The following is a 144179-nucleotide window of genomic DNA, read 5'->3' as shown; positions in this document are numbered from 1 at the left end:
TTTTAAAAGTTTCATATTCATTATGTCAATTACCCTTACACTGTCAAGTAGGATTGTTGCATCATAGGCTCTAGAGTTGGAAGGCACCTTTGAGATTATCTGGTCTAAACTCCTTGTTTTATAGATGAGGAAACTGAGCTCCCAGACAGTGAAATGACAGACAGCAAGTGGTTGAGCTGGGATTTATACCAGGTCCTCTGACTCCAAATCAAGAGCTTTTTCCACTGAACCATTTTGCCCATTTGATAGATAAGGCAATGAATATGGAGAAAGGTGAAATAACTTGGTTAAAATTAGTAGTAGAGCCAGTTAGGTCCCAGGTCTCCTGCCTCCCAGTTCAGTGTGTTTTACTAGCCTCCCTACTCATTACTTGTCATCCCTACAGACCTGAAATTGAGATTCTGAGTCAATCAACTAATAAATAAAGCTTTACTGAGAACTATTAGGTGCCCAGAACAGAGAAAAGAGGAAAGCTGGAAACTCACCCATCCTGACAAGACAGACCAAGGAGACCAGGAACCCAATGATCCTGCTCATACTTTCTAGGATTTTCAGTCCTCCCAGGTGTTTCTCCTCCTCCAGCAGTAAAAACCCACCTTGGGGTGGGCATAGGGTACTGGGGGGAGGGGAGGAAAGACCAGTGGTCTGAGGGAACCAGACCAGCTGGGATGATTATTCTGTGTCTGGAGGAACTGAACCAGAGCAACCCATCCTCAGGGTCTATTATTAGGTAAGACTCATGGTGTTTAGTCATATGGAAAACCTAAGAAAGGAGCCACAATGGATGATTTTCCAGGATGGATGGCTGGGAAGTGGAACTCCCAGTGCTAGCTCCTCTATTTTGCTTTGAGGTAATAACAGCCAACCAACAACAATTCACACTTAAATAGTCCTTTGGAGTTTACAAAATGATTTATATATTATCTCATCTGGACCCCTCCCCCCAATAATTGCCAGAGGTAGTGAAAGTTGAGGCTTGGCTTCATTTTCTAGATAAGAAAATTAAAGCTCAGAGTCTTTAGTTTCTCTGTCAATGAAAGGAGAGGTACAGGCCAGATGATTTTCTAGTTGAAAGTCTTAACTTGCCCAGAATCCCATAGACCATAAGTGCCAGAAACCTGGCTTGAATCTAGTCTGATTCCATAAGTCATGCTCTTTTTTTTTTTTAAATACAAAAGCATATTTACTTCAAAGATGTAACAAGAACAAAAGTACAAATACTTCTTCTGACACCCGAGGGTCCCACGGCCCCTTTCCCTACAATCTTCCTTATCCCTCCTTGGTCTCTCAGGAGAGTGATCTCAAACTTAGCTCAGTTTCTATGAAACACCAATGCCCAAAATTTATGTCTAAATTCATCATGACTGCTGGATGAGTCTTTATCTCTGCTACTGCTAGTCTGGATCCTAGCAGTCACTAGCAAAAGTCTTCCCTTGCTCCTTAGGGCACTAAATGCTGAGTTATTTGCAAAACCTGAACACTAAGATGCTGGGTTGTCAGGATACATGAACACCTGCTCTCCAAACCCTTCACCTAAAATGGAAAAGGACAAATACAGAGGTCAAGGTCTGAGGCCCATTTTTTTCATGGGTCCAGGGCCTCTGTCCTTAACAGCACTATTTTTAATCACATTCTTTTTTTTTTTTCTTGATTTTTGGTGAGGCGATTGGGGTTAAGTGACTCGCTCTGGGTCACACAGCTAATAAGTGTTAAGTGTCTGAGGCAGTATTTGAACTCAGGTCCTCCTGACTCCAAGGCCAGAGCTCTATTCACTGTTTCATCACATTCTTTCAGAGAAAGAGTCTAACCACAAGTAGATCAGCCAAGAAAACAGGCTAATTAAAGCTACCTAAGGCCTTTTCAAAGATACCTACAGTTCTTTCTTCACAGCCAAATGAAAAAGCTTCATCAAACAATGTGCTTAGTGGAGGAGAACCAGTTACCGAATATTTATGCACGCTCAAGTCTCTCCAGGGTACTTCCAATACATTTATCAGGACTCTGCCGTGCTCTTTTCACCACACTTGTCTTACACGCATTGCTTTCACTAGCACCTAACACCTGGCATAATGCCTTGCAGGTGGGAGACACTTTAAAAATGTTTGAATTGCATGTGGTCTTTTCTCCCCAGATGATATGTTAGAAGGGGCTGCCAGCCAGTATTGCTCTAAGCCGGCGCAGCCAGGAGGATTCCTGGCTGGCTCTAATGCCTAAAAGAAAGAGATTTGTTTTTAAAAAGCTTTCCTTTTCGATGGGATTCCCATACCATGGTTCTTACAATACAAAAACATTTTCCTCATTTCTTCTGCTTCTGCTTCTGCTTCTTCTCCTCCTCCTTCCTCTTCCCCCTTCCTCTCCTCCTCCACCTTCCTCCTCCTCCTCTTCCTCCTTCTTCCTCTTCCTCCTCCTTCTGACTGGTCCTTAATTTCAAAAGATATTTTGTCAAATTTTCAGTATTAAAATCCTTGTGCTATTGGTTGGTCCCTTTCCTCCCAAACAGACCTCTCCACACAGGTTTCAAACGGACCACACTGGAGGAGATTACATTTCAAGTCAATGAGCTGCATTATACAAACCTAAGACAGAGCTCACAGAAAACTCATTTGGGGAAAAAAAAAAAAGGAATTACATAGGATCAGCAGAACACTGCCAGCCCACAGACTGCAGACAGAAAACTCATTCATAGCTTGTTTGGGGAATGGAGGAGGTTCTCCAACTCTAGAGAGATAAAGTTTCAAAAATCATACATATAAAAATAGTTTTGTAATAAGCTATTCAAGATTTTTCTAGCACTGAGTGATTAAAGAAAAAACTTGACAGACTTTTATAAGCCAACAGCTTTACATTCAGGACTGGGTAATGAGATAAATTTCACTTGGCTAATCAGTGACAAAAGATGTTCTTTTTTTTTTTAAGTGAGTTGGGATTAGGAGTTAGCATTCCAACTACTGGGGCACATGATCCATTCTGTGAGGGGCTGAAGAGAAAGAAGATAACTTGGTCTAAAATAGATCTTGTCTTTTGTAATTTTCTTAGTTGCTGCTAAGGCAAAATAAAAATTCCTTTCCTCAAGGAACTTACATTCTAATAAGACTTAGACTTTGCCTCAGTTTCCTTACCTATCAAATGAATGAGTTGGATTGGATGGCTTCTAGGGCTCCTTCCAGCTCTAAATCTATGTTCCTATGCAGTATCAAAAAGACCTAGAGGAAGGTCACCACCACCTTGGGCAGGTATTTGATAGAGGCTTTATAGAAGCCTATGAATAATAATCCCACAAGCAGAGAAGGCATTAATGTACTGTGGTCCTTACCATTGGAGAAAGTCCCAATTGTAGCAATTTGATCATGGATATATTGGAGTAATGAAGTAAATTCACCAAGGGGATGTTTAAATCCCTATTTAGCCATATCCTTGATGTGGCTTCTAAAAGGTATTGCTCCCTCTTCTGCTTCAGTGAGTTATATTTGGTAGAGGATGAGAATTTTACTCAGCAGTTGACATTTTGGTACTTTAGTTGTCTAGACCAGTGGTTCTCAAACTTTTTGATCTCAGAATGTCTTAATACTCTTAAAAATTATTGAGGGCCCCTCCCAAAGAGTTTTTGTTTATGTGAGTTATACCTACCAATATTTACCATGTTAGGAATTAAAATATCATGGCATGACTATGAGAATAATTTTGACCTCTTAGACCCATGGAAAGGGATCACACTGAAAACTGCTGCTCTAGACAAATTCCAAATAGAATCACTACATTTTGAATTCACCAGTTCAGAGAGTCATATTTACACCTCATGGCCAGTAGGGAGAAGACAGAGATTGGGCCTTTTGGCACCTTTTGCATATAATTCTGTTCTGGCTTAGCTGCTGACTCATCACACAGTAAGATGATAGGAATCGGGCCCAGAATACCTCTGAAGAGAAAGGCAGGGCCTTCTATCCCACTTTTCTTGAAGTAGATTCCTCAAGCACACACATGGGCTGCAACCAGGCAGTGCAGACTGCATATTTAAGGGCAGAACCCCTGTTGGCCACTCTCGCATTGTAGTTGGATTTAACTGAATGGGACCTTAATAGGAATTATCGTATAGTAGAACAAAACAATGGACTAGGAAGCAAGAGATTTTAATTTATTTTCCCAGTTACACCACTAAGTGGCCTTGTGACCTCAGGTAACTTAAGTACCTTCTATGAGCCACTCTCTTCCTTTGGTGAGCACAGTGACGTATATCCTTAAGAAGTGCCTGCTTAATGTGGAACTATGCCCAAAAGGCTATTAGGGGCAGCTGAGTGGTTCAGTGGATACATTTTGGGGCCTAGAGTCAGGACAGACCTGAACTTAAATCTGGCCTCAGGTACTTACTAGCTGTCTGAGCCTGGGCAAGTCACTTAACTGGAAGAGAGAGAGGGGGAGAGGGGAATGCCCAACAATAGCTTATGAAATAAAAATAAGAGCAAGGTCTGTGATTATAGAGGAGATCCTCCTCAAAACGAAGGAGACATCCCTGAGGTTGATTTTTTTTTTAAACCAGAAACAAGTGAATACCATAAGGTGCTACAAAAGACATTATAAACTTCAGACAAGACTGGGATTTAACAAGGCCCAGCAGCAAAAACCTTGAGCCTAATACTTCATGATCTTCCTGTAGAATGAGGGGATTCTTGTTTATTTCATCTATTTGTTGAATAATAATAGGAGTAGACTGGGCAAGAGAGTAGAGAAAAACAAATTGGAAAGGGAGAAAACATTTCCAAGAATATCAGAGGAATTAATGAAAAAAATGTAAAGGAAGGATGTTTAGCAGTACCAGATCTTAAACTGTGTAATAGTTTACCTCGGTTTCCTCCTCCGTAAAATGAGCTGGAGAAGGAAATGGCAAACCACTCCAGTATCTTTGCCAAGAAAACCCCAAGTGGGGTCACGGAGAGTTGATCACGACTGAAACCACCGAACAACCACTGCCCAAAAGCTATTAAACTGTGCATACCCAGTGGAGAGGTGGACACAACTGAAAAACAACAACAAAACCCTTTGATCCAAAGATACCACTGTTCCCCAAAGAGATCAGAGAAAGGAAAAGAACTCATGTGCACAAATTTATATTTATAAAATTGGTATAATACAAATAGACACCAGTAAGGTAGATGAATTTGCATCTTTTGTGGACATTATTTCCTCAGCTAAAGTCTTCATCTGATAGCTCGTCTTGGTTTGAAAGTGGCCTTCGGTTTCTGGAGGGTAGGCCTGAGGAGCACAAGCTCTGACAGCTCCTGCTAAGATAGAAAAACTTTGAGTCTAGGTTCAGTAAAGGCCTGTATGTCTGTTTTCTTAGAACTAGCCCAGCCAGGTTTGGGGAGGTTCATCACCAGGTTAGCCGCAGGAATTAATTTTTAGGTCATTGTAAGCAAAGAACACTTATTAAGGTATGTAGGGAGTGGAGAAAGTGGCCACACTGATGAAGCAATGAATTTATGGGTGTTTGAGGAACTTAAGTACCAACAGTGTAAACTCATTTCCCTGCTTGAATGGATAGTGTTTATAGTTTCTGCCAAAAAAAAGGTGGCAACTTGTTCACTGTCTCTTAAATGAAGTGTCTTGGAGATTCGTTTCAAGTATTGACTTCCCTTCCTACTCCTAGACCTGTTTGGCCTCCAGGACTTTAAAAATAGATGCATAATTTAGTGGAATTCAAAGTGAATATTGAGTCATAACTCTGGGAATTCATATCCTGGTTCTGCCAGTTTCTACCTGGGTATCTGTGGGCAACCACATCCCCCTTCTACACTTCAGTTTCTTTCTCTGCAAAAAGAAGTAATTGGACTAGCCCAAAAGTTCTTCACCTGGAGTCCATGAACTTGTTTTGTAAAATATTTTGATAGCTGTATTTCAATATAATTGATTTCCTTTGATTCAATATAATTGATTTTACTTTATGAATTTAAAATCATCATTCTGACTATAGGCTTCATGAGACTGCCAAGGGGGTCCCACTGCACAGTCTCTGAACTAGGTGATCTAATAAGGCCCCTTCCAGCTCTAAAAATCCTTCAAAATAATTCTAATAATACATTCTTAATGAAGACTTTAACTTGAGTGAAGCACTGTTTTAAATTTCCTTTTGGTCTCAGCAGTGATAGATATCCTTTAAAAATGTCTGCTTAATTGGGAAATATGCCCCCAAGCTATTAAACTGTGAATACCCTTTGAACCAGATCAAAGGAAAGGAAAAGGACCCTTGTGCAAAAATATTTATAGCAGTTCTTTTTATGGTGGCAAAGAACTGGAAACTGAGGAAGTGACCATCAACTTGGGAATGACTGGACATGTAATGGTATATGAATATGATGGAATACTATTGTACTGTAAGAAATGATGACGGGGATGGCTTCAGAGAAACTTGGGAAGATTCATATGGACTGATGCAAAAGAAATCGAGCAAAACCAGAACAATTTATATGATAGCAACAGTATAGTAAGGACAAACAATTTTGAAAGATTTAGGAACCCTGATAAACACCATGACCAACCATAATTTGAGGGGACTCATGACGAAACATGCTACTCACCTCCAGAGGGAGGGATGGACTCAGAGTGCAGATTAAAGTATGCACAAATGCATATACACACATATATAATACATATCATATTTTATATATACACATATGTATATATGTATATCTATATGTATATATACAGGCATACCTCATTTTATTATGCTTTGCAGATATCAAGGATTTTTTTGGGGGGTTTTTTTTGCTTTTTTTTTGGCAAGGCAGTTGGGGTTAAGTGACTTGCCCAGGGTCACACAGATAGTAAGTGTCAAGTGTCTGAGGTCAGATTTGAACTTAGGTCCAAAGCCGGAGCTCTATCCACTGCACCACTTAGCTGTCCCCCCTTTTTTTTTTAATTGAAGGTTTGCGGCAAGTCTGTGTCGAGCAAATCTATTGGCACCATTTTTCCAACAGCATCTCACATTGTGTCTCTGTGTCACAGTTTGGTAATTCTCACAATATTTCAAACTTTTTCATTATTATTATATCTGTTATGGTGATCTGTGGTCAGCGATCTTTGATGTTACTATTGTAATTATGTTGGGGCACAATGAACCACGCTCACGTAAAACAATGAATTTAATCAATAAATATGTGTCTTCTGACTACTCCATCAACAAGCCTTTCCCTGTCTCCTTCCCTTTCCTTAGGCCTCCCTATTCCCCAAGACACAATATTGAAATTAGGCTAATTAATAATCCTATAACGGCCTTTAAGTGTTCAAGTGAAAGAAAGAGTCAATGGATGCAGCAAACTTCCCTGTTGTCTTATTTTAAGAAATTGCCACAGCCATCCCAGCCTTCAGCAACCACCACCCTGCTCAGTCAGCAGCCATCAGCATCAAGGCAAGACCCTCGACCAGCAAAAAGATTACGACTCACTGAAAGCTCAGATGATAGTTAGTAATTTTTAGCAATAAAGTATTTTTAAATTAAGGCATATGCATCGTTTCTTTTAGATATAATACTATTGCACACTTAATAGACTACAGTGTAGTGTAAACGTAACTTTTATGTGCAATGGGAAACCAAAAAATTCATGTGACTTTCTTTATTGTCATATTTGCTTTATTGCGGTGGTCTGGAACCAAGCCTGTGATATCTCTGAGATATCCTTGTATGTAAATATATGTGTATATAATGCATGTACACAAACACATTCACACACACACGTTATACATGCATAACACACAAACATGTGTGTACGAGATATAAAACACAGAGTGTTATATATGTTGTATAACTTATAGGCATATAACACGTGAGCACTGTGATATGTATTGTATAACATATACACATATATGCACACATTTAAATACATACACATGTAGATTAATATGCATGTGTGTGTATATATATATATATATACACTCACACACACACAGCCTATGAGGGAGTTTGTTTTGTTCGATTACATTTTGTAAAGGATTTTGTTTTTCTTGTTTTCAGGGTTGTGGGGTGTGGGGAGGGAGGAGTAAGAGGGTGAAAATGTGATCCTGAAAATAAGAAAAAATAATTTTCTTTTAAAAGAGTTGCATGCCTATGGTCACAGACCCAGTGACATAGTGTGCCTGACTCAAGGCCGCACTGTGAGTTACTGGCCAAGCCAAGGTTTCCTGGCTCTCTTGCTATTGCTCTTTCCACTAAATGTTGTACGTCTAAGCTTTCCTGTTTAACCACCAGGGAGCCGAACATCTCTGGCTGTACCGGAGGCTTTACCTATCCCCGATCACTGTTGAATGGTCGCAGGTTTTTGTTGTTGTTGTCATTGTTGTTGTTTGCTTGTTTGCTCGTTTTGTTTTTAGGCTAGGACTAATGAACAGCAATGTCATCCTAATTGCCTCTGTACTTCACCCCCACCGTTGGGACAATGGGATTCTGCCCCTCTATTCCTCCCTAAGCCTCCATTTCTTCCTATTCCTCCTTCTACGTTAAGCCTCCTAAACGAACACTTCAATAAGCTCCTGGGATGGTGAGGTCTGTGTGTGGGAACCGTAGCCTCTCTGTCACATTCATGCTTCTTAAATTTGCTTTGGCCATTATAATGATGGTGGGTCTTAGTTAAAGAAAACCTAATGTACAAAAATTTGAACTTCTCAAGCAGATATGGAGGAAGGCAAATGGAGAGGCGAGGAAGAAGCTTGTTCACATGGTGAAATGTAACATGTAAAATGTAGGGGTTGGAGTATAAAGCTTTATATGGCTTAAAGGTTTACAAAGCCTTCTTCATTTTTGCCTTCCTTTTCTCATTTTTGTCTTCCAACAAGCCTGCACCACATTTGAAATCTGGTTGTGTGATGCTGAGCAAGTCACTTACAGTGTCCCAGGCAACTCACCCGGATTAGAAATTGCAAAGCAAGTCCTTATCCACAGGGGTAGGGGTGTTTCCTCAGTGGAGGCTCCTTACACTAATGAAATCCCATGTCCCATAAAAACAGCAACAACACCTTAAGTTAAGTGCTACAGTTATTTTTCCCCACATTTTATAGATGAGGAAACTGAGGCAGAAAGGTTAAGTGATCTCTAGGATTGTTTTTAGTTTTGAAAAGGAATCATTGCTTTACAAAAGGATTCAATATAGGCTCACCTTATGTTTACAATAGAATTAATTGCGTTACAAAACTTCATAAGCAATTTGGGGGAGTGTAATGAAAATAGTGTTATGAATTCAGAGGACTTGAGTTCAAATCCAATTTTTGTTGCTTCCTAAAATTGACAAGCCTCTTAACTACCTTGAACCTCAGTTTCTTCATCTGTAAAATAAGGGGATTTGACAATTTGGCCTCTGAGGTCCCTTCCAGCTCCAGAGATCCTAACCCTAACCCTAACCCTATGACCTCCAGTGTCCATAGCAAACAAACGAATCTTTAATATACCAGCAGATATTTGCTGTGGGGCTTGGATATGCACAGTTCTGCACTAGGCACTGTGGCAGCTATAGGAGGAGAAGTCAGGATGCTTCCCTTTAGTAAGCTCTAGGTGTAGTTGGGGGGAGGCAAAACTATTAGAAGTTAAAAGACAACTAAAAACAGAAGACAGTACAATAGTTCAAGGACCTGTGATTTGTTGATGTGAGATCTCCTTTTATTGATATAGATCTAGCCTCTCTGCAACTTAGGAGATGATGTTTAAGAGTTGCTGTGGCTAAGAATGTCAAACCCCCCACTCCACGAAAGTCAATCTAGTGCCTCTTAGAATTTAGCGAGGCTGGTCTTCCAGACTGTATTCAAAGCTATCCCAGCTTGGAAGGGCCTACTGGAGTTTACCCTTTGCTGATATAGCCTGAGAAAACTGAGGACCCTCTGTATGCCAAGATGAGGCATTGGAGGTAGCCTTTGGTGGAGAACTGGGGAGAGCATTGTGTATCTTGTAAATACAGTATGTCGAGAGTTCTCAGTCCATTACTACTTGTAGCTTCTCACGACCTATAATGATAGATAACATTTATATAATGCTTTAAGGTTTGAACAGTCCTTTACAGATATCTCATTTGATTCTCACATCAACCCTGGGAGGTAGGTGCTATTATTAGCCATTTAAACCATATTACCCATTTCACCATTGAGAAAACCGAGGCAGAGAGAGTTTAGGTGATTTGCCCAGGGTCACACAGCAAGTAAATGACTGAGGCTGGATTTGAATTCACATTCCTGATTTCAAGTCCTGTACTTCATGCCTCATGAAACTCTTTGGTCCTTTTGTTCTGAGGAATATATAATGGTGTAACAATTTTTTGATGGTTAGAAAAAAAAGAACTGGGGCAGCTAGGTGGCACAGTGGATAGAACACCAGCCCTGGATTCAGGAGGACCTGAGTTCAAATCTGGCCTCAGACATATAACACTAGCTGTGTGACCCTGGGCAAGTTGCTTAACCCCATTGCCTAACCAAAAAAAAAGAACCCAGAGATGTAAAGAGTAATACAACTGCATGAGTGTCATAAATGGTGCAATGAATTGGCCATCGCAGTTGACACCTCAGGTACAGTCAAGTTCTTATATTCAGTTTGAGAGGAGACAAAAGGCTCATTATTGTATTAGGAGCTGGGGATTATACATAGGACATACTCAGTATCTCAGTCTTCCTTGAGGAGTTGATAATTTAGTGAAGCTCACCTGTATATGCTATTGTGATTGCAGAGAATCACAGACTTTTGAAACTGGAGGAACCTTAGAGATCATCTAGTAATCCCTTCATTTAACAGATGAAGAAATTGAGGAATGGTCTGCTTAAGGTTGAACACAAAGTTTGTGGCCTATGTTTGGCATACCTAGGCAGCTAGGAGGCACAGTGGGTAAAGAGCTAGGCCTAAAGTTGGGAAGACCCAAGTTTAAATCTTGTCACAAACCCTTCCTAGCTGTGTGACCCTGGGCAAGTCACTTAATCACTGTCTGCCTCAGTTTACTCCACTGTAAAATGGTAAAATAATACCTCAAGATTATTGTGAAGTTACAATGAGATAGTTCAATCCCCTCATTCTACATATGTAGAGAAGCAAAATGGTCTACTTAAGATCATGAAGAAAGTTCATGATATGTGTCTGGTATACCTAGGCAGCTAGGTGGCACAGTACATAGAGAGTTGAACCTGGAATCAGGAAGACCTGTCTATTAAGTCCAATTCAGTCTATTAAGAAGCTTCCTAGTTGTATGACCCTAGGGAAGTCACTTAAGCTCTGTCTGCTTCAGTTTTCTCACATGCAAAATGGGAATAATAATAGCATTTACCTTCTAGGGTTGTTGTGAAAATAAAATGAGATAACATTTATAAAATGTTTTCAAATTTAAAGTGTATAATTTCTAGCTATTGTTTTACACAGGGGCAGCTAGATGGCACAGTGGATAGAGTGTCACCCCTGCAGTCAGGAAGACTCATCTTTCTGAGTTCAAATCTGGCCTCAAACACTTACTAGCTGTATGACCCTGGGCGAGTCACTTAACCCTGTTTGCCTCAGTTTCCTCATTTGTACAATAAACTGGAGAAGGAAATGGCGAACCACTCCAGTATCTTTGCCAAGAAAAGCCCAAATAACATCATGAAAAGTCAAACAGGACTGAAACAACACAATAACAACAAATTTATTATACACAGTGGATTGTTGGAATGTGGAATCAGAGGTCTAGAAGAAAGTTATGTAAGTGTAACCTTCCTCATTTTGCAGATGAGGAAACTTAGCCAAGGCAGTGAATTTAGGACGTAGGAATTTAAGAGGTTAGAAATGGAATAGAATTAAGAGGTCATCAAGCCTAAACTCCTCATTTTACAGATCCTTGCTAAATGAATTTCAGAATTTCAGTTAAAAGGGACCTAGGGACCAACTAGTCCAGCCAGTACTTCTATCAGTGTTATCTTCTATATTAGTCTGTAAACTCCTTGAAGGAACGGACCACAGCTATTCTTTAAGCTATAATCCCTAGGGTCTAGATTCTTAATTCTGTATATCCTTGGTAAATACATATTGGCTACTTGTCTGTCTAGTCCCAAGATACGCCAGCTGGGTGACTAATTATGTAACTGGTTGACTTAACTTGATTGACTGTAACACACTTAATTGGTGACTGACAAATTAATAAAAGAGTTGTTTATATTTGGAATACATATTGTATTCATAGGATAGCATCTAGAAAGGACCGTAGAGATCATTTCTGATCTAATTCATCTGCCTTCTGTTTTTCAGAAGAGGAAAATGAGTCCTACCACAGAGCTAGTCAGTGATGGGGCTGAGGATCAAACCCAGGTCTTCTGACTTCAAATCCAGTGGTTCCATAATGGAGTAAACAAGGCTTTCCAGAGAACAACAGGCCAAGAAGAAGCTAGGGATGTGAGGGTCTTTCATTGTAAAATCCCCATTAGCTCCTCCCATGTCCCTTTGGTAAGATAAAGCACTAGGCTGTTGCTGACCATTCTTCTTCTAGGGAGTGGTTTGAGGGAAATGACTCCTTGGATGGGAAAGACTGGGACATTTTGCCTAACCTTCCGTGACAAAGTATGGTATGCCAACTGGGAAGTGGTGGTAAAAGGAACAGATGGAAGTCAGCAGGGAGGTGGGGCTGCAAGACAAGTTCCTAAGGAAGCATGAGACCAAGTGGGCAGCTCAAAAGAGCAGGAAATGTCTGGAGCTCCGCAAGAGCAGCTGCTTGCCATCCTTTCTTTCTGGACTATTGTACCACAGCCACTTGTGGTCCCTTACCTGAAAGCCATAAATTAGGAGGTCCTTGTGTGCTGTCAGTCCTCAGGAAGTTCCTGCCATTAATCCACTCCCTGGTTGAGGACCAATGTTTTTCAGCCACAAAAGTCCATTTGTGGGAAAATACCCCTGCAGGGGATGACCCGGGAGGCAGTGGGGACCGGGACTGGGAACTGACAAATGGGCAATTCCTTTCATGGAAAAATCCAGGCCAAAAAGTCCTCCAGTGAACCGATGGATAATAGAGGGTGGGCTGGGGGTGTTGTTCCTTTTCTAGTAGTGTTTCCCAGCCCCCTTTCTCCTCTTCAGTGTAGAGAGAACCAGTGGGGCTTCATCGGCAAGCTAATCCTTAGACTGCCTGACATTTATACTGCAGGTAGGACACTAGCAGAAGAGATGAGGTATGATTTTGACACACCCTCTTTATGTATTATGCCATCCCTTCCTCAAATACATGCATATACTTCCATCAATGTGATTCCAACTTCAGTTGAGTCCATTCTCCCAAGGTGATGGCCTCTCCTTGGCATTTTAGATTTGGAGGCAGAATTTATCCCAGGCCTCAAATATATAAACAATAGCAACAACCATCATTTCATAGTAGTTGGCTCAGGATTTTAAAGTGAACTAGAAGGCACCAGGGACAGGCGTCTTCAATTTGGGGTCCATATCTCTGTGCCTTTTCAATCAGATGTTGAGCAAAGCATTATGGGCAATGATAATAATTCCTATTTATGTAAGCTCTTTAAGATTTACAAAATGTTTTCTACCTAACAGCGTAGGAGGGCAGGCGGTAGAAGGAATTTTATTCACAGATGAGGCTCAATTCTCAAAAAGGGAGGTAAGTGACTTGCCCAGGAGTCACATCACATATTTAGCAAGTGTCAAATTGAGGATTTACAACAAGGTATTCTGATGATTCCAAGTTTAATACTCTTTCCATTATATCAGCATAAAATAGTACAATAAAGTACATGATAGTTTAATTTGATAGATAAGACACATGAGAGACAATTATAATAACAGAATTTTAGAGTTGGAGGGACTGGGAATCAGGAGTCCTGGGTTTTAGTCCTGGTTGTATGCCACTGGACAGGCCACTCAACTCTAGTATCATCTGCAGGATGAGGGGATTAGGCAAGAGAATCATCTAAGCTCCCTTAAAGTGCTAACACCTGAACTCCAAAAGACCACCTGGTTCAAATTGTGTGTGTTTTAAAATAGGTAAGGAACTGAGGCCTAGAAAAATTAAACAACCTAGGATCAAAGATTCAGAGGTAGAAAGGACCTTAGAAGTCATTTGGTCAGCTTTTCATTTTGCAGATGAAGAAACAGCCCCAGAATGATGAAATGATTCACCCATGGTCATCCAGGTAGTGTATGACAGAGCTAGTATTCAAACCCAATCCTTTAATGCAAATCCAGTGATATTTCAGTGGGCAGCTAGGTGGAACAGTGGATAGAGCGCCAGAACTAGAGTCAGGAAGACCTGGGTTCCAATCCAACCTCAGATACTTACTGTGTGACCTTGGGCAAGTCACTTAACCCTCTTTGTCTCAGTTTCCTCATTTGTAAAATGAGCTGGAGAAGGAAATTGCAAGCCACTCCAGTTATCTTTGCCAACAAAACCCCAAATGGGGTCAGGAAAAATTGGACACAACTAAAACTACATACTTCAAACTGGCTATTGCCTAGGGTCATATAGCTGGTCTAAGGCAGACTCACAATTAGAACCCAAGTTTTCTGAGGATGAGGGTCTAATTTTTTTTCCATTAAACTATTCTGCCTCTTAACTAAGGATGCAAGGCATCAAATGATAAGTACCAAGTTAAAAGTATAGTCATTGGATAATATAGGAATGTAAAGGAGTGAGAGGTCATTCATTCATTCAGCTATCCATCAAAAATATTTATTGAAACATACTAGAATATTATATACAAAGCATCCATTAGGTATGGATGAGCAGAGTTTAGCTAGATGGAAAGAAAGGCATCAATTCAATTCAGCAAAGAGTCATCAAATGCCTGCTTTGTACAAAGTACTGAGCTAGACATTAGGGAGACAAAGATGAAAAACGCCGTAGTCCTTGCCTTCAAGAAACTTACAATCTAATGGCAAGATGGATGCTGTGGGGAATAATACAAAGTATATACAAATAACAAAGCTTTTCTCAGTTTCTATCCACAGCTCCCCTACACCTCCTACCCCTTCAACTATACCACGTTAGAGGGGCAACTAGGTGGTGCAGTGGATAGAGCACTGGCCCTGGAGTTGAGGACCTGAGTTCAAATTTGGCCTCAGATACTTACTAGATATGTGACCCTGGGCAAGTCATTTGCTTCCCAATTGCTTTCCAAACCCCCAAATAAATATATGTCCTGTTATCATGGTCTTCAGAATTCTCTGAGGCACAATTTTCTGGGTTATTCAGGTTTCAGAGACAAATGAGGAATTTTATAAAGAATTAGGGAGAAGAGAAGACTGTTTATATATGTTGGAATGGGAAGTAGTGAAATATTTCAGCTGTGTGTGAAAAGCTATCACGTGGACAAGTGATTCGCCTTTGCCCTAGAAAGTGAAGGGGGAGGTGGGGAAATGACGGGACCAAGAAGTTGTTAAGTTCCTAATAAGTGCCAAGGACCACGGTAAGCACATTACAAATATCATCTTATAGGAGCAATGGGTGGGAATTGCAAAGATGCAGATTTAGACAAGATGTCATCCTAACAGTGAGAATGGCTGAAAGTGAAATGAGCAACCTCCAGAAGTGGTGGTTTCCCCTTCCTTGGAGGTCTTCACATGAGTCTGGCTGGCTACTTTTTGAGTGTGTTATAGTAAGGCTTCCTTTCCTGTTTAGGTAGGGGTAGATGACCATGGAGGTTCCTTCCAGCTCTCAAATTCTGGGATTCTGTAATTTACTGGAAGAATGCTTGTCGGCATGATCAGGGAGAAGAAACATTTCTCTTCTTTCCCAAGGGCTTCTGATATTGTCCCCTGGGAAACTTTTTACTCTCCTCTTTCAGTTCTAACTCTGCACTGGCCTGAGATAGGTAATTTTCCTCTTCTTCTCATCCCCCCTCTGACCTCTACCTGGGGATGCTGGTCATTTCCATTGCCTGTTGTTCAACTTTTCAATTGTGAGTCTCCTGCAATAGCTCCTTTGGGGGAATTAACATTCAAAAGCACACAGACTCACTCCTTAGGTCAGATCTTTCAACCAAGCTGCATGATTTATGGTTCTGAACTGTTTGGACACCTTCGGTTCCCAGGCTTGGATGCTAGACTGAGAGTCCCAGATGAATGGCTGCGCCAGAGCCAAACTGTGGAGTGCAACAGACAAAGCAGATATTCAGCACCCATCTGCTCCTCCTTTCTCTGACTCTGCCCCTTCATAGTATCTACTTCTCTGTCCACCTAGGAGTCCAAGGCCCTCTGCTGGATGCTCTGATCTCCCACTTCAGCACCCCAACTTAGACCTGATCTCTTGGGGATAGTACCTCATGTTCACATTTCCTCCTCCTGTCCCCAAACAAAATTCACGTTCCCCTATATTCTAATCCTCCAGGGCCTTCTCCTCTATTTGTCTTGTCAGGGCCTTATCGGGTCCTGATATGCTAGGGCATTAATGGATTAATCAGATCAATGACCCCTTACTGTGTTAGCCAGCCTATTGCTTCTTAAAGATCATATTGATTTAACTGAGTTAAATTGCATGGGTCTCTGGAAAGACCCTAGAGGAGTGAGATTAATGAGGGAGATTTGGGGCCTCATGACTTGGTTATAGGAAGGGGTGTTTTTCATACTGGAACTGCATCCCACTTATGCTTCAGGCTGCTCTTAAGTGAGAATGAAGAAGAAATAGCACCTTGAACACACTGATTGTTGGGTAAATGTTATTAAGGGAGGAAGAGAGGAAAGGAGGGATGGAGGAGTAGAGAAGGAAGGAAAGAAGGGAGAAAATGAGGGACAAAAGGAAATGCATGAGGGAAGGGAAGTAAAAAAAAAGGAAGGTGGGAGGAAGGAAAGGAAAGAAAAGAAGTGGGAAGGGGAAAAAGCTGTTTCTCTACATACGGGGGCAGGCATGGACAGGAGGCTTTTCATTCTATTTTCTTTTCATTGGTTTTTGTGTACCCGGCTGCAGGGTGAAGACACAGAGTGCATGTGCTATGGGCCCTTGATGGTGCTCTGCTAGCCAAGGGAAATGGGGAACCAGAGGTGGGGGCTGGGGTGTAAGGGAGAAATACAGGAAAGACTAGATTTTATAGTATGGTGAAAAGATCATGGGACCTGGAGATTTGCCTGAGCCTGAGTTATCCCTGGGGAGATCCAAATTAGCCTTTCTACTCTTTCCCTCATTTTTATAGAACTAAAATCTGGTTAAAATGATCATCAAAGGCAGCCTCCATCAACAAAAGTTACACATCAGGCACAGGGGTCAGCAGAGAGAGATGCTGAGGGAGAGACTCTTCAGGTATTGCTCATTGTCAGGCAGATTTCAATGGCCGTGGTCTAGCTGCTTCCTTTTTCTCCCACAGCTGCTTAGAGTCAGCCAAGGTTAGGGACCATCTCCCAAGAATTGCTCTTTTCCAAGCAGTGCAGCACAGTGGAAAGTACACGGTCCTGGGGGTCAGGAGACCTGGGTTCTTTCCCAGGCTCTGCTCATAACTAAGCATGTGACTGCATGGGTCAGTTTGCTTCTCCGGGGCTCAGTTTCCTCAAATATAAATGGACAGTTGGACTAAATATTTTCTGATGTCCCTTCCAGATCTAATTGTCTATAAGTCTGTGACTTTTTACAAAGCTTGGGGAGGACTAGAGAAGAGGGAGAGAAGAAGGCCAGGCTAGGTTCAACACAAGTCTATGAGTTAAGTGCCTCCAACATGATGAAAGGAGAGATTTTTGAGTTTTGGCCATCTCGGGAGTACACAGAACAGGTATGTCTCCTACCAACTTGAATCAAATGACTTGGGGAGATTATGAAGGACAAAAAGCATGATCTTTTCTCTGCCACTTGCTTTTGTCAAACCCTCTCCCTTGTGGACAATTCAACAAGAATTTATTAAGTGCCTGTTACGTGCAAAGCATTGTGCTAAATTCTGGGAATGTTAGCATGAAATGAGACAAAATTCTTGACTTCAAGAAACTGTGTGTAGTGGGAGAGAAGACAAGCAGTCAAAAAACCATAATACAATTAATGTATGATATGAAAAGCAGCATGGTCCAGTGGATAGAGTGATGGACTTGGAGTCAGGAAGACCTGAGTTCAGATTCTGCCTGTGACATTTCTAAGTTGAGTGGCTGTGGGCAAGTCATTTGATCTTACTGAGCCTCAGGGAACTAAGGCCATAAGCTAAATATTAATTGTGTTTGTTCCCAGGATAGCGTGTTACCTGATAGAGTTCTTACTTCAATCCCATGAGAATCTATTATTTCATTGCTGTAACTATACCTACCATCAATGAAGAGCCGTTGTCCCTGAAATTTGGCCTCTGAGATGTATTTGCTTGTGGGACACAGCAAATCACTTAACCCCTCAGACTTTGGATACCTCTCTAAGACCATAAATTGCAGAATAGTTGCTATCTATGTTGGTAGATGGGCAGTTAAGTGGCATAGTAAATAGAGTGCCAGGCCTGGAGTCAGGATGACTTATCTTCCTTAGCTCAAATCTGGCCTCAGACACTTAATAGCTGTGTCACTTAACCCTGTTTGCCTCGGTTTCCTGAGCTGGAGAAGGAAATGGCAAACCATTTGAGTAGCTGTATCTCTAGCACTTAGCACAGTGCTTGACTCAGTCGTAAGCACTTAATAAATGCTTTGTTCATTCATTTGTTCCCATGTCCGAAAGGGCAATGGTAAACTGGAGAACCTCCAAATGAGGGGTCAGAGGTTGGTGAAGAGACTAGAGAGTTCACACTAGCCAAGGGCTGTTTGAAGAAACCTGGGAGAAGAGGAGAGATGGGCATGGCAGATGTTTTCAAGCTGTTGAAAAGCTGTTGTCTAGAAATGGAATGAGATTTTTACTCTGGTCCCCTAAAACCTGGATTGGCCAATCAGGAGAGACATTTTGGCTCACTCTGAGCTTAGCCTCCTATAATACTTGGTATGCTTTGGCATAACAGAAGTGATTTGCTTTGCTCTCTGAGTGAACCCAAAATACCCCTTCCTGTGTCAGCAACGACAAGGCCAGATGAAGCTGATTAGGAGCATTCTTCTGTTTATGACCATCCAGGACAGGCTGCCTTGAACAGATTGAATTATTCATTATTATTAATTATCTTGATTAATAGGACTTTTTCTTATTTTGGTATTTTAAGGACACATGTTATCTTATGTTTTATATATACAATCATGTTAATGATAAAAGAAACACAGATATCTTGGATCTATAATTTCAAGTGACACCTTGACATTCTCTTGTCTTATTGTATTTACAATCTATCCAATTAAGAAATTCCTTTCACATATTATGGTTAACATATATGGAGACTATAATTTTGGCTGACACAGGCATCCTGAGCAAGGAATGAAGGGAGGGGTAAGAAGGCATTACTCTGAAGATATAAGGTCCCCTTTGTCTATCCTTCCTTGGGCTCATTTCCACAATGAACTCCCATGCACATCTCTATATGCATGTTCTGCCAGCTTTGAGAGAAATCAACATGCACCTTCAGCCTAAATGTGTCTTTCTTAGAAAGAACTCAGTAATGGTTGGCAAATATATACTCAGAACATTGGAGAAAGTTTTACCTGACGGCTGAGAGAAGGAGGAGTGGCACGTTGGGGTTGGACTGGTAACTCTCAGTAGATTGTGAAGGCCAAGAATTTTGTTTTTTGAACCTAATTCAGCTCTAATTCAGATTCCTAGTACCCTCATGTTTAGCTCCTAAAATCTCAGGAGCTCCCCCTTGCGTGACTCACCTGAACCTCCTCTCCCTAGTTTGTCCTTCTCTTCTTGGTATCGAGGTTTGCCAGTGTAATACAATGATCCAAGGCAATCCCAAAGGACTCATAATGAAAAAATGCTATCTGCTTCCAGAGAAAGAACTGATGGTGTCTGAATATAGACTGAAGCTTCCTTCCTTCCTTCCTTCCTTTGTAATAGACTAATCTTACGTGATTATACATGTATAACCTATACGAGATAGCTTATCATCTCAGGGAGGGGAGAGTAAGGGAGGGAAGGATAGAATTTGGAATCAAAACTTAAAAAAACAACAACAATGAATGTTAAAAATTTTTTCTACATGTAATTGGGGAAAAATAAAATATATGGAAAAAGGTTTGCCAGCCTATTACCCTATCTTCTAAAGCACAGATTTTTAACCTTTTTGTGTGTGTCATAAAGTCATCTGGAATATGATAAAGCCTCTCACCCCTTCTCACAATCATATTTTTAAATGTATATAAAAATATAGAATTGAAAAGAAAACCAATTATGCTGAAATACAATTAACAACCCCAGGTTAAGAATACCAGTCTAAGGGCTGTTCTCCTAGTTAGGCTAACAGCTAGCTAACCCAATGGATCAATCTGTGCTATCATGTTAATAATATCTATCCTGCTGCCTCCCCCTCCTCCCCCTTTAACATTTCTACTTTAATATGGATTTTCAGTGAATTAAACCAAAAGAGACATTCTAACAGTGGAATTTCAGGCGCTGCGATAGTGGTGATGGCGAGGGCACTGTAGGTGCTTTTCAAATCATACCATTTAAGCAACTCTGCCCATGGAGTAGTTTTCTCTTCCAGGGAACAAAATCATTATTATCTCTTTGGAGATGTTGACTCACTCTAGGGCCAGACCAGGCTGGGCCTGGCTTGAATGATTCACTGTCTCTTCAAAGACTGGGAGTTGGAGGGAGGCAGGAGATCAGGCTGCCAATTATCTTTGACCCCCACTTGGATTGGTCACTGATCTTATATTTGGGTACAGCTGGGACAAATGGGTGGGGTGTGGGGAAATGTATGAACCTGACTTACTGGGTCAGGAGGAAGAGGTTATGTTTGCCCTTTATTTACCATCCGTGGAGCCTTTTCAGAAGGCTTAAAGATCCTAGGAAATGATAAGAAGTGAGCCAATAGATCTAGTTGTTATTAAACAATTTAGTCCCAGCTGGAGTAGGTGTTTAGGGAGGATCAGGAGGCTCCAGGCAGGGTGAACTAACTACCTGAAACCCACTGCCTGTGGGGAAGGCTTTGAGCAGTCCTAACAAGGCTATAGGAGGGGTAGGGAATAATAGGGGAGCCTGATCCTTGTATGAGGAAGGTTAGAATGCAGTGACGCAGCTGGAGTTTAGCCAGTCTGCTACCACCTTCCTCCCCTCCCAGCTGTCTATTCACCTTCTTCCTTGTTTCACTTGTGAAGAACATTTGTGCCTATATGAGATATGAATGTACACATGGGTTGTCTAACTGATAGCTAACATTTATATAGCACCTACTATATGCCAGGCACTGTGTTAAGTGTTTTACAATCATTACCTCTTTTGACCTTCACAACACCAAGACATTATTACTTTCCCCATTTTTCGGATAAGGAAACTGAGGCAAACCGAGGTTAAGTGACTTTACCAGGGTCACAAACTCAGATCCTCCTGACTTCAGGTCTAGTGCTCTATCCCATGCCACCTAGTTGGCCATATATAAAAGCATGGCTTCCAGGTGGCATGGATAGATATCTCTGGAATTTGGCCAACTTCTCTTCAAAGCAGACTGTGAGTTCCCCATTGAGGAAAGCAGGATACAGTCATGGGTGGGTCTTTGCTGCTTATGCCTATCTCTGACAGAGGTATTTGACTAGAATTATATCTGTCTGCCCCCTCAAATATGGCTGGTTCAGGAGTACAATTCTAGTTCAGAGAAACACTGTTTCCCTGGTCTCTCTGATGGGGGATATCAGCTCTTTAGTTCACACCAGCTTAACTCCTTCCCACCAAATTCTAGTTGCCAAAAAAAAACCCCCATCACATTTAGCAAATAAGAATAAGGCAAAAAAGCAAGCAGAAATTAGAGAAACTTAGTAGATTAGAATATACCAAAGAGTACCCAAGAGCTAATTTGCTCTTTATATGGGAGCAAGATAAGATCTCAGACCAACTCCTGAGAGAGGGCCTGATGTCACCTAAGGACAATATTCCTCTTGGAAGTCTCTAGGGAGGCAAGCTGGAAATCAGGGCTATGTTGAGGAGCTAGCTTCCTCTATATATTGGCAGTTTCCAATAGGTGGAAGGCCAGGACTGCTGGGTATGCCATTCACACTCACATGGCAGTTCCCATCTCCCATCATGTGCCATCTTTGCAAAAGCCCCCCTCCCCAATATGACTTTCTCAGAAGTCTGTACTACCCCATTTATGCTTGCCACTCCTCTATGGGCTACTCTGTCTGTATCTATGCCTTGCTTCTCTGCCGGGGAACATTCCCTTACTTGGGGGACAAGCTCCAAGGCCACTGGACAAGTCCACACCCCTGTGAAGGGAGGGCTTGTGAGAGTTTCTGCTGGCCTCCTGACATCTACCACTTGTGTAGATACCACTAGTGACAAGTGCTTTGGAATTTTACATCAGCTAGCTGTACCAACTGTACTGAGGGGGCATTTCCTACTTGCACCTATGACCGAATCCCTCTCCCTATACTTTTAGTAGGTTCTCCCTTTTTAAGTTTCCCTTCCAAGTTAATTCGCAATGCTACAGCCCCTTCTGGTTATAACACTCTTATTCATCTCCTAAAGACACCCTCTCAACTGGGAGCTTAATTTGCAACCAATCTGATCCTTGGGGCATCCATACTAGAAACCTCTTATGAACTCAGCCTGTTTGTGCCCCCAAAGGCTATACTTTTCTTTGTGGTATTGGTGAACCACAGGACAAGAATTCAGGGGAAGAAGTAAGGTGAAGTGCCAACCCATGGCATGGCCCCAGAACTATTGTCCTGACCACCCAGTGTTTGATACCCTACAAGGACTTTGGGGTATGCACTCTTGGATTTTTAGCACCCCCTTTCTCCATTTTCAATGCCACACAGCCCACAGTCTCTAACTTAAGAAGGGCAAAGCATAGATTTTAGAGAAATGTCCTCTGGTCTCTTAAAAAGGGAGCAGAATATCTCATGCCTTGGTATGGTCATCTACAACATGAACATATTCTCTCTAAGCTTACAGAGGCTATTCACCATTTGGCAAATGAGACAGCCTATGGTCTTCGGGAACTCCAGCAATCTCTGGATTCCTTAGCAAAAGTAGTCCTAGGTAATAGAATAGCCCTAGACTACTTGCTGGCCTCCAGTGGGGGTGTGTGTGTTTTAGTAATCGCATCTTGTTGCATGTACATCAACAGCTCTGGGAAGGTAGAACTCCGCACTGAATGTATTTTGGAAAAGGCTAGTTGGATGCAAGAAATTCACAATAATTTTAGTGCTCCAAAATCACCTTCTTCATGGGAGTCCTGGCTTCTTTCTATTTTGGCCCCTATTCTTATTCCCCTACTGATTATACTTCTCTTGTGTTTGTTTGGTCCATGTTTACTAAATATTCTTGCCAGGTTCCTTTCTTCTAGGGTCGGAGCCATCAACTTCCAGATGACTGCTCAGGCCGTGTACCAACCTGAGGACTCTAGCCCACTGAACCTGGCATCAACTGGGTTTCTAAATTTCACCCCTCGAATGGGACCCAGAGAAACAGGGACAACTTTACACCCCTTGCCAGCAGGAAGCAGTTTCAGAAGCTGAGACCTTCACCCCTTACACCAAAAGAATTTGGTCCCATTTGTTTGCAGGGGTGGGGGGTGGGGGGTGGGGTGACAGGGTTTCCACCCAAGTCCTTACCCTTTGCCCCAAAGGGAATCTGGCTCTAGGAAGCCCCAGCTCCTTATTTCCCTCTGAAAGCTTTAGCCTTACCTTTTGATCTTATTCAGATGCGCCTTCCTCCCTAGCCCTAAAAAGAACCTGGCTCCTCCAGGATTCCTAGAAAAACCTTAAACTTTTAGATTCCTTATAAACTGCCTTTATTTCCCTTTGGAAGTTCTCTTTATCTCCCTTTGAAAGCAAACTTCCTCTTTCCAGTTCCCTTCATTATCTATTCCCATTGTCTATTCAATCTCTCAGACCTTCCAAATGGAATTCTCACCTGCACCCTTTTTTCAACCACCCCCCTTTCCTCTGGCCACCCAAAGAGTATAAAGTATGTAAGTGTATTATTATTATATATATATTATATTATATAGGTGTATTATTATTAAGTGTATAAAAGATCCACTCTAACCCCCATTTAGAAGCTGAGGATCTCTCACGCCTAGAGGCTGAGCTTTCTCATGCCCGTTCCATATGATTTATCTCTAATAAACTTTTTCTCTGGCTGGAAGAAGATTTGAGTTGAATTCTTTCAGGCAGGGCCCAGCCCTGCGATCTTGGGGTGCCTCTGTGCATCTAGAAGCACCCCAAAGCCTCTAGACCTCTTCATCTTTACAGTGGTTCTCTTTTTTCTATTTACTTCACTCTGTATCAGTTCGTATATCTTTCCAGCTTTTTCTGAAACCATCCCTTTCATAATTTCTTATAACTCAATAGTATTATATTACAGTCATAGCATAGTCATATATACTATAATCTGTTCAGCCATTTTCCAAATGATGGGTACCCTCTTAGTTTCCAGATCTTTGCTGCCACATAAAAGAACTGCTAAAAGTATTTTTGTACCTGTGGGTCTTTCCCCTCTGATTTGGTCTCTGTAGGGTATAGGCCTATTAGTGGTACTGCTAAGTGAAAGACTTGAGTAACATTTTGGGCATAGTTCCAAATCACTTTCCAGAATAGTTGCACCAATTCACAGATCAATTAGCAATGCCTTAGTGTGCCTGTTTTCCCAATAGACCCTCCCATGATCATTTTCTGTTTTTGTCAATATTGCCAGTCTGATGTATGTGAGGTGGAACCTCGGAGTAACTCTAATTATCACTTCTTTAATTAGTTCTTTGGAACATTTTTTTTCCCCCATATGGCTGTTGAAAGCTTGGATTTGGGGACTTTCTTTTTTATAACCCATTCTTAAATAAAATCTCTTTGATATTCTGATGAGTGGTAATTCAACTTCCACTTGAAGATATCCAGTGATTAGGAACTTACTGCCCCCTAAGCTTACTCATTCAACTCTTGGACAAAGCTAATTGTTAGGAATTTTTCTGTTACATGAGAGCTCAATCTTCCTTGTGCATCCATTGTTCCTAGTTCTGTCTTTGGGCCAAGCCAAAAAAGGTCTAATCCCTGGTTTCATGTATGGTACTTCAAATACTTAGAATTATCTCTAAGTTTTATTTTCTCTAGGCTAAACATCTTCAGTTCTTTCAACCTGTTCTTATATGACATGATCCCCAAACCCTTCAGCATCTTGGTCACTCTCCTCTGGATACTCTGTAATAAGAGAAATGATTATTTCTCTCTTCTATTAATAGCAAATTATTGAATTAGGATGCAAGTTTTTTCCCTTTCTATTTCCTCATTCAGAAATTAATAATTCAGCCAACTTTTGAAGGGCAGGGCTAATGATAAGAAGAAATATTGGGTAGAAAGCACCCAATTGGGAAAACTTAGATCTAATCAAAAGATAAAGAAATTCTAGTCTAGGTGAATTGGTGAATTCCGGCCCATTGTGTTTTAGTCTGACAGGTCTTAGTGGAAGTGGATTCCCCTTTATGTCTAGATTGTCCCAGACAGGAAGTGGTCTGAGCAGACAAAAGTCTCTTTGTCTAAGACTGAGTGATCAGAATCATGTCCCCTAGCCCCTCATTAGAATAAGATCACCTCTTATTATAATATTCATTCTCTCATTGTTAACCAATCAGAGTTGATTGCAGCCTGTTGAGGATGCCCACTCTTCCAAGGGCATATAAACATTAAGAGGCCTTCATGAGGGGTCTTTGGTTTATGAGAGATGACCTAATGATCATCCTTTTATTAATTATTTACTAGCCATAATTAATAAAGTGATTAACTACTTAAAAATTATGTCTCTCAAACTTTTCACATATCACAGGTGCTTACCAATATCCTTCCTAAAATATGGTGCCTAGAACTAAACCGAGTGTTCCAATGTAAACTGGCCAGAGCAGAGTATAGATGTGCTTCATTCTCTCTAATCTCTCTAATTCTTTATAATCTTTATAATCAGACTTGTGCAGTCTGATGTCACATTCAGTTTTTTGGTTGTGGTATCAGGAGGCTGTGGCTCAGAATTAAATGATGTGCCTATGGTTATACAACTGGTAAGTGTCATAACTGGAATTCTATGTCAAAGAAGACCATATTCCCCAAACTTCTCATCTTCCCACTCCTTAGAACTGACTCCTGGGTCTGCTGTGTGGTTCACATCCAGCTTGGCAGCATTAAAGAACAATTTGAGGATGGGGTGGAGATAATCTCCTTTGAGCCCAGTTATAATAGCCTTAAAAAGTGAGAGAGACCTCACAAATGCTAATAGCTTCCATTAATAGCCCATTATGTGTACATTGCCGATGAGGTAATTTAATGGGCTTTAATGACTGGTGCACAAATCAAGAACAGGAAATACACAGATCTACTGCTATTGCCTAGTGAACAAATACACTGGTTTGTCTTAACCTAGATGAGTAAATAATGTCTTATATTTGTATAGTTCCTTATAACTTTCACACAAATATTCACAACAATGGAGAAAAGAGATAACAATATTTACATGACTTGCCTCACCGGATTGCTGTGAGGATCGCATGAGATGAGTATGCAAAATACTTTGTATTAATTAAAATGTGTCTTTAGAATGTAAGCTCTTTGAATGAATGAATGAATGAATGTATGGGGGGGAGGGAAAATTTATTAAGCACTTACTGTAGGCAGAGCTCTGTGCTAAATTCTCAGCACACAAATTGAAAAGTAAGACATTTCGTGTTTTCAAGGAGCTGATATTCTAATAGGGAAGATAATGAATATGGAAGGTTTCAGCTGTGAGTCAGATGGAAAGGTCCCACTCAGGGTGCAGCCCCAAAGCAAAAGGTAAAGCTCTGTCTTTAATGTTCTTTCTTTCTTTTCTTTTCTTTTTAACATTTTTATTTGAAGTTTTGCATTCCAAATTCTGTCTGTCCCTCCCTCCTTTCCCTCCCCTCCTCCCTGAGATGCTAAGCAATCAGATATAGTTTATACATATGCAATTATGTAAAATATTTCCCTATTAGTCATTTGCTGTTACTTTTACTGATAAAATCATATCGGTTCCTACCATTGAACCATTTGACAATTCCAAGTTCTTTGGCATCAGGAACTTCCATTTCTGTGTCTTTAGTAGCTTCATCTGTAGCACCTGCAGGAGCAGTGGCCAGGCTATATTTCCATAGGGATTCCTTCCCAGGATGATAGCTGCAGACAATGGGCTGGAAGTGTTGCTCTTCCAAAGTCTTTTTGGTTCAGGGTCTTGGACTCTGTCCATCAGGATCTGAGAGGAATAATGGTCAAGGTGGTGGTGGTGATTTGACTTGCCTGGTACATGCTGCCTCCTGTTGCCTCCAGGATGGCTTGCTGGCACCCTTGAGGACAGAAGATAATTTTCACTTTTATCTTTGTGCTCTTTAACACTTACTAGTATATTGTAATTTTGTAGATGTTCCTAAAAAGTTGTTGGGCTAAAAAATTTAGCCCTTGAAGCTAACCTGATGTTAAGCTTTTATGGACTTTGGTAGGTTGGTCTTTGAAGAGGGTGCCCTATAAGAGTAGTCTATCACTGAGCTATCTTTCAATATCCTAGGCAACTAAGTATAAGCTAGTGGTACTGCAATAGCTCGGTCTCAGAGGAGTAACACAGGAGTCCCCTCCATTGCCCTGGTGACCCCCTGGCTTTTCCACTTTCAGCCACCACCATGAATAGTAAGAAGAAGGTGTTCCTGGGAATGCCCATGCCCCTTAGCTCATACTGGGGCTGGGCCTCAGAGATAACAATTTCACTATCCTGTCAGATATCGGGTCTGCTAGGGATGCCAGTGACCCAGGGCATCATCAACATGCTCCACCAGGCAGGAAGACTGTAGGGGCTCAGATGAAGAAAAACCAGGCTGCAGATAATGATGATGAAGATCTAAATGACACTATGATGAGTTTAGTGGTTATGCTAGAAGTCTTTTCTCAAGTGGTCCTTATGAAAAAGATGATGAGAAAGCAGATGCTATTTATGTGGCATTGGACCAAAGGATGTATGAAAGAAGAAAAGAAAGAAGGGAACAGAGGGAGAAAGAAGAAATTGAAAAATACCGTATGGAATGTCCTTATGTTTTCAGTTCTAAAAAGAAAGTTGGCAGAAGTTACAGTAGAGGAGTAGCTAAATATTCCTGAAGTTGGTAACACTAGAAACAAAAGTCAGCAGAATCCATGATACAAGAAACTTAGCCTTGTTCCTGACAGTTTCTTTGCTAAACATTTACAGCCTGGAGAGAATCATGCTTCAGTGGATCCCTGACAAACACAATTTGGAGGTCTTAATACACCCTACGCAGAAGGATTAAATATTCCATATCCAGGTGGAATGACATGTGGGCTAATGACACCTGGAACAGGTAAATTGGACATGAGGAAGATTGGCCAAGACAGGAACACCTAGATGGATATGTGATTAAGTCAGGTGTCTGATTTGGTAAGTGAGCAGACTGTGGTGGATCCCAAGGGTTGTCTCACAGATTGGAATTCTATGATTCCTATGCATGGAGGAGATGTCAATGGTATTTAAAAAGCCCGTTTACTTCTAAAGTCTGTGAGAAAGACACATCCCCATCATCCTCCAGCATGGATTGCTTCAGCCACCTGGAAGAAGTCACCAGAAACCTGTAAGTAACTCAAAACCTCATTATGAAAGGAATAGAAATGTGTCCCAGTGGTGAAGATGTATAGCTAGAAGCCATCCATCTGCAGTCTGCTGATACAGTCAAGGCCATGGTTGCTCAAGCTGTTTGTCACCTCACATAGTCTGTCCAGATTTACATCAGAGCAGCAGAGCTAGAAACAGACATCAGAGCAAAGAAGATGTTCTTAGGAAAGCTCTTGAACATGTTCCAAACTCTGTTCTCTTGTGGAAGTCAGTTGTGGAAGTGGAAGAGCCAGAAGATGCTAGAATCATGCTAAGCCAAGCTGTGGAATGCTGCCCCACTAGTGTGGAGCTTTGGCTTGCTTTGGTGAGGATAGAGATCTATGAGAATGTCCGAGAGGTCTCAAGCAAAGCACGTAAGAACATTCCCACAGATCAGCACATCTGGATTATGACAGAGAACCTAGAAGAAACCAGTGGAAATACTCAGATGGTGGAGAAAATCATTGACAGAGCCATCACATCACTTAGAGCAAATGGTGTAGAAGTCAACAGAGAGCAGTGGATCCAGGATGTTTCAGAGTGTGATAAAGCTGGGAGTGTGGCCACCTAACAGGCAGTGTGTGCAGTCATTGGAATTGGGATGAAGAAAGAAGATAGAACACATAGCCAGATGAAGGATGCAGATGGTTGTGTTGCCCACAATGCCCTGGAGTGTGCCTAAGTTATTTATGCCTGTGCCCTGCAAGTTTTCCATAGCAAGAAGAGTGTGTGATCAATGAGCTGCTTACTTTGAGAAGAACCTGGGGACCAGGGAATCCCTCAAAGCCCTCTTGCAGAGAGCAATGAATGGCCCACTACCCTAAGGCTGAGGTGCCCTGGCTCCTGGGTGCCAAGTCCAGGTGGTTGGTGGGAGATATGCCTGTCTCAAGGAGCATCCTAGCCTTGGTTTTCACTAATGGTGAAGAGATTTGGTTGGCTACTGTGAAACTTGAGTCAGAGAGCAATGAATACAAGTGGGCAAGGAGACTGCTGGCCAAGGCTGGGAGCAGTGCTCCCTCTACAAGGGTGTTCATGAAATCTGCTAAGCTTATTCAAGTTGGGTGCTGGGGAACATTGCAGCCACTCAGGATCTCTGTGAAGAAGTCTTGAAGCACTATGAATTTTTCTCCAAACTGTGGATGGTACAAGGGCAGATTGTGAAGCAGTAGGAGCTGACTGAAAAAGCCCAGGAAACCTGTAACCAGGGCTTGAAGAAGTGCCCCACTGCACACCCCTATGGCTTTTATTTTCAAGACTGGAGGAGAAGGTTGAACAGCTAACCAGCACAAGAGCCATTTTGGAGAAATCTCGTTTGAAGAATCCAAAGAACCCTGCTTTGTAGTTAGAATCTGTGAATTCGAATATCAAACTGGATTGAAGAACATCACCAATATGTTCATGGCAGAGGAACTGCAGGAATGTCCCAACTCAGGCATCCTGTGATCAGAAGCAATTTCCCTTGAGTCAAGACCCCAGAGGAAGTCCAAGAGTGTAGATGCCCTGAAGAACTGCAAACATGACCCCCATGTCCTGTTAGCTATGGCTAAATTGTTCTGGAGTGAACGGATCACCAAGGTCAGGGAATGGTTCCGCTGAACAGTAAACATTGACTCAGAACTGTGGAATGCCAGGGCTTTCTTCCACAGATGTGAATTCCGACATGGTACAGAGGAACAGCAGGAAGAGGTAAAGAAGTGCTATGAGAATGTGAAGCCCTGCCACGGGGAACTGTGGGGTGAAGTGTCCAAGGACATTGAGAACAGGCAGAAGAAAATTGGGGAGATCCTTGTGCTTGTAGCAGCCAAGATTAAAAGCACTTTCTAGCTGTTGCTCTATCCGTTGCTGTCCTGGTCCCTGGAGGAGTAGTGCTGTCTTGCCATCAAAGGTGCAGAAGGAGGGAGGTAAAGGAAGACCTCCCTGTATCTGTGCTGCAGAAGCTTTCCAGATGAACTATGCAGGAGTGGACTTTGAGACACTAGGACTTTGAGTGCTGATGTGCTGGACAAACAATTTCTTTAAGAGGGCTGGCATGCTCTTTAAATTTAATTAAATCTTAAAAAAAAAAGAGTATAAGCTACAGATGAGTCACTGATTTGCATCTGTGGAGAGAGTTCCCATACTGAAAGTTCCCTCCAACAGTGAAATAACAGTTCCAGATCCCTCAATTCAATGTATATGCATGCATGTGTGTATGCATGTATACACCTACTTGAACACATTCATAGCAGTAGTCAAGGGCCTGTGATTTGATCAACGTTGACATTCTCTTGACCTATCCAAATCATAATCCATTGGTCACCCACACTTTACAGCCTGCTCCACCTAGCCAGACCCCTGTGATTTTCATGGAACACAAGAAACATGATGAGAGTTGAAAACAATCTTTTCATCACAGCTTCACTCAGCCCCTTTGCAGTTTGTTAAATGGAGACCTGGGAAATGACTTGCTTTGACTGGGGCTATGGTAGAGCCAGAAAATCCCTTGCTCAGAAAAGAATTAAACAAAAAGTCAGAGAAGAAGAGCTGGTGCAGAAGAGAGACTTAAAATACACAAAGGCTTTCCCTAGCTTGCTGAGTGCATCTGAAAAGGACAGCCTAGGGCTAAGGGTTTTTCAGAGCAGATACCCTGTAGGCAAGAATGTTTCAGTAGACACCAACAGATAGAAGTAGAGAACATTAGAGGTACCCAATGGCCGCAGCAGAGAGCAATGAAGACCATCTAGTAGAGAGCAGGTGGTGGGGAAAGTTGTTGTTGTTCAGTACTTTTGCAGTTGCGTCTTACTCTTTATGACCCCATTTTGAAGAGTTTTTGGCAGAGATACTGGAGTGGTTTGCCATTTCCTTCTCCAGCACATTTTACAGATGAGGAAACTGAGGCTAACAGAGTTAAGTGACTTGCCCTGGGCCACACAGCTAGTGTCTGAGACCAGATTTGAATTCAGGAAGATGCATCTCCAGGACTTCAGGTCCAGCACTCTATCCACTGTGCCACCCAGCTGCCCCATGCAGTGGAAAAAATAGGGCATAAAAGGACTAAGGCTCTGCAGAGAAAGCAGCTTGTTCTGTGACTTCACCAGAGGACATTGGAAACTCTGTAATGCCAGAAATATATGTTGCCCTCTGAGTGTGTGTCCTGGCCACATGCATGTCCTGCTATGTATGTTGTCTTGATCACAAGGGCTCTATGTGTATTTATTCCACCTTAATGGTATGCCAATTTGTGGGAGAGTCTCTCCTGGGACATGTGGAGGAAACTTTTGTCAGTTGTCTTACTCTGCTGTTTGATTTGAACAATTCTGGGCTTATGAATTATAGTTTTTATTGGAAAGCTGACCAGCACCCACAAAGTGCTTCAAAAATGAACTAGTGTGAAGGTAGAGATCATGTTCAAAATGGAGCCTTGGGTACTGTACAGAGTTTTAGAGAGTTGCCTGAGGGTCTTAGAAGTTATGTGATTTGCTCATGGTTAAGATAGCACTAGAAGCAGAATTTGAACCAAAGTCTTCAGATCCTGTTCTCTAGCCATTACACCCTACTATCTTGCTGTCTCTTTCTCCCTCCCCAACTCCTTCTCTCACATAGTAAGTACCTGGTTTTGTGCTTCTTTAATATATTTATCATGTAATGTTATGCATTAGAGTTATTTAGTTTTTGTGTCTTGTCTCTCTTGCTACAGAAAGTACTTAGTAACTACTTTTGGTTGAATGAATGAATGTCACATCTATTTGTCTGTCTGTCTATCTATCTTTAAAACAAGCACCTGTGACTGAATTGTGAATATATTTATTTATTGGTATAAGCTTGCATAGAAATGTAATACAAATGATAGAAAAACACATACACACAAATTTCTTCATTGGAGCAAAGATAAAAATATGTGCATGTTGTTAGAATAATATTCATTATGTAACAAGAAACAAGGAAATCAACACCATTTTAGCTTGTCCTATTTACAGTGCTTTCAAATGAGTATATTTACAATTGTGTGAAGTCACTTCATGAAAAGTTGCTCTATTCAGAACAGAAACTTGCCGATCATCGATCCACTCTGAGCATGAGTCATACATGAATCATCTCCATTGCTGCTCATTCACTCATAATTGGAGCACAGATTTCAGAACCTGTGTAGCATTTTGTTTTCTTCGTTATTTATTATTGCTGTTCTTCCTGATTTCCAAAGCTCTCATTTCACAGATTCTCTGACAAAATAAATGTCAATTCAAACAATGAAGATTTCTTTTTTCCATAGGAATGTATACATGTTTAGAAAGAATTACTAGAAGGTAGGATCTTTTGTTCCTTTCTTTGTATGCTTTGCACCTAGCATAATAAATGCTTGTTGAATTACAGTTGCAAACTAAAGAAATAAAAAATCTTTGATCACCAGGGCCTTCATATGAGAAAAACTGTTAAATTTTCCCCAGAGGAAAAATAGCTACGATCTATGATGTCCTCCTTGAGCCATTCAATAGAAGGTAAGTTTCTTGAGAGCAGAGACTGCCTTAGTATCCCCTACCTCCTAGCATACTTCCTGCCACATAGTAGATGCTTAATAATACTTGTTAATTGACTGATTACTTCTTTGGTACCAGTCCATCACTTCAATGAGTGTAAATATAGACTTTGCATTGGAAACTGTGAGTAAAAAAAAAATTTTCTAAAACTTCCAAAATGACAGATTCCCATTTTAGCCAAAATGTCATTCCATTTTGAGCATGTATTTTGGTGGCATGTACAGGCTGTGTTATAATGATTAACAAGGGGGTAAAAGCACTACCACATTTCCTTCCAGTATCTTTTAGGCCACGAGTGGGGAACCTGTGGCCTTCAAGTGCGGCCCTTTGACTGAATCCAAACTTCCCAGAATAAACCCCCTTAATAAAAGGATTTGTTCTGTAAAACTTGAACTCAGTCAAAACGCCACACCCAAGGACCTAGAAGGCCCCATGTGGCCTCAAGGCTGCAGGTTCCCCACCCATGTTCTAGGCTGTAACCAAACTGGGCCAATGACCCAAGTGAAGATGCTCTGTCTTCAGCTGGACCATCATAACCTCCCCTCCCTGAAATTCCTTCTGAAGTGATGAGAGCTGGACTAAGCAGTGGTCTGGTGTCTGCTGCTGTTCTAGAGTTTTTCTTGGCAAAGCAGCATATGCTTTGTCTTTCAGATGCTACCTGAAACCTTCTTGGGTTGAAAAAGTGGCAGTGTCCTGAAGGAAGAGGATACATCCATTGTTTTCAGTGTTCTTGCGTTCCCTGTGCCTGGCTAGCTAAGATGTCAATCAGTACCAAGCCAGCCAGCAAAAATATAATTAACCAATTTAAATGGTCACTGGATGGCTTGATGCTGGCAGACAGCTCAGTCAACCAGTCACAATGATTAAAAGAGGTGAAGGGATCAAGCTCTACAACTATTTTGGGGATCCTTAGTAGGCTATTCTAGCATATAGACCTGAATGTCGTAGAAGTCATTACCTACATTCTTTTGGTAGTTTAAACCCCTTTGGTTTCTGAAAGCACAATAGTATCATTCCACATAAATTAATGAGATAAAGTTTTTAGTATAAAAGTTATTGTGTTAATTTAATAGACTATTAATTTAACAAGTAACATCAATAAGCAATCATTATACCCAACGGAATAAGCCCCAAGCTTTGAAAATACGCAAAAAAAAAAAAGGGTCAAATCTGAAAAATGTGACTGTAAATTGCCAAAGGATTAACAACCAATTTCCTTTTACTAATATTCATGGTATATTCAAAATAATTTTTATTAATTTAAAGTAAATTGTCTCTGCCAAGTATTTCAAAGGCTAGTTCAATCAATATGTAACTTTTCTGTAAATTTAATGAGGTGGTGAAGCTGAGAAGAGAGGTTCATTCATTTTATTCTCTTCAAAATAACTCTATTCTCAGGAGACGGTGTTTTTGAAGTCATTGCTAGACCTCAACAAGTGCAGGACAGATATTAATCATATCCTGTCTCCCTCCTACTTCACTGTCAGTGCTGAGGGAGAAAACAACCCAACCCAACCCAAGGCCAAGGAGCCCTGTAACTAGGAGAACATAAAACAACAATGGACAAAAACTTAACTTTTTATTATTACGTGGAGACTCTAGCTGCTGTGACTATTCACCTAGCCATGCTCACAATGTTAGACTTCATAGTGTAGCCAGCATTGAATGTTTTAAACATCTTCCTTTCTATTTGAGATGACCTTTGGGCTGTCTGCTGCTTTGGGCTCTATTGACTGAAGGCCAGTTAGGCATAGCACTTAATATTTAATACTGTTAATATCTTTTATACATCTGTTAATCACAACCATCCTATCACACACAGGAAAGAGCAACAGAACAGCAGCCTCTGTACTCACTTCCTCTTCTCTTTTAGTGAATGGGGGGCTTTGAAAGTCTATCACCAATACATTCTTTAATTCTCCAACTCTCCTCCAAATCAAGTATTTACAAATCCATAGCCTCTTTCTTTGTGTCAGAGTATAAGCCTATTGGATTTGGAGCTGAAAGGGAACATAGAAGTCACATGTATTCTAACCTTCTCATTTTACAGATGAGAAAACTGAGGCCCAGAGAGATGTAGTGACTTGCTGGGGCATGTTACCTGCTATCTTAGATGAAAATAAGCAAGTGAAAAAGATGGATTTTTTTTTTTATCAAGAATAAAGAGTAGTAATTGCTGTATGGTTAGTTTGAAAGATTCTAGTATAGTACAAGATATTAATTCACAGATACTACAAGTCGATGGTGTCATCTGGGTTTAAAATCAGACAGGTTGGCTTTGACTTGGTCTTTCCATCACAAAGGGCTTTCTGCTAACTTTTTCTTTGCGGTCAGGTAGAAGATGCGGTTCTTCTCGGAGTAAGTTACTTTGTTGAGCGGCAGCTTGTAGATTGAGTGATTTTTCGTTGTCACTAAGAGGAATATGAGTGTGGCCAAGCAGAAGGGCCAGGTACACGTTGACAAACCAAACTGGAAAAGAGGGAACAGGAAACAGAGATAGCTCAAGTCTTCCTGGAATGCTGAGGTAAGATCAGAGCTTGAGAGCTGGAAGGCTCCTCAGGGACCATCCTGTCTAACCCCCTCATATGACCAGTAAATAAATTGAGGTTAAATAACCCCAGGGAGGTCAAATGACCTGCCTAAGAGCATATGGAGAGTAATCATCAGTGATGGGATTTGAACCCAGCGCCTCTGACTCCAGCTTTAGAACTTCAGCATATATTCCACTTGGTCCATCCCTCTTCCCAGCCCTGTTCCCTCCCCCACCACTCTCAAGAAACTCTTGTGGTTTCCTCTATTCCCTATGGCTTCTAGGATAAAGTATGGACTCATCTGTTTAGCATTTAAAACCCTTCACAATCTAGTTCTAGCCTAGCTTTCTAAATTTATCGTACACTGATGTACTTTCCAGCTAAGTTGGCCTTCTTACTGTTCTCCATACACAGCCTTCTGTCTCCCAGGTCTCTCCTGTGTTAGTGGAGGATCTTGGCACAAAAGGGCACACGTACTTGGAATTCACTCTCTGTTTACCACCCCCCCCGTTTAGAATTCTGAACTTACACCAAAACTGAACTGAAGTGCCAACTCCTATAGATTCTGTTGTTTAATTGATTAGTTGTGTTGACTCTTTGTGACCCCATTTTAAGGCTTTCTTGGTAAAGAACCTCGAGTGGTTTGACATTTCCTTCTCTAGCTCATTTTACAGATGAGGAAACTGAGGCAAACAGGGTCAAATAATTTGCTCAGGGTCACCCAGCTTGTAAGTGTCAGAGGCCAGATTTGAACTCATGAAGATGAGTCTTCCTGACTCCAGGTCCCATGTTCTATGCACTGTGGTGCCACCTAGTTGCCCCTAAATGCCTATAGGAGGCCTTTCCTAATCTCTATTTGTTAGTATCCTTTCCCCCCTACTTCCCTCAGCCAACATTACTTTGCCTTAACTTTATGTCTATTTTTCATTTGAGAAGCAACATGGCCTGGTCCTGGAGTCAGAAAGACATGGGTTCAAATCCTACCTCCCACCCAAATTGTGTGTGTGACCCTGGGCAAGTTACTTAACCACCCAATGCTCCTGATAGCTATCTAAGATCCTAAATTGTTGAACAGGTAGCAATCTACTTTCCTAGTGAGGGACTCCTTATGCCAGTGAAGTGACAGATCTTCTAAAAAAAATGTATTTGTCGTAACTAGATCCCTTTTCTATCTTTCCAGTTCTCTTATGCCTTAGTCCCCTCTCTAAACTCTGTATCCTGTGATTCGGCCTTCATGGTGCTCCTGGAACAAGACACTCCATCTCTTGATTCTGTGCGTCTTTGCTGGCTCTCCTCCATTCCTAGAACTCTCTCCTCAGCTCTGTCTTCTGGATTCCTGGCTTTCTGTAGGTCTTGGCTAAAGTCCCACTGTCTACAAGAAACCTGCCCTGTTTCTTCTTAATCTTAGTGTCTTCCCTGTTAGTTAATTCTCCATTTATCCTCTGGGTATATGTGTGTGTGTGTGTGTGTGTGTGTGTGTGTGTTTGTTTGTTTTTGTATACACCCACACCCACACATTTATATATACACAGGATAAATTGAGAGGGTGTAGACACACATAAATACACATATACATGCACAGGATAAATTGAGAGTGTGTACGTGTGTCTATTTTAGATATATATATATATATATATATATATATATACATAAATACATACATGTACAAAGATCCACACACACATAAAAATTTGTACATGGTGGTTTGCCTGTTGTCTCTCCCCTGTTAGACCATGAACTCTTTGAGAGCAGAGGCTTTTTCTTTGTATTCCCCATGTTTAGCATGGTGCCTGGCAAACAGTAGGCTCTTAATAAATGCTTGTTGGTTAACTGACATATTGTCCAGTAGAGTGTAAGTAAGTCCTTGGGGTCAGGGGCTCTTTTTTTCTTTGGGGGTCTCTCTCTTACCAGATACAGTGGTTGGCACACAGTAGATATTTAATGTTTTTCTTTTTTAAAAAAATAATTATAGTACACAATGTTCAATAAGTACCTCAGGTTGCTGCAAAGCAGAGTGATCAAATGAGGTCCAGGGAAGAAGTTTGTTATGGAAATGGTGGGATCAAGAAAGGATGGGGAAGAATGCAACTGAAGAAGGGAGGGCAGGGAGAGCATTCTAGACACAAGCAACCAGATGTTCAGATATAGAACTGATTTTGCTGAAATCACACCGCTTATTTAATGATTAAGCCAGACCTGTGCTTACAAAATGTTTATTGATCAACTGACAGATATAAGCAAAAATCTGGAGGAATGAGAAGTGATTTTTAAAAAAGGAGGCACTAATTTGGGGGGTTTGGATGACTGATTTTTTCTCATTTTGTCTTTGTCCCTTGAGTCCCAAAGACTACCATCTTGGTGTGTCCAAACTGGAGTACGTAGAGATTAGCTCCCAAGAACTCACATTTTGCCTGTCTAATGAGGGGATAGATTTGTGACATCTAACAGACAACCTGAACGACAGCATACATCACCAGTTTTATACTACGTGACTTGTATTTTCAACAGACTCAATGACATAGTGGACCAAAGTTTACTGTGATGTTGGACAAAATCAAGCTCCCTTGGATTTGATACAAACTAGTCTAGAGAAGTTCCAAAGGAGCTTATAGTACTCATTCTAACACAATAGGAAAATCCAGATAAAGTCATACTTACCACAGCCATCATGCTTGTTAACGCTGAGGTCAGGTAAGCAGTAAATAGAGCTACAAAGGGAAACAAAAAACAAGTGCTGGTTAGCAGTTATTTTTCAAAGGAAACATGGCTGTTTTATAAAAACCTGAAATGAAATCAGAATTATCTCTCCTTCTTTGGGTTCCCTTAACAAATATATGCCTTTTTGGGTTTTGGTTGTTAATAGAATTTTACATCTAGAAGGGAATGCAGAAATAATCTACTCTACTTCTCAGACCTGTTACAAATCATGAGATTTAGGCCTAAAGAAATGAGGTGACTTGTCAATATCTTTTGTCCCCTTTCCTTCCATGTTTCCACTGCTGAGCCCTACGATGTTGTTGTTCAGTTGTTTTTAGTCATGCCCGAGTCTCTGTGACCCCATTTGGGGTTTTCTTGGCAAAGATACTGGAGTGGTTTGCCATTTCCTTCTCTGGCTCATTTTACAGATGAGGAAACTGAGACCAACAGGGTTAAGTGACTTGCCTAGGGTCACACAGTAAGTGTCTGACACCAGATTCGAACTCAGGAAGATGAGTCTTCTCTATCTGCTTTTCTACCTAGCTGCTCCAGAAAGCCCTGCCATTAGCCTTCATTATTACTTACCTATATTATAACAATAGCCTCTCCATAGGTCTTCCCACTTCTTCCCTCTTTCCTCTTACAATCCATCTTTCACACTACCACCAGACAAATTTTCTTGTGTAGAAATCTATTCAAGTCACTCCCTTGCCTCCAAAATGTTAGTAGCTCTACTGCTTCTGGATTAGAGTTCAAATTTTATTTTTTTCTGTGGAAGGAACTGGGGCAACTTAGCCTGACCTTAAAATACTTGATCCTGATCTTGGTGACCACCTTACTGTAGTAGGCACCCCTGGACTGTTCTTTGGGGGCATGCTCAGTGACTAAGAGCCTTCCCCTCATTTTGCACACATGTTTCAGAGGAGACTGCGTGAGTCATCCAGGATAAACAGATGTAGATGATTTGTGAGCTATGTGAAAGATTTCCTTACTTTATCTTTCCTCCAAAATCTACCCTTCTCTTTAACTTTCTTTTAAGGAGGGCACCATTATTCTTATAATTACTCAGGTCCACAAAATCAATATCTTCTTTGACTCTTAATTCTCCTTCACCCCGTAAATTTAGTCAATTGTAAAATCTTGTGCTTTCTACTGCTACCCTCCACTACATCTCTGGCACTTGTGGTTTCTTTCACCACCCTAGTTCAGGCCCTGATCATCTCTTGCCTGGACTTTTGTAGTAGCCTCTCAATTAACCTCTCTTCTTCTAGTCTCAACCCTCCAATCCATCTTCCACACAGATGTCAATGAGATTTTCTTTTCTTTTCTTTTTTTTTTTTGGAGGTAATTGGGGTTAAGTGACTTGCCCAGAGTCACACAGTTAGTAAGTGTTTGAGGCTGGATTTGAACTCAGGTTTTCCTGACTTCAACCACAGAAGCAAAGAAGTAGTCCAGACAAAATGCTCTAGTAATATTTGAGGAAGGAGAAATCACCTTCATCTGAAGGTATCAGTTAAGGCTTCATGGAGAAGGTAGTACCTAAGCTAAGCCTTGAAGGAAGAGAAATATCTCAATGCTCAGAGATGAGGAGAGGGTGTATTCTAGGCATATGGGTAGCCTGCATGGATACATGGGATCATATATTTTTTTCATCTTTATCTCATCCTTTTTCATTTCTATTTTACCTAGTTTTGTAGTCTATAATTATTAGAACCAGAACACATGTATATAATTAATAAAGGAGTAAATATACATATGGTTGGGTAGATGGTGCAGTGGACAGAATATGGGTCCTAGAATCAGAAAGACCTGAGTTCAAATTCAGCCTCAGACACTTACTAGCTTGACCTTAGGCAAGTCACTTAACCCTGTTTGCCTCAGTTTCCTCATCTGTAAAATGAACTGGAGAAAGAAATGACAAGCTACTCCTGTATCTTTGCCAAGAAAATCCCAAATATGGTCATGAAGAGTTGGTTATGACTGAAATGACCGAACAACCAATATACATATGTTAGAGGCATATGTTCAAAAATGTTTATTCATGGGGCAAATGATCAAGAAAATTTGGAGATCACCTATCTAGTCTAACCGTATAACTCTGATATTATAGGCAAGAAAACTGAGACCCAAAGAGACTAAATAATTTGACGGATTTCACGTAGGTAAGAAGTAACAGACTTGGGATTTGAATCTAGTTTTTGTGTCTTTAAATCTTCACTGTGGCCACATTACCACGCCCCCCCCCCCAATCAAACTATAAGGAAATGCTGGGAGTTAAAAATAATATCTCTTGTTCGCAGATTGTTAAAGCCATTATGTAGAAAGATTAGACTTGTTTTGCTTGGAATTGGAGCTAGGGATAATGGGTGATAGAGGCAGATTTTGGTTTGGTGTAAGGAAAAACCTTCTCATATGTAATGGGAAAAAATAAAATACTATTAAGAAAAAAAAGGAAAAAAAGAAAAACCTTCTTGCCAAAAGGGAGAAATAGAGTGCCTCAGGAGGTAATGGGTTCCCCATTCGAGAAAGTCTTCAAGATGAGGATGGATGATACTTGACAGAGATGGTCTAGAAGGGATTCATGCTTAGGCACAGGTTGAACTCCACAGCCTCTGAGTTCCCTTGTAACTTTGACACTCTGAGACTTTGTGACGACTCTGATTGTTAAAAAGGGGGTAACGCTAACTTACATCACAGAGCTATGGTGAGAATCAAATAACATAGTATGGATAAAGTAACATTGGATTCAAATCCCAAAGTCTGTTACTTGATACCTTTGGGAAAAGAGATACTTTCTCAATAATCAGATTATTTAATCTTTCTGACTCTCAATTTTCTTACCTGTAAAATTAGAGGGTTGGCAGCTAGATGGAGGAGTGGATAGAGTGTCAGGATTGGAGTCAGGAAGATCGGTCTTCCTGAACTCAAATCTGGCCTCAGACACTTAGTAGTTGTGTGACCCTGGGAAAGTCACTTGACCCTATTTGCTTCAGTTCTTCAATGGTAAAATGGGCTGGTGAAGGAAATGGCAAACCACTCCAGTAACCTTGCCAAGAAAACCCCAAATGGGGTTGTGCAGAGTTGGCCATGACTAAAATGACTCAATAACAACAAAAACAAAAATTAGCGGGTTAGATGAGGCCATGGGTCTCTGAACACTTTGTAACCCTAAGGAGCTTTCATCATTAGAAGAGCAACAAGAAACTGTACTTGAAGATTCAGCTCACTGATCAGCAGCAGGAGACAATTTTTACTAAAGTGGAAACAGCTACACAGAAACCAAGTGGACAGTTTCAGGGTGAGGCAGAGAGGATGGTGAGCATACCATGTAGGTTCTTGTAGCTGAAGCTCTTGGCTACCTGGCCATACCTGTTCCCACTATTGATTTCTGAATATATTCACCAACAATTCTGCCTTTTTAAAATTTTAGGAAATGATTTTAGCTGCCTTTGCCAGAAAACTAGGGAAAGGGTCTCTGGGTCCCTGCTATTAATCTTATGGTAGAAATGAGTCTTTCTGCCCGCAGCTGATGTCTCCTAGTTTGGAATATGGAGGAATAAGGAGGCAAGGATTTTTTTGTCTCTGCGTTGCCTCATGTCCTCTTCATTCCATTGTTCTAGTAGAATCAAAGGATCATCAGTCAAGTAAAACAAGGGACCTCTAAGGTCATCTCACAGATGACGCTTGAGGCCCAGGGAAATTAAATGATTTGTTCAAGATTACACTGTCAGTGTTAGAAGTAGAATTTTTTTATTGCTTTTTTCTTTCTTTTTTTCTCTTTTTACTTTTTGGTGAGGCAATTGGGGTTAAGTGACTTGCCCAGGGTCACACAGCTAGTAAGTATCAAATGTTTAAGGCTAGATTTCAACTCAGGTCCTCCTGATTCCAAGGTCAGAGCTCTATCCACTGCACCACCAAGCTGCCCCTTAGAAATAGAATCTTAATCCAGGTCCTTTGTTTTAAGGGCCAGTGCCCCTTTCATTGTGTTATAAAGGACTTGTTAAAGTTTCCACAAAATTCAAGTTCAGAGTCTGGTCTGTGCCAGGCCAATTATTGAAATGGCTGGAGGACTTCTTTTTTTTCCCCCTCAGACTTTTACTAACAAACTGTTATTCTTCAGTGTAATTCAGAAATCTTCATTCTCTGAGGAAATCTAGTCTGTCATCCATATTCACCAGATCTGACTCGCATGACCCTGCCTAGAAATGTTGCATTCCTGAATTTCTGAATCTTCTAGATGTTGGGACTTATTCTCTTAAATTTAGGGATCTGAGCAAAAAGGTTAGGATTATAGTCCTGGCCCAGGAGGCCACTTTTACTAATAAGCAAAAATTTTATTTCTACCTTATTCATGGAGCCTTCCAAAATAGCTCACGATTATATAGTTTTACAAAGTGCTTTCCACAGATCATATCAACCTTCAGGTTAGCAGTGCCTCATAAACCAACAGACCTTCTCCCAGTCATTATTGAGGGGAGAAGTCATTGTGAAGATGAGGCCCACCTTCCTCATCACTACCAACAACTGTTAACCAACTGCCACTAATAGGCAGAGAGGCACAGGAGCCCTGAGAGTGGTTGCAGTCCCCAGATCATCATTTCCACTTTCAGCCCAGCTCTCATAGCCATTATCCAAGGAAGCAACTCCTATGGAAAAAGAACCAGCCATCCCCACCCACTGCCAACCAAATGCCACCCTCAGGGTAGGCAAGCCAGCCTGGCTGGAGCAGCAAGACACCCTCAGGGGGATCCAGGATGCAGTGGGTGACAAGTCAACCACCACCACCTTGACTACCATATCCCCTCAGACCCTGATGGGAAAAGCCCAGAAACTGAGAGCCCTGGTTATAGTGACACTAAATAATGACATTGTAAAGAAAGGCACGGACACCTGCTTGGCTGCTGCACCTTAAGGACAATAAGACTTTTCCATCTGTCTTACAGCTGAAACCTTCCATATGTGTTATCTCCCCAGTCTGTTCTCACTTTCCCATTTGTATCCCCAGTGCTTAGCACAAAGTGAATGCTTAATAAATGGATTTTTCACTTGTTTTTCAATCATGTCTGACTCTTAATGATCCCATTTGGGGTTTTCCCGGCAGAGATACTGGAGCAGTTTGCCATTTCCTTCTCCAACTCATTTTACAGATGAGGAAACTGAGGCAAACAGGGTTAACTGACTTGCCCAGGGTCACATAGCTAGTAAGTGTCTCAGGAAGTATTGAATTCAGGTCTTCCTGACTTCAAGCCTGGTACTCTAGCCACTGCACCACCTAGCTGCCCAAAATAAATGTATTATTCATTCATTATTTCATTCATCTGTTCAAAGTAGTACAAGCATCATTACCCACATTTTGCAGATGGGGAAACTGAGGTTAGGTGCTTTATATGAATCCACACATATGGCAGAACTGTAACATGAACCTTCATCTTCGGATTCTAGTGCTTTTTACCCAATATGCTAAGCTGTGTGAATACTTCAACCCACATTGGTCTTCCCATTTTCGAGGTTCCTCTAGCAGTGTTTTCCAAACCAGTGTAGACCACAATATACTTGGAGGCTTCTTAAAGATGAACTAGGTCAATCTCTTAATTTCATAGATAAGGAACCATACCCAGAATTGAATGACTTTCACTTGATCACACAGTAAGTGAAGTCAGGTCACCTGATCATAGGAGCGTCCATTTAGAGCTAGGCAGGATCTCATAGGTTATCAAGTCCAACTCCCTAATTGTACAGATGAGTAAACTGAGGCCTTAAGAGATCAAGTGACTTGCCTAGGATCATCCAGCTAGTAACTGTCAGAGGCAGGATCCAAACCTAGGTCAGGTTCTCTGTCTCTAAATCCAGGATTCTTTGCATTTACAGTGGCATGCTGGACACATTTTTAAGTTTTGTCTGCATTATTAACATTTTCCCCATAACTTTCTTAAGTCCAGACAATAAATCATGCCCTGATTTTGTAGCATTTGCTGGTTTCTAAGATGCAGATGTTTTCTCCGAAAATTTAACAATTTGGCTCTCCCAGGCTAGTATATACTCCAGCACACATCTGATAGTCATCACGCTGCTGGGGGGTGGGAAGGGAGTGGGAGAGGTGGGGATGGGATGGGAGGACATGAAGTACCCCTGGGATAAAGGAGTACTGGAGAAATTTTTGAGAAAAACAGAATAAATTGATCCTTTTTTTTTTTTTAAAGATTGCCACACATAATAGATATTTTTTAATACAGACACAATTTCTTAGTCGTTATTTTAGAGTGGGAAGCATAGCAGGTTTAGAAACACTCTTACTGAGAACCTGTTTATATCATTAAGACCTTCAAGGCTTTTCAGAACCTGTGTGGAGCACACTCTTCTTATAGGCTGTGTCTGTCATGCAGGCAGTAGATCCTAACTAGGAACACGCTCTGGTACTGTCCTTTGATTATTTTTAGGTGCTTTGGTCTTTTGTTTCCATCAAGACAGTAAGTTATCTGAGGTTTGGGTTGAACACAAAGTAGCTACTCTCTTACGAGTTTCATTCCATTTGTTTCCTTAGTTAAGACTGACCCTGGAGGCAAGTAGAAGAGCCCTGTAATCCACAGTCAAACTAGGTGCAACCAAAAGCGGAATGATTTTTGTAGAAGCCTATAGGGACAGTGAGGTGGCATAGGGGATAGGGTGCCCAACCTTGAGTCAGGAAGACTCATTTCCCTGAGTTCAAATCTGACCTCAACTGTTTACTAGCTGTGTGATCCTGGGCAAGTCAGTTAACCCTGCTTGCCTCAGTTTCCTCATCTGTAAAATGAGCTGGAGAAGAAACTGGCAAACCATTCCAGTATCTTTGCCAAGAAAACCCTAAATCGAGTCACAATGAGTTGGACATGACTGAAAACAGCTGAACAACATCAGAAGCCCCCAAATGGCTGGAGCTATAGTCCTAAGCCAGAGACCATTTAGAGGCATCCAGGATTTCTGCTGTTCCTGGACATTGTCCCTTCCAACAGGCTAAGATGGGCGAGGATCACTTTAATACAAGCAGATGAAAATCACCACTATGATAACCTGGCCAATAAAAGATGTCATGCATGTTCACATTTTGCACTGATAACACAAATAAAAAGTAATAACTTCATTATGCCAGTTCAGATTTAAAAGTTGACATGGAGCAGATAGCACCTGGGGGCTTTTATCTAATAGGGGTGGGGAACCTGCGGGTCTCGAGGCCACATGTGGTTTTCTAAGTCCTTGGGTGCGGTTTTTTGACTGAGTCAAAAAAAAAGTTTTACAGAACAAATCCTTTTATTAAGGGGATTTGTTCTGTGAAGATTGGATTCAGTCAAAGGGCCTCTCTTGAGGACTTAGAGGGCCATATATGGCCTTGAGGCTACAGGTTCTCCACCCTGACCTAAGCTGTCCAAAGTGAACTTACCTGATAAAGGCAAGGAATGATTCTGTGCTAAGTCTTGGTTATTTATTTACTTGCTCTACTTGAAATGGCAAGTCATTTTGATATCATTGTGAAATGAGCACCATGAAACTGGATGCAACATTTTACTTGCCAAGAATGTGCTTTACCTCAAAGCCCTGTGTAAACAACCTTTGTTTTACCTCCCACCTGTGACATGACAACACCTTAAAATTGTCCCTCCTGGTTAGGGCTAGGGCACTCTTTTCTTGACCTTTGATAGTTTGCTAAGGGTTTCCTAGGCTATAATACTTTCTCCCTTCCAAAAAGTGTCTCTCTTCTGCTTCAGGACTTAGCCATATTCACCTCCTCCCAGAGCTCTTCCCTGATTGATGCAGAATTGTAAACTTCCCCTTCTAATCCTAAACATTCTGGTCTCTCCACACTTTTCCATGACAGTAGACATCCATACACACTTTAGCATTGCACTAAGGATTTGTGAGGTCATGGGTCTGTGCATTGCTTAATAATGAGGCTCATAATACTAGCTAGCATTTATATAGTACTTTAAAGTTTAAAAAAAAAGACTATGTTTTCTCGTCTTGTGCTAATATTTTGTGTGTGTGTGCTAATATTGTTCCTATTTTACTGATGGGAAAATGAGTCTCTCAGAACTTAAGAGGCACATAGCTTATATTTCCATTAAAGCACACTTCAGGATATTGTTTTATTAGTTGTTGCTAAAAAATATTTGTCACCTGGTGGCCGCCCTTCTGGTGATGTAACTCTCAGAACTTATCTGGGTTGGTCCTTGGAATATAGCACCTAGTCTAACCTCAGGCCCCTGCTCAAATCCTTTCCAGCTGGGTAGGATCTTCCAGGGCTCACCATCCTCTGGCATAGGTTTTGAGAGCCACGGGGCTTATGACTTCTGGCTTAGATGGTAGTAGATAGGACTGAGAGGAGTTAGAATCTCTCATAGACACCTCAGCAAGGCACCAGGGGCAGGACTCTTGCATTCCCTATACTTGGATCTGGGTCGAAGTCCTGGCTCTTAATCTCAGTGTGAGGAGGAGCACTAGCACAACAGGGCGTGTGGCCACAGGGGAGCAGGGACCCTGGTCAGAGTTTCAGGGTTGAAAGGAATGCTTGCAGTCACTCACAAACCAGTGTGCAACCCAGCAGAGTAGTAAACACACCTCTCTCTAGATCATACCACCTTGGAAGAGCCAAAAACTTACAGGTCCCCAGAATAACCACTGATAGCAGTTGCACAAAAGAAGCTAAAGTTTGAGACAGACTCCCCTCCACTTGGGAAGCAGAGTCCCATTTTAGCATAGAGTTAAAAGTCAAGAAATTGACTGGAAAATGAGCAAACAAAAGAAAAACATTCTGACCATAGAAAGTTACTGTGGTAACAAGGAAGATCAAAACACACACTCAGAAAACAACACAGTCAAAATTCCTGCATCCAAAGACTCAAAGAAACATGCTAACAGATCTCTATAAATGCATCAGTAATGCAATAGTGGTAAAGAAAACCAAAGAGAAATGGTTATAAGTTCTTTTATCCAGTCCAGAATTTACAAGAAAATTTCAGGGTAGGTAGAGGGTACAAGTCTGGACCCATAGTAGGAGATAGGACCAGCCAAGTGCCCAGGCAACCCACATCTTTGCCCTGAGCCACAACAGGATGAAGATTCAGGGTGGTACCTGGGAAACAGACTTAAAGCCTTATAGAAGACATATCTGTTAACCAGTGGAAAAGATAACATCTGCTTTGGGCTTTGTTAGGATTACTACAAAGGATGGGAGGTGGGGTAACTCTAGGTTCAGATCTGTGCAAAGAGAAGGAGACAGAATGGGTAGAGGCCAAAACCTAAGTTAAGTCACCAGCAGACTGAGCCCAAAAACCCCGAAACTGCTGCCAAGGGTGGGGCCTAGCCTTAGCCCCAGGGAGCAAACAGGGCAGACCCACATCACCCAAGAGCAATGGAAGGAAAATAGTGTCTGACCCAGGCACAAAGCGCCAATGGAGAATCCAAGATTTATGCAATGTCATAATGAGATATTGGAATGTTATGTCAGGGGAGAGATGTTTAGACAATCTACTTATTCCTTCATTTGTCCAAGCAGGTCTTTTCCCCTTCTTTCCCTTCTGAAGTTCCCCCACCCCACCCCCATCTTACAGGTTTCTTAAGGACAGGAACTACATGCAAGTAAAACCCAATGGAAAGGGGGCTGGATTCTCGTTGAGGTACAAGTTGCAGTAGATGACCTCTGGGGTTCTTTCCAACTCTGAGATTCTGTGATTCTATTTAGTTAATGCTTCCCTTATCTACATACTCTCCCCTCTGAATTGTAGGTTTCCTGAGGACAGGAAGTATGAGTAATTGAAACATTTCATATTCTCATTTACCTTAGTATAGTCTTACTGGTTATCCTTTCTGTATTATCTTCCCCAATTAGAGTAAGAACTCCTTTAGATCGGGGACTAAATCACCTTTCCTATTTTTATCCCCAGCTTTTAGCATTGTGATTGGCATGTAATAAGTTATTAAATACTTATTTATTCATTCATACCTAATTTGTTACTTGGTACATTAACCTAAATCCTTTCATATGCATTATTTTAGGAGCTAATTACATATTCCAGGAGAGGCAATAGAAAGAACGCCCAACTTGGAATTATGAGATACTTGGATTCAAGCCTTCCTCCGATACAAGCTGTGTGATCATAAGAAAATCAAAAACTGAGCCTCAGGTTTCACTCCTTTGTAAATTGGGGATAGCGCCATCTGTGGTGCCTACCTCACAAGGTTGTTGTGAACGTCTACTGAAATCATGTACATAACATGCTACAAACCTGAACTTGAATGTTGGCATCTCCCTAGTGTGGGTTCCCCTCTCCAACAGTGCAGATCATCACTGATCTGATCCTACCCAACTCTTACCCACAAACATTCTAGGTGGACCCTCTGTGGACGATTTATAGGAGGACATGGATAAGTACATAAATGGGCTATCCAATCCTTGTTCTTTCTATGTTATTGGCCCAATTCTCTTCTTTTCTCTTTGATGATATATTTCACTTTGTTTGAGGTGCACAGTTACTCATTGGTAGTATGCTATAGACTATTCACATCTATCAAGCATCTCGTAATTGTCCTGTGGGTGACCTGTAACTTTTATTCTTGAGACTGACATTTCAAGATGGGTAGTCATATAGTATGACCAAGAGAACACTAGTTTTGTTTTTGTTTTAAAGATGTGCCTGTGTTTCAGACAGCAACTTGGTTTCATTAAAGGGACGATGAAGTTTCTACATATGTAATCCAGTCTCCTTTCTTCCTCCTGTTCAATTCTGGGTCCATTTGTTATCAGTGTATAGTGCCTATTCCCAGATCTGTGCAGCAATGGACTAGCTCAATGGTCTGTCCATCCAGAATGTACCTCATGGTATTGAAAACAGGCATTCTTCATCCATTTGTTTTTTTTCTATGTGGAGAGTGAGACCAAACTCTGAAGTGATTACAGATTTCATTTTGGAAGCTGTTTCATGGTCCAGGGTTTGATGCAACATTCATGTCATTTGCAAGCAAGAGCATTAGGGGCACTTTACTATCTATAGGAAATCCCTCTTTCATTTGAATTTTGCGTTGCAAATCCTCCAAGATGGGGGCAAACACCTTTGATGAGCACCAGTCTCCTTATTCTATGGCTTACTTGAAATTAATTTATCAGAAGGTCATCAACACTGTTTCTAATGGACTCTCTTACGAGTTTAACTCTTATGGGGGGGGGAACGCCTTGTTGGAGGTTAACCTTTGAAGTGACACTCTGCAGGATCAAATGCTATTTCTACAGCCAATAAGCCAATCAGTACCCTAGGATATGGCATTCTCCACACCTTTTATTGATTGGGTGGCTGTAAACATGTGACTTGTTTTGGAATATGATTTGTGAACTGTGTTCCCTTTGCGTAGCTTGATTAATGATATCCTTGAGATATATGTATACAACATAAATGTATATTATTCTCATAAAGATTTTATAGAGATGGGAAAATTGGCATATGAATGAGTAGTTACTAATTTTTTTCTTGGTGGCTTTTTTGGGGAACTAATAACACCTGAGATTTTTCCAAGCATTTGGTATATTCCCTTCAAGATTGACATAATTGAGTTCCTTTAGTAGTATGTCAACTTGCTGGTCACTGGATGAAGAACTCACATTTAGAATATCAACAATGAAGTTTATGTTGATAGGATATGGCTGCTATTTTTCACGTGTTCTCCCTTTTTCACCAGTCTGCCACCATCAGTGAGAAGTAGGAAGGGTATGGGCTGCCCAGGAATGAGGAGAGCCATTTAAGATTTTCATTTGTTTTATGGATTCTCATTCTCATAAAGAGAGCAGGTAGGTGGCACAGTGGAGAGAGTGCTGTGCCTGGAGTCGGGAAGACTCATCACAGTGAGTTCAAATCTGGCCTCAGACACTTACTAGCTGTGTGACCCTGGGCAAGTCACTTGAGTCTGTTTGCTTCAGTTTCCTCATCTGTAAAATGAGCTGGAGAAGGAAATGGCCAACCACTCCAGTATTTCCACCAAGAAAACCCCAAATGGGGTTATGAAGAGTCAGACATGACTAAAACAAATAACAATGGCTAAAGAGTTCCTCACCCAATAACCAGATTCCTAGTGATGAACTTCTTGGTACTTAGCTAGGTTGGTCCTCAGAAATGAGATAGACTATCACTGAGACCGTTTTCTAAACCTTTGCACCATGGCAGGATGTTCCAGAGTTTGTGCCTCACTTTTAGAGACCCTCAAGACCCCAGGGTCACCTCTATGCCATGATGAGCTAAAGAGATAAGTCAGCTTCTATTATTATTCCAAAATGAACAAATAGTGTCTATGGGAGAATAAACCACTCCCTGGATGTGAGAAAAAGTTAGCTTTTTTAGACCCTCAGTTAATGTTCTAATGTCCTGGAGCCAGAGTTCGCCTACGTGGAAGGAGGCAGCATGGTGTACCAGAAAGAACACTGGCAGAGAAAGCAGGAGAGACAAGTTCAAGGCCCAGCTGAACCACTAAGGAGCTATGTGACTTTGAGCAATGGACTTCACCCAAAAATGAGTTAACAAGGTCCCCCTCAACCCTAACACAGTTTTGATTAGACAATTCATGCATTCCCCAAAGTTTGCAGCCTAATCAGCTAATGCATTTAACGAGGTGGGTTTAGGATTTAGCTTACAGGAATTTGCTGTTGATTTCTCTGGCCTGAAACATCCTCCTGATGACGACAATAATCTAGATCATTTTATGGCTGAGGAAACTGGGGTCCAGGAAGTTAAGTCACACATATCCTGAGTGTCAAGAATACTAGACTGAAGGACAACTTATATTCATTTTTCCCTGAGTAACAATAACAACAATAATTGCAGCTTAGATCTGAATAGGGCTTAGTATGTTTAAATTGTTTCCTCATTATGATCTCTTATTATATTCAAAACAACCGGGTGAGTAGATGGTAGGTAGGTATGATTATTCTCATTTGACAGAGGAAGAAATATAGGTCAAGTGATTTTCTCAGTGCATAAAGATCCTAGGCAGAAAGAGTCACACCCTTGACCCATTTGGGATGCTTTTGGTTTTATTTATTCAGCCCCTTCTGTTTAGAGAAACAGAGTCATGCCATCAGACAATGTCTTAGAGATATTCCAGACCTCCCCTCTCCCCAAGCTCACCTATACCCTATCTTCTGAATTCTTCATGGATTCTGCCTCTGTCTCCCTGTTTCACCCCCCACCTCCTGCTATTTCACTTAGGGCAACTAAAACAGAGGTTGAATTTTTCAAAATGACTTTGCCAGCTGCCAGAACAAAGTTGATAGAACAAATAAATGTATAGGATATAAAATTGTTGAGTCACAGAGTGTAGGAGAATACTAGCCCTAATTGGCCAGTGCTGCTTCCTGAGCTAAGTAGCTCCGTATTTCATCCCAATAAACCCTGGGCCTTGCCCTGCTGCATGGCCAGCTAAAGGGAATGCTATTATATGTTATGTATACGCACACACACATACACATATATGTACATATACATGTGCATGCATATGTATGTGTATATATGTATATACGTACATCCATCCATCCATCCTTGTGCACTTTTTGTCTACTTTCCAGTTCCTTTTTGTGTCAAAGAGGGGCCCTCTCAGGTCCTTCCCTATTTATAAGGCAGGGCCAGTCTACCTTATACAGTACATCTAAGTATAGTTTAGTATATGAAGTATAGCTTTGAGAGACAGGCTCCTTTCTGCCTTCAACTGTTTCTTGACATTAAGGCCACACTCAAGTTAGTGGATGAGATAGAACAGGAACCCAGCTATCCTGACACTTAGACAGTGTGGTATCATGAAAAGAGTCCTGGATTTTGCATTAAAACCACTGGGGTCAAGTTACCCATCTGCTCTTTAGTTCTTCTGTGACCCTGAAGAAACCATTTAACTTCTGGTCCTCATTTTCCTCTTCTCTAAAGTTAGGGGTGACTTAGTATGATCTGAGGTTCCTTCTAGCTCTAGTCCTCAGTTTCCTTATCTGTAGAATGAGCAGGTTAGGCTAGATGACCTCCAAAGGCCCTTCTTGCTCTAAACCTATCACCCTAAGTCAGGAGTTCTGAACCTGGGACCCATGAAGTTTTTTTTTTTTTTTAGATATATTTTGATAATGATTTCAGTATAACCAGTTTCCTTTGTAATCATGCATATCTTATTTTATGCATTAAAAAATATTACCCTGAAGTGTCTATAGACTTCACCAGACTGCCAAAGGGGTCAATGACACTAAAAATGTTAAAAGTGCATCTGTCCTAAATCTGATGCTTCTAGGTCAGTGTTTTTTTTTTTTTTTCCTTTTCAACCCATAGTTATTAACCCAGCCCTGGAGCTTCATGGAATACATACCACAGGCAAGAGATAGGAGATGAGTTTGCCAAGTGAGAGCCATGAACATCCCTCCTATTGCCATGCAGGCCAGAGAGCTGTTGAAGCCCCATAATCCAACGTAGATATCATCAAATGAAGCTGAAAGGGTCAGCCCTATCACACAAGAGAAATGGAGTTAGTGAACATTTCAAGAAGGGGCCCAGTGTACTGAAAGGAGCTGGATTAGCAGAAGCTTGATGAGAGCCCCACACATCACTTACTTCATTCAAGTGACCCACCCCTCCTAGGGACATGGGCATACCTGCTATAAGCCCCACTGTCGATCCAATCGCTGCATGCAAGCCCATGAGCGGGGAGGAGAAGAGAATGGCAACTAGGAAAATGCCGCCGGTCCAAGGATTATCACAACCGTAGATCTGACCAACTCCCACTGGGATGGCTTTGAGTAACTGTAAAATCACCCCCCACCCCCACCAAAAAAATATAGGGTTAATATAAACAGCCTCAAGTGAATATGGGTAATAGCTATAGATATTGAACTAAGTCCCACAGGATAGATAGAAGAAGTAGAAGCATCCGAGACAGAATTCTAGTTTGAAACTCAGGAACTTGTAAAATTTGATCAGTGTGGGTGCTCCTTCTGATGACCCCAGCCACTACCCCCAGACAAGATAATTTCATGAGTTGCTATGCTTGAGAAAATATAGCTATTGCTAATATTCTTATTATTACAGACCAAACTATTGCTCATAATTGCCCAGATATAATGTTGATTCACAAAAACTCAAGAACAATATTTTTAATGGATGTTGAGATCCCAAATGGTTATAGTCTCCAAGCTCCATGGAATGAAAAGTTTTCAAAGCATAGAGACTTAGCGGAAAAGACCGTAATCACGTGGAAAGAGGATGAGGTGCATATCATCTCTGATATTCTGCGTGCTACTGGAGTTGTACTGAGGATGCCTATAGTGAACTTACCAAGAATTAACTTCCAAACCTATTATTTTTATTCAACGAAAAAAAACCTGTGCCAATTAAACACTGAATATAAAGAAATAATAATAGGATAGCTTCTTGTCCCAAGACCACTTTTATTTGAACCCCAACAAAAAGAAGGGAAGATAATAATAATAATAAAAAGACTTGAACTTAGTCTAAAACTTCCATAAAATTGGAAGCAATTAATAGTAAATTGATTCACTAGGACTATGCTTACAATTCTGTTGTTAACTACAAATATTGTCTAAGGTTTTGGGGTAGGTGGGTGGTGCAGTGGATAGAGCACCAGGCCTGGAGTCAGGAAGATCTGAGTTCAAATTTGGCCTTAGACACTGACTAGCTGTGTGACCCTGGGCAAGTCACTTAGTCCCTATTTGCCTCAGTTCCTCTTCTGTAAAATGGAGACATGCTGGAGAAGGAAATGGCAAACCACTCCAGTATCTTTGCCAAGAAAGCCCGAAATGGGGTCATGAAGAGTCAGACACGACTGAACAAGCCTTTCTTTGTGTCAGTCATCACTGGCAATCAGCATATAATATTCTTAAACACTCAACTATGTATTTCCTGATGACATTTCCCTTTTTTTTTTTGCTAGGCAATGGGGTTAAGTGCCTGGCGCAAGGTCACACAGCTAGTAAGTGTTAAGTGTCTGAGGCCTATCTGAACTCAGGTCCTCCTGAATCCAGGACCGGTGCTCTATCCACTGTACCACCTAGCTGCCCCCGATTACATTTCCTATATGGGTTCAAGCTCAACTTTTTTTTCACAGTACAGGATTCCCAGGAAGGTATAGGGTCTGACGCAAGATAATAAAAGTTTATCCTTCACAATACAACTATTGATGGGGACCAAGTGATTAATTTTCTTGTGACTATTTCCCTGTTCGTCTTGGTTGTTAAGTAGTGTACAATCACACCTTAAATTATTTCAAGATGATATGTATATGGGCTTTATTCAATCTTTGCATACCTTTAAACTGCAATAGCTTAAGTCTGTAGCTATGACTGAAACATTTTTAAAACATTTAAAAGTAAATTCATCTTGGGGCAGCTAGATGGGGCACTGGATAGAGTACCAGTCCTGGATTCAAGAGGACGTGAGTTCAAATGTGGCCTCAGACATTTGACACTTATCTATGTGACCTTGGGCAAGTCGCTTGACCCCATTGCCTCGCCAAAAAAAAAAGCAAATTCAATTTAGTTGGAAGCAATCTCATTACACAACTGTATACAACAGAGTCGTATTTCAGATTCCATAATGGGGGGAAATGGCTACAGTCAAAAAGGAGGTGAACCATCTGTGTCCTGGCAAACAGGCCTAAATCCAGCTGTGAGAAGGAAATTCACATTGTCTTCAAATGCCATTGACTGAGAAGTAGCATTCTATAGTGGACAAAGCACGGGAACTTGAGTTAGGGAGACCTGAATTTGAATCTCCTCTGAGATGCTTATTAATTACGTGATGCTGTACAAGTTACTTACATGTCTCAGCCTCAGTATTCTCATCTGAAAAAATGCGGATGATAATAATACTTCTAGAACCTTTCTCATAGTGTTATAGAAAGTACTTTAACAGCCTCAGGGACTGTTCAGGGTGTTCCAAAAGTCTTAGTGCAGTGTTAAGTTTTAGTAGCTTATTTGAATAGGTTGAGATTAATTTATTCCAGTGACACACTTGATCTTTTAAAACGGTTTTATTCTTTCTTTTAGTTTCATGTTAATTTTGACTTTTGGTCTAACTAGGAGCTATTGTTATTCATTTTTTTTTTTTTAGTGAGGCAATCGGGGTTGAGTTCCCCAAGGTCACACAGCTAGTATGTGTCAAGTGTTTGGTCTGAGACCGGATTTGAACTCAGGTCCTCCTGACTTCAGGGCCGGTGCTCTATCCACTGCGCCACCTAGCTGCCCCTGTTGTTGTTCATTTTTGAAGAGGACCAATGATATCACAGGTGATTTGGATATCACCAAAGATATCACAATGTCTTGACTTGCACATGAATTGGATTTCAGTGAGGAAGAGTTACACAAAGTCATCAGCCTCACTCTCTCTTCCAGAGTCATCCAAGTCCAATGGCAAGCCAAAAGTCAGGATGACGGGTGATGGCCCAGGATAGAGTAGATGACTGGCATTTTCGGTGTTTGACCAAGCTCTAAATGCCCCACAGCACCTGCCTCAGCTGTCTTCATGACCATTGGAACAAATTGTTCTCATCTGCCCCAGGGAAAGCCTTTATATGCTTGGGGTAGATGGGTTTGAGGATTATCAGTTACCCTCAACCTAGTTCAGCCCATCTATTAAGATGGTTTTACTGAGTTGTGTCCACTGCATATGCCACAGCTTTTTGGAGCCACAGGTGAAGGTTGGGTGGCAGGTGGACATCAAAGGGGGATGAGCAGCCCTGAAAAGGGCTCGAAAGCCCTCACACAGAGGTGCTAGTCCTCCCTGAATACCCCATACATCCCACTAGAAGCTCTAATAAGATAGATTTTACTCAAATAACTGACTATTGAAGAGTCATTTCCTGTTACTTAAAATACCAACAATACAATTTTTTGATTTTTTTCAGTGTTCCCTCCTCCAGTGTTCCACAATTCTCTTGTCAAAGAAAGCAGTTACCATACATAGGTGTAAGGTTTCTGTGTTGCCTAAAAACCTTTTGGTCTCATTCCTTTTCCTGATCTGTGCTTAATAATGTAATTCTCACCATCTTCACCTTTTCCTACCTTTGCAGTAAAATCACCAAGTATCAAAGTATATGTTGATTTAATTTGGAGGTTCTTTTCAAGTTCTTCCTAAAATCTGCTTTGAGAACATGACTAATATGGAAATATGTTTTACATGATTGCACTACATCAAATTGCTTACTGTTTTAGAGAGGAGGGAGAAAATTTGGAACTCAAATTTAAAAAAAAATGTTAAAATTGTCTTTACATGTAATTGGGAAAAAATAAAATACTATTAAAAAGAAAAACAAAATAAAATCTACTGCAGCAGTTGTTTCATAAGCTAAAATTGGTCTTAATTTTTTGCAAATTTACTTTAATGAGCACTGAAGTATGAAATGAACAAATGAGCCATGAAATTCTGTTTCTTGTTGCCTTTTGGCATACAATAAAATGGACTCTTCTAATTCCTTTACTCTTCAAGGGGAGTGTATAAGCCATTCTTCCACTTAACAATGTCTTAAAATCCTACTATTAAAGTTAGGAAGGACCCTAGAGGCCATTTTGTCCAACTCTTTCATTTTAGAGATGAGAAAAGTGAAGCCCAAGGAGATTGTGATTTGCCCAAAGTCATGTGGGTTTTAGATGGTAGAACTGGGCTGCAAACTCAGGTACTTTGGTATCAAACCCAACACTCTTTCCATTGTCCTTCCTTCTTCCTTCTTCCTCCTGCTCCTTTAGCAAGAATATAAAGACTGATAGGATTCAGTTCTTTCTAGTAGCATATATACTTGTTGGTCATTGGAAAATGATCTCACAATCAGAGTACAAAGCCAAATCAAAATGTACAAAGGGTCTAAAAGATATGTGCTTCTTAGTATCCTTTGTCCCCCCCAACTGTCATCATGCCTCTCTAACCACAGAAGTGGAAGGTGGCAGCCCAGGACTGAGGGCTACTTGATGCTTTTCTTTCAAAGGTGGCCAGCATCAGAGAAGTTATTACAGCGTGGTCAGCTGACTGTTGAAGAGCCTTCACACACTTAACTAGGTTCAGAAAGCTGACTCTGTCTGTGGCCAGGACTATACTTGAAGCCTTTCTTGGAGGGAAATTATAATAGTTAATTTTTATAACATAATCTCTATTTATTTATAATATATTATATATTATATAAAATACTATAATATTTATAATAATTTATAAATAATAGTAGTTAACATGTGTGTTAAGGTTTACAAAGCACTTTATACAAATTATCTCATTTGATCCTCATAACAATTCTGTGAGATAGTTTTTATTACTATCTTCATTTTATAGATGAGGAAACTGAAACTGAGAGTAACTTACTCAGGATCATTCAGTTAGTAAGGGTCTGAGGTGGGAATTGACCTTCCTGAGGTCAAATCCAGCACTCTAACCACTGGTTCACCTAGCTTCCCCTAGGGTAGAAAATGTTCGGGAACCTTGGGTCACCCCAATTGGTGTAGGAATTTGTAAAGGATTATTATAATTTTCCTCTTCATCAAACTGTTTACACTGATGCAGGTGTGAGTAGTGCTAGGTGGTACAGTGGATAGAACACCAGGCCTAGAGTTGGGAAGATCTGAGTTCAAATTTGACTTCAGACTCTTGCTAGCTACCGTGGCCAAGTCACTCCAGTATCTTTGCCAAGAAAACCCCAAATGGAGTCATAAAGTGTCAGACAAGACTGAACAACAGCGTGTAGAGTAGAGGTTAAGTGGCTTGCTCAGCATTGCACAGCCAGCGTGAGCCAGGTCTTCCAGCCCTCCAGGACCATTCTATCTACCACGCCATGTTGTCTGTCACTCTATTATCCCTCTGCTTCCAACTGGATTCCTGCTTTTACTATCTCCTTGCTCCAATCCAACCCTCACACAGCTGCATCAAAAATCTTCCTAGGGCACAGATCTGATTAAATCACCCCCTGGTTCAAACACCTTAGTGGCTCCTTATGGCTTCTAGGATACAAATTCTTCAGGTTGGTACTTAATGAGTCTTAACAACTTGCCTCCTACCTCCCTTCCTTTTCAGTCTTATTTCAAATGCCTCCCCCTTCCACCATCGACGTCCCATCCAAATAGCACGACTAGCTGTTCCTCAAATTTGGCCTTCTGTTTCCCTTTGCTTCTCCCCCTGCTTGGAATCTAGTCCTCCTTTCTGCCTCTTTGTCCTCATCTTCAAGGCTCAGCCCAGGTGCCAGCCCCATGAAACATTTATTGATCTCCCCCAACCTCAACTAAAGCTAGAGTTCACTACATTTGGGTTTTTCTTTGCAAAGATACTACAGTGGTTTGGCATTTCCTTCTCCAGCTTATTTTACCGATGAGCAAACTGAGGCAAACAAACTTAAGTGACTTGCCGAGGGTTACAGAGCTAATAAAGTGTCTGAGGGGGAGGATTTGAACTCACGTCCTCTTGACTCCAAGGCCAGCACTCTGTCCACTGAACCACTATTGGAGATGATCTCTAAAGTCCCTTCTGGCCCTCATGCTCTTATCCTTTGCCTTACTAAAACATTAGATGCGATTGGTTAGTCAGCAGGTGAAGGGAGGGGAGGAATGCTGTTCTAAGAATCTCATGGGTTTCTGAGAAATGCACAAGGGCTATATGAAACTATTTACAAGGGTGGCTTACCTCCTCCTGTTTACCACTGCACACATTTCTTGGATTATTAAGTATTGCAGAAAATCAACCTCAAAGACCGCAGGAACTAACATTTTATCTATTTGCCAGCATGGTTTAAAGCCACATGCCATCAGACAGCAGTTTAAGTGACCTTTTTTTCCCCCCTCCTCTCTCAGAACTATCTAATTTGGTGATGTCAGTTTGTGCCTGGAGACTCATCCCTATGCGATGTCAAAGTGACTAGTTGGAAAATTGAAAAACTCAGCCCCATAGCCAGAAAGCAGATTCCTTGGTTGCCAAAAAACTGGTTTGGCAGAATTGTTTGTCTTTGGGCAGAATTTACCCAAAGTGACCCGTTGTTGGGTAGAGTCTGACCTGCTGTAAAACTCTGTTCCGTGCTGATGCTGGGAACAAATTGAGAAGTCATAATCATAATGATGATTGCCTACATTTATTGTACTTTAGACAGAAACATTTATGGTTTACAATGGGCTTAATGTACATCATCTCATTTGAGTCTGGCAAATAGCTCTCCCTGGGGAAGGCATCAAGGCATGGTACAGCATGACTAGTTTGGAGGTCAGGAGACCTGGGTTAGGGAGGACTCTCCTACCATTTGAGTGAGCTTAGAGAAGACACAGATTTTCTAGACCTCAGTTTCCATATTTATATATTGAAAATGATATCTATCTCTTCTACCTTTCCTTCTTATAAGTAATTTCAGGTACTTCACTGCTGCCTTGGCCTGCCCTCTGTGGTCCAGCACCCTACCTCAATATTGCCTTTTCCTCTCCCTCCCAATGCACCTTCCCCTCTCAGGACCAGGCTCTTGGTTCCTCCATGGGTAACAATTTGCCAATGTGATAAACTCATTCGCATGAATGTGGTAATAGAAGAGGCCTGGAAGAGGTCTCATTCTCCTCATGACCTTCCTCTTGCTTCCCTTCTAAAAACATGTATGCATTTTAATAGGGACCTGGAAACAATGACTGTAAGTGTGAGATATTCAGGCCATGTAGGAGAGAAGGGTAATGTCACAATAGGCTGAGAAAATGCTATTTTGGGTGCAGTTAGTGCCTGATCAGATGGTTGTTTCCCTTAAAGCTATCTTCCATGAACTGTATTTATTTTGTAAATACCAATATGTTTGTGTTGCCTTTCCCATGATAATGTAAGCTTCTTGAGGACAGGTAATGTCTCGGCTTTTTCTTTGTATTAGCAGTCCTTAGCACAGGGCTCACACATATCAAACATAATAAATGTGTGTTGATTACTTGTTGGATTCTTATTGCATTCATGTGAAAGCCTGGTATTATGAGTAACAGCTTTGTTTGGAGATTGGGAGCTATGCCGTGGGTTTGTTTCCAGCTTAGGATAGTGCCAATATCTGAATAGTCCTAGCTTGGAGCTGGGGCCATTCTGAAGGCATCCTGATTATCCAAGAAAGCCTTCAAACATGTCTGATCTCCTCTAGACCACTGAAGCAAAGCTTTGAAGGCTACCAGATTGGCATTATTGTTATAAATATGATTGTACCCTTAGAGTTTTGTCTTCCTTCTTTTAATTTCCCCACACTTACTTAATTCTCTCCCTTAATATCCTTCTGGGACACTGACAAAGGGGAAAAGTAATTACTCATAACAGTTAGTCCTCAAATTTGCTGGGTAATAGCTATTTGGGGCATATATAGAGAGTAATAGCTATTTGGAGGCTTTAGCTGGAAATTCACCAAAGCATTTTTCAGTCTTTGAAAACAAGCACTTATGAGTTAAAAAGGTCAAGTTTCCTTTCATTTCCTCTAATATCAAGTTCTCTCTACTCTGCAGTTATCAAGATGACCTTAATCACACTTGCCAGATAAACACTAAGAAGAACCAGAATTCACATCCTTCGGTTCTACCTTCAACCCTTTGTTCTTCTCTTTCTCTTTTTCCTGTTTTCAATCCCCAACATATATACACTAAGGCAGTTAGATGGCACAGTGGATAGAGCTCTGGCCCTAGAGTCAGGAAGACTTGAGTTCAAATCTGGACTCAGATACTTACTAGCTGTGTGACCTCAGGCAAGTCAGTTAAACTGTTGGCCTCAGTTTCCCTATCTGTAATGGGAGCTGTCCTCCCAGGGTTGTTATGAGGATCAAATGAGATAATAATTATAAAGCACTTAGCATAGTGCCTGGCACATAAAAGCACTACATAGTTAGCTATTATTATCTTTATCATTATTATCATTAGTGATCAGAGATGGAAAACTTGAATGTTGGCTCTACTACTTATTAGCTGTGGAATCATGGGCAAGCCACTTTACTGTGGTCCTCGGTTCTTGAACAATTAAATAAGAGGGTTAGATTAAATCAATGATCCTATCAAAATGAGCAAAAGCCAGTTTATGGCAATGGAAAAGGACAAGGAACCAGGACATCTGCTTTCTAGTTCCACATCACTCGTTTACTTGTCATATGACCATGGGCAGGTCAGTCCCACTTTCAGAGTCCATTTCTTTCTCTGTAAAAGGAAGGGAGGAAGCTGCTTGGTCTAGTAGAAAGAACACTGACTTTGGAGACTGAAAATCTGGGTGTGAATCCCTTCTTCACCTCTTAGGACCTGAGTTGCCTTGGGCCAGATCCTTCCTCTCTCTAGGTCTTAATTTCCTCATCTATAAAATGGCAGAGGTAGGCTAGGTGATCTCCAAAGTCCTTTCAAGTTCTTTCTTTCTTTCCCTCTGTCTACATAGGGTATCATAATCATCATCATCATCATCTTCTTCTTCTTTCTCTTCTTCTTCTTCTTTTTTTTTTTTGATTAGATAAAGAGGCCATTCTCTGCCTCATTTCTTATTAAACCTTAATCACTGAATGGGCATTGCCTCAGTCAAACTAAGACCTGTTAAAGACCTTAGCTTGAAAAGGCCAAGGTCCACCACTGCATCCTGGGCCATTTCCAGTTATCCTGCTCTATATCTGGCCACTGGACCCAGATGGCTCTGGAGGAGAAAATGAGTCTGGTGACTTTGCACAGCCTCCCTCACTTAAATCCATTTTACTTGCATGTCATGACATCACCTCCCTGATGTCATGGTCCTCTTCGAGAAGAAAGGACAAACAACAACAACAAGAAGTTCTATATCTGATAATCCCATGATTGGATAATGAACACAATTCACTTTTATATGATTCTTTAAGGTTTACAGAGAGATTTTTTCCCAACTTTACATAGTGCCTACAGGTGAGAGCTGAGTGACAGGTGGACACCAAAGGTGCATAAGCAGCCCTGAAAAGGTCTTAGCAAGCCTTCATACCAGAGGTGTAGTCCTCCCTGAACACCCTATCCTGGGCCATCACCAGTCACTGTGACTTCAATGACTCTGGAAGAGAGAATGAGGCTGATAACTTTTTTGCAACTCTGCCTTACTTAAATCCAATTCACAGGCAAGTTAAGATATCACCCATCATGCATTATTTTACCCTAACATCTGATATCATTGGTCCTCTTTGAAAACAAAGGATGAACCACAACAAAATATAGTCCCTACTTATGTGCTAAGCACTGTGGTAAGCACTATAAATCTTACCTCATTTGATCCTCATAACAACCCTGCAAATTAGGTATTATTATTATTCCAGTTGAGGAAACTGAGGCAAAGGTTAAATAACTTGCCCAGGATCACACAACTAGGAAGTGTCTGAGGTCAAATTTAATCTCAGGTCTTCCTAAGTTCAGAGTAAGTCCTCGATCTACTGTGTCACCTACCTGCCTCCATGTATATTTGTTGGGGGCTGGAAATAGAGAAAAGAGAAATAGAAAAGGGTTGGGGTGGTTGATACACTGCGCCACCTACCTGCCTGTGATATAGGCAGTGAAGGGAAAATCGCTAAGATTCCCTTCAGCTCCAAAATTCATTTTTGTCTAGGATCAATTTCAATGACATTCTTCAATTCAATGTTCAAGCAATCCATAAAATACTTGCCTTTCCAGGTAGCTACTCTGTGGTATTATCTCTATTTCTGTTGTTCAGATAGAGTTCCATAAACAAGTTAGGATGTTAGCCTTGAGCCAGTAGACTCACCTCATATCATCTGGAGCCCAATGGGCTTTACAAAAGAACTTTGTTTTGAATCTGATTTTCAACATTTCTTAATAATGACAATTAAGATGACTTTAAAGAGATAATAAGGTGCCTTGGAAATGCAAGGGCTCTTATATTCATGCACAAGAAAGCAACAGACCTCTCACTATGTATAAGGAGAAAATGTGAAAAGAGAATGTAACTCTTACCTCAGGGACATTGATCTGAGACCAGGTAACATTGGGAACAGATGTCGTAGCTAATTTGGTGGGAAAGAAAGGGTTTTTAGGTCCAGTGGCTGCCGAGTACATTGTTAATACCATGTTGAAAGGTAGGGTGAGGACAGGGAGGTCCCATTTACAGAACACGGAGCCCAATGCACTGGAAAAAATTGGACTGAAAAACAAAACAAAAATATCAAACCAGGAAAACTAACTTGAGAGTTATTGTATAGGCAGACTTGACTTGACTTGGTAAATGTGCTCTAGCAAGGTTGTATGTAATATTAACTTGATAGGATGTATAGAAATGCATTAGAGGAGTTGCATTGAAAAAAAAATAACCCTGGTGATTCCTGTTGCACAGTGAAAAATATTGCTATAAAGAAAAACATTCACTCCATGATTTAATCTATGTTACTAATTTGGATTTTCATACCTTGAAGTTGCATACAAAAAGGTAAACCTTTGCTTTGAAAATGGGTTTCATGAGAGGAAGCATGGGGTAGTGGCTAATGAGCTGGCTTTAGCATCTGGAAGCCCTTGATTCAAGCCTCACCCCTGACACATGCTGGATATGTGACTCTGGGAAAGTCTCCTAACTCTGGACAGCTTTCCAAGACTATAAATTGTCCAGAGCTCTCTCTGAAAAAAAACAAAAAAACAACAAAAAACCCAACCAAACAAACCCAAGTCCTAGATATTCTCACCACATCCCCTCCCTGCCAAAAATAAAAATTAAATTTGTTTTTTTTTTATCCTGCATTCTTGATTGGTTAGAGATTGTGGTCCATGTGCCCTTGAGTGACACAGGTTTCCATACCCTCTATAGCATAATAGAAAATCAAGAGGAAGCACTTTTGTATGCATACAACAGAAGAGAGGGAATTAGAGTTAAGCAATTTTCTTGAAAAAATATCTCATGAAAATGCATTGAATTACTGGCAAGTTCAGAAAAAAGCCTTGAAAATCTTAGACGTTGTGGGAATCTATGCTTTGATGCACTTGTCATTGTGCGGAATTTTCCAATACTGGAAACCTCTATTTAACAAAAAAAAATTTTAAGCATGAGGGAGAGAGGCAGTAAAGGTGTGGCAGAGAGAACGCTGAATTTGAGGCCAGAAGGACCTGGGTTCAAATCCCACTTCTGACATTTATTAGCTGTGCAAAGACCTTAAACTCTCTGAGCCTTCTGGAGCCCCTTGGAACTTATTTGGATACAGATCCACTGTCTCGTAGTTCTCACCACAAGCAAAATCACAGTTCTTTGATATCAGGATGAAATAAGACAATCTTCTCTGATTTTGAAATTAGACATGAATATTTTGCCATTTTCTTACTTGTTATTAACACGCTCCAAAAGGAAATGAAATGCATTTAGCAGTATGTGGCATATATTCAGTATACATATATTAATGTGGGATGCTATAACAGAAGAATTTGAGGCTGTGTTTAGAGCATAAATCTGGATTATTCATTTCAGCATTAAGTAGCAGTTGAATTCACTAAATTTTTAGCATGTGACCTCAAATAACCAGTAGCATTAAATGTTAATTTTTTTCAATTGTACGCATGTCCTTGATGCAAATGAAAAAGCATGTTTTTTTAAAAACAGGTTGTACTCACCATGTCATGGACATGACAATCACAGGGAATAGAAGCCACCAGTAATAGTCTCCCTTGTAGGAGAAAAGAGCCATAAGTATTCCTACCAGGGTGGCATTATAGCCGTGAAGCCCAGCTGCAATTGCTGACCTGTAGGAAAGAGGCACTGGACGTGATGGGCTGCAACATGGAGGTTAGACCTGTTCTACTTGACCTCAGAGGACACAACTGTGAGTGATGGGTGAAAGCTAATGATCTAGGTTTGATGCAAGGACATCATCCTACCAATCACAGCCACTCTTTCAGGATTGTTTCAGTTGTGCCTGACTCTTTGTGACTCCATTTGGGCTTTTCTTGGTAAAGATACCTAAGTGGTTTGCAATTTCCTTCTCCAGCTCATTTTACAGATGAGGAAACTGAGGCAAACAACATTATATGACTTGCCCAGTGTCACACAGCTAGAAAGTGTCTAAGGCCAGATTTGAACTCTGGTCTTTCTAACTCCAGGCCTAATGCTCTAACTATTGTACCACCTAGCTGCCTCTCACTTATTATCTGTGTAATCCTGGGTGAGGCACCAGACATACATATTCTGCCATTTTCCTAGTTTCCTCATCTTTAAAAAGAAGAAATTGAACTCAATGGCCTTCAAGATCTCTTCCTACTCTGAATTCTATAATAATGGAATCCCCTTCCCAGGAGGTCTAAAGTAAAGGTTGGATGATCACATATCTGATTTGATATTGAGGGGAGAATCTTTTTCAGGGAGAGGGACCAGATTGTCTCTGAAGGTCTTCCCACTCTGAGTTTTTTCGACATATGCTGATCCTGCAGAGGTGGGATAGCACCATGCATCTATGGAGCACTCTTTACTTCCAAAGCATTTTTCCCTTTATGTTCTCATTTCATACAATCTTAAGGTAACTTTAGTTAAGGTTTCATGGGACCATCATTTAATTCAATCAACATTCACTGTTTCACATATAAAAAATACCATATTCTGTACTGGAAACACAGAGACAAAAATCACACAAGCCCTACAATCAAGCAGCTTACAGTCTAAAGGGGAGAGGTGAGAAGAAGGATAGTAACCAGCTAACTATCAAACAAAGAGAAGAGAAGAGGAGCAAAGAAGTCCAGGTAAAACTGTGACGTTGAAGAGGGCTTTTCATCTGAAGAAAGAGTAGATAGGGAAGACTTTTTGGAAGATGCAGTATTTGAGGTGGACTTTTAAAGAGGAAGGGAATAGAATAAACAAAGGGTGGGATAGGATGAAGGAAAATATAGTTAGTTTTTCACAACATGACTACTATGGAAGTGTTTTGCATGACTACACATGTATAACCTGTATCAAGTTTCTTGCCTTCTCAATGAGGGTGGGTGAGGAGGGAGGGAGAGAATTTGGAACCCAAAGCTTTAAAAACAAATGTTAAAAATTGTTTTTACATGCAACTGGGAAATAAGATACATAGGCAATGGGTTATAGAAATCTATCCTGCCCTGCAGGAAAGTAGAAGAGGAAGAGGATAAGAGAAAGGGGGATGATAGAAGGGAGGGCAGATTAGGAAAAGGGATATTCAGAATGCACGCTGTCTTGCGGTGTGTGTGGCAAGATGGGGAGAAAATTTGGAACTCAACATCTTGTGGAAGTGAATGTTGAAAACTAAAAATAAATAAATTAAAAAGAAAAAAGTTAAAAAAAAGGAAGGGAAAAACTTCAATGGGTGGAAGAAAGGAATCTATTATCAGCATGGGGGAATAAAGGGGAGCAAAGGTATGGAGACAGGTGAGGGCAGGATAAGAATGAGAGGATGGAGTGATTTAGTTAGAGAGGCAGCTGGTGATGCAATGGATAGAGTTCTGGGCTTGGAGTTAGGAAAACCTGAGTTCAAATCTAACTTTGGACAATAACTAGCTGTGTGACTCTGGGGAAGTCACTTAACCTCTTTTTGCCTCAGTTTCCTCAACTGTAAAAAGGAGATAATAATAGCACCTACCTCCCAGGCTTGTTGTGAGGATCAAAGGACATAATAATCGTAAAGCACTTAGCACAGTGCCTGGAACATCTTAAGCACTACATAAATGTTAACTATTAATATTACTACTAATGTTATTGCTTCATTTTCCTCTACTGTAAAGTGGAGATAGTAATAGTATCTATTTGTCAAGGCTGTTATGAGGATCAAATGAGATAATATTTGCAAAAAGCACTTAGCACAGTGCCTGGCATATAGTAGGTGTTAAATAAATGTTTATTCACTTCCCTTCTCATTCCCTTCCCCTGGTTAGGTTGGAATATAGAGTAAATGAAGGGGAGCAATAGTATGAAATATCTGTATTGTCTAAAACCAAATTGGGAGGATCTTGAATGCCAAAGTCAAGAGTTAATGCTTTATTTAAGAGACAACAAGTAGATTCTGAAGGTTTTGGAGCAGAGGAGTGATTGTAACTGTGTGAGAGAAGATTTATCAGGCAGCAGTGTGTTAGGAGCTGTTATGATAGCCTAGGTTAGAAGAGGTGGCAGTTGGAATAGAGAGAAGAGACCAGACAAGAAATATCACTCAAGTTGAAATGGCAGGATGTGACTACTGGTTGAATCATATCAGGTGAGGGAGAGGGAAGAAACAAAGAGGGCTCCAGAATCATAAGCCTTAGTCAATGAGCCTAGGAATGATGGTGACTTGGTCAACAAAAATGGAGACCTTAGGGACAGAAAAGGTTTATGGTAGGGAAAGTGATGAGTCATTTGCATAGAGGTGATAATAAAGCCATAAGAACATATAACATTGCCAAAGAAGAGAATCTGTAGAGAAAAAAGGAGACGGCCTTGGGGATTCTAAAGTTCAAGCAGGAGGAGGATGGGGAGCACAAAAAAAGAATGAGGAGCAATCAGAGAAGTAGGAGAAAGATTGTGAGCATGAAGCATTGTGGAAGCCAAGGGAGGAAAAGGATGATTCACCAAGAGACAAAAAAACCCAAACATAATAAACATGAAAACCCCAAACATAATTAACTTTGGTGATATTTAGGCCATTCATAACGTTGGAGAGACCTGTTTCAGTATAGTATTGTGGCTGGAAGCCAGACTCCAAGGGGCTGACAAATGACTAGCCAATAAGGAAGTGGAGACCATGAGTATGAACTACTCTTGTTTTTAAGTTTGTGAAAAGGAAAAGAAAAATAAGAAGTAATTTCAAGTTATTGCAGGATCAAAAGAAAGGTAGTTTTGTTTTTTGAACACAGGGGAGAACTGATTGTGTCTGTAGGCTGAAGAGAAGTTACACATGTAAGAGGGAATCAATAATAGAGCCAGATAACAGAGAAAATAGAAGGGGAGGGAGTGGAGGACATAGGTAGGCAGGTTAGCTTAAGGAGGAGAGATACCTTTTCCTCTGCAATTAGAAAGAAGGAGATGAGTGATGAGGACATTGAGAGGAACAGGAGTGGAGGAAAAGTGGCTAAGAGAATTCCCTTAGATGGCTCCCAATCTTTTCAGTCAAGTAGGCAACAAGATTTTCTGCTGAGAGTAATTGAGGAACAGATAAAGTTGGGGGTTGAAGAAGAGGAAGGTTTGAAGAGCCTCTCTGGATAATGTGAAAGGTCAACAACATGAGTAAAAGAAATGTTATTCAGCAGCGATTGCCCAACTGAGGTTAGATAATATAAAAGTGTGGTAGGCCTGGTCACTAAAGTTTTATGAGCTCCCCCCAATAGTTTTCAATAGCATTGGAGTAGAAGCAGAAGAGGTAGACAGTAGGGATTTCCCAGGGTTAAGGGTACAGGACAGAAGCAACAGAAGGTTACAGGGGCAAAGGATTCAGAGACAGTGAAAAGGGAATAGTGGGTGCTGATCAAATGATCAAAACTGAGTTGAGAAGTATGTAGGCCTGGAGCAGAGTTGATGTATTGTGAGATTAGGGAGGAACTCAAGTACAGAGGTCATGATAAGGCTGAAGAGCAGGAGTGAAGGAAGAGGGAGAGGAGGAACACAGGAGATTGTGGTTGGAGGGAATTTCAAAGTTCAGGATCATGGAGATTTAACAGTTTCTAGTGATGATGAGGTGTAAGGTAATTCCATCTTCTTGAACAGCTGATGCAGAGTAGAGGTGGAAAGAGCTGGAAGAGTTCATCACACAAATACATAAATAAAATAACAAAAATATATTTCATTTGTTCAATAAATTCATTTCAGTTCAACAAATACTTGTAGAATATAAATTTTTTTTTAAAGAGCATGGTTTTAAAAATAAAAATATACTTATATCTCCATGTATGCTTCTTTCTTCTTATGTTTTTTTTTTGGGTGGGAGGCAATCTTTCTTATTGCTAAAGGGAAGGAAGAATAATGAACAAATTCATGCACTTCTGGTTCTATTTAGTCCTTTCTTCCCAGAGTCAAGTGTTGTGTTTTAAAAAGGACTTCTGCCTTGCTTAGAGATTTTTACTTACGAAAGTATCTTTTTTACAGATAAGAAAGCTAGGTGGCAATGGAGTGCCCAGCATGGAGTCAGAAGAATCATCTTCCTGAGTTCAAATCTGGCCTGACACTTGGTGACCCTGAGCAAGTCACTTAACCTTCTTCACATCAGTTTCCTTATCTACAAAATGACATAGAGAAGGAAATGGAAAACCACTCCAGTATCTCTGCCAAGAAAATCCCAAATGGGGTCACAGAGAGTCAGATTTGACTGAAAATGACTGACACTCTATAGATGGTGGTTCTTTCTGAGGTTCTTTCTGGTTCTAGATCTATAATCCTATGAATATCTCATGCAAAATGTACAACCTGTGAAAGCCATATAACTTCTTACTGCCTTGACCCTTACTTAGCTTGGTACGAAAGAACACAGACTTTGGAGTAAGAAAAATTTAGTTCAGATTCCTACCTTTGACTGTATTTAGGTGACCTTGGGCAAGTCATTTACCTTTTCTGGGCCTCAGTTTCCTCATCTGTAAATGAGGAGGTTGAGAGATGTCCTCTGAGGTCTCTTTCAGCTCTGAATCTATGATCCTAGGACCCATGTGTCTATAGGTACTGATGCTAATGGTTAAAAGAGCTAAGGACCATAGGATCATAGATCCTGAGCTGAAATGGCCTTTAAGGCCATTTAGTCCAATTCACTCATTTAAAAGATGAAGATTTTGAGGTCCAGGGATGTTAAGGGCACAGGTAGTGAGGTCTAGAGGTAGAGTTTGAACCAAGCTTCTTTGATGTCAGAGCTAGTGGTCTTTCCATAAGATACCAAGATCAATCAAATGCATGCAAAGAGCTTTGCAAACCTTAAAGCTCTATAGAAAGGCTATCATTATTATTATTAATTATACCACCTTCTCTGGTAGCCCTTTAAGATCTGCAAAAAGTTTTACGTATGTTAGCTCAGTTGATCCTCATGACAATTTTGTGAGAGGTATATGCAGCAAATACTACTGAAACCATTTTATAGATGAGGAAATTGAGGTACAGAGAGGCTAATGACCTTGCCCAGTCACACAGCCAGTATCAGAGATGGGATTTAAACTCAGGTTTCTCCTGACTTCAAGCCTAGCTCTTCATTGCTCCGAGCTGCTTCCCAAAGAGGGCTGATTGCTGTAGCATTTAGTATGGGAGACTTCTAACTGTATGGTGTATTAAATAAAAAGAAACTAAACCTCATTAAATCAGAATCTGCTATCTGGGAATATGCAATCATACACAGAGGCTCAAGGTTACTGTGCCTTGTGCTCGTAGAAAGAATTTATTAGGAATATTAAGATTTGCTGTTGTTTAGTTGTTTTGGTCACGTCTGACTTTTTGTGACCCCATTTGGGGTTTTCTTGACAAAGATACTGGAGTGGTTTGCCATTTCCTTCTCTGGCTCTTTTTACAGATGAAGAAACGGAGGCAAACAAGGTTAAGTGACTTGCCCAGGATCACACAGCTAGTAAGTGTCTGAGGCCAGATTTGAGCTCATGAAGATGAGTCTTTTGGCCAGCACTCTATTCACTGAGCCCATCTAGCTGCTCCAAAATTAAAAGTAGGAATACACAAACCACAAATATTTAATAAGTACCTAATGTGAAAGCAAGATTATAAAGGATAGTGTTTAAACAAAAAGAGATAACTTTCAAGTCTTTCCATAAGCTCTCTTCTAAGCCTAGAATATACTCCTTCCCCATCTTGGCCATCTACACGAAGCCCTCCCTGATGCCCACCCCAACCTCAGTGGTGTGAGTCCTCTGGCCTCTTCCTCAAATTATTTTGAATTTCAGTATCAGTGTAGTAAAGCTTCAGTTCTGGAGGGCCGACACTATTTCTGTTTCTATCAGGGTGCCCCTGGGCCTCACAGGCAGAATACTAGCTCAAAACAAAGCAAAATAAGTGTTTAATACATACTTGCTGAATTGAATTGAATTCCAGGTGCATAGGCACACGTACAAAAGCCCATGGAAGCAATTGATGTGCTAATTATATATTTGTGTCCATGATTAAGGAGCCTCAGAGCTTGCCCCAAAACCCTGCATTGCCATCAATGACTAGTACAAAATAATATGAAAAGGAGGTAGGCTGCTTGTGTTAGGAAAGGAGGATAAAGATAATGGGTTGGACAGCCCAGGCCCAGAGCTAATGCTTATGAAGTATTCAGTGACTTAGAGCATGTGGGAGGCAAAGGGCTTTCCCTCAGATGACTCTCAATCCTCTCAGTCAAGTAGGCAGAAAGATTTGTTTGCTTAGAGTAGATGAGGAAGAATAGGATTAAATAGGAAGAAATAGGATTAGGTGTTGAAGAAAAGTTTGGAAAGTCTTTCTGGAAAACATGCAAGAAGTCAATAACATATGACTATAAGAAATGTCATTCTGTAGTTATCAGTGTAGAGCATATGTTCTTATCCTGGAGTCCATAAAACGATTCTTTAAAAAATATTTTGATAACCAATATGATCGACTTTCTTTGTAACCCCAATGTAAGACATTTTCTGCATTTAAACACATTGTTCAGAAAAGGGGTCCATAGGTTTCGCCCGGGAGTCCATGATATGGAATAGGTTAAGGACTCTTGACCTAAAGGAAGGCCTTCTTCAGCACTTAGGGTCAGCCCTCTGTAGAAGCTTGACATTGGAACAAGAGACATTAAGGATGAAAAGGCATAGATGGACTTCAACCTGCTTCTGCAGTGAGATGGGTGGGGAGGGGAGGGAAGGATAAAAGGGTACCTGCACCAATAAGATCTCAGATTCTTACAAGTAGACAAGGACTTCCACCTCTACCAGCCTGCTCATTGTTTCCTTGATTCTGGTTTCCGTATGAGTCACAGAATATAGTATGAACTGGAAATGACCTTCCCTATCTATCATTCAGTCCAAGGCTAGGCAATTAGAAGCAACTCAGGAGTTTTTTGAGTACCCTGGAGTGGCTCTTTTAGCCAAAATAAAAGATTATAGATAGATGTATTTCTTATTAAAATGAAACCACTTTGTATATAGTCTTGGAGTTAAGTAGAGTTTAGGCCTACAGCACTCTCACTCCTCTCCCCTCCTAGCCAATGCCCAGAGCACAGAGGATGCCCCACTTGGGCTCCTTCCTCTTAGCTGCAGTCCACATTGCGCTATCTTCCCCCCTCCTTGAAACTTTCCTTTCCTGGGAAGGGGACAATAAGGAATTTGATAAACTCATTATACAAATATACTGAAGAGAAAAGACATCACAGGCCCTATCCATGAATTCCCAGGCTACACATATTCATTCAACAAAGCCCTTCTGGAGATAAGAACTATTCTATTGTGTTAACACTATATTGTACTCTGCTAACAAAATAAAAATGTATAAATATTTGTATAGGAAGAGGATGATATCAGATTTTTTTTTTGCATCAATTAGAACTGTGGGAAGGATACAGGCTCTGAAGTCAGAGGACCTTGGTTCACATCTGCCTTCTGATGCTTATTTCCTATGTAATCTTGGGTAAATCACTTAGCCTCCACGGCCTTCAGATTTCTCAAATGTAAAATGAGGGGGTTAGACTAAATGACCTCTGAGGTCCCCTCCAACTTTCAATATCTGATCCAGGATCAGATGACGTCTACATATGGGGTTACAGAATCATTGATTGTTGCCTTCCCAGGAAGGGACCCTTAGAGGTCATTAATCCTGCCCATTCATCTTTGAGAATATCTATATCTACCTATATGTACACCTATGTGTAAATACAGGCAGGGTATTGTAGCAGATACAGAGTTGACCTTAATATCAGGGAAAGCTGGGTACCAATGCTGTTTCTGATGTATGTTTACTATCTATGGGACCCTGGACAAGTCACAACCGCCCTGATCCTCAATGACCTCATTGGAAAAGTGGAAGGGGAATGGATTAGGTGGTCTTTGAAATCCCTTTAAGCTCTAGATCTATGCTCTCACATATGTAACTATGCTTTACAAAACTTATATTCTGGGGCAGCTAGGCGGCACAGTGGATAGAGCACCGGTCCTGGAGTCAGGAGGACCTGAGTTCAAATCCAGCCTCAGACACATAACACTTACTAGCTGTGTGACCCTGGGCAAGTCACTTAAGCCTGTTGGCCTCAGTTTCCTCATCTGTAAGATGAGCTGGAGAAGGAAATGACAAACCACTCTAGTATCTCTGCCAAGAAAACCCCAAATGGGGTCTGGAATAGTGGGATATGACTGAAACGATTGAACAACAAGCAGCAGTAGAACCCGGGTCTTCTGATTTGAAAGGATTAAAGTTTAAAGGGGCCTCAGAAACGTGAGAAGATCCTACAATTTGGACACAACATCCAATATCTGTGATACAAAGGAAAAATAATACTTTGGACTCAGAGAATTACAATGGATTTTTGAAAATAAAGAATCACTTCATTTAAGGACACATTTGTCATTGTTCCTTCCTGATGGAATTCATCATTCCTCACCAGCACAGAGTTTTAGGGTTGTAGCAAACAAGACGGACAGATCCCAGTGGACGACCCTTACCTGTCTTGACCGAGCAGTAGGGCTGTCAGTGTGGACACTGTATTTCCCAGGCAGCCTGTGAGGGTCAACCAGGGACTCTGGACCAGCAGCCCAGTTATGATGATGATCCCGCTGATGGGGTTATTAATGAACACCACTTGGGATACGCCTCGAAGAATCCAGTCAAGGAACTGAAGCATGACAGGTTTGTCTGAAAGAAGCCAAATGGAAGGAAGATGAGTCATTGCTAAGTACTGAAAGCAAGGGCCTCCATTGATAGAATCTTGGCGGGACAGTGAACTTCAGAGGTAATCTATTCCAACTGGCACTTGAATGGGAGTTCCTTCTATGACATCCTCAGTAAGTGGCCAGTCATCCAGCCTCGTCTTGAACCTCAGTACTTAGGAACCATGTCTTCCGCTCAGCTATCAAAGTGATCTTAGGTCTGACCATGTCACTTCCCTATTTAATAAAGTCCAGTGGCTCCCCATCACCTCCAGGATCAAATGTAAAGTCCTCTGTCATTCCAAGTTTTTCCTAACCTGTCCCCTTCCTACCTTCCCAGTCTTCTACCTTTAATCCCTTACATAAACTCTGTGATTGGGTGACATAGGGCTCCGTGCAGTTCTTTCCATGATATACTCAGTTTCCTGACTCGAGGCATTTTCACTGGCTGTCTCCCATACCTGGAATCCTCTCCCTTCCCATCTTGTCTCCTTGCTTCCCTAGCCTACTTCAAGTCACAACTAAAATCTTATCCTCTGCAAGAAGCCTTTCCTATTTCCCCTTGATGCTGGTGCCTTGCCTCTGTTGATCAAGCTTGTTTGTACGTATGGTGCATTTCTCATTAGATTCTGAGCTCCTCCGGTGCAGGGGCTGTTCTTTGCTTTTTTTTTTTTTTTTTTTTTTGGTAGCCACAGTGTTTAGCATTGTGTCCAGCATATAGTAGGTGCATAATAAGGACAACTAGGTGGTGCAGTGGATAGAGCTCTGGACCTGGAGTTAGGAAGAATCCAACATCAGACACTTACAAGCTGTGTGACCCTAAGCGAGTCACTTAATCCTTTTGGCCTCAGTTTCCTCATCTGTAAAATGATCTGGAGAAGGAAGTGGCAAACTACTCCAGTAATTTTGCCAAGAAAATGGGGTCACAAAGAGTCGGACATGACTGAAACAACATACTCTGAAATGATATACAACTGAAACAAAACAAACTGAAACTGAACAGCAGTAACAGGTGCATGATAAATGCTTGTGGACTGAATAAATCCACTGCTGTCTCTGTGCTGAGTTAACTTCGAGCTGAGGCCTTGCTTGTTTGGAGGAAGGCCCAAGATAGAGCAGATACTTCTTCTCCTTATTGGTCCTCGTTCTGACCTCTGAGGTCAACCAAAAGTGGCAGGTCTGGAAGAACTCTCTTTGAAACCACATTCCCTGAGGCCTTTTTAAAACACCCTGGCAGATGAAATCACAGATATTGGCTGAGCCAGAATCTCCAAAGGGTCTTTAATTGTATTAATCGACAAGTAATTCCCCTTTGCCCAACAATTTCCTTTCTCCTTTTTCTGCTATTTTCTTTTGTCCAAAGCGGAACTGTGTTACTGCAAGGCTGGAAAGATTCTGGATATGGTCTGGAGTGACCCTACTATCTTCAGCCAGTCCTCACTTCTGTAGCCTCTGACTTCTGGTTTCCTTTGGCCTCCACTCAAAGTTCACTGAGATTCTGGGGCATCCTGTGGTGAGGAAGTATCTGAGAAGGAAGGAAGCTGGCCTTGCTCTGGTTTTTGGACAGGGCGGGAGGGTAGGAATGGGAAAGAGGTACGAAGGAGCTTTCTGGAGGAGGCAGCCAGGGTCCTACATAGACTCACAGATCAAGAGCTAGAAGGGATATTTTGTCCAACCCTTTTATTTTACTGATGAGGAAATTGAGACTCAAGAAGGTTAAATGACTGGCACAAGGTCAAATAGGTGACCTTGAATACTACGCGTTGTTGGTGGGATATGAGGTTAGTTTCTCTGACTCTGTAGTTCTGACTCCAGTTTTTTCTGTTGTACTGTGTTTTTCTTCTGTTTCTGAAGGGGCAAAGAAGAGGAGTAAAATCCTTTATAGGATCACAGAATCATAGTCATTTGAGAGCTTAAAGGTTTAGTCCAGGGGTGGGGAAGCTGCAGCCTTGAGGCCACATATGGCTCTCTAGGTCCTCAAGTGTGGCCAAACTTCAATCCAAAAATCACAAACTGTGACATTTGGATTCAGTCAAAGGGCTGCACTTGCAACATCCACTAATGACGGGGAGCTTACTACACCCTGAAAGTATTTTGAATAGTTCTATTTTATTCTGAATTCTGTTTTGAATAGTTCTATTTATTAATATGTTCTTCCATTTTTTTACTTTCTGCTGAGCAAAAATCAATCTCCCTCAAACTTCCAATTTTTGCCCCTAACTCTATCCTCTGGAATGAGCAAAATAAATCAAGGAATCACAGATTCTAAGGAGTGGAAAGAGAATCTGGGGAGGATCTAGTCCACTCTTTACCCATAGGTGGTCGTGGGTGTTCATCTTTCGTTCTTGAAGAGGACCAATGACATCATGAGGATGATGTCTTGACTTGCTCATGAATTGGATTTGAGTGAGGCAGGGCTGTCAAAGCTGTTAGCTTCGCTCTCTCTTCCATAGTCACTGGTATGTGTACATGGCCAGGTGAGTGTACCCTAATATGCCTCCAGCTCCTCCTGCTCTGGTGGGGCAGCTCATTATCTGTACCCTGACAGAGGGAGCACAGTTTTTTCCAGTCTCTGGGGATGTCTGATTGCTACAGCTTCCACTGCCATTATTCTTGCTTCTTTCCTCCACTTCCCATTCTTGTCCTTTCCACCATTTTCGTAAGGGAGGCAGTGTGGTACAGTGGAAAGAGCCTTGGATTTGGAGTTAGAAATCTGAATTTCAATCCTGCCTCTGATCTTTACTATCTATTTGACCTTGACAAAGTCACTTAATTTTCTAGGGCCTCAGTTTCCTTACCTATAAAATGAAGGTGTTGGACTAGATGTCCTCTGAGAACACGTCTGATCCTAGCTCTCTCATGCCTTGTCAGTGGCTCTGGGACAGGAGGAAGAAGGATGTGGTCTTAGTGACTTGGTTGTCTTGCAGCCTGAGACCCTCTTCCGACTTCTCTCCAAGGTACTACCTCACCTGTTTTGCTGGGTGGGGTCCAGGTCCAAATACTGAACATTAACAACACTTGAGTCCAGCTTTTCAACCAGTTTTGACTACCAAACTGCACTCTCATCTAGTCCACATCTTTTCATTTTGTCCACAAGAGCAGCATGAGAGACTTTGTCAAATCCTTTGCTAAAATCTAAGTAAATTACATTTGCAGTATCCTCCAATCTAGGAACCCTGTTCCAAAAGGAAATAAGTTGAGTCTGGCATAACCTGCTCTGGATGAAGTGATCTGGCTCTTTACCATCACTAAATTACTTCTAGATCCTTAGATGGTTCACTAGCTCTAATTATAAATTCTGTATTTTGCTAGGAATTGAGGTCAAACTCACTGGCCTAGGCAGACTCCGCTGTCTTCCATTTTTTGAAAATCAGGGCAACACTTGCACCTTTCCAAGCCTGGAGTATTGGCCCAGCTCTTTACGATCTCTCACTGTGGTTACCATTCACATTTGCCAGGTCTTTAAATATCCTGGTTCATCTGGACCAGGTGACTTAAACTTATCAAGAGTAGCTAGTTGTCCTCTTACAATCTCTTTACTTATCTAGGGTGTTAATACCCTATTAGCCATTTTCTTCTGTCCTTTACAGTCCAAAGATCATTCTCCTTTGAAGAGAAAACAGAATCACAATAGTAAAACTGTTCTGCCATCTCTCTCACCCATTATCATAATTCTTTCCCCTCCCAGATCTTGGGTTCTCTCAATTTTTTGATCCTCCTGCAATATAGGTTTAAGATCCTTTTTGGTGCCCTTAGCTTTCCTTGCCAGCCTCAGCATTTTCTGAGACTTAGCATTTCTAAAATGCTCTTGTAGTCATTGATAGCTCTTCTACCTTAAAAAATTTTTTATTAACAAAGATAAATTGTTCCTCCATCTTTAGAAGGATGATATTAACACAATGATGTCAAGAAATCATTAGTTGCTTTGCTTTTGGCATAGAGACTTCCAGAAGATGTATATTGATAATTAAGTTCCCCAATGCTGTTTTATCATAGCCCAGTGGCAAACTTGTGATTTACTTCCTGAATTCATCTTTTTCCTCTTTCTGTCTAGGTGGTCTGTAGCTTACCTCAAAGACAATATTACTTCTGCTTCTGACTCCACTGATTTTCACCCAAATATTCTCCGCCATGCTATTCTCCCCTAGTTCTTGGATTTCCTCCCATGAGTATATCTTAATCTATGATATAATTCTACCCTTCTTTTTATTTATCTGGTTCTTTTGAATAAGGTAAATCTTTCCAAAGTCATATTCCCATTATACATCTTATTCCATCAATTGGCAATGATACCTATGAGGTTTAATTTGATTTTATGTGTGTATGTTAGGACATTTAATTAATTTTGTTTACCTATAGTTAATACCTCTTTTATGTGACAATCTTTCAAATACGTAGAAATAGAAAAGTGTTATTACTTGACAAAAAATATTTCTTCAAAATTACCAGTGATCCTTTAATGGCCAAATCTGATGGTCTTTTTAAAGTCCTCATCCTTACTGACCTATCTGCTGTATTTGGTGCTGCTGATCTCCTTCTCTTCCTGTGTAGTCTATCCTCTCAGTGTGTTTTTGATAACATTCTATCTAGGTTTTCCTCCTACCTATCTTTTTCAATTTTTTTTTTCTGGTTCATTATCCTGAGTTTGACCTTTCATAGGCTCTGGCCTAGGCCCCCTTTTCTTCTTTCTTTACACTTTCTTGGTGACTTATAACTCCCATAGCTTTAATAATCTTTGCTATGACAATGACTTCCACATCTATATATCTAACCCCAGTCAAGTGCATGAAGTACATGAAATATGTGAAATATCTGGAAGGTGGGCTAGGCACCGGATGGTGAAGAGCTTTCAATCCCAGAAGGAGGAATTTCTATTTACTCCAGAGGCAAGAGAAATCCATTTAAGGTTCCTGAGCAGGAGAATCTACATGCTTTAGGAAGATCATTTTGTCAGCTATGTGGAAAATGGATTGGAGAAGGGAGAGATTGGAAACAGAGAATCATTAAGAGGCTTTCGTAATAAATAGTCCAGGCTCCAAGTGATGAGTGCCTGAACTAGGGTGGTGGCTACATGAATGCAGGTGCAAGAGATAATGAGGAGGTAAAATCGATGAGACTTAGAAGCTGATTGAATAGGCATTGGGACGGCGTAAACGAGGGATAAGAGCCAAGGATGACTCTGAGGTTGTGAACCTGAGTTACTGGAAGGAAATTGGGTGTCGTCCTTAACAGAAGTAAAGAAGTATGGACAGATTTAGGGGGGAAAGAGAAATAATTCTGTTTTGGACTTGTTGAATTTGAGATGCTTACGATATATCTAGGGCAGCTAGGTGGCGCCATAGTGCACAGAGTGCTGGACCTGGAATTAGGAAGACTCATCTTCCTCAGTTTAAATCTGGTCTCAGATACTTACTAGCTGGGTGACCCTGGGCAGGTTACTTAACCCAGTTTGCCTCAGTTTCCCTCATCTGTAAAATGAGCTGGAGAAGGAAATGGCAAACCACTCCAGTGACTTAGCCAAGAAAACCCCAAAATGGCGTCACAGAGTTGGACACGAGTGAAACGACTCAGTCACAAACAACAACAGTTAATCTAAATGGAAATGTCCAGCAGGTAGTTGATGATGTGGGGACTGGAGCTCAAAAGGGAAATTAAGGTTGGATATTTAGAGTGATTTGCATAAACATGGCAATTGAACCCAAGGGGGCTGATAAGATCACCAAAGAAATGATCTGTAGATAGATGAGCCTTGGGGAACACCCTGGTTGGAAAGTGGAATGATTCAGTAAAAAGAGACTGAGAAGGAATTAAACTACTTGCCAGTGTCTACCTTAAAATGCAGTGCTCAGAATTGAGCACAACATTCCAGGGAAGCATACAATGTGACCATCACGTCTCTCATTTTACACACAATACTTCTGTTAACACCTATGAATGCTTCTGGCTAGTATGTCACAGTGTGGAATCCTATTGAGGTTGTTTTCCCCTAAAACCCGTAGGTCTTTCTCACATGATATGCTGCAGTCTGGTCACATGTTTCCAATATCCTGCACTTGTACAGTTGATATTTTGAAGCTAATTACAGGTATTTACACACATTTCTATGAAATTCAATCCACAAATTTGATAAGTATGACAACTATGTCTTTATTCAAGTTACTGATGAAAAATTTTAACCAGAGTGAGATCAGAAACAGACGCCTGGGGGCATGTAATTGGAGACCTCCCTAGAGGCTATCATTGATCACTGCTTTCAGGTCCAGACATATAGTTAGTTCCAAATCCAACTAATGGCACTGTACCTTTCAGTCTCATCCATAGGGTATCATGACTTTGTCTAATGCCATACAGCAAACCTGACACACGGTACATAATTCATTTCCCTAACCTGGTAAAAAGGAAATATGAAACCGATATCTCATTCTTAATGAACCAGTTAGGTGGCACAGTTGATGGAGAGCCAGGCCTGAAGTCAGGGAGACTGATCATAGTGAATTCAAATCTGGTCTCACACTTCCTAGCTTTGAGACCTTGGGCAAGTCACTTAGCCCTTTTTACTTCAGTTTCTCATCTTTAAAATGAGCTGGAGAAGGAGCTGACAAATCACTCCAAGTATCCTTGCCAAGAAACCCCAAAATAGGGGGCACGAGGAGTCAGACACATCTAAAAAACTACTGAACAAATGAACCAATCCTGGTTCTTGGTGATCACTATAGTGAATCTAAGTGCTCACAAACCATCCCTTTAATAAAATACCAGGAATTAGCATCAAAATTGGTCTCAGAGTTTCAAGTATCTTCCTTCTTTCAAATCAGATTTGTACATCTCCACTCAGAGAATCTGAGTTATTAGGGACCTATAAGGCATCTAGACCAACCCAAGCTTGAAAATGAATATGTTTTACAACATCCTCAAGTTACATGCCTCTCTTTAGTTGAAGGCCCTTCTGTAAGAGGAATTTCACTCTTTCTAACTTCATGTCAGTCACAAATCATAACTCCTTAAAGATAAAGAAATAGAAATTTAGCAATAACATCTAAAAATTCCTCAACTCCAATTCCATTTTCTGCATGCCTCCCTCCACTCTCCTCTTTCTTTCTCCTAATGGCTTGTCTTTGAAATTATCTTCAATTTACATTGTAAGTAAACGAAGTGTAATACTCAATTTATAATAAACTTTATAAATAAACTCTAATGGCTCCCTACCACATCCAGGATCAAAGATAAAATCCTGTTTGATTAAAGTCCTTCATAACCCAGCTTTTAAAAGGATATCTTCTCGCTCTTCCCTTTCCCACCCCCACCACAAATTTCCCCCAACTACACTAATACCTGAATTCTCACTGCCTGATCTATAGCTTTATGACCGTTGTTGTTGTTCAGTCATGTCCAACTCTTCGTGACTTCATTTGGGGTTTACTTGGCAAAGATACTGGAATACCATTCCCTTCTCTAGCTCGTTTTACAGATGAAGAAACTGAAGCAGACAGGGTTAAGTGACTGGCCCAGGGTCACACAGCTAGGAAGTATCTGAGGCCAGATTTGAACTCGGGAAGATGAGTCTTCTTTTCTACTTTTCTAAACTTCTTACACCTTACACCCCACCACATATTCATCAGTCTAGTGTCACTGGCTTCCTTGCAGTTCCTCCCCAAAGACACAACTTTTAGCTCCCCGAATTTCTATTGGCTACCCACCCATTCTTCCTCTCCTCCCAAAGCCCGGAATGTTCTCCCTCCTCATCTCCACCTCCTGACCTTTTCAAGTCCCAGGTAAAATCCCACCTTCTACAGGAAGCCTTTCCCAATTCTTCCTAATTCTAGTGCCTTTCTTTTATTGGTTATTTCCTATTTATCATGTATATAGTTTGTTCATATGCAATTGTGTGTATAGTTGTCTTGATTAGATTTTGAACTTCTTGAGGTCAGGGATTGTCTTTTGCCTTTCCTAGTTAGATGCTTAATAAATTATTTTTGATTGACTGATTGTATATCTTATATGTACCTAGTTATTTCCATGTGATGTTTCCCATTAGAGGTAGCTAGGTAGTGCAGTAGATAGAGAGCTTGGTCCTAGAATCAGTAATAACTAAGTTTAAATCTGGCCTCAGATACTTACTAGTATCTGTGACCCTGGGCAAGTCTGTCAACCTCTGCCTGACTGTTTCCTCAATTGTAAAATAGGGATAACAAAAATACCTACCTCCTAGGGTTGTTGTGAGGATCAAATGAGATAATATTTATAGAAGAACTTAGCCTAGTGCCTGACACATAATAGACACTTAATAAATGCCTTCCTCCTTCCATTCTTTCTTCCCTTCTTCCTTTTCTCCTTCCTTTTCCCCTTCCCTTCCTTCCTTCCTCCCTCTCTTCCTTCCCATCCATTCCATTAGAATGTAAGCTCTTTGAAGGCAGAGACAATTCCCCACCCTCTTTCTTTGTATCCCTAGAGATTAGCACAATGCCTGGCACATAGTAGATACTTTAAAGCTTCTTCTTCTTTTCTTTTTTTACCTTTTTTTTTTTTTACTTTAAAGCTTCTTAACTGACTGACAGACTTTCAAGACCTCTAGCTTTAATCCTGAATTGAATTTAAAGGTGAAAAGGAGCTTTCTCACCATCATCTCATTTATCTTGGGTTTCTACTAACTATTAACTATCTTTGTCTTCTCCTTTCCTTGTCTAAAGATCTTGGACTGGGATCTTCACTAGGATATTTTTCAACTAAGAGAAAAGAATTTTTCCAAGAACTTGAGGTGGAGAAAAGGGAGGAACCAGTTGGTTTTCACTACCAGGATGGCTGTCTGGAAAAATTCTGTTATAGGTAAAGTCTATATTTCTGTGCTCTTCTCTCCTCTCAGCAATACTCTGCTCCCAAGGGGTTTCTTCTCACCTCAAAAGCTCAGTTTCTTCCTACTGTGTTTCCCCTTCCCAAAAGCTACTCTCATTAAAGTCACAATAAATTAATTAATATATAGGTATAAATAATATTAAGGTATAAATGACTGACAAGTACTTATGTGTTTATGTGTGTGTACGTGTCTGTGTGTGGGAGAAGTAATATTTGATTTCTAATAGGTCATAAAGTGGGCAGCTAGGTAGCACAGTGGAGAACGCCCTGGGCCTGGAGTCAGGAAGACTCATCTTCTTGAATTCAAATCTGACCTCAGATACTTCCTAGCTGTGTGACCCTGGGCAAGTCACTTAACACTGTTTGTCTCAGTTTTTTCATCTGTAAAATGAGCTAGAGAAGGGAATGTACTCTAATGCCTAGAAAACCCCAAATGAAGTCACAAAAAGTTGGACATGGCTGAACAACAGCAACAAAGGTCATAAAGCTATAAACCAGGCAGTGAGAATTCAAGTATTAGTGAAGTTTGGGGAAATTTGTGGTGGGGGTGGAGAGGGGAAGAGGGAGGAGATATCCTAAAATAAGAATAATAATTCACATTCATATAATACTTTACAACACTCCTGTGAGGTACATTATTATCTCATAGATGGATCCTTATAAGGATCACATCCTTATAGGTGAGAAAATTGAGATTAAAAGATGAAGTCATCTATCCAGTGTCATTGGATCTTCCATTGAGATTTTTTGGATGTGAAGGCTGTAGATAGGAAGGAAAAGAAAGAGAATGGGGTCCTTAGGGGAAGAGGAAGTGAAGAGTGAAAGAGGAAAAGAGAGAAGTAATGATAGGAAGGAAGAAAGTGAGAGATGAAAAGGGGAGAGGAGTATTTTTTAATGTCCCTTCCTCAGACAGAATGGAGAAGCATACCTAATCCAAAGGCAGAAAAACAAGAGAACTATGACCCACAGCAGATATAAAGATAGATACCTTTGAGCCAGTCTGCGTATTCTCTCATATCTCCGGTGACGTAGCCAATGGCTCTGACGATCAACCTTCTCCCTTGCTGTGATGAACTGGTTCCTTCATGACTGTCCATCTTAATGACAGTAGGGTTATCCTCCATGGTTATTATTTGCCCTGGCTCCTTAAAGAAAGAGGAGAGCTTATTACTGTTATTTCCATTCATAAACCAGAATCTTTGGAAGATCAGCTTGTTTAGGCCATTTTGTTTGGAAAAATGAGATGATGCTCAGGAAAGAAAGCACCACTATTTTCCTTTAGAAGGGGAAATAAAGTTGGAGAGGATCCCTTAAACTTAACTTGTCACCAAAATCCCATTGGTCCATAAAATTACATGGAGAAGAGCAGGACTTCATTTAATTGTGTTATTTCCCAGGTGCAGGCTAGCTGTCAGGGATACTTTTGCATGTACTATAAGGAATGGGCTTACAAGGAGGGGGATGGATTGCCCTAACATTAGTGTGATTTAGAAATGGATACATATGCACAAAATAATTTGATTCTCAACTAAGAAAGATAGCTTTCTTAGCCAAGTTTTTTTTTCTTCAGAAAGGTGTTTTCTAAATGAAAAAGATTTAAAGAGATCCCATGGTATAAAAACCCAGATTAATTGGTATGTGCTCATTAGCATTACAATTGGATTAATTATTTTGCAGGAGTATTGACTGGGAGAACCAGGGATACAGATGATCCAAAATTGATCCAAATTAAAATTTTATTTAGGTATAAATTTTCAGGGATATGCTCTACTGTGTAAAATGAGACACACTTGTACTATTCTAAAACAAATCCCCTCCCCTGTAAGTCAAAAGGACAAGTGACTACTTGAACTTGTATTTGAGTTATCCAAACATATTGTAGCTGTGACCATGGGGGTTCTGTGTTTGTTGACTATTTGAGTCCATGAAATAGCCCAATAGCATCTTCCATCCAAAGGGTTTTGGAAATACAGAAGGGAGGTAGCTGTGGATAACAACAGTAAGAATAAAACAAGAAAGTAAACAACATAACCATGAAAAAAATGCAAGAAGCCAATATCAAGAGCATAATTGGGATAAAAGTCTCATAGGAAAATACTAATGGCAAATCCACGTAACTGCACAAAAGGAGAATGCCAATGAAATACCCCGAGTAGATATGCAAAGGAAAATACCAGAGACATGCCCATGATAAATATGCAGAGAATGCCAGATATACCTAAGATAAGTTATTCAAATGAAAACCCAATGACATAAGGAAAACAAGTATGCAAAGGATAATGCCTGTAACATAACCAAGATAATTCCACACAAGGAGAAAGAATCTCAGTGTCTTACCCAGGAGAAGTATGCAAAGGACAAAACCAAAATCATAACTAGGAAAATTATGCCAAAAAGAAAGCCAATGCCAACCAAAATAAACGTGCATATACTGTGCAATCAGGATAAGTGTGAAGAAGCGAATGTCAATGACATAATGAAAAATACCTTAGTATGCAAAGGAGAATGCCTTAAATATAATAACACTAACTGCAAAGGTGAATGCTAATGACATAAATAGAGTATTAAGCAAAAGAGAATACCAATAAATAACCAAGAGTAATATGCAAAAAAAAAAATGCCAACACAACTACCAGGGTACAAAAATACTGATGACCTAGCCAAAATCAGCATGCAAAAAGAGAGTTATATGTTACATCTCAATCAATATCCAAAAACAATGTCAATTACATAATTAGAAGAAATATGCAAAACAAGGATGCCAGCACCATATCCAGTATGTGTTTAATAGAAGCAGACAAAGGCCATAGCCACAATAAATATAGACTAGAAGAATGTTTATGACACAAGGGTGTAGTACAATAGTATGAACCCAGTGTTGGATAATAGCAGTAACTTTTTTATCTGGGGGTTGAGGAAGGGCAGATAGGATCCAGACCCATGATTTCCTAGCTGCTGGGAATTCCTTGTATGGAAACTTCCCTGGCTGTTACAAATAGGCAACTCTTCTGTAAATTACAGCTAATTTTCAGCCTTAGAGAGTTGCCTAGGGCATTGGGAGACTAAGGGCCTTTTCCAGGGCCACACAGCTTGTGCCAGGGCAAATTGTGAACTCAGATCTTCTTGCCTCCAATGCCCAACCTCAATCCTCTGCCATACTATCTCTCGAGTTAAGGGAAAATTGGGTGAGGGAAGTGACATAACCTTGGGTACACATGCAAAGAAATATGGACAAGAGCAGAATTGCAATTACCTTACAATAGCATAGCCAAGGCAAGAGCACCATAGGAAAATACCCAAAGCATAAAACCACAATGAGACCCGTAGAGAATATCAGGGTGTTTTGATGGTAGTTTGACAGCAGAACACCTAAGACAGGAGCCAGATGAGTGTCAAGAGATAGATTCAGTCCTATCTTACTGGTCAGGCTGGGAATAGGTGCTATTGATCAGTGCTAATTGCAAGATTTGCTTTTTGATGCCCATCATTCCATTTACAAAAGAATTTACAAAAAAGATAATTACTAAAGGGCAATTAATTCCTGGGATTGCTTGCTATTAGATCTTTTGACTTTGTATTTTCTTTTACTTTCAATGGAGAGATAAACACACTTTAGCCATAGGGCCACATTAACTGTCTACTGCCTTCTCCCTCCCCACCCCCCAACAATGGTAAGTTATTAGTTATTAATGGAAAATGCAAGGTAATTATTTAATGAATTACAGATCAGACACATTTTGCTTTGGCAAAAGGGTGAAATAGTATTAGCCACTAGAATTTGAGATTTTTTGTTGAGTTCTTTTCAGTAGAATGAAAGCTGCTTAGAGGATAGCAATCATTAAAAAATATTTTATCTCTAACCCTAGTATAATGCTATGGAACATAGCAGGTATTTAATAAATGCTTGTTCAGTTGAATTGAATCTTTATGGGAAGGTGTTCTTAGACTGACAACTCCCAGAGGACAAGATATGTGTTTAACATCAGTCATCTGACTCCAAGCACAGGCACTTTGAAAGTGCCTCTTGATACTGCTTGAAGGATTAAACTGTTAGTTGGATACACCATCAAATAAGAGGCTCAGGTGCTTGATTTTTAAAAGTCACAGCGGAAAAAAAAAAGAGAGAGGTGAGACAGGTTAAAATTCCTCTTCAGTCATCCTCTCCCTCTCCTAGGGTATGTCCTGTGAAGAACTGGAAAATTCTATGAAAGGCACAGTACTCTAATCAAGAGAAAGGTGATCAATCCAGCAACCTGGTTTTCTGTATATTCAGAATGTTAAATGGGAAGGAGGGGTGAAAAACAAAGGCCGGTGTTATGTGTCCACTGATAGACACACGGCATATTACAGGGTGAATATATTCATGCTCTCAAACTTGGGAACTTAAAAAACAAAAACAAAACAAAAACAAAGCAAAACAAAAACCTTGCTATTCTGGAACTTTGGAAATTGAAGTACGAGTAAAACCAGGTAAGAAAAACCTGGCCAAGAACAACTGTCCAAGCAATAGAAGTAAAAATAAAAGTCGAATCTTTCTGCAGGTTTACAGCTTGACACATAAGGTTTACTACTGCTCTTTTTGCCAAAGTTTGCTTCTGGGAAGAGGAGGAGGCTTTTTTCATTCTTAAAGATAACTTCTGCTGCCTCCACAGTCTTATAGATATTTCTTCTAGACTTCTGGAGTATCACAGAGCAATTTTATGTTGCTCAGCCTTTTAAATATTTTGGTTATACATAAGATGGATTTCACCAATTTAAATGGAAATTTTCAGTTTCCGGTCATCCAAGAAATTTTGTAATACTAGAACACTTGTTCTATGGCTCTGTTTGTTTTCCTAGTTCCCCAATTAATCTAGATACTACCTGGGCAATTGCAAAAACATTACATGAGGAATGCCTAGCACCCTTTCACCAGTATTCTAGATCATAGTTATAGAGATTGTAATCTCAGCTAAGTTGACAAAGGCAAAAATAAAAAATAAAAATAAAATCAATATTACACAAGATTTGATAGCATTGGGAGTTGAAAAATAAGGGGAAAGGACATTGAGTGAAAATTCATTCACTAATCCATCCCAACATTTATTGTACACCTACTGTGTTTAAGGTACTGTGTAGCAGTTATGATTATATGAATTTCATTGACTTTTCTTCTTGGTTTGCCAATGACTTGCAGACATCAATAACTCAGTCATTTCTGTACCCCAGATGAGTTTCCTTAACTCACTCAATGTGATCTATTAGTCCCAAATTTCCTGGCACTCATTTCCCAGCCTGCCCACCTAGTTACCACTGGTTTCAGAGATAGGTATTCAAAGATGGCATTGATACAGGTCAGTTTGAGTACTTTCAGATATCAGCCAAGAACTCCCAGGAATTCCCTCCCCCCCACCCCACACATACACTGCTATGAGCCAGGCCCCAAAGATCATCCACAGAGAGGGATTGTTTTGAAATAGGCATACCTGTTCCTCCAGCCCATCCACAAGAGGTAAGCTTAGATGTGTGCCTTGGGCTTCTGCCTCAAAAGTTTTGTTTCCAAAATTGTTTGTCCAAAGAATTTTATGTGGGGTGTCACCAATGCCATTCAAAGTACGTCCATTCATCCTTCCTTTCCTCCATATGACAAAGGGTAAAAAATATGTAAATCAGGAAACATGCCCTCTGATGAAGTGCAGTATAAGAAGATGGAGGCCAAAACACCAGGAACGAAGCATTAATATACTGATCATACGTTACTGGGTCTATTGTACCTCCTGATCAAGATATGTACAAGACCATGGACAATATGTCCCAATGTTTTTTATCAACAAAATTCTGGTCATGGGAAGAGATGATTTACTCTGAGATTCTATCCCCTTCAAACTCTCAATAGACCAAGGGACAGATTCTGATTCCAATATGTTTCATAGCTCTTTTTAATGAATTGTTAGTGTGTTCAGGAACTTCTTTCCTCCCAGAGCTGACGGTTTGATTTGATACCTTGAAAATAATAAAGCTAAATTATCACATCTCTATCTTGTGGTCAAATGTAGATATATGAAAAACAGGCAAAATTATGGTGATATTTTTGGACTATGAAAAAAGCAAAAAAAAAAAAAAGGTTTTTTGGGGATTGATTTTTTTTTAGAGAACACTCACAAAAAGCTTTTATTCGCTGCCAAGCTTCTCACTCTGTTGCTCAGATTAGAGAATCTCTTGTTTTTAAACTAGCAGAAGGATTAAGTGAAATCTGTTGGTAGCATGCTTTATACCATTCAATAAATAATAGATAATTTTTAGACACTTCCACATGATATTGTTCCTTCCTCAAAAGTAGGAATTCTAGATTGTATCAGGAAACAGTAAAAAGTTAGCTAGCAGAACAAAGTCTGGGAACTGGGAAAAGCAATGCATAAAATATCTAACATCCTTTTCCATCTTTGGAAAGGACTACATTATGTCTAAGAACACCGCACCCTTCTTTAAGAGGTTTTAGGGTAAGCTCTTTAATGTCATTTGCTGGGTTGGTCTGGAACTGAAAAGCTTCAATATAGCAATTAAGGCCTGTTAGCAACTTTCCTTTGAATCAAATCTCTTTCACTATTCCATGGTGCTGTATGTTTGAAAACCATAAAGCTGAAGACTGTCATTCTTTATCTCTTGAGGCAAGTGTCACTTTTAAGTTATGACATCAATGATGGGTTTAAAATAAAATCTCCAGTTGCATACCTAACATATGTTTTTTTTTCTAAATGAGGGATATTCAAACATTTATGTTCTAGTAAGAACAGAACTTTTGTCTTTAAGGGATGCATTTGGTACTTACAAATAATCTTTAATTTGGGTATTCTCAACTCTGATGCAGCAGGTGGAACCCAATCTCCTTTAAAGCCAAAGGCTGGAATAAGAAAAAAAAGAAATTGCCCTATATTCTATTCCCTGGTAAGTCCTTTTCTTTCAGTTATCTGTGAGTCAAAGTCTGGAAGTTTGCATGTATGCGGCAGTTTCAGAACTATCCTAGCCAGTGACTTCAGATGTGATAGAACAGTTCTTTCCATTCAATATGGGCTTTTGTGAAACAAACTCTCTCAGCATGACAGGACAGGTAGAAAAACATATAATTTCATAATTAGAAAGGGCCATACCCTGTGCCTTACTTACTCCCACTGAGTCATAGAAATACAAAGTTTCTTTTGCTATTTAACTATTTCAAGAACACAAGCTTCTACTTCAGAGGAACCTAGAATCACTACTTTAGGGCTGGGGTGGGGTGGGGGGATTTCAAAAGTCATCAAGTCATAAGATAGGTTTATAGTTGGAAGGAGCCTTAGAGGTCACTTAGTTTACCCTCCTTATTTTCTATAATCATAATGTCTAGCATTTATAATAGCACTTTAAAGTTCATAAAGTCCTTTACACATGTTATCTTATTTAATTCTCATAACAATCCTGGGAAGTAGGTTAACATAGAGCATCTCAAAAATGCAGTTTTAAGCCTTAATAATTTAGTCTTAGTCATTTTAGCTCAATAGCTAAAGCTTCATTAAGATTTTTAGTACATTCTGTATTATCCCCATTTTGCAGATGAGAAAACTAAGACTGAGAGAGGATAAGTGATTTGCCCAAGGACTCACAGGTAGTAAGAGACAGAGCCCACATTGGAACTCTAATTCTGAAGCTGTGTCTGCTAGTTAAGAAAACTGAAGTTTAGACAATAAGGGATTAGTCCAAGGGGACAAAGGGAGTTAAGGACAGAGCTGGGTCCAAACTCACCTCTCTGACTCCACATTCAGCATTCCACTGAATGACCACTTAGCAGTCAAAGGGATTCCCTTGTTGTATATATCCTCTGTCATTTTTGGTCAAATTTAGTCTTCTACTCTGTCTTAACAATCAACAACAGTGAGGAAGCAAATATCTCACTGGAAGATGATAGCACATTCGAGCCGTCTTAGAGAAGCTGGTGGTTTGGGTCAAAAGAAACCAAAAACCCAAAGCTGACTGCATCCCTTGAACTGTGCCTTTAGAGCTAGTCTATTTAGTTCAGGCATACAGAGAAACTGTGCAGTTTTCCAAAGAGGGGAGGAGGGAAATAAAGAAATACAGATAAACAATAACACAAATTACCCGGTAATGAGGAAAACTCTAAGTAACAGACATTAAGAGGATACTTACAGACTCTCTGGTTTCTCCCTGGCAGAAGGCAACAGCTGATAAAGCCTTGAGCCGGGCTCTTTGAAAAGGGAGTGTTAAGCAGAGGAAGATATGATGGGGGAGGGAGTCATCTAACAGTTTTTATATACTACATACCCCACTCTGAATATAAATACTGGCTGAGGTGTCTCCTCCCACTTCTGCTACAAGAGGCCAAGAAATGCTGAAGAACTAGTCATTTGACTTTTCCCCCTTAAGCCTTACTTGGTCCTTGATATGGTGCCAAGCACTGGACCATCTTCTCCACTGGTTTCTAGGGTATTTGTCCTGCTGGCTTTCTTTCTTTCCAAGCTTTGTCTTTTCTTTCTCCAAACCGTTGTCTTGGAAACAACCTCCCCCTCTCCCATATCCTTCCCCTTCTTTCCCCCTCCCTCCCCCAAGAGTTCCAAACTCTTGAAAAGCTTCTCTCTCACTGGACTCCAGCTGGGAAAAGGCCAATACGATGCCATTTTAACCAGAAATTGCTCCTTGGGTTAGGTTGCTCCTCAAATGGGTCCTGGGTTGACAAAGCAATTTTTCTTAGTGTGGCACTTTTCTCTATGATTCTAACTTCTGGACAAATTCATTCTTGAAAAGCCAGAATTTGAGATGAAAAACCATTCTACCCTATACCTATGCTGAGCATGTGCAAATTCAAGCCTCTTCAGCAAAAAGGAATCCCTCTGCTGTAAGAGCATAGCCCCATAGTCCTCTCTCAGGATAAACTGGTATGTTTGTAAAGGTTGGAGACAAACATTTCTTAACCAGGTGAAATTGAAAGCAAAGTTGAAGCTCTTTCCTTTCCTTCCTTGCTTCTCTTTTCTTCTCCAGCTTCAGGATTGCGGCACACAGACCTCAAGGCATCCTCAGTCACTTGGTCTACTTCAATTGAGAATCATGATGGGGAAGAAATGAAAACAAGCATCAAAAAGGTGGCTGTGGTAATGGTCCTTTGAACTCTGCTGCCTCAGCAGAGCCCAGACGGTGATAACCCTTGCCAGACTTCAGCACCGGTATTGGATCTGTACAGAGTAAACTCTCTGGCACCACCCACTGGACAATGGCCAGACTTGGTTTGAAACGTCCAGAAATGACAATGCTCCCAGGCCAGATGGCACCCTCTCAGGTGGATTAGAGGATCGTAGATTAAGAACTGGAAGGAATCTCATGGCTGATTTAGTTCAGCCTTTTCATTTTACAGTTGAGGAGACTAAAGCCCAGAGGGGTGGCTTGTCTAAAATCACACAGGTAATAGATGGTGACATGAGGACCTGAACCTATGTTCTCTGTTTCTAAATAAAGTAATCTTTCTACTCTACCTTGATGATTTTTTTATCCTAATGCTGTGCTTTCTTCTCTACTCCCAAAGCAGTTAGAGTAGTAGGCAAGGATAGGGTCAGTAACATCATTGGAATGTTGGGGAGCTAGGTGACAGGGGGCAGAGGTCACACTATGCATCAGGCCCTTTACTCCTAACATTTTAACCCAAATAAAAGATTCGAATCAACATCAAAGACTGAAAATGGGGAGTATTCCTAACATATGAAGGGAAGAAAGGCCTTGACAATGGTGGGGGCTACTAGATGGGAAGAAGAATCATATGTACATGAAGCTTGGTGAGTAGAAGTTACATTCTTATCTTCTTTCCTACAGCTGTCTCGTCAAGTCACTGACAAGAAACTTGGTCACAACAGGGTTTACTCCCAGAGCCTGGAAATCAGCCAAGCCTGGTTCTTGAGAAGTGTAGGGGGATGGTTGTTATAGTATATGTGAGACGTAGTGGGGAGTAGTGGAGAGAGCTGAACTAGGAGTCAGGAAGATCTGGATTCAAGTCCCTCCTCAGAGGCATATGGGCTGTGTGATTTTGGGTAAGTCACTTACCCCAGTTCCCTGCACAACTCAGTGTAACTATAAGTTGCTGAGCATGTGCTGATCTGCATGAATAGGAGCCTGCTGATCTAGAGTTCTCCATGCCAGTGAAACCATAGGTCCAGTCCAAATATATACATGCATACAAATATATGTGTGTGTGTGTGTGTCCGTGTGTCCCTGCTCACAAGCTTCCAGGGACTAACAAGATAGTTTTCTTCCCCCTTTAATCTGGTTAGTTGTTTTATCCCTGAGATAGCGATAAAGCATTTATAAAGTACCTACTATGTGCCAGGAATTGTGCCAACTGCACAGGGATAGAAATACACAGAACCAAGAAAGTTCTTGCCCTCAAGGAGATTATATTCTGATGGAGAAGAAGAAATATAAATGGGAACTGGAATATTCTAATGGAGAAGGACAAATATAAATGGGAGCTTGAAAGTGAGGGTACAGTGGTGGGGCACGGGGCATAGTGTGCAGAACTGGCATGGAGGCCTGGTTCTATGGAAGATGAGAGGCAAGTTCACCTATCAGAGCCCAGAATCCCTGGGGTATACCCATCCCCTCTTAAAACAGAACGAGATCCTCACTTACACCCTTAGGCAGCCAGCTCAGCCTGGTGGTTTCTATCCTTGACAAATGCTTCCTTCCTCTTCCTGCCCCAGCTCCAGAATCCCCCTAGCTGCTACCTACAAATGTCACAGAAGCTTGAGAAGCAGAGACTGAAGTCTGCTGGTCAGAGCATCTGTTCACTGAGGGAATGCCTTACAACTACTGCCTTAGCTGCCCAGATCATCTCAGGAAGCATGTATTGTCCTGCTTCCAAAGCTTTGAAGAAGCCCCCTGGGCTGCATTCTGGGCTGTGGAATTCTACCCTTCCCTCTAAGCTGAGTCTTGGTACTGGTTCTTAGCTGTAATTGCCTGAGGCACTGCAGGTGTATCCCTGGATTTCACCACCAGAGGAGCCCACGTGGTCTAGTAGGTCTTAACATTCATGTTCCTGTAGTCACCGACATCTCAGCCATTCAGGTTTCTCCTGGCATACCAGTCCTGAACAGTCTTTTAGCCCTTCTCTTGGTTTTCTCTTAGAAAGCTTTAGTACAAAGACTTGGAAGACAACGGTAATTTCCTCAGTCTTTCCCCTCAATGCCTGGACTGGAGAAGGTCAGACTTGCTTCGGGACTCTGATTCAGTCTGGCCCACTGAGGGGAGAGGAGAAGCCTGTACCCCACTGAGGCCAAGGCCAGCAGCTCTTCCAGCTCTCCTACTCCTTCCACCAGAAGCCACGCCTACCATCTGCAGACCTTCAACCTGGGGAGGTCGCACTATCAAGGCAAGCCACTCCATAAATTCCTTGTTATCCTAGAATATCACCCTGTGTGAATAGCCCTTTCCCACCTCCTCTAAAACTCTTATCCCCATTCAACTCAGTCCTAAACATCTCCAGACACAATTTGTTCCTCTACTAATCCCTTCTACTCTTTGAAGAGGCAACTGGTAGTGGGAAGACCTGAATTAAAATCTGCCCTCAGATAATTATTGGCTCTGTAACCCTGGCTAAGTCACTTAACTTCTGTTTGCCTCAATGAAATGGGGATAATAATAGCATCTACCTTGCTGGGTTGTTGTGAAGATCCATTGAGATAATGTTGGTAAAAATACTGTTTAGCATAGTCCCTGGTACATTGTAGGTGCTATATAAATGCTTATTCTCTTCCCCCTTCTACTCTACTATTAGGAAGTTCTATAGTAAAAATATCCCCCTACTCCTTTTTCCTCAGTTGCTCCTTTTTTTAAAAATTTGCCTGCATCAGCCAAAGTCTGGCTTTCCCTTTGGAACATCACACCCCTGGCTAGTTTGTCCTAGAGAGTAGGTCTAGCTTCTTGGAATGTGACTGAGGGGTTGGCATACTCTTTACCTAGGAGAATTCTAAGTCATCTGTCTCTAGATGGATTAGAAAGATGACCTTTGAATTCTTTTCCAACTCAAAGAATCTATACTTCTAAATGTCCAAGAGTACTGGGTTTTGACTTAACACTCAAAGCAAGATTGGCCAGTCACCTGATGACAGAATTTTCCACTTTCCACTTGCTGTGGCCTGGGAGAGATAGACTGAGCTAAAGGCAGTTAAGTAATTTTAAAGGATCCCCTAGTTGTAAATCCAGTGACTTTTACTGTATTTCTCATTCTCCTCAACCACTATGTAGCATTTATTACTGATAACTAACTATCTCCTCCTTCTTTATAGTCTCTCCTTCCTTGGCTATCATGTTGTTGTTTGGCCATCCTCTCTACTACATTCTGGATACGCAGACACCCAGCCTCAACTTGAAAACTTCCGTAATATAGAACTCAGGGTATGCACAGCTCATTCCATTTTCAAACAGCTGTAGTTATTAGGAAGCACTTAACTGAGCTTTTCCCCTGTAACTTAATACCTAGTGGTCCTTGTATTGCCCTTTGGAGTAATTCATAAATCTAACTCCTTTCTGTATGGCATATCTTCAAATATTTTTAAGACCACTATCATGCTCCTCCTTTTCTCCACATCTACTCTACCCAGTTCCTTTAACAGTTGCTTATATGGCACAGTTTTGAATCTCACCCTCCTGGGTGTCTAATGCCACTTTGTTCAAGTCATTCTTACAACTTGGAACCTAGAAATAAGCACAATACTTTAGATGTGGTCAGAGCAGGGCAAAGTGCCATGAGACTAAAACCTCTCTCGTTCTGGACACTATCCTTTCATTAATGCAACCTAAGACCCTATTAGCTCCTTTACAATGTACTAGTCCAATCATTTCACTTTAATCTTAGTATTTATGCAATTGATTTTTTGAACTTGAGTGCGAAGACTTTGCATTTTTCTCTATTCAATTTCATCTTAATAGACTCTGCCCATCATTCTAGCTTATTGAGATCTTTTTGGAATCCTCATGCTATAATTCAAAATATTTGCTATTACTTCCCAGCTTCATAGCATTTTAATACTGTCAGTAAAGATGCCACCTACATCTTTTAAACTGATTTCTTATTAAGATATTTTATTTTCATATTACTCACATTTCCCCTGTAATTCCCTCCTCTTTTTACATAGTGACCCTTTATAACAAAGAATTTTTTTAAAGAGGAAAAAAATAGGAAAAAATATGCATTATTGGAAAAAAATCTGATTTTGTATGCACTTTATTTGCACTTGTGACCTCGCACCTTGTATCTGGTGGAGTTGTTTTTTGTATCTCTTCTTTGGGGCCAACCTTGTTCCTTAGTATTTTACAACATGCAGTTTTGTTTGTTTTGGGGTGGTTGCTCTTTCCATTTAAATTGTTACAGTCATTGTGTATATTGATTCTTGACTCTATTCATTTCATTCTGCTTTAGTTAATACAAGTCTTTCATGCTTTTCTGTATTCATCATGTTCTGTGTTTCTTATAGCACAGTAATATTCCATTGCATTCATGTACCACTGCTTGTTTAACAATTCTCCTGCCCTTTCCTGAAGGCACTCACTTCACAACTCTTACCAATAATTCATAAGTGTGCCTATCTTTCCGCAACCTTTCCAACATGGACTATTGCCATCTTTTTCATCTATGCAAACTGTGTCCATTTAAATTTTAATTCAAGTTGTTGATAAAATATTGGACACACCAGGGTTAACAACAGAATTCTGGCCCATACTACTAGTGCCCCCCCTCCTTCCTGGCTGAGACAGATCCATTAAATTAGACTGTTATCCAACTAGTTACAAATCCTTCTAATTATACTATTGTCCAAGCTGACATTCCTCCATCTTACCAAATGAGCAGTTCCACTGACTCTTTGCTTCCTTGTTCTTCTTGCTTAGCTACAACTTTAAGAAGTCCAGTTTATTACTAGTTCTATTTTCAGGGGTCTAAACATTTGCAGGCATTACAATTCTCAAACTACTCCTTTGTATCTATCTACACTTACGTGCCTCTGCTTCTATTTTTTCCTACATCCTTTTTATAGTTTAGCACCCTAAATTTATAAATGAGGAAACAGAGTAGTACTTCTCCACACAGAGAAGTTTCACCTGTTTCCACCTAAGGTCCCAAGTTGACTCTTCATTCTTGTTCTACTGGAGCCTTGCTCTCTGCAGTTCACCGTCTTTCTCCTCTGATCCTGTTTATAGGCCAGTATGAAGGGTAGAATTCAGATCTATAGTAGTCAGAATCATGATTAGCCAGGCACCAAAGGTATGATTGAAGATTAGTTGGGGAAGATGGGCCATATTCCTCATGTCTTAGTCCAAAGTTGTCCTTCATTGGCCCACACAATCTAGAGCTTAGTACAGTGCCTGGAACATAATTCATAAGTCCCCAAAGTGAAAGATACTGCTGCAGTTTCATGATATGTTGTAATGGCTCTGTCTCAAAGAATTCAAAATTAGACCACCTCTAATCCAAGTATAGGCATTTATTGAGGATTGATGCCCCTAAGAAATGGGTAAGGTTCCAAGAGGAACCAGCAGCTTAGTAAGACAACATAGGCAAGTTTATAGTGTAATGATGCTGATTACATAATAGAAATTATGACTATTAAAAAGGCAAGAGAGGTTTGTTAAGGGATTAGGAAATAGGGGAGGGGTCCCTTCTATGGTTCAGTGGTTGTGCTGCCCTTCTATTGGCTAGCTATTGTGGTCCTGTCTGGTCAAGATGGAGAGTTAGGTATTGTGGTCCTGTCTTGGGCTAAATGGATGCGATTGTGGTTGAGTACAAGAACACACCTGTTCAAATATGTGAATTGGATTTGGGGGTAGTGGCTGGGTAGGGGCAGTGGTTATGTTGAATTTGGAGGCCTGTGGTGTGGTTAAAGTCAGATCGTGTGGTTAAATCAGGACATGCCTGCTGTTCAGTGGGGCCCATAAGGAAGTTAGAATATTGGGGCTGGGAGCAACGTAATCAGGATTCCATCAATACCACTGGCTAGGGGTGCTGGAATGATCTGGGGGGGTGGTAGTAGCTTTGAGTGCAATTGGGGGGGGCAGTGGAAGCATAAATAAGGAAAGAAGAGAAGAGAAAAATTTGAAAAGAAATCATTTGTACATGTTTCATGTATTGTGTAACAGAATTAAAGTCATAGTGATTACATCATTTTCTAAATAAACATACAAAATGCAAGTTATAATTGCTCAGTGGTCAAGTTCACCAATAGGTCTTAACAAGCAAGTGTTGGCAGGTGAGTATGTCTCATATTATAGGGAAGTTTAGCATGCTTTGGCAGGAATACGTAAGTGTAAAGACTTGTTTATAATATGGTTACCTGACACAATATTATGTCGTCAAAATTTCAATGCAAGAAAAACCCCACAAATTTACAATAAATTATTAAATTTAAGATGAATCATTAAAAATTGTTTTTAAATGACTCAAATTAAAAAAAAAACCATTAAAGGGATTAAAGAAAGAAGATTTCCGGGGGCTGGGAGCAATGAATAATTTCTTTTTGAAAAGGGGTGGTAGGTCAAACAAGTTTGGGAACCTCTGTAGTAGGTGCTTACTAAAAGCTTATTGACTGACTTATTGAACTCCTTCCCTGCCCTTATCCCCAGAATTTGGACTCCGTAAGCAATGGGCAGCCCAACTTTGTGCCTGAACTTGCTTCTAGGACTGTCCTCTAAGCTAAGCAAGCTCTCCCTTTCTCTCACAACTTATATGCCACAAGCAGTTACTTTTAATTAGGGTTCTGATGGGAATGATGGGTCCTGAACCCCTAAAAGGAAAAGATCATGTCTTTGAAAGCAACCCAGTCTCTGAATTTTCCCAAATATTTCAGCAGCCCAGACTACTAATGCCTCTGCCCAAGGTATCTGGCTCACCCCAGCCTACCTAGATCACTAGGTGATCTACCTACCTAGATAAGTAATTAGATTACTTGACATTCCTTTCACTGTCCTTTTGTACATAAGCATCAGCCTCATGTTCATAGTTTGCAGGTTCCCTAAGAATGTAGCCTGCTTTATTGGTGTTAAGATAAACCTTACAACTTGACTGGAAGATGGTTGAGTTCATGAATTCATTCCAGGCGGGATGCTGCCCTCAACCCCAAACCTTGTCAGTTCCAACAAAAAATAAACACAAAGCCCTATTAAGAAGACAAACACTGGGGCAGGAAGGTGGGGCAGTGGATAGAACACAGGCCCTGGAGTCAGGAGGACCTGAGTTCAAATCCGGTCTCAGACACTTGACACTTACTAGCTGCCTGACCCTGGGCAAGTCACTTAACCCCATTGCCTAGCAAAGAAGACAAAAATAAACAAAAGCAAAAAAGAAGACAAACACTTCTCTTCAGTGAAATTTAATGGGTCAACAGATATGCATGTCAAATTACTTGAAGGTATTTGACAGCCAGTTGAATCAATTGATCAAACAATTAACTAGTCTACTATATATTTCTTTGTGAGACACATACCCCAAGGAATTCAAAGACACAGAGGTCCCATATACACCAAAGTATTGATAGCAATACTTTTTGTGAGAGCAAAGTGTTAGAAACAAAGTATATGCCCATCAATCAAATTTAATAAGATATTATTAAACTGAAAGAAATAATGAGTGTAAAGGATTGAGAGAAGCATGGAGAGACTTATATGAACAGATGCAGAGTGAAATACATAGAATCAGGAAAACAATATACCCAACTGCTACATCAATGTCAACGGAAAGCACATAAAGAGAAAACTAAACACTGTGTAATTATAGTGAACAAGACTATCTTTGAAGAGGCTTGGGAAAATTTGTTGTTTACTTGTTTTAATCATCTCTGACTCTTTGTGATCCCATTTGGGGTTTTCTTGGCAAAGATACTGGAGTGGTTTACCATTTCCTTCACCAGCTCCTTTTACAGATGAAGAAACTGAAACAGATTTACTTGCCCAGGGTCACACAGCTAGTGTCTGAGGTCCAATTTGAACTCAAGTCTTTGTGACTCCAGGCCCAACACTCTATCCAGTGCACCACCTAGCTAACCGAGGTTATGGGTGTGTAATATATATTCGTGTTCTTTGTCCTTTATTCTGAAAGAGGATCAATGACATCAGCAGGGTGATGTCTAGACTTATGAGTGAATTGGATTTAAGTGAGGCAGGGCTGTGCAAAGTCATTGGCCTGTCTCCTTCAGAGTCATCAGAGGTCAGTGGCAAGGCATAGGTCTGGATAACTGGCATAGCTCTGGATGCAGTGGGAGACCTTAACCTTTTCAAGCTAAGGTCTTTCCCAGGTCTCAGTTTGTCTGAGACAACTATTAAATTCAGTGAGTAAAGGCTAGGCAAGAATTGAGGCAAAAGATGGTCTAGTTTGCTTTCACAAAAAGAATCAATCTGGGAAGGGAAGACCCTTATAGTTTCTGACCAGAACAAAAACAATTGCTATTTACATTCACTCTAAGTCATCAAAACCCAAACAATGAGTAAGCTGAGGCTTGGGCTGGGATCTATTATTGGCCAATCAGTGAGAACCAGAGTGATTTGGGTTTAAAGGCATAATCAAGTAACTCCATTTGAATCCCAGTGGACTTTATCAAAGCCTGGATTTCCAGAGCTATATATACATATATAACTATATATAATATATATGAAATATATATATATATATATGTGTTTTTTTTTTTGGCTAGGCAATGGGGTGAAGTGACTCGCTCAGGGTCACACAGCTAGTAAGTGTCAAGTGTCTATAGCCGGATTTGAACTCAGGTCTTGCTGACTCCAGGGTCAGTGTTCTATCCACTGCACCACCTAGCTGCCCCACTAGAGTTATATTTCAAGAAATCATAAATGAAAACTACATGAGACAAAAGAGTTAATTGTTGGAGGCAGCTAGGTGATGCAGTGGATAGAACACCGGCCCTGGAGTCAGCAGGACCTGAGTTCAAATCTGGCCTCACACACTTGACACTTACTGGCTGTGTGACCCTGGGTGAGTCACTTCACCCCATTGCCTCGCCAAAAAAAATAAAAGTTGTCTCAGTTTTTTGAGAAAAACAATGGTAGACTAAGGAGGGGGAAAAATCTAGCTCCCAAACCCCAAGATATCTTGTGAAGTATAAATGATCAAATGATCAAAATTTATCTTCCTTTGGATAGAATGCCCATGTATAAGGTTATGACTACCCCCTTAGGAAAGAGGGAGAAGAGAATGGGGGAGGAGAAGGAGGAAGAGGAGGAGGAAGGAGGAAAAAGCAGCATTTCCCAACTGGAATTGGCCAGTTGGGTCCCCAGGGGCTAAGCTACTACTACTCACTGATTGATGTTCGTCTTTCGTTCTGGAAAAGGACCAATGATATCAGCAGTGTGATGTCTTGACTTGTAATAAATGAATTTTATTTAAATAAGGCGGGGCTTTGTAGAGTCATGAGCCTCTCCCTCTCCACTGAGCACCAATGGCAACATAGGTCTGGTCAAGTGGTGATAGCCCCCAACATTATATATACTGACTCAATTGTTGTCTTAATTTGATAAACTGCTTCCCACCATTTTATTTCTATTTTATTGTCTTATTAAAAAAGCATGGCTCAGATAGGGTAGGGGAGATTAGCTAGATGGTGCAATGGGATAAACCACTGGGCCAGGAATCAGGAAGATCAGCCTTAAATAATTGTGTGACCTTGGGCAAGGCACATGGAACCTCTGTCCACTGAGATTTCCTTAACTGTAAGTTGTTACTAATAATAGCACCTACCTCTCAAGGTTGTTGTGAAGCTCAAACAAGATAATATTTTTAAAGTGCTTGGCTCAGTTCCAGACACCTAGTAGGGCTATATAAATGTTAGCTATTATTATTATTTTCAAAGTGAGGTGCTAATATCAATACAAAGTAAAAATTTAGATTAATCTCCCCCTCACCTCCCAGCTCCTTAGTACTCCATTTCCTGTTAGATGCTGGGGATCAAAAGATAAAAAAGCAGTGCTTGCCCCCAAGGAGCTTAGATTCCAGAAATATCTTCCATCAACTCCACTAGAGGTAATGAAAATCCAAAACAAATTCCTGATCCTTTCACCTAGTTAAATCACCCAGGTTTACACCTGGCCACACCCTCTGCTATAGCAACAATTACACAACTAAGATGCTGCCTTCTTTTCTGACTGAATTGTAAACTCCTTAAGGGCTTTGCAAACCTTAAAGTGCTATATAAATTAAAGTGCTATTAGCTCCGGAGTCTCTGGAAAGGAAGTTATTTTATCTCTGCAGGGCTCAATTCTCAGAAGAGAATTTCTTTGGAATGAGGGAGCTAGATTAGCTGATCCTTAATACCCCTTAGAGCTGTCAAAAATCAATCTTCCAGTGATTATGCTTCTGAACCCCCCACAATACTTCTCAGGACACTCAGTGATTTACAGAAATAGGTGCTGGATAAATAATGTGGCATTTTCACTTTTAAAAATAAATTGAGTGCTTTATTATTGGTTAGCCGCTATTCAGAAATTTTCCTGATACTGTAGTTTTGATTGATGTAGATAAAAGTAATTTGCTCCTTGAAAAGTGTCTGTTCTATTTTTGCACTCCCTTGTTAGTTTCTGCAGAGTAGAGTGTCACAGAGGCGTTGGTAGGAATTTTGATGAAGATTTTCCTAAAGAAAAAAAGAGCCTGCTAGGAAACATTTTGGCCCTGACTCTGCCTACCCAAAAAGTCTGCAATAAAAAGAAATCTGGAGTAAACAGAATGTTCCTTTGTGGTTTGTTCTGGGCTGTCATGTTGGGTATTTATGGGAAACCTTTGATAAGTCAGTCAGAGAAACACAGGGGCATGCAAAGAAGGGCGAGGGCTCACATTGACCCAGAACAGAGCTTGGTTGGGCTGGCAGCCGCTACGGATAGTCCTTACGTGCCAGAGTGCCAGTTTGACGAGGAAAACAAAGACATCAATAAATTTCTCTTACTCAAGGGCCAGAGGGGAGAGCCATACCCACCTTGTACCTTTAGGCATAACTCTACTCACTGCCTCTATCTCTAGTCTTGGGGCATTTTTTAGCCCAAGAGGTATTTAGAAATACCTCTTTTTACCCCCAAGGAGTTGAGCTGCTGAGGCATGACTGGTAGGGCTAATAGCTTTTGCACAAAATTTTGCTTGAGGTTAGAGTGGTAAGAAACTTACACTTTTCTCATAACTACTACGGTTCACATTTTATGTCTTTGTCTCCATCTCATAAAAAGAAAACAAAAAACTGGGCATAGGATAACACAACAACAATGGCAACGGCAAAAAAAAAAAAAGATCTAACATCTCTTAAAATAGGAACCAGACCAAATATTAACTAGTTAGTGTTCCTAAACTGGACTTTGAGATTATCTGGTAATTCTTTGGCTTTAGAGATGAAGAGACTGGGGCACAGAGGAATTATTTTGACCACACCTAGTTTGTGGCTGAGGTGAGGTTTGAACCTCAGACTCTTAACTTCCTTTGCCCTTTCTTACCTCAGTCATCCAAAATAGTTGCCATTTTAAAGGATGCATAGTACAGTGAGTCAGGAAGACTCAACTTCAGGAGTTCAAATCTGGCCTCAGACATTTACTAGCTGTGTGACCCTGGGTAAGTCACTTAACCTTGCTTGCCTCAGTTTCTTCGTCTGTAAAATGAACTGGAGAAGGAAATGACAAATCACTCAAGTATCTTTGCCAAGAAAACCCCAAATGGAGTCACAAAGAGTTGGACATGATTGAAACGACTGAACAACAAATACGGGGGAAGGAGGAATGACTCTGGAGCCAAAGGCCTGGGTTCAAATACCACCTCTGCAATACCTGTGTGACCTCAGGCAATTAAGTCACATCAACTCCCTGAGCTTCAGTTCCCCATGTATAAAGTGATGGGGTTGCACTTAATGGCTTTGAGATCCCTTTCAGCTCTGGATCTGTGAGCCTATGATCTTGTGAAGTGGAGATTTTTCGGCATAATTATATCCACTGCAGTCCTCCTGAGGTGACACTAGACTCCAGAAAGACCATGCCAGGATTTAACAAGCTCAGGTAGATCTTGCCACACTGGAAAGGGCAGAGAGATCAACACAACACTTGTGGTTGGAGTACCAGCTTAACTTTGATCAGAGAGGCTCAACACTGAAGGTGGATGAGTTGTTTTGGCCACAGCAGAGATTCTTAACCTGGGCCCGACACTATGGGTGTATTCCAGGTGTCCATGAACTTGGATGGGAAAAAACTGACATCTTTCTTTTCACCGATCTCCAATTGAACTTCAGCATTTTGTTTCGTTACGAATGTAGACAATAAACACTATTCTGAGAATGATCCATAGGCTTCACCATATTGACAAAGGGAGTCATCACACACACACACACACACACACACACACACACACACACACACTCTTTCTCTCTCTCTCTCTCTCTCTCTCTTAAAAATCATTTCGTGGGCCATAGCAACTCTCTACTGGTAGATAGATGGTAGGGTGGAGTATACTTATACGTGTGATGGTCAAGTTAGGGTTGAATAACAAAGTCACTTCAAGGTTGGCCGGTATGCTGCAGGACAAATGTTGCATATGATGTGAATTAAGAAGCACTTTGATGGCATGGGGATCATGTACCTTCAAGGGAGAGTCAAGACAAATGTCCTCAGTGGTAAAAATAAGGACAGCTGTGGCCACCACAGCGTGGAAACAACCTAGGAGATCTTTGGCTACATTGTCCAGAGTCTTACTATAGTATCTCACAGGGTGAAAATTTTCGTCGTGTTTTTGTGCTAAAATGCCAATTGCATTCCCTTTTTTAAGTCAAATGGAAGGGAACAGTTGGGGATGCCCAAAGTTGGTGCATGTTGGAGGGAGGATTTCAAAGAATCAAAAGAATTCTGAATGTCAGGGGAGAGAACTAGGAGCTCAGGTCCAGCATCTTTGAGAAGGTCATAAAGGGGATAGGCAGTACATGGAAAATCTGGAATCCAGAGATGGCAATAGCCCACCAGACCAAGGAAGGCATGGAACTGATGCTTAGTGTAGAGCACAGGAGACTGAGTGATAGCCTTAAGGCAAGATGAGTGGAGACAGAGGCTAGAAACAGAGAGGTGATGTCCCAGAAATTTTATAGAGGGAAGAGCAAAATAGAGTTCATCCTGAAAGGCCTCATGGCCCTTTGCTGCTAACCCATTAAGAAGGTACGCAGTCTTGTCACAGGGAGGGGAAACAGAGAAGGAGGTCATCAACAGACTGAGGGAGAACAGAATCTTTAAAATCTAATGAGGAAAGATCTTACCTCAGAACCTGGGAGAAATGGGAGGGAGGATTCGGTGAATCCCTGGGGAAGAAGCTGTCCAGGCATATTGAAACCCCTCCCAAGTAAAGGCAAAAATGAACTGACTTTCAGGAGCAATAAGGATAGAGAAAAAGGCATTACAGAGGTCGACCATGGTGAAGTAAGCAGCCCAGGGATGGACAAGGTTGAATAGAGTATGAGGGTTTGGGACAACAGGTGCTCGAGGACCTTTTGACCACCTGGAGGTCATGCACACATAGCCAACCCCATCCACCAGACTTGCAGACTGGAAAGATAAGTTCATGGCAGGAAATACAGGGGACAAGAAGGCCTTTGGACAAGTAGGCATTGATAAGGGGCAGAACCACTTCAGTGATAAGCAGGTATTGAGGTATCAAGGGTAAGGGTCCGATTGTACAACAATAAGTGGGGCACTGCTGGTTGAGCTGGTATTGGCGGCATTTGAAGCCCACAAACTGGAGGGGATTTGATCAAGAGCGAGAAGGTCAGAAGGGGTTAAGGCAGGGGTGGGGAAGCTGTGGTCTCAAGGCCACATGTGGTCTTCTAGGTCCTCAAGTGTGGCCTTTGACTGAATCTAAACTTTATAGAACAAATATCCTTAATAAAAGGATTTGTTCAGTAAAACTTGGATTCAGTCAAAAAGCCATACCCAAGGACCTAGAAGGCCACATGTGGCCTTGAGGTCACAGGTTCCCTGCCTCTGGGTTAAGGGAAAAAGACCTAAGGGAGTGGGGACACTCTCAGGGGAGGGACAGGGTCTTGGTGACATGAGGCATGAGGAAGGAGTCCCTTTTTAGATCAAAAGAAATGTCAACCTGAAATTTATGAAGCAAATCGCACCCTAGTAAGCCACTAGAGGCATCAGGAACTAGGCCAAAAGGGAGAAAGTTGCTAATTCTTCCAATAAAAAGGGGAAGGGGCTGGGAGACATGGGCTACCATGATCTTATTAGCAATCCCCACAACTGGAACAGACTTGTGACTTTGGGGCAGGGGAGTGGGGAAGACAGAGGGGTTCAAAACTGAGAGTGTAGCACTAGTGTCAATGAGGGTAGACACCTCTTGTCCTTGTATGAGCAATGAGACATCTCCAAAATGGGGAGCACAGGCGAGGTCTGAATGTTCCCCTCCTTTTGCCACCCCTCCCTGGAGTCCCGTCATGCTGAGTTGTTGAGTTTGTGGGGGAGGTCCCTCCCTCCACATCTTCTGAGGTGCTTTCCCCTTCTCAGCATCTACTCTAGCCTTCATCCTACACTCAGTCCTCCAGTGGCCAGGTTTTTTACAGTAATAACAGACTCCTGGCTCACGGTTCTTGTTAGTAAGAGGGATCATACTACTTTCCCTTTCTGAAGGTGCAGAAGGGATACAGGGAGAGACGGGTTGCTGCAGTTGTTGGGGAGTTGCAAGATGTATGTTGTAGAACTCCTTTTTGGCATCTCTAAGTTCTCTTACTGATTTCCTCTTCCTCTACCAGGGTGGCAGCTAGCCAAGGAGAAACCCGCTATCGGAATGCTGCCAGTCAGGAATAGTTAGCTTAATTTGTTTAGAGACAGGTGGGCAGAAATTACTAACAAAGTAGGACAGAAACTGAATTTGGCTTCCAGCATCATCGTGCTAGAGATCAGAGTATGCATCAAAAGTTTGGGTGTGTCTGTCATAAAATTCATAGACAGATTCCCCAAGGTTCTGCTTGGTATCTCAGACCTTTGTTAAATCAGTGGGTCGAGGGAGCACCAGGGTGTGATCCTGACTCCAGCCTTCAGTGTCCCAGTCTTAAGATCCTCCTCTAGTTTCTTCCAGTCAGCTTTTTGGTACCAGTGTTTTAGTTTCCTCGTTTCTCACCAGGGCAAGCAAAAGTTGATATAGGTCCGGATACCCTGGTCTCTATGAATATAGGGTGAGTTGAAACTACTTGGCAAAACCTATAAGATCTTCCTTGGCAATAGCTTGGAGTTCTCCCTTCACTGCTGGGGTGAAACCATGGGCTGTGAGTGAGTATCCTTAACCAGGGACCTGGGTAAGGGATGGGGAGTCTGCAGCCTCATGGCCACATGTGGCCCTCTAGGTCCTCAAGTGCAGCCCCTTGACTGAATCAAACTTCACCGAACAAATCCTTTTACCATAGGTTCCCCACCCCTGACCTAGGTTATGCTGACCAGAAACTCAGTCAAATTTAAAGATTGATGCAAGGAGTTTTCTCACAACTATACATCTCAAGCAACCCATAAGTCTTATCTGAAAACTGGCACTGTACTACTGATCAAATAGTTATTGTTTCCATGTTCCTTTGATTGTATACAGATTTTTCTGACTTCAGGAATTGCACCTGTTTATTCTACTCTCCTTACTTGGAAAGTCCCTAATCTTTCATCCAATTAGAAATCAGATTTCCTAATATTGTATTGCTTCCTTTTAATTGGTCTTTTAAAATTGGTTTTTCCTTTTAAATTGGTTTCATTTGATTAATTGCTTTTAACATAGAAAAATCTGTCTCCCTCTGCATTTGGGGTCCAGGCCTAAGGTGAAGAATTCTGGTCCAACTTTGTTATGCAGTTGGCATGCATTGCTTAATAAGTTGATACGCTTAGATGATTGAACCTTTGTTTTCCTCAGTCATTTCATCTTTCACATGTCACAGGGGGAAAGGCAGGTTATGAAAGACTTTGAACATCCAAAATCCCATTTTATATTTGATCCTATAGGTGCTAGGGAGCCACTGTAGTTTATTGAAAAGGGGTGGGTAGGTGGGGTTGATATGGTCAGACCTGAGCTTTAAGAAGATCACTTGAATAACTGAGTGGAGGATGGACTGGAGTGGGGAAAGGCAAGGAAGGAAGAGCAACCAGCAGACAAGGGTCTGTACCTGAGCCGTGGCAGTATGAGAAGAGAGAAATGGGCATATTAGAGAGATGTTATAAAGGTAAAATAGAAAGGACATTGCGACCAATTAAAAATGGGAGGTGAGAGAATGAGGAGTTGAAGATGAAAACTAGGTTTCAAGTCTAGGCGACTGGGAGGATGGTGGTACCTTTGAGAGTATCAGGAAAGTTAGGAAGAGGGTAGGGCCTGGGAGAAAGATAATGACTGCAGTTTGGACATGTGGAGTTTATGATGCCTATGAAACATCTAATTTGAGATATCTAATAGGTAGTTGGAGACTGGAGATTAGGGCTGGATAAATAGATCTGGGAATTATTGGCATAAAAAAGATCGAATCCATGGAATCTGATAAGATTACCAAGCAAAATAGTATAGAGGAAGAAGAAAAGGGACCCAGGACAGAGCTTTGGGAGATCCTCATAGCGAGCTGGATGAAGATCCAGCAAAGGAGACTGGGAAGGAGTAGTCAGACAGGTAGAAGGAGAAAAATTGACCTTGAGAACACCTTACCATATGTATAATCCTACCAGTTAATGATAATAACTGTAGCCCAGAGAGGTTAAATAGTATCTCTCCCCAGTCAGACAGAGTTTAAATGAATATCAAGCATCACCTTAAAGGGGAAAGAGAAAGGAATGGTCACACACAGGGCTGCCAGAGGGAGGTGTGGAAGGGTAGGAATGGATAATGAGTTAGACTAGGACCTAAGGATTTGTTCTGTAAAATTTGGATTCAGTCAAAAGGCCGCACTTAAGGATTTAGAAGGCCTCATGTGACCTTAAGGCAGCAGGTTCCTCATCTCTTGACTAGGTGGTCCCGTCTGAAAAGTCTTAGAGAGAAGAATGGCTTTTGAGTTGATTGCATATACACAAGCTTTACTTCTTTATTAGACCCAGGTAGTGACCTAGAGAAGCCTTCCTGGGTCAGAACCCAGCAGCCCAGATTTGTGAAAGCCAGGCAATGATTTAAGGACCAGCACTCTTGGTGCGTTAACAGGTCTGCAGCCAGTCTCTAAGAATGCTGAGCTGCACAAAGCAGGCCTAGGGATGGGAGTGCCTGTAATCAAGTATTTAATTAATCAGTTTTAGAGAGAGGAATGTTCTCTTAGCTGAAGTGAGAACACAGGTTATATATTTAAATCACACTAGAAACCTCTATGTCCCACAACACAATTCTGGAGTCAAGTCTTTGGGGGTTGTGACCACCTCCCCTAAAGTACAGAACCAGAGTTCTGTGACTGGAACAGGTTCTACAATCTCAGATTCGCTTCACTTAAGGTCCAGTGATTGTGAGCTTTGTCAGAGTTTTGATTAATCAGTTTAAGCTGCATTGTGACTCCCAAGGCAGAAAGTCAGCTCTTGAGAAAACTAAATTATTAGTATATTGATTATACATATCATATAGATTAATATGAAAATTATAAATTCCCTTCTCAGTACTTAGCAGTAAGGATTACTTACAGTATCTACAATACTATCTAGCATTTATTTATTTAAATACTTTTCCATTCTCCATTTCATGGGTGTACACCTTGTTTCCCTAACTAGATGGCAAGCTTCTGGAGGGCAGGGACTGAGGTTATTCCTTCTCTTGTTTCTGCCACTGAATCTACCATAGTAGGAGGTAGATGAGTTCTTTTTGATTGGGGGCAGGGTTGGGGAGGGGGATGAGCAGGACACATAAAAAGTTAACATTTGGCAAAGTGGATAAGCACCAGCCCTGGAGTCAGGAGGACTTGAGTTCAAATATGGCCTTAGATATTTACCAGGTGTGACTCTGGGCAAGTCACTTAACCCCAATTGCTAAAAACAAACAAACAAACAAACAAAAAGTTAACATTATAACTGCCAAGTAAAATTAATCACACGAATGGCAGAATAAAAGGAAGTGGGGCTGGAACAGGTCAATGATGACTATAAAATCTGAGTCTTGTCTCCTATATGGGAGATCATGAGAATGTGGGTTGGTTTCAGAGGTGCTCCAGGATTCATATCTCCTTGTGGGGACCCCTGAAGTCTATTTCAGACCCAAAGTAACTCATAGGACACGGTCAAGAAGCAAGTGTGGCAATTAAAGGCTCTGTCATAAGGCTAGAAAGATTAGGAGGTCTAAGTCTAAGTGGCGGCATCTTTCAAAAAAAATAATTTGGGTTCTAGTTCAGCTTGTAATTTATTTTATGACCATGGACAAGTCATTTAAACCTAACCTAATAGTTATTATTCTTCTGCCAAATGGGTATTAATAAATGAATAATGAAAAAGCATTTGTTAAGCACTTACTATATGCAAAGCACTGTGTTAAGCACTGAGGATACAAATAGAAAAACAATACAGTATCAGAGGATAAAAAGAGTAATTTATGGGAAAGACTTAAAAATTATGCAGCATTCTGTGAAATTGAGATATTGAATAATAAAACAACACATTTTAGATATGAAAAGAACATGACTGACTACTTGCCCAAACTTCTCATTCTACAAAGGCTGTGTTTTCATCATTCTTGCCAGATTTTCTGGAGGGAGAGAGAGAGAGAGAGGGAGAGAGAGAGAGAGAGAGAGAGAGAGAGAGAGAGAGAGAGAGAGAGAGGCAGATTTGGGGAGTTAACAGCTAGTTAAGAAGAGTCTGAAAATGGCATTTGAATATCTGGACCTCAGCTTAAACTGTAGAAATCACAGGCTCTTCTCCAGTGATGGAATGTACCTAATTAGAGCTAGTAAAAATAGAGTTGATTGTAATTTTGCAAATCTAATGAAATGGCTTTAAACTGAAAAGGGAAAGGGAGAAAATGCCTTTGTATATCTAACATGCCAAGTATGATAAAGAATAGCTATAACAAAGAATGAAAAATAGGTATTTGGAGGGGTTTGGGGGAGAGCTCAAGCAAGTCACTGTTTTTACTCCCCATCTTATCTCTGCTCCAAGAATGAAAAGTATAAATGAAGACTCCCAGAAATTCAGAGGAGTCAAAATTCTTGAAAGGAGTCAATAATAAAACCTATGCTGCGTGTTCTCTCTCTCACTCTCTTTCTTTCCCTCTCCCTTTCTCACCCTCCTTTCCCCCCAAGCCCATACACACACACACACACACACACACACACATCAAATATAAGTAACAAAGGAGAAGAAAGGATTCTAATTTAAGGAGACAAAGGTGGTCTTACAGGTATGACTGAGAAGTGGTGGGATGGTACCTGTGACTAGAATGTGGCTGTGGAAGGCAATATGTTATTCAAAAGGAGTGGTATAGATTAAAGAGATTCTTTACACTTGGGTTCAAAAAATCAACTTTATAAGTACAAGATAAGTTAGATATGACTAGGTATCAATTTATTGGTCAGTCATCCGGCAGTTTTTATGGACTACAAACTCATTATGACTTGACATTATGATATGATAGCAAAAACAAAAACAGAAACCAGTGAATGCAATCTGAGGCATGGTAGCCAGCGCTAGGAAGTGATTTTTTGGCTCTTCTCTCTCCTAGTCAGGCCATATCTGAAATATATGGGTATTGCATTTTAGGAGAGACATTAGAAACTGAAGAGTGTATAGGAAAGAACTAGTCTGGTTAAGAACCTTAAGATCATGCCATAAAAGGGTGGATTGAATGAATTGGGGATATTTTGCCTAGAGGAAGCAAGGATTTTTTCTTTGGGGGAGAGTGTTTTTCAAGTATTTTACAGCTTTCCAATAAAAACTCCTTTTCGTGTTCTTGAAGGGATTTATTCAGTCGTTTATGGAAGGGATTAGACTTTATTCCTGCCTGGCCTCAGAGAATGGAACTATGAAAAATGGACAAAAGAGAATGATTTCAGTTCACTATCACACCGGTTATGGTGAGACATCCAAGAGAAGTATGAAACATCCCCTTTTCTCAAGGATTTACAATTTAGCTGGGAGATAAGACATATGCTACAATTATGATCTAATCAAAGTGGATTCTCCATCCAATGTTTCATATTGTAGCCCATTTACATCTCATCTGTGTGATTCTTATCCTTGTCTTTCCCAAGATCCTTCAGAAAGCATCTCCTCAATGCACTGGACACATTTCTCTACATTATCAGTTCTCAAACTTTCTGGTCTCAGGATCCCTTTACACTCTTAAAATTATCTATGTGGATTATATCTATTGTATTGGAGATGAAAATGTCAGTATTATCATAAAATTATTTGAAAATACTTTTCACATCTTGAACCCCTTGAAAGGGTCTTGATGACATACAGGATTCTGTGGACCACACCTTGAGAACTGCTATTCTATGTCTTTTTAGCATTCTGAGAAATATAGACACAAAATACAAAAGGTAGCCTATTCAATGAGCCATGTGAGACGTTAGGAGGTTCCCCCTACCCCAACAACTGACCACTTCACAGCTCTGAAGACCAATAAAAATCTTTTAATGCCTGGAATTGCTGCTAAGGATCTGATTTGGTGTGTAGTAGGTCCGTATCCGTGCAGTAACTATCTTTATTAACACATGCCACTCAATTTGAGATTCCAAAGACTTGGGTCAAAACCCAGCTTCTCCACTTGCATGTGAGGCAAGTCACTTTACCTTTCTCTCTTTAAATGTTAATTTTCTCAATGAACTTCTTAAAGTTGGGATGACAATACACACGCTATCGACTTCATGGGGCTATTGTAAAGAAAGCACTTTGTAAACTGAAAAATTACAGAAAATAAGATCTCTCTCTATATATACATATATACACATTATATACATGCAAACATATATGCATACATACATATATGTGTATGTATGTAGTGTGTGTGTGTGTATATATATATATATATATATACAGAAAGAGTGAGAGAGAGAGCTAAGAACTTCCAAAGATCTCTGAAATTCCTGTATTATTACTCAGGAATTTGATTGGAGTTACAGGGAATTTTCTAGCTTCAAATCAAATATTATTTGGGATCATGAACCTCGAATCAGCAGTGGAGTAACTCTTTCTCTGACCATTTCTTTCTTAGCTTGGCATGTTCTGCTGATTTTTATTGGTTCTTGTCTATGCAGGGTAACTCAGAGCCACAACTATACACTGAGAGAATACCTTGTTCCTCCATCTCAGTAGATGGGAGCAGAGAGCAGCACAGAGCCCCCCAAAACTGAAGTTCAAAAGATAATGACAATATACCCCAGCAACAATCAGCAGAGATGACACCCTGCAAAGCAGAAGTGTGACTCCCAGCAGAGAGCAACATGATGGAAACAAGGGGCATCAGTAGCTCTATAGCTTCAGAGGGATGAGTTGGCCAACTTGTGTATACTTTGGCCACATGTGTTCTTATGTTTGTGTTTGCCAGGAGTATACTCTTCACACATGTGGCTTCTGACATGTATATACATACCTATGTATACACACATATATCTAGGTGTCTATATGTATATGAAGCATATGCATATATACATACATACACACACACAACCTTCATATGTGAAAGTTGAGTCCTTGGTACATCCCTCTTCATACATGTTCCTTTACCATCTATTCACTATCTAAGTATCCTTCATGTTTCTTCCCTGTTCATGTATGTTCTATGTATTTCCCCGTTAGTTATATAGTAATCCATGAAAAAATGTAGCCCATTTGTGCCTGTAGAAATCTTTTCTAATATTTTTTTTTTGCTATGCTGTTTGAATAAATATCTTTTGTTTTGAACTAGAAGCAATGTTGCACAGTGGATAGAGAACCAGTCTTGGAGCCAGGAAAACCTGGGTTCAAGTCTCAACTCTGACACATACTGGCTACGTGATCCAGGGAAAGTAATTTAACCCTAAGTACTCTAGATAACTCTCTAAAACAGGTTTTGTGTGTGTGTAATATCCTTTGACAGCCTGGTTAAGCCTGTGAACAACTTTTCAGAATAATATTTTTAAAACAATTGAAGGAAATGCTAAATTCCAATGAGAAATTAGTGACAATAAAGATGTAATTTTTTTCCCATCTTAGTTCACAGATCCCTGAACATGGGAATTATTAAGTCCCCATAGTAAGAACTCCTGTTCTAAGACTAAGAGGTACAGAAAAGGTGCCAACCTATATAGGTAGAGAAAGTTTCTTAATCGAGATGCAATTTCACTATTCCAGAAAAATTAAAGGTTTAGTTCCTGTCCCTTTTTCCTCTATAAATCTCAATACGTCTTTTGAACAAATGTTCTTAATAACGTTCTGACTGACTGGTAAAAATAACTATATTGGTGGGGGCTCATAAACTATTGTTGAGTCACTGCTGATTCACAGATGTTCTGATTGGCTAGTAAATATAATTATGTTGGTGGGGACTCATGAGCTATATAGTTGAGTCAGTACCGATTCACAAATTGCCTCAAATATGAAGTAGTTCTTCTAGGGGTTCATGGGAGGAGAGGGATAGTAGCTACATTAAAAACACAAGAACATGTCTTTGGTCATAAGCAGGACCAGTCAAAGAGACTATGGATGGGTTAATATCTACCTCTACTATGGGAAAAACAACTCAAAGTTTTTCCACTCAGCTGTCAAATGGACTTCCTAAAAGACAGGTCTGACCATGTCAACCCCCCCCCCCACCCCATTCAATAACCTCCAGTGGCTCCCTGTTTCCTCCAGGATCAAATGTAAAAACCTCTGGCATTCAGAATCTGGCCTCCTCTTTCCTTCCCTGGCTCTTTTCACCTCATCTTCTTCTCTTCCTTCCCTCACGTACTGTTGGGATCTAGCATCACTGGCTTCCTCACTGTTCCTCACACAAGACTTCATCTCCTAACTTAGTGTTTTTTCATGGACTCTTCCCTACGCTTCAAGCTCTTTCCCTTCTCATCTCTGTCTCCTGGCTTCCTTCAAGTCCCAGTTAAAAATCATACTTTTTATGAAAAGTTTTCCTCCAATCTCTAACTTATCTTATATGTGTCTTGTTGTACATAGCTGTTTGCATTTCAATCTTCTGCATTAAACTGATGTGAGTTCCTTGAGAGCAGATGCTATCTTTTACCTTTCTATCCCCAGAATTTAGCACAGTGCCTGGCAAATAGTAGGTGCTTAATAAATGCTTGCTGACTTGACTTTTGGGGGTGGGGCAATAGCATCATTTCACAGACTATTAGAGCTTTTTTGGCTCGAATTCTGTAGAAATTATCTAGCATAACCCCCTCTTTTACAGATGAGGGGATGTATGTTCACAAAAATCAAGTGACTTGCTTACGATGACATGTTAGTTATTGTCAGAGGCTCTGGAGTGGCAGCAGATGATAAATGTTTAATGCTGTTAGGCATACCAGTGCTTCAGAGGCCCTGAGTGAATCATCATCCATTACCCACTCCCTGGCAGGGTAGTTGTTCAGAGTTGTCATACTGAGCAAGGACAAATCTGGAGGCTCCATCTAATTTATGGGCTTTGCCTAGTGCTAAGTGCTTCATAATTGTCTTAGCTGCCCCTTCCCAGCAGTAATCCTAGGAGATTACTATTGGCAAGAGATGAGAACTAAAGGCACAAGAGGTTAAACTATTCTTTTGGCAACAGGGAGGAAGCCTGGCAGTGGCATTATTCCAGTCACAGCCCTTTCCATCTCATATCATTCCACTCCTCCAAAGCTGGCATTGTTGGCAGGATTGGCTCCTTGTACAAAGTTCACAGTAACTTGGTAAAAAGCCCCAGGATTCCATGACTTCTTTTACAATCCTGACTGCTTCAATGTCCCCATCCCCTATTTCTAGGCTAATTGGTAGTATAACCTAGAAACTAACCACCAAAATTCCTTAGTTCAGTGAGCAACAAGCTGTTAAAGGCCAGGAGCATGTTGTAATGGCAAAAAGTCATTTGTAATCAAAATCTCAGCTCTGTTCCTACCCATGTGACCTTGGAAAATTCACTTCTTTCATTCTTGTTCTCCTTACCTGTAAAATCAAGAGGTTGGATCAAATAACCTCTATGGTCCTTTCCAAATTTTGATCTAATAGCCTTGTTTCCCATGGCCTTATTTTGTTAAAGAAAGCCCTAGGGTGGAAAGCTCTAAGGAGCCTGAGGAGTTTGAATCTAATAATCCATCAATCAACAAGGATTTATTAAACACCTACTATGTTTGAGCCACTGGATTAGGCATTTAGGATTACAAAACCAAAGTAAAATAATCCCTACTCCCAAGGACACCACACTGTCAGGGAACTGCAGGACCAACCTACCTGCCTATAATCCTGTGAATTTACAGGACTGATATTCAGAGTCATGAGTAAGTACATTTGGGAACAAATTTAGCTGAGAATAGGGAGATTTGTGGCATGGAAGACAATTTATTTATGGGTACAGTTCTCTCATGACCCTAGAGACAAGATACTAGCTGGGTAGTGCAATTGTAGCAGGTCAGCCAAAAGACCTCAAATTGAGGTATGACAGTTGGCTACAAAGAAGTTATCAGTGCCTTAGGAAAAAGCCCTATTCACCCCAGGCTAGTTACTGACCTACTGATGGAATACTAGTTTTTGACCCATGGTGGTCCCTTCACAGGATCAAAGATTAGCCAGAGGACCAAAAGACATCTCCATAATGGGATCTGACATGCCACTTCTTATATACCAGTCATCAATGTAATGTGCTGAAGCCTACCTAGCCCAAATGTGTGCCCTTTGGATTATTCATAGCAATTGTAATTCTTTTGAAATTAAGGTGGTCCAAGGTGGAGCCATGATAGTGGAGTAAAAGCAGGGACCCACTTGAGGTTTCCCCCAAACCCCTCCAAATACCTTTAAAAATAACTCTAAACAAATTCTAGAGTGAAAGAACCCACAAAAAAGATGGAGGGAAATAAATTTCCAGCCCAAGACAACTTAGAAGGTCTGTTACAGGAAAAGTCTGTTGCACCAGGCTGAGAAAGGAACACAGTTCAGTACAGGCCATGCCAGAGCAGACCCAGCCCCAACCCCAGCCAAGCCAGAGCAGGCCTTGGGAGTGACTGAATTGGCAGTGGGAGAGGCTGCTTCTGGAGTTCACAGCCCACAGATAGTAAGGGGTCAAACACTAGCGCTGAGGCAGGACTCTGTTGCTTTGCTCCTGCTCAGATCTAGGTCCTGGGTAGCAGTCCCAGGGTGAAGAGGAGCACTAGCATAGCAGAGTTTGCAGCCACAGTGGAGAGGGGAACCTTCTCACAGTTCCAGGGCAGAAAAGAGTGTTTATGGCCTCTCACAGGCCAGGAGAGTAATAAACACCTCTCCTTAGATCATACTGATGGGGTACTAATGGTGAATCCCTAAAACGCCATGGACTTTCCCACATGACCTCAGACACCCAGCCCTTCCCAGTCAATAATACTTTTAACTGCCCTTTCATTGTGGCCCTCACTGTCTGTACCTGGCCCCACCCCAGGCTATTTCCCACCCTTAATCCCAGGTAGTCTGACTCTCTGTTACCTTAGGGTCACCCCAGACTATTGGCCACTCCTTGATCACATCTGGATCTTCCCACAGTCTTTCCAACAAAGTGACCATCTTGCTCTCATTAAATTGCTCAGATTCTTAAAATCTGGACCTCTTGTCAATACAAGCATCACAAATGCCCAGGTTCTTAAAATCTCACCCACTTCTATTGGCAAAACAATAAACGTTGTCTCTGACTAAAAGAAGGCTTGAGTGATTGAATTTTTTTGAGGCAGGACCCATGCCTTTTGCCCTTGAATTTCAGGGTTTCCAGAACTCCTAGACCACAACAATACCACCTTGGAAGGATTGAAAACTTACAGGCCCCTAGAAGTATCTCTGAAACCAGCTGCACAAAACCCTTGAAACTTGGGACAGTGTGCCCTCCACTCTGGAAACAGAGCCCTACTTTAACAGAGACTTAAAAGTCAGCTAGCGGGTGAAAATGAGCAAACAACAGAAAAAACTCTGACTGTTGAAAGTTACTATGGTGACAAGGAATATCAAAACACACATGCGAAAGAAGACAACAAAGTCAAAACTCCTACATCCAAAGCCTCCAAGACAAAAATGAATTGGTCTCAGGCCATGGAAGAGCTCAAAAAGGATTTTGAGAATCAAGTAAGAGAGGTAGAGGAAAATTTGGGAAGAGAAATGACAGTGATGCAAGAAAATCATGAAAAATGAGTCAACAACTTGATAAAGGAGACACAAAAAATACTGAAGAAAATAACACCTTAAAAAACAGACTAGGGGCAGCTAGGTGATTCAGTGCATAGAGTTCCAGTTTTGGGGTCAGGAGGATCTGAGTTCAAATCCGATCTCAGATACATAATACTTACTAACTGTGTGACCCTGGGCAAGTCACTTAGCTCTGACTGCCTCATCAAAAAGCAAACAAAACAAAACAAAACAAAACAAAAAAAAACCCCAAACCAAACCAAACAAAACAGACAAGGCCAAGCCGATGAGGAGAAGAATGCCTTAAAAAGCGGAATTGGCTAAATGGAAAAGGAGGTCTAAAAGCTCACTGAAGAAAATAATTCCTTGAAAATTAGAATGGAGCAAATGGAAGCTAATGACTTCATGAAAAATCAAGAAATGATAAAACAAAACCAAAAGAATTAAAAAAAATAGAAGACAATGTGAAATATGTCATTGGAAAAACAACTGACCTGGAAAATAGATACAGGAGAAAGAATTTTAAAATGATTGGATTACCTGAAAGCAATGATAAAAAACAAGCAAACAAAAAAACAGCCTAGACATAATCTTTCAAGAAATCATCAAGGAAAATTGCCCTGTTATTCTAGAACCTGTGGGTAAAATAGAAATTGTAAGAATCCACCAATCACCTCCTGAAAGTAATGAAAACTCACAGGAATATTATAGCCAAATTCCAGAGTTTTCAGGTCAAGAAGAAAATATTGCAAGCAGCCAGAAAGAAACAATTCAAGTATTGTGGAGCCACAATCAGAATGACACAAGATTTAGCAGCTTCTACATTAAGGGATCAGAGGGCTTAGAATATGATATTCCAGAGGGCAAAGGAGCTAGAATTACAACCAAGAATCACCTATCCAGCAAAACTGAGTATAATCCTTCAGGGGGAAAAATGGATATTCAATGAGGTAGAGGACTTTCAAACATTCTTTTCTTTCTTTTTTTTTTTTTTTTGCAATTGGGGTTAAGTGACTTGCCCAGGGTCACATAGCTAGTAAGTGTCAAGTGTTGAGGCCAGATTTGAACTCAGGTCCTCCTGACTTCCGGGCTGGTGCTCTATCCACTGCACCACCTAGCTGCCCTATCAAGCATTCTTGATGAAAAGACCAGAGCTGAATAGAAAATTTGACTTTCAAATACAATTCTCAGGAGAAACATAAAAAAGGTAAACAGGAAAGGGAAATCATAAGGGACATAATAAGGTTAAACTGTTTACATTCCTGTATGGGAAGATGATATTTGTAACTCATAAGACCTTTCTCATTATTAGGGTAGTTAGAAGGAATGTATATAGACAGAGGGCACAGGTGTGAATTGAATATGAAGGGATGATATCTAAAAAAAGTAAAATGAAGGGGTGAGAGAGGAACATATTGGGAGAAAGAGAAAGGGAGAGGTAGAATGGGGTAAATTATCTCCCACAAAAGAGACAAGAAAAAGATTTTACAGTGGAGGGGAAGAGGGAGGAGGTGAGGGGGAGTGAGTGAACCTTGCTCTCATCAGAATTGGCCCAGAGAGGGAATAACATACACAGGCAATTGGGTATAGAAATCTGTCTTACACTACAGAAAAGTAGGAGGGGAAGGGGATAAGAGAATGGCAGAGGTGGGTGATAGAAGGGAGGGAAGATTGGGGGAGAGGGTAGTCAGAAGTAAAACACTTTTGAGGAGGGATGTGAAAGGAGAGAGAGAATAGAATAAATGAAGGGGAGGATAGGATGGAGGGAAATACAGTTAGCAGTAGTAATTTTGAAAAAAAATTTTGAAGCAAGTTTCTCTGATAAAATCCTCATTTCTCAAACATATAGAGAACTAAGTCAAATTTGTAAAAATAAGAGCCATTCCCCAAATGATAACTGATCAAAAAATATGATCAGTTTTCAGATGAAGTAATCAAAGCTATCTATAGCCATATGAAAAAATACTCTAACTCACTATTGATTGGAGAAATGCAAATTAAAACAATTCTGAGGTTACTATTAGATTGTCTAATAGGAAAGAAAAAGGTAAGTGACAAATGTTGGAGGGAACATAGGAAAAATAAGACTTTAATGCACTGTTGGTAGAATTGTGAATTGATTCAACCATTCTGTAGATCAATTTGAAACTATGCCCAAAGGTCTATAAAACCATGCATACTCTTTGACCTAGCAATACCACTACTAGGTCTGTATCTCAAAAGAGATAAAAAAAAAAAAGGAAAAAGGACCTATATGTACAAAAATATTTATAGCAGTTCTTTTCTGGAGGTAAAGAATTAGAAGTTGAGGGGATGCCCATCAATTGGGGAATGGCTGAATAAATTGTGGTATGTGATTATGATGGAATACTACTGTACTATAAAAAATGATGAGCAGGATGCTCTTAGAAAAATCTGGAAAGATTTGCATGAGCTGATGCAAAGTGAAATGTACTGTGTACAAAGTAACAGCAATATTGTAATATGATCAGCCATGAATGACTTAGCTATTCTCAAAAATACAATGATCCAAGACAATTCTGAAGGACTTACGATGAAAAATGCTATCCATCCCCAGAGAAAGAGCTAATGGTATCTGAATACAGATTGAAGCATACTTTTTTACTTTATTTTTCTTGAGTTTTTTTCTTGCATGTGTTTTTTCCCCACAACACGACTATTATGAATGTTTTGCATGACTACACATGTATAACCTGTATGGAATTGCTTGCCTTCTCAATGGAAGGGGTGGGGCAGGGAGGGAGGAAGGGAGAGAATTTAGAACTCAAAGTTTTAAAACTAAATGTTAACATGTTACTGGGGGAAAATAAATTACTAAATAAAAACTTGAAAACAAAAGAAATTAAGGTGGTCCATTATTAGCAGCCATGGGAGCGTCAATCAATTAATCAACTAATCAACAAGTATTTATTAAACACTTACTATGTGCCAGGCACTGTGTTTCTAGTGCAAATGTGAAGGTGATATCTGTATCTATTTCATTCGGTATGATATTTGTCACGACTCTACTAATCACTTAGGTTTGTTGGACCTTCGCCATTTTCCAGGGCACCTTGACTTGGAAGCTGAGGCTGAAGCTGAAGTAGGCTACTGGACTCTTAAAGCCGAGAGAAAGATGAAAATGGACAAGAGAAATGACCAGAGGAAACATAACTTGGCTGTTTTAAAAAGGCTCTGGCTCCCTCTAGTGACAATTTCAAGAGGTGATAATAAGAATTAAAGTAATAAAAATAACATTTATATAGTACCTCCCATATGCCAGGCACTGTGCTAAGTGCATTAAAAAAAAAAAAAGATGTACAGTTGAAAAGTAGTAGCATCAAACACCACAATCATACCCGGCTCACCTGCATTTTCCTCTCTAGGCAAAATATCCCCAATTCATTCAATCCACCCTTTTATGGCATGGTCTTAAGGTTCTTGGCAATGATACTGAAGTGGTTTGTCATTTCCTTCTCCAGCTCATTTTACAGATGAGGAAACTGAGGCAAACAGGCTTGCCAGGGTCACACAGCTAGTGTCTGAGACCAAATCTGAACTCAGGAAGATGCCTTGTCTATCCACTGCACCACCTAGCTGCCTCATACATAGTAGGCATTTAATAAATGCCCAAGTGTTGGGGATACAGATATAATATTTGAAACATTCTAATGGGGGCTAGGTTGTTGTCCTTCGTTTTCAAAGAGGACCCAAATGACATCACTATGCTCGAGTCAAGTTTTAGTATGTCCAGCTGTGGCTGATGAGACCAATATGAGTTCAAAATGTTCTACCACAGGTTGGGCACAAATAGTCTGTGTGAACTTTTGGGGTGGATTCTCTAAGTTTGCTTATCTTGTGTTTCTCTTGAGCTATTTCCATTCTGCTTTGCTCAGAGCACAGCACCTTTTCTGATGTGGGCATGCCATGCCGAGCGGTCCTGTGCCAGTGTCTCCCATGTCATACAATCAATTCAAAAGTTCATAAGAAAGACCTTGAGAGCGTTCTTGTATCGCTTTTTCTGACTACCATGTGAATGCTTGCCCTGTGTGAGTTCTCCATAAAACAGTCTTTTTGGCAAGCATATGTTTTGCATTCGAACAATGTGGCCAGCCCATGAGAGTTGCACTCTCCAAAGCAGAGTTTGAATGCTTGGCACTTTAGTTTGAGAAAGGATTTCAGTGTCTGGTATCGTATCCTGTCAGGTGATCTTCAGAATCTTCCTAAGACAATTCAAATATAAGCGATTCAGTTTCCTGGCATGGCACTGGTAAACAGTAGTTTTTGTAGTAGTGTTGTAGTTCACAGGCCTACAACAATGAGGTCAGCACAATGGCTCTGTAACCTTCAGTTTGGTATTCAGCCAAATACCTCTTCTCTGCCAAACTTTCCTTCAGAGCCTCCCAAACACTGAGCTAGCTCTGGCAATGCATGTCAACCTTATTATCAATGTGTACATCCCTGGAAAGTACACCACAAAAGTAAGGGAGTTTATCCACAGCATTCAAAACTTCTCCATTTGCTATAACTGATGGTTCCACATATGAATGGTGTGGTGGTGGCTGATGGAGCACCTGTGTTTTCTGGGTGTTAATTGTTAGGCCAAAATCAGCACAGGCAGCAGATCCATCCTTTGCTGCATCTCAGCTTCAGAGGCTACATCGAGTGCACAATCATCTGCAAGCAGAAAATCATGCACCAACATTCCTTCCACTTTGGTCTTGGCTTGTAGTCTTTTCAAGTTAAAGAATTTACCATCAGTGTGGTAGCTGACCTTGATGCTCTGTTCATCCTCACTGAAAGCATTTGACAACATGGCTGAAAACATCATGCTAAAAAGCATGGGAGCAAGCCCACAGCCTTGTTTCACTCCATTGGTAACTGGGAAAGCACGAGAGCATTGTCCATTATCCAGAACGCAGGCAAGCATGCCATCATGAAATTGACATATAATGCCGATGAACTCCAGGCAACCAAATTTTGACATAATTTGCCGTAAGCCTTCATATCAAAGGCCTTGGTCAGATCTACAAATGTTGTGTACAGACCTCTGTTCTGCTCCTGGCATTTCTCCTGGAGTTGTTGGGCAACAAACACCATATCAACTGTTCCTCGGCCCTTTCTGAAGCCACACTGACTCTCAGGTAGATGACCATCTTCCAGGTGAAGGATCAGCCTAGTAAGGAAGACTCTGGCAAGAATCTTGCCAGCAATGACTAAGAGAGAGAGAGAACACCCCTGTGATTGTCACAGGACAATCTATTTCCTTTACCTTTATAGAGATGGACAATGGAGGCATCCTTGAACTCCTGGGGATAACCTCTTCTTGCCATATAACCAGGAAAATTTCAGTCAGCTTTTATACGAGCAATGGCCCCCCCTACCTTATAAATCTCAGCTGGAATAGAATCAGCACCAGGTGCTTTGCCACAAGAAAGGAGCCTAATGGCATTCAAAGCCTTTTCTTTAGTTGGAACTTCTGCTAGGGAGGGATTGACTTCAACCTAAGGTAAATGGTCAGTGGCCTCAGCATTGATTGATGATGATCTGCTGAGAACATTATGCAAGTGTTTAGCCCATTTCTCTAGAATCATGTCCTTATCACTAATCAGTGTGGCTCCATAAGCACTGAGTAGTTGAGATGCACTATAGGTTTTTGGCTCATAAATAGCCTTCAGGGCATCATAAAAGCACTTTGGATTGTTACTATCAGCGTAAAACTGAATTTCATGTGCCCTTTTACTGAGCCAAGAATCCTGCATCTCTCTAAGCTTTGCTTGTACTTTACTTTTGATTGAATTAAATGCTGCCTTCTTAGAGATGGATGAATTATCCTGCTAGTAAACCCTACGGAGTTCTTGTTTTTTTAGCAGCTTCTGAATTTCCCCATCATTTTCGTTAAACCAGTCTTGATGTTTGCGAGTATTCTGACCCAGATGAGCAAATGCAGTGCTATCCATCAAATCTCTGAAGCTGGCCACTCCTTTTCTGTTCCACTATTGCCAACTGTTTGTTGGCTCAACTTTCCCTCCAAGTTAGCAACAAACTATTCCTGCTCAACTCTAATTTGTTGACATTAATTCTTCTGGTAGTCATTTTGCCTTGGGGACACTGCTGTTGTTGAATGCAAATATTTAACTTGGAGAAGATAAGTCTATGATCAGTCTAGCACTCTGGGCCCCACATTTCCTTCATCACTTTCACATCCTGTCTGTCTCTTCTCCTTATAATCACATGGCCTATTAAATGCCAGTGTTTGCTACGAGGATGCATCCACAAAGTTTTATTGTGTTTAGGTAAATGAAGAAAGTGTTGGTGATAAGAAGGTCATGAGATGCACAAGTCTTCAACAGCAGGGACCATTGCTGTTGCTGTTTCCAACTCCATTCCTCCCTAGGACTCCTTGCCAAGTCTGGTAGTCTGAGCCTACTCTGACATTAAAGTTGCCCAGAATTATAAGCTTGTCCTCTTTTGGTACATTGATGATGAGGGTCTCCAGGTCTTCATAAAATTTTTCTTTAACTTCTTCAGGGTTCGTCATGGTGGGAGCACAGACACTGATGATGGTGGTGCGATGTTTCCCTGCTAGTGGCAATCTCATTGTCATGAGCCTGTTGTTCATTCCTTTTGGTAGGCATACAAGCTTGTTGGCTAGATTGGTTTTGATCGCAAAACCTACACCAGCTTCATGGCACTTCTCTTCACTGCTGCCACTCCAGAAAAATGTGTATCCAACTCCAACTTCAGTAAGCTGACCTTCATTTGCCAGCCTTGTTTCACTCAGGATTGCTATTTGCATACAATACTTGCTGAATTCTCTTGCAACAAGAGCTGTTCTCAGGTCTACTGGATTTTGTGTTGTTTATAATATATATATATACATATTCCATGTGCCTATGGTAAGTGGAATTGTCTTTGCAGATGTTTTTGCACATTTTTTGTGTTTCGTCTACAGAATGGGATTTCCCACCTGCTGCAGTAATCAGGCCAGGGTTGAGTAAGCAGACAATTTTTAGGGCACCTTTTCTAGCCCTTTTCTCATTCCAGAAGGTAAGCAATGCAATCCTTAGGAGGCTGCTCAGACGCCCAAGGGGCTGCCAAATCTCAGTGCTGCTTCCAGTGAGAAACAACCCTATGTCCTAGGCCACCTGTGTGCAGGATTGTGACTACAACTCCCAGTGTATCCACACCTATTGCTTGGCCACTTGCCTGTCACCACAGGACTTTGAGATGGGTAAAATGGTAAAATGGTATGGATGATGTTCTTTGATTCACGTGTACATTGGATTTAAGTGAGGCAGAGTTGCACAAAGTCCTTGGCCTCACTCTCTCCTCCTGAGTCTTCATAGTCCGGTGGCAGGACAGAATCAAGATGACTGGTGATGGCTCAAGATGCAGTGGATGACCTTGGCATCTTTGATGTCTAACCAAGCTCTAAGCACTCCACAGCACCTGCTTCAGCTGCCTTCATGGCCGTTGGAACAAATTGTTCTTATCTGCCCATTCCACCATGGGAAGTCTTTACATACTTGGGGTAGACACCCCCCTAACTCACCAATGGGTTTGAGACCCCTTGGTTACCTCCACCTGGTTTAGCCTGTCTACCAAAATAATTTACTGGAGAGTGGCCACTATGCATGCTACAGCTTCTTGGAGCCACAGGTGAGAGTTAGGTAGACCAGGCCAAAGACAGAAAGCAGCCCTGAAAAGGGCTCGGCAGCCTTCTCACCAGAACTTCTCTGAACACACCCTATACCCCAATAATGGGAGCTAGGAGGGGTACAGGCATACATAAATATACATAGAATAATTATAGGGAGAATAAATACAAAGTAGTTCAAATATAAGGTAGCTGGAGAGGGAAAGGCACCAGCAGTTGATCACAGAATTTGATTCAAGAGCTGGGTCCTGGTGGAAGATAACGATTCTATGAGGCAGAGGTGAGGAGAGAAGACATTCTAGGCATGTGGTAGAGCCCCATGGGCATGAGGGCATGAAGATGAGAGATGGAGCATTATATGTGAATGGCAGAGAGAAGACTGGTTTGCAGACTATGAGAGGGGGAGTACAACAGGGCTAGAAAGATCAGTTGAGGCAAGGGTGTGACAGGCTTTGAAAGCTAAACAAAGAAGTTCATGTTTTGTTCTAGAGGAAATACGAAGCCACTAGAGTTTATTAAGTGAGACATGGTCAGATCTGCACTTGAGGCAGGGAAACCAATGAAAAGATTGTTGTAATTATCTAGATGAGAGGTGATGAAGGATGAAATTAAAATAGTAACTGTATGAGTGGAAAGAAGGATACAGATGCAAGAAATGTTGTTTAGGTAGAAAATGCAAAATTTGACAACTGACCCTTTGTGGGGTCAGGAAGAGTGAGGAGTCAATTATAACACCAAGGTTATAAAGCTAGGAGAAAGGGAAAATGGCAGTATCTTCAACAGAAACTGAGAAGCTTGGAAGAGGGTTGGATTTTGGGAGGAAAGATAATAGTTCTGTTTTGGACATGTTAATATAGAAATATCTTCAGAACATCCAATTTGAAATACTGAGTAAGCAATTGGTAATACAAGTTTGAAGAAGGGGAGAGACTAGGGTCAAATATACAAATGTAAGAGTACTTGGCATAGAGTTGATGAGGAGAGAGAAGGAAAGGGGGGAGGGGGAGGAGAAGGAGAGAGAGGGAGAGAATAAAGAAGACCTGGGTTCAAGTCCTGTTTTTCGTACATACATACTGGTTGTGTAACCATGGACAAGTCATTTAATGATTCAGTGCCTTCAGCATCTATTTAAGATTATACTACAGACGAGATAGGGCAGCTAGTGGGTAGAGCACTGTGTTTGGAATCAGAAAGACTCATCTTTCTGAGTTCAAATCTGACCTTAGACATTTACTAGCTGTGTGACCCTGGGCAAGTTACTTAAACCTGGTTGCCTCAGTTTCCTCATCTGTAAAATGATCTGGAGAAAGAAATGGCAAACTACTCCAATATTTTTGCCAAGAAAACCCCAAATGGGGTCATGAAGAATTGGACACAACTGAGCAACACCGTTCTGTATTGCCTAATGATACCAAAGAAAGATTTTCCCTTTCTTCTCAACTCCCAACACCGTGATCTATGACATAAATGTCTGGATTTCTGTATCAGCCTTTACATGCTCTCCCTTTCTCTGTTTTCTCTACTCACAAGAGTGTTCCTAAAGTGCTACTTTCATCATATCACTCTCTTACTCAAGGACTTGTGTTGATTCCCTATTGCCAACCCCCATGAAGCTTTCTCTAATACTCCCCCATTGTTCATGCACTCTCAGTCTTAAAATTACCTTGTATATATTTAAACGTGTGCATGTTGTATCTATTTAATAGACGGCAGTGCAGTTTAGTAGAAAGAGCACTGGATTAGGCCTGAGTTTGAGTCCTCATTTTTCTACTTTTTAATCGTGTGACCTTTGGCACTTATTTGTAAAATGAGAGAATGTCCTCTGTGGTTCCTGAGAGCTCTAAATCTGAGAGACTGTTTCTTGGAGTCAGGGAGGCCTGAGTTCAAATCTAACCTCAAACACTTCCTAGCTGTGTGACCTTAGGCAAGTCACTTAACTCTATATGTGTTGGTTCCTCATCCACAGAATGAGCTAGAGATGGAAAAGGCAAACTGCTCCAGTATCTTTGCCCCTTCCCCCCAAAAAACCCCAAACAGGGTCAAGAAGAGTCGACACGTTTGAATAACAAAGATTGAATTAGCTTTTTTTGCTGCCATTTAAGTGTGATTCACATTCAGTTTGTTTATCAAAACTGCCAGGTCTTTTGAATCCTTGGCTTAGACCCGGAAAAGACTTCAGTTGTCATCGAGTCTAATGCCTTTGTTTTACAGATGGGGAAACAGAAGTCCAGAGAGATTGACTTATGCAGTCAAACAGGTAATAAGTAGTTGAGCTGGAATGAATTGTCTTCTGACTGGAAAGAAAGTCAAGTGTTTTCCAGAAGCAGTAGAGGCAGAGAACTATTTTCTGTCCTACTCACAAATGTTTAAAAATGAATTTTCTCTCTAAAGGGGCCACCAAGGTATGTGTTGTAGAAGATCATCGATATTATTTTCCTTAAGGTTAAAATCTCAAAGGGAAGATGTCTCCAGACATCCTACCTTCCCTTAATGGCTCATTAATATTAAATGAAGCATCATTTACTAATTTATCTAAACATTCATCTCTTTCGATCATGAGTTTCATAAGTACTGAGTAAAATAGGAATCTTGCATATCCTAAACTTATCTTTTCTGAATTTCAAGAACAGTTCCTTAGCTCTGTGCTAGGATCTGCAGAACAGCTTTTCATGATTTTATAGACTTGAAGCATAGTCCTCTTCAGAGAGACTGAAGTCAGCCTTTGACTTTCTGCATGTGAAGAGTCGTAATTTAAAAACATTTCTCCTATGGCAGGACCTCCCCTGGTCCCACTCCCACACCCCTCTACCTTCATTCCTTTCCTGCTAATCCAACTATTTCTGAATCACAGAATCCAAGAACTGGAAGGGAACTTAGAGGTCATTTAATCCAACCGTGTCTGAATGAGGATTCGCTCTGTAGCACACCTGACAGTGGTTATCCAGTCTTTGCTTGAAGACCTCCTATGATGGAGAACCGGCACTCTGGTTCTTTAGGCAGCTCATTTAATCTTTGGTTTATTCTAATTGTTAGGAAGTTTTCTTTCCCCTTAAGCCTAAATTTACCTCTGCAACTTCCATGGTTCCTAGTTTTTCTCCTGTAGGGACCAAATGGAACTAGTCTATTCCTCTTGACAGTCCTTCAAATACTTGAAGACAACTATCCTATTCTCTCCCCAAATCATTTTTCTCTAAGGTAACATGCCTGGTTCCTTCAGCCAATTCCTATATACCATCAAGGATGGTCCTTCACCATCCTTATTGATTGACTTACAGTTTATCCTCTTCCTTCCTACAATGCACATCCACAACTTACCCCAACACATCAGATATGGTCTGCCAGAATAATACTAGAAGGACTATCAGCTTCCCAGTCCTAAATATTATACCTCTCTCAATGCAGGATAAGATCCCATAAGCTGTCTTAAGTACTATATCATATTTTTACTTATACTGAGCTTATAGTCCACTGAAACCCCTAAATCTTTTCCAGACAAAAAGCAGTCATACTTCCCTTATCTTACACTTAGGAAATTGATTTTTTTGTCCTAAGTAAAGGGATTTACATTTGTACTCATTAAGTTTCTCTGGATTGAGTCCAACATTCTATGCCGTGAAAATCATTTTGCTCTGCTGTCCTCATGAATATTTCAATAGGTTTTCTCCAGACTTTCTCTATCTTTGTTATGTTTCTTGAAGTATAGAAGTCAAAACTATAGCCAGTATTTCAAACAAGAACACAAAATTGTTTTATATCAAAGGAAGAGTATCCATTCTTCTTTGTTTTCAGTACTCCACACAAGGAAAATAGACTTTTTTTTGATCCCAGACCATTTTGGTTAGTGAAGGAAGAGACGAATAATCTATTAATAATACTGGCGAATAAGATTGACTTAGTTTTAGGGAAGATTATTTTTTAAACAACAAAGAATCAACTGTAGGTTTGGATGGTCTGGTGTCTGGCTTGTTCTGTTTCTCTGACGTATTTTCTTCTGTTTGTGGGAGGGAAAAGAAGCTTCTGTACCAAATTGTGCTCCTTCTGATAAGAGTCAGGACCCAAAGCAAGACATAACTCTAGTGAAACAAAAATGACTGCCAGGTTAAAAGTAAAGAAGTAGGTCTGGCTTCCAGTTCATGCTTTAAGACTATCAAACCATTTGATTAAGAGCAATTTACTTTACTCTCTGACTGCCTTCACTTTCTTCTTCTGCAGAACAAAGCAGTAGTACAAGACAATCTCTAAGATTTAACTCTTGCATTCTACAAGTCTACACAGCCCAGAGGATTTGCGAGTACATTCAGGGAAGGAGAACTCCAGAAGCAGAGTCTGAACTGCCTGGCAAAGCTAGGATGTCTGACTGTTCTTGATATATTTATTAATGGAACGTCAAATAATCCTTGTATGTAGTATATAATTAAAAAAAAAACTGCACAGACTTAGGAGCAGATGAGGATAGGAAGAAGACACAGAAGAGAAATAGGTGGGATGTGTACTTAGAGGGACAGGGAGAAGGGGCAGTCCCTATCTTTGTTTTGGTGATAGCAGGAAACCTATGGGTCTATTCTGAAGCACCATCAGCCAACAGAGAAGCATGGCAATCATTATTAAACTGTGTATTGTATATATATATATATATATATATATTTTGCAAGAGTAACATATAAATAGAGCTGTTTGGAGAGCAAATAACAGCTCTCCAGGTGCAGAAATAAAAACATGAGAAGAAATATTAACTGTAGTTTCTGTGTAACCTTCTCAACAAGTATTAGACAAGGGAAACAAACTCCATTAAAATTGAGTGTCTGGATGTCTCCCTAATATACAAGAGTGTCTCTGCTCCTTCCACTTGTGTATGTGTATGTGAGTGAATCTTAGCTTACTTTACAGAGTTTTAGAGTAACAACCTTTATTCATTCAAATTAATGGTTAAACATAAGCCATATCCAATGCTCCAAGACACGTCAAGATTTGTATAGTGTTGTGTAGTAAAAAGAGACAAAGGGGATGCTATATGTCACGTGAAAATCCCTGAGCTCGGAGGTAGGAGATGGAACGTGGCAGAATACTGAAAAGAGAGTGCTGGGTTGGGAGTCAGAGGTTCACATTTCAGCTCTACTACCTGACCTTAGTCCAGTTGCTTAGGAAAACAAAACAAAACAAAACAAAACAAAAACAAAACTCAAATCCCATTGGATTTGGAGGATTTGGAGTTAGAGGACATAAGTTCAAATTTTGGCTCCGTCATTTGCTACCTGTGTGACTTTGGGAAAGTCGTCTCACCTCTTTGGGTCTCAGATTCATCTTCTACAAAATGAGGGGATTTGATAGGATGATTTTTAAAGTTCCTTATCTCAAGGCAGCCGGGAGAAGGTACCAGATCTGCAGTCAGGACATTGTTGTTCAGTTGTTTCCACCATGTGACCCAATTTGAGGTTTTCTTGGCAGAGATACCGGAGTAGTTTACCACTTCCTTCTCCAGCTCATTTTACAGATGAGGAAACTGAGGCAAACAGGGTTAAGTGACTTACCCAGAGGCCAGATTTGAACTCAGGAAGTTGAGTCTTCCTGATTTCAAGCCCTGTGTTTTATCCATTGTGCCATCTAGATGCCTCAGAGTCAGGAAGACCCGAGTTCAAGTCTAGACACAGACACTAGTGAGATCCTGAGTAGTTTAAACCTTTGTCTGCCTCAATTGCTTCAAATGTAAAATGGAGATAATACTAGCTCCTAACCTCCTGGATTGTTGTGAGGATCAAATGAGATAATAATTGTAAAGTACCTGGTGCCTGGAACTTAGCAAGTGCTTAATAAATGCTTGTTTCCTTCCTTCCAGCTCTGAATATTATCATCCTATGGCTGTAAAAGGGAATAATACTTGCTCCACCAACTTTAAAGAGTTATCATGACGATCATCTGAGAAAGTCTGTGAAAGCTCTTTAAAAAGAACAACATGTTACAAAACCCAAAGGACTATTATTGTCATTGGGATATGGTCCCCAAAACTATAAATTCAAGAAAAAAGAAATAAACAGTTGAGAGGTAGCATGGTGTAGTGGATAGATCATTGGACTTGTAGTCAAGAAATCCTGGGTTCGAATTCTGCCTCACACTGGGTGTGAGCTGGGTGACCTTGGGCAACACTTAACCTCTCTACACTTTAGTTTACTCATCAGTAAAATGACTTGATGGTCTCCAAGAGCTTTCCAGATTTAAATCTATGATCCTATTAGCCTATGATCTTCATCATAAAAATGAAGGTATGGACTTGATCTCTAACATTCCTTTTAAATCGATGATCCTATGACAGTACCTGAAATATAGTTAGCGCTTAATAATGCTCTATTTATCCTACATCATTAATTTGGGTTACTGAGCATAAAAGGAGTATATTCTGTGGCAACTGGTTGGGATGGCTAGAATCATGAATTTGGCCAGAATGTATAAAAAAGCTTCATTAGAAGTATATTACTACCACCACCACCACCATTTATATAGCCCTTACTATATGCCTGGAACTGTGATAAATGCTGTGCTGCTGCTGCTGTTACCACCAGCACATGTAGAAAGAACACTTTATGCTCTTGAAAGCCCTTTCTGATTCATTATTTCAATTGATTCCTGTTGAATTCTCATCATTCTTTCATGCCTTGTTGAGATGATGCTTTTTTCCTTTTTTTATATTAATACATACTTATGAAATAAAACAAAGCATTTCTATAATATAGTACAATAAAAAGATGATTGTACATGAAACTGAAAATCTACTAAATACAACTTGCTATTCCTTTCAAATATACAACAAAATTATCATAAATTATTATGTAAATTTCTCTTTTTTTCTTTTTTTCCACCTTCCCCCTGCCCTACGCTAGAGATGGCTACCATTAGACACAAATATATGTATGTATGTATGTAAAATTATTCTATACATACTTCTATTTATCATTTCTTTCTCTGGATGCAGATAGCGTCTTTCTTCATATACTTCATAATGAATTTGGGTATTTATAACAGTCAAAATAATTTATATGCTCAAAGTCATTCTTAAAACAATATTGCTGTTACTGTATATAATGTTCTCTTGGTTCTGCTCATTTAATTCTTCATTGTTTTATGCAAGTCTTTCCATATTTTTCTAGGATCATTGAGCTCATTTCTTATAGCACAGTAGTATTCCATCACAACCATATACTACAACTTATTCAGTCATTCCCCAATTGATGGGAATCCTTGCAATTTCCAGTTCTTTGCCACCACAAAGAGAGCTACTATAAACATTTTAGAACATAGAGGTTCTTTTCCTTTTCCTCTAATCATCTCTGGAAATAGACCTAGTAGTGGTATTGCTGGGTCAAAGGGTATAGGTATTTTAATAACTCTTTGGTCAATATTTCAAATTGCTCTCCAAAATGGTTGGCTCAGTTCACAATTTCACCAATAATAAATGTGTCTCAATTTTTCCACATCCCCTCCAACATTTGTTATTTTCCCTTTCAATCATTTTAGCCAATCTGGTAGGTATAAATTTATATTTCTCTAATCAATAATGATTTAGAGCATTTTTCATATGACTAAATTGTTTTGATTTCTTCATTGGAAAATTGCCTGTTTATATCCTTTGACCATTTATCAATTGGGAAATGACATATATTCTTATAGATTTGACAAAGTTCTTTATATACTTGAGATATAAGACCTTTACCTGATAAACTGTGTATAGATTCCCCCCCCCCCCCACCCCTCAGTTTTTTGCTTTTCTTCTGATCTTGGCTATATTTGTTTTATTTTTATTTTTTTATTTTTATTTATTTATTTATTTTGTCTAGGCAATGGGGTTAAGCGATTTGCCTAGGGTCACACAGCTAGTAAGTGTTATGTGTCCAAGGCCGGATTTGAACTCAGGTCCTCCTGAATCTATGCTCTATTCACTGCTCCACCTGGCTGCCCCTACATTTGTTTTATTTGAATAAACCCTTTTAAATTTAATGTAATTGAAATTATCCATTTTACATCTAACTTTGTTTTCTATCTCTTGTTTATTCATAAATTGTTTGCCTCTCCATAAGTCTGATAAGTAATATGTTCCATGTTGTTCTAATTTTCTTGTAAAATCTCTCTTTATATCTAGGTCATGTATCCATTTTGACCTTATGTTGGTAAATTGTGTAAGATATTGTTCTATGCCCACTTTCTGCCATGCTGCTTTCCAGTTTCCCCAACAATTTTTGCCAAATAATAAATTCTTATCCTAAAATCCTGAGTCTTTACACTTGTCAAATACAAGGTTATTACGTTTATTTTCTGCTGTAAAGTGTATGTCTATTCTGTTCCATTGATCTACCTTTCTATTTCTTAGCCAGATCAGAGTTTCGATAATTACTGCCTTATAAAATATTTTAAAATCTGATACCACTAAATCTCCTTCCTTTACATTTTTTCATTATTTCCTTTAATATTCTTGACGTGTTTTTCCAAATGAATTTTATTATTTTTTCTAATTCAGTAAAAAAAATTTTTTTGGTAATTTAATTGGGATGGCACTGAATACATAAATTAGTTTGGGTAAAATTGTCATTTTTTTCATATTGGCCCTGCCTTCCCATGAGCAACTACTATTTCTCCAATTATTTAAATCTGATTTTATTTGTATAAAAAGTTTTTTTAAATAATTTTGTTTATATAGTTCCTGAGTTTGTTTTGGCAGGTGAACTCCCAGGTATTTCATACTGGCTAGAGTAATTTTAAATGCTATTTTTTTTTATTATCTCTTGTTGCAGAGTTTTGTTTGTGACATAGAAATGCTGATGATTTATGTGGATTTATTTTATATCCTGCTACTTTGCTAACATTAATAATTGTTTCAACTAATTTCTTAGTTTAGTCTTTGGGATTTTCCGAGTATATCATCATATCATCTGCAAAAAGAGATAGTTTTGTCACCTCATTCCCTATTCTGATTCCTTCTACTTCTTTTTCTTCTCTTATTGGTATTGCTGGGATTTCCAATACAATATTGAATAATTATAATAATTATTTATTAAAGATTATGCTTTTTTAAAAAAAGCTGTCTTCATTCCCTAATTTTGATACAGCCCAAAGAAGACAGCCTTATTAGTAATAGTAGCTCCTTTTTTGGTTAATTAATAATAGAATCAAAGATTCCTGGAGCTGGAAGGGTCCTTAGGAAGCATCTATTCCAATCCACATCCCAGAGAAACCCCTTGTGAAAGCCTTCCTGACAAGTGGTTATATTCTAGTCTCTTTTTGAGCACCTCTAAGTAACAGGGAGCTCATTACTTCTGAAGGAAGCTCTTGGAATACATTATTTTTCCCAGTAGAAATAGCTAATGTCTCCCTTTAAGTGATTCCAAATGTATTTTTTTAGGGTGCAGGATGCACAAGGGAAATGACTAGTACTACTGAAAATCTGAAGGACACTTGTTATGATGTATCATCCTGGAACTAAAGCTCTATATTTCAGCCCACAGTGATACATATATATATATTTTAAGTGGTTTCCATATTGAGCCTATTATGTGACATAACAGGGAACTTCATGACAAAATTGCACAGGACATAAGCTTGATGCATGCAGTTGGCCTCAGGAAATGCCAGTGGAGACCCCAATGCCACCTTACAAGAGGAGAGAGAAAGGATCCTCCCAATGAAAGCTTTCTACCATCTGGACTTTTTCTATCATCCACTCTTTACCAATGCAGATCTATACAATGTGCTAGAAAATAACCAGGCAAACTTAGAGCAAGGCTTCTTAACATAGTTTGTGTCATAGACTCCCTTAGCAGTCTGGTGAAGTCTAAGAATAATGTTTTTAATATAATTATCAAAATATATATTTTTTAAAAGTTAATGGGTCCCAGCTTAAGAATCCCTGTCTTAGCTGTCTCGGACACTGAGAGGTTAGGTGACTTACCTAGCATTAGAGAGCCAATGTGTATCAGAGGCAACACTCAAACCCAGGTCTTTCTGATGCCAAGCTTGCTCTCTATCCACCTCATGGTGCTATTTGCTGAGTTGAATCATCATTATATGACATTGAGTACTTTTTGAAGCACGTTCATGCCCTTTTGACAGATGTGTTATAGGCAGGTGGCCACATAAACCTCAAATGCAGCCAGGCAATATTTGCATTACCACAAAGAACAGTTAGAGTAAAGAGGAGTTCTGTGGGTCAGTCATCCTTCTAGTCATTTCACCAATCTCCTTATCAACTGCTTGCTCCCAGTGTGTCGTTGGACAACCATAAATCCAAGTATAGCAATCTATCAGTTCAGGGTTAACTATCACATTCTTACCTTTAGGTGTTCAAACCACACCTTGCCAGGAATGCTTCTCCTCGGTCCAGTTAGCCAAGCTCTGTCTCCCATCCTCAAAAACAACTGGGAGGTCTTCTCTCTGCCACAAAGCCTAACTAGTTCTCTGGAAGAGAAATGGGTCTGCTCCTTTCCTGGCTATGTATTGAAATCTCTAAGATTGTACTGGGAATGGTTGGTTTCAGGGGAGGTTCACATGAAAGGGGGAGGGCAAAAAAGGGAGAGCTAGACAAATCACATCTTGTGCTTTCTACCCAACATGAACAGCAGGCTAACAGGGACAAAGACTTCTCAGAAGAGCAATCTAAGAGAAGCATGCTCCTAGGGAGGAGGGGCAGTTCCAACCTTTACCTCCACAAAGGAGAGGAAGTAGGAGGTTGATTTATGTATTTGAGTCTCAGGTCTTTAGCATCAGCTAGCAGAACCTCCCTTTTTCCCACTCTCTATCCTGCCCCTTCCTCAGTCTCTAGAGGATGATATCTGATGTTAAGTGGCACCTCAGAGATGGCTCTGTCTACACCTATTTACTCCCTTCTTGAATAAATATACTTGCCCCGATCTTTGTAGTTCTTAAAACATTTTACGAGTTTGATGTGTGTGGTTGGGGGAGGAGGGGCAGGAGCTGTCCTTTATCTATTGAATGACATAGTTCAAAGTGATTTGAAAAGTATAAAGTGAGAATTGGTTTTGTCCAACTATACATATTTATTATAAGAGAGATTTCTATTTGGAAAGGGATTAGTGGGTAGTGATAGCAATGCCATCCCCCACACCCCAAACAAACACATAAGTAAAACATATTTGAAAATATCCAGAAGTGGGAAGGCTAGGTGGTACAGTGGATAGAGCACCAGCCCTGGAGTCAGGAGGACTTGAGTTCAAGTCCAGCCTCAGACCAGACACTTGACACTTACTAGCTGTGTGACCCTGGGCAAGTCACTTATCTCCAATTGCCAAAAAAAAAAAAAAAAAATCAAGAAGAAAACAATTGCAAAAGGGGACACACATAGAGTTGTTTTGTTTCTACTTTATTAAATTTAACTCTCTCTCACACACAGAGTTAAAAAGAAAAAAAACTATACATAACAGAAATTCATAGTTTTTTATCCAATCCTCTTGTTCTTTGTATAGTGGAATGCTTGTGTTTTGGGATGATTATTAAAGTCACAATAAGAAAGAAAAAAGACATAAAAGCTATACAAAATGTAAGATTTTATTCAGATGATAGTCACTTACAGAAAGTAGTAGAGAGCATGGTAAGAATTGCTATGTAATTTGCCTGCGATATTTCTAGGACTTATGAATCCCTACATTTCCTTATGTAGATTACCTTCTTGGTCAGGGAACTAGAAGACTGGGAAGGCTAGACACAGCCCAAAAAGTATTGGCTGGGTTCTTACAGTCCCTAGAGCTGGAGTCCTTCACCTGCAGTCCACAGATTCTAAGCGGCCTGTTAATAGAACTTGGGGGGATATCGCTTCTTTATTTTTAGTAACTAACTGAAATTTAGTAGTTCCTTCCATTATTATTAAAAAAACAAACAACTATTTTGAGAAGATGTCCATAGACTTCACCAGGCTATTAAGAACCTCTCTTCTAGGAGACAGTAAGATGCTGTCTTGTTTTACTTCCTGTAAACATAGGGAGACAGAGCAGGCTAGGGGCTGAGGGCAAATAATGAACTGGGGTACCCACCTTATGTCTTATGAAGATGTGCCTTTCAGAGACTACCATAGGTAAAACAGTGTCACACATGGGTTCAGCCATCAAGGTAAATTTTGTTCAGTCGAAGTGAGATCTGGAAAAGAACTTAGCTTAAAAAAAGGCCACAGCCTCCCACTGCTTCCAGGGTCATCTCCAATCATCCTGATCCAGGTCTGGCCACTGGACCCAGATGGCTCCAGAGGAAAAAGTGAGACTGATGACTTTGCACAGCCCTCTCTCATAATCCAGTTCACTTGCAAGTCACAGCACTGGTGGCATTCTTAATGTCATGGTCCTCTTTGAGAACGAACGACAAACCATAACACATACAGGTGGTGAGTCTTGGAGCTGCCACACCTCCCTTTCTAGCATACCTCTCTGTATTCCCATCTCATAATCCCTCACTCTTCACATACCTTATCCCATTCTTGCTTTTAAGGACCCACTAAACTGATCTTTATAAGATACTAGCTGATTAAGACTTAAGAAACTACCAGTTCAGGTTGTTAAGGGGGAAAGGTTTCATTACCCGAAGAATAATAATATTTGCTGAATTAAAAGAAAAATAATGTGACCATAGGCTCTAGAGCTGGACTTTCGAATCAATTAGTCCCAGTGGCTCTTTTTTACAGATGAGGAAACTGAGGCAGAGAGCGGTTTAGTCACTTGCCCAAAATGACACAAATAGTAAGTAACAAAGCTGGCATTCAACCTCAAGTCTCTAGGCATTAAATTCAAAGCTCTTTCACATACTCCCAGCCCCCTAGGAAGGGTGAAGGATAAGGGTGACTACTTATCCCCAAGTCAACAAGCATTTATGAAGACCTTCTGCTGAATCAAGCATTGTGCTAAGAGCCTGGGGATATAAAGCAAGGCAAAAACTTTGACCTTGCCCTCAAACAGCTTGCTTTCTAATGTGACAGACAACATGCAGATAGTAACATAGATACAAGATATATGCAGCGCAAATAGTAGGCAGTCTCTCAGAGGGGAGGCCCTAGTGTTGGGAGATGAGTGTTATGTGCAAGAAATAGCAAACAGGCCAGTGTCACTGGATTGTGGAATACATGAAGGGAAGTCCAGTATAGGAAGATGAGAAAGGTAAGAAGGGGTGGGGTTGTGAAGGACTTTAAAAGTCAAACAGGATTTTATAATCAAGTCCTGCCAGCCTTAGTAAGCTTAGTAAACGTCTCCTCAGCCACTGCTAAGTTATGGCCGTTTAGGTAGATCTTGGCTCCTTCTGGCCTAGCCCCCTATCTTACGGCTGGAAGAGGGGACCTGACTCTGCCCTCACGCGATCAGACGATAAATAACTCCATCATCCTTATTATTTCATTCCCTTTTCTTCTCTGCCTTGCTAAATTTATTTTTTCCTTCCGTAACTCCCACCTCCTGAAATTGTAGGCACCTTCACAGACTCATTTCTGAGGGGTTCTCCTTTCCCCTTACCTATTCCTTGCTGTTCCCCTTCCAAGTTCATGTTTGCTACCTCCATAGTTGAAGAGGGTAGAGCTCATACCATCCCTATGCTTTCTTGGGACTCAGGGTAGACTGTCTACTTCTTGGGGGCCAGAGAAAAGGGAGGACATTCCCAGCCGTTGGGCCTGAAGGAAAGCCCACATTTTGCAGAGGCAGTGCCTGGCCCAAAGGCCGGTTTCCCAAGAAGGAAGCTCCTCACCCCGTACCTAGGGGTGTCCCATAGCCCCTGTGAGGCCCTTCCAGACACGTCTCCTGGCTCAGGGCCTCCCTTACCTCATTGTTGAGCTAGCTGTCAATTCCGTCCGGGCTCCTTGCAAATCCAACACCAGGGGCTTCTGCTCCCTGGTGCAAAGCACATCCTTCAGAACATACCACCACAGCTGGCCTCTTGCAACTACCTCCTCCCTCGGGGCACCCCCCCCCCACCAACCTGTGCCTCTGTACCTGCTAACTTCTCACACCTGCTGAACCTCACTCCTAACAGAGGCCCCCGGTCGAGTCTGTGCCTGGCAACACCAAGCCCAGCTGAGTCCTGGATGGGCCCCAGTTCGGCCGTGATGCCTCCACAGTTTGGCTGCTTTGCCTTCCCCTCCTGCTCCCTCAGCCTTCTTCCGGGGCCCCATTTCTGTAGCCCGGATTTTTCTGGTTTGGGGGTCTGTTTTTCCTTTATGCTTGTTCTTTTTTGTACGGGTAGGACCTGCTTTCACAAAATGGAGAAGCAGCTCAAATTTGGGTTTGAGGCTTTCTTTCCTGGACCCCCCTTTCCCTGGGTCCCTCATGTGACCGCCTGCCGGCCTAGTATCTCTCTCTAGTCTGCTCATCCTCCACCCTCCTCCTTAAAATACTCACATCCTTGTCAGCGTCTCAGTCTCTGGGTCCCTGCCCTTGGCTGGAGAGCGGTAATAGGTTAGCTACTCTGAAGTGATTCAGAGGTATTGAATCTCAGAATAGAAATCCCCTCTAAAACAGCCTGGCCAAGTATCCAGCTGGTGGCAAAAGGAATTTCAGACACTGTGGCAGGTGGGTGTCTAGAGAAAGACTTTTGCAAAATATAATTTGGAGAATTAGTAAGGTTTTTAGCAAACTATAAGCTCCCGAGGTCAGAGACCATTTCAATTTTAGTCTCTATGTCTCCACACCTAGCACCTAGCCTGACACATAGTAAACAGGCCTTTCTAAATGTTTGTTAAACTGGGAAGTTGCCTTCACAAACCGTGTGACTTAAACAGTCTCCTACTATGCCCTGAGGCCCGGGCTGGGTCAAAGGACATACTGTGAAGGACTTTTAAAGAGATTAAAGATGTTTTGTTGTTACTGACTCCAAGAGATTAAATGCTCAGCATTCCGAAAGGGTATTCTCCATCTGTGTTCTCTCTCTCTGAAAGTTGCTTTTCTTACTCTATTCACCCTGATGAAAAAGGTATACAGAATAGCAAACCCAGGATGTGTACTTTAAGTAGCTAGTAGAGAAGTCTCTGAATCTTGAAATGATAGAGAGAATGGATTTTGACTTTAATCTGAATTTTGAGCCTTTGCATGTAGGGTACTAGGGATTTCACTAGATGCTTGTGGAAGTCGTGTGTGGTTGTGTGGTTTGTCCTTTGTTCTTGAAGAGGACCATGACATCAAGGAGGTGTGATGCCATGACATGCAAGTGAATTGGATTTAAGTGAGGGAGGGCAGTGCAAAGTCACCAGCCTCGTTTTCAACTCCAGAGCCATCTGGCTCTAGTGGCCAGATATAGATCAAGCTGATTCGAGATGGCCCAGGATGCCATGGGAGACCTTGGCCTTTGAAGCTAAGGTCTTTCCCAGTTCTCACTTAGACTGAGGCAACACCCATTCAGTGATTTGGGCTGTTTAAGAAGTGAGCCAAGGGATGGTACCTTTAATTAAAAAAAAAAAAATCAAACTGGAAGGAGAAGACCTTTAGGGTTTCTGGCCAAAAGAGAAACAATTACTATTTACATTCACTCTGAGCTATCAGGACCCAAAAAATAACCATCGAGTGGTGCTCGGGCAGGGACCTATTGTTGTGGAAGTCATAGACAATGAACATCTGGCCAGGGTGAGTTCTTTCCTGTCCTTGGGTATATGAAGTATTTGGAGTCCCTTATGCCTGGTTGAAGAAGGAGCTGGGGCCAAGAAAATTGGAACCAGGGGTCACTTAGGTCCTCCCAGTTATACCAGCAGTGGAGAAGGTAATGTTTGCCACTGCTGGATTAGGTTGATAATTAGATTGATTAGAGAACAGGGGACAAAACTGGAAGGGATCTGAGAGGGTCCCAAGGCCCTATCCTCCAATCTATCCCACATATCCCTTCTGGATGTTGCCATGCTCAAAAACCTTCAAAGATTCTCCATTGTCCACCAAATAAAGTCTGAACTATTCAACGTGACATTTAAGGCCCTCCACAATCTGGTTATGCTGTATTTTTTTCCAATCTTATCTCGTGTTATTCCTCTTCACATATTATTCTATCAAACAAGAATATAATAATTGTACCTCCTTGATCATATCACATGTATTTTCATTTTTGCTCACGCTATTCCCTATGTTTGGAATGTTCTTCCCAACTCTCCAAAATTCTTTAATCTCTTTCTATAGAAATTTGATCCTTCTTTCAAGGCTCACTTTAAATATTATCTCTTCAATGAAACTTTCCCTGATATCCCCAGTAGGGAGTGGTTCCTCCCTCCTCTGAAATTTCACAGTATCTTGTCTGCATCTTTCTTATGCACTTAGCATATTCTAATCTGTGCCAGTCATTTGTGTAACTCTCTTATAAAAGAATGTAAATTCCTTGAGGGCAAGGGCTGTCTTATAGTTAGTTACCTTTTCATTCTCTACAGCAGAAGTATCAAACTCACAGCCCAGTGGCTACATGTGGCTGGCAAAACTATAACCAGAACCAGATTAAAATGTAATTGGAAAATGTTTTAACAAAATAAATAATAATATGATGCAACATAGACCGTGCTAATTTGTGATTTTCTAAGTTAGTAGGCTGCCCATGAGATCTATTTATTTGAGTTAGACACCACTGCCCTATAGCTCCTGGCATAGTACTATTGTGATTTGGGTTGCTGGGAACCCTAAAACGTAAGGGTACAGGGTGAGTCTGCCTCAAAAGAATTCGACCCCTCAAGCCTTCTTTCAGTCAAAGCAGCGAGGTTTTATTATAACACCAGCATGGCCAGCAAGATTCCTAGTAAATCTGCTATTGTATTGCAAATAGGAGTGGGCAGAGGTCCTAGTGAATCTGCTATTGTGATGCCAATAGGAGCAGGTGAGATTCTTAGGGAATCTGTGTAATTTAATGGGGGTAAGATTGGTACTTTTATACAAGAAAAGACAGTGAGAAGATCTGGATGGGATTAAGGAGTCTTAAATGGCCTGGGATGACCCATGTGTGGACAATGAAAGGAGTTAAGTAGTCTGGGCCGGATAGAGAGCCACAGTGAAAGGATAGTTAAAGGATTATTGAGTATCTAGGCGGACAAAATGCCAGGGACTGGTTGTTGAAATGTATGGGAAAATTCAGGGTCCAGGTCCCATCATTCCATCAGTACCATGTCTATTACAGTCACTTAACAGATGTCTGTCTGACTATAGGTACTGAGAATATATATGAAGACAAAAAAGGACTATGAATTCAGTGAGTTTTTTAAAACAATTTATATTTTGTTAATCAAAACAGTGGCTGCCTATATTTGAAACATAGTAGGATAATAGGGGCATAGATTTTTTGACTGGAGGGGTCATTAAAGGTCATCTAGTCTTCATTTCTCAGGGGTGAAGTGATTTGCCCCAAATATAAGATTTTTCAGTTTACAAGAGGTTATTTATACTCCATTTTGTTAAAACTAAAAAATATATATCAAAATAGGCATGGTTGGCCTGTCTAAGGATCTGCTGACATCTTGGAACAACTTCAAGGCCCTATACTTGTTAACCACTTTATCTAGTTCCACAAACTATCTCCAATTTACCAAGAGTTTTATGTTCTAAATGTTCCTTTGGTAGTTGGGTGTTGCAAGCTTGGAATACATTTATTTGTTTGTTTACTTTCTACAGAAACAATGTTATATGTAGCTCTATGGCCAAGCCACAGGAGTCTGTTTAACCCATAATATGCCTAAGTAAGGAGAGGCACTGAGTTATAGTGGATAGAGAGATAGACTCAAAGCTATTGTTTCAAGACGTGCCTTAGACACATGCTGGCTGTGTGACTCTATGTAAATAATCTCTTATTCTCTCATTGCTCTAGGCTCAAGGTGTCAAATCAGATTAAAATGTAATTGGTAAATGCTTAAATAAAAATATAATACAACATAGATCATGTTAATTCATTGTTTTCTAAGTCAGAAATGCCAGCTGGGTATCTGTTTCTATTTGAATTTGACACCACTGCTCTAGGCAACTCTCTTAGGACTAGAAGTTTCAGAGAGATTGTAGATCTGTTTTGGCAGACAGAGCTCTCTCACCTGGGAGTTCCCTGGTGAATCCCAATGAAATTACAAGTCTAGTACGGATTCCTATACTATGCTATGAAGAACCTCATTATTAATAGAAATGTCTCTATGGAAAAATAATTCATAGTTCCAATTTGGAATGCCCACAACATTCTTCCCTTTCCCACTTTCCTGCCTTCACCCTAATTCCCCCACCCCCAACTCCAGTGAGACAGTCTTCATGGGAGATTTTTAAAAACATACATATAGCTATATATGTGTATATGTATATATATATGTGTGTTTATATACACATACATTTACACACATATGTATACACATACACACATACATTCACTAGAGATCGGTCTGTACTTTTCTATCTCTTTTTTTATATCTCTTTGGTTTAGGTATCA

The 144179-nt window shown here is 40.6% G+C and overlaps 1 protein-coding gene and 1 pseudogene across 5 annotated transcripts; one reads left to right on the top strand and one right to left on the bottom strand.

Annotated features, from left to right (window-relative positions):
- The first annotated feature begins 27615 nt into the window (after window positions 1-27615).
- LOC114047837 lies at window positions 27616-30416 on the top strand (annotated as a pseudogene).
- A 3859-nt stretch (window positions 30417-34275) lies between these two features.
- SLC14A1 (solute carrier family 14 member 1 (Kidd blood group)) lies at window positions 34276-91351 on the bottom strand. Of its 5 annotated transcripts, none has more exons than XM_027868965.1 (11): window positions 91286-91351; window positions 89694-89765; window positions 88351-88501; window positions 83874-84030; window positions 73832-74021; window positions 64886-65014; window positions 63251-63437; window positions 52970-53117; window positions 52687-52821; window positions 38296-38345; window positions 34276-35575 (listed from the first exon to the last, which is right to left on the bottom strand). In XM_027868965.1, the coding sequence occupies exons 3-11, from the start codon at window positions 88489-88491 to the stop codon at window positions 35402-35404; spliced, it is 1311 nt and encodes a 436-aa protein (XP_027724766.1). In that variant the 5' UTR covers window positions 88492-88501; window positions 89694-89765; window positions 91286-91351; the 3' UTR covers window positions 34276-35401. The 5 variants fall into 5 exon arrangements, with proteins under 5 accessions (XP_027724766.1, XP_027724767.1, XP_027724768.1 ...); XM_027868966.1 differs by lacking the exon at window positions 91286-91351 and adding an exon at window positions 91043-91078; XM_027868967.1 differs by lacking the exons at window positions 89694-89765; window positions 91286-91351 and adding an exon at window positions 91043-91112 and having other exon boundaries at window positions 88351-88496.
- Between the last annotated feature and the right edge of the window lie 52828 nt (window positions 91352-144179).

Source organism: Vombatus ursinus, unplaced genomic scaffold (genome assembly GCF_900497805.2).
Source record: "Vombatus ursinus unplaced genomic scaffold, bare-nosed wombat genome assembly UNPS02014791.1, whole genome shotgun sequence".
Classification (NCBI taxonomy): Eukaryota; Metazoa; Chordata; class Mammalia; order Diprotodontia; family Vombatidae; genus Vombatus; species Vombatus ursinus.
This window is presented reverse-complemented; position numbering and strand designations above follow the sequence as displayed.

Coding starts and splice junctions, on each gene's coding strand:
- SLC14A1 (XM_027868965.1), bottom strand. CDS start 88,491: ATGAATGGACGTACTTTGAATGGCATTGGTGACACCCCACATAAAATT. Junction 74,022..83,873: donor ATACGCAGACTGGCTCAAAG/GTATCTATCTTT, acceptor GGCTTCTTTCAG/ACAAACCTGTCATGCTTCAG. Junction 52,822..52,969: donor GACAGTGGGGCTTATAGCAG/GTATGCCCATGT, acceptor CTTGTGTGATAG/GGCTGACCCTTTCAGCTTCA.